Raw genomic sequence first — 126,994 nt, forward strand, 5'->3', positions numbered from 1 at the left:
TAGTCTGTACTGTGGAGATCTCTACCAGCATGCCTACATTGCTTAGGATGGGTGGCAACCATGGAAAATGAAGAAATCTGGGTTCCATGTTTTTTCTTAGCTTAAAACCAGGTTCCTTTGTCTGTGTCTTGCTAAAACTGTTTTTTTTCCTGTGTGAAGGTGCTGGAATAGTGACATTTCCTCTGCAAAAGGCAAGGCTTGCTTTAAACAGGTGTTAGTGAGAGAAGTAAAACGGGAAAGCTTGAATTGTTTCCAAAATTTAAATTTATTTAGCATCATTAATTCAGAATGCATTCCATTTCTATGTGCAAAATTCTCTTAAAACTGTGCCTCTGAAGTATATTGGCAAGGGGAAAGATTGTGTGTAAGCTTGCAAGAGCAAATTGCAAAGGCTTCTGTGAAAAACATTATGGATTTATTTTCTTCCTTGATTGGGATATTGCATATGCTTGTTGCTGAGGGGAATTTTCTTCCTAGCTGCAAACTGCAGTCAGTAGGAGAGTCATTGGGTTTATCTGCAGAAAGCAGAGTAGTGAGGGTTTTACTTTTGGGGCTTTTTTTTTGGTCAGTTCCCAATGTCATCCGTATCTGTCAAAAATATTTTTTGCAGTAAACAGTTTTTGACTACCCGGTTCCTCAGACAGGCTTGAACATTTTTCCAGTCCTTCCCGTTAGTTTTTATAGTAATTCTTACTCCTAAATTACCATAATTCTCCTAGCATTACACCTATCCAGTTTGTCCTTCAGTTTTATACTCTTATAGCAAGGATCTAAATGTGTTCTAATAGCCACTCAATAATCCCATGTAGGTTTTTAATTTTGCTTCTTTCTCCTTTGCATATGATCTGCTGCTGGGATTTCTAAGATATTCTGACAAACAGCACCCCCAGGACATCGAAACAGCAACCCCAGATCAACTACAGAGATGCAGATTGGCATTGAGTGTCTTATGCAGCCAAATAGTTCACATAAATGTGGTTTAAGTCCCTGCTTTTTATTTTCAGCCCACTCAAGTCATTTGGAAATTGATGTCTAATTGGAGCCAAGAACTGGGTGTAATTTATGGCCGCTGGGCGTGTTTTCCCTTGTCTTTCCTCTACTTTGAAAGCCTTGCGCAACAAAAGTTAGCTTGTTGGTCCAAATCTTCTTTTCCAAACAGAAGCCTCCTGCTTATACTGGCATATATCAACAAAAACATGAAAACTGCTGAACTGTTTGTTTATGGAAGTACTGTTCACTCTTTCAATACTAATTTCTAAATGCCTTAAAAAAGCCTATTTAGAAGATATCTGGTGCTTCTGCTGCAAAAAATTTTCCTGTCTCAGCAAGTTCATGTTTTTGACTTCACTACTGTGTCTGTGCCAGAATAACAGGGTGGCACTGAGATGGCTGCTAGTCATTTGCTGTTGTCTCTTCTCATCTGGCAGCTGGGAGATGGCTCTAATTTCCCTGGTAAATACACTTTTGGGGAAAGATGTGATATATAGCACAGAAATTCATCTGTCCTCGTACTTCTGCAGATACTCCCATGAACTGTTTTTCTCTGTCTTCTCTCTCCAGTACAGATGCTGTAGTAACTTAGTGGGCTGTGAGATATTGTTGTACGTGCACATACGATTACCTGCAAGACGCTAGTTCCCTTAGAGGTTTGGGAAGCTTCTCATAACCAGCCTCACTCAGGGTTTGAAACATGTGTCAACAGCGAGACTTCAAACTCTTGGTGTTGTTTTCCAGTGGGGCAGTTGACAAAAATTCAGCTAATTGAGATGTGCAGATCAAAACAGATTTTCTTGCATAGTGTGTTGCTTTTTGCCTACTCTGAATATCAGCTGATGTGTGTCTTTCGTGGTTGTGTGAATATGGCAATTCCTAAGGTAAGGAAAGGAAAACCAGCTTCTGCAAGGCTGGAAAGAGTGCAGTCATTCTCTTCAGCATCACAAGCCTAAAGAAGTTAGAGCTTTTGTGTGCTAAGTGAGGGCTGTGTGGTACTGCAGGAAATGTAAAGGAAACTGAAATGCTGGTCTAAAATGATTGTCCATAGCAAAATCTATGTTTATATCTGTGTTTAATTTTTAAACAGATTTCTTGAAGAGCTTTCTCATGTGTGATACAGGACTGTGCTTCCCAAAGTTTGGGAAGTACATTACTCCAAATATATTCAACAGGTTTACTGTAAAGGAAAATAAAAATGTATATAACTTCCTGTTGATAGTGACTTTTTTAAATATGTAATTTAGAATGGGGATAGAAATAATCATAAGGTGATACCTGTAATGGGTGCTCCATGATGAGTAAAGTAGATGACAGAAAATGATGCTGTGATTTCATTTGCAGTGGATTCTGTGATCATACAAACAATGCTGTAAGTTTTTTGTTGCTCATGAGATGAAGCTAAGTCTGGCACTGTTCCTTTTAGCACTCTTAGCAAGTGTGCTAAAAGACTTCACTCACAGTCTTTATACCTGCAAAAAAATAGTACTAAACCTCTGGAGGATGTCTGAGAAAATTGCAAGTGTCTTAGATACTCTGAAGATTTACCACAAATCACTGAAGTGGTGAGCACTTAAGGCTGTTGACAAACCTTGTTTTAAGAATATGAGTCTCGTCTGACTTTTCTCTTTACATTTTGATGTCTGAAAGCTTATAGTGCAAAAATGTAGTCCTTATCTTAGAGTTTATATTATCTTAATTTCTGAAGGGATAGGAGAAGAGGGAAAGGGAAATTGAAGTGTTTGGGTTTTGGTTTTTGGGTTTTTTTTCGTACTGAGGGTTTCCTCTATTCCCCCCCCACCGAAGTCCTTCTTACACAGTGAGAAGTTTTGCATCAGAGAGGAAGCAAACAGCACACCTGTTCTCAACATCTAGTTAAACTGCAAAATTTTCATTTCCCCCTTCCCACTGAGGCAGAATGATCTGGAGGAAAATGGAGTAGCTGTGCTTGAGCTGGGCTTGCTTTCTTTAGGATCATCTTCACCCTGAAGACATTCTGAGAAAACAGCATCAAAGATTAGTTTCTCATTGTGTGGTTCATGGTGGGGAAGTTCCTACACCCTTAAGAGAAGGCAGTAAACTCTTCTGAGCTTAGAGGTGTTTCATGGTCACTTCTGTGACTTTTTATAATATGTTAACTAAGTGTCTGTTAAGGGCGTGTATCAGCAGCTCTTGCTCTGGGTTGGTTTCCTATCTCTTTTGCTCTTTTCCAGAAAGATGAAAGGGAGAGGCAGGTTCTCTTGTGTTTCTGTCTCGTTCTTTGTCTTGCTGTCAAGATACTGAGTAATAACCTGGTCATTAGGTTTGCATAGAAAAGAGATGGATTTTTATAAGGTCACTTCTGCCATTCATATAACTACTCTCTTTGTTGTTTCTGTATCCCAGAGGAGATCTGAGGAGCCCAGAAAAAATTAAGTGTTTGTTCTGTGAACTTGCATAGGGAGGCTGGGAGGAGGACAATTTTCAGGCCTGCAAGTTATTTGTTGTGACATTTTCCATTCTCAGCTCATGCATGGGTCCTGGGTCACTAGAAGTACCTGCCATCCAGGTGTTGGGAAAGCATGGATCTATACTCTGGAGATCAGGTCCATTGCTAGGAAAATAAATCCCTCATGTTAGAATGACTCCATAGCACAGCAGCTGAAGAAGGTAAGTTAAAATGAACATTGTTTGGCTGCCTGCCTACTAAGAATGGTAGCTTTCATCCATGAACTAATTCTCCTTAGTTCAAGTGAGGCTGGGCGTAAGCAGGCAGCACTGTCAGCTGTCAGCAGTCAGGGTATGGATAAACAAAAGGCTTTGTGCTTGTGTGATGGACTGGCAAGCACAACCTCCCCTCAGTGATCAGGAAATACTCAGTACTCCTTCAAATGGAAATGGAAGAAAGATGTTTACTCTATAAATATGACATTTATACCTTTAAAAAAGTTGCATTTATCATCACAAGCACAGGCAGTGCATCTTCAAAGGGACAGAAAAATTGAGTACATTATACACAGGCAAGATATAATTTACTTCTTTCCTTCAGATTTTGAACAACTTTGAAAACAGTTTTGAAGCAGTTGTTTTCACATTTACTATCTGGTCATTTTTACTCAAAATTACTTCAGTCCTCACATTCCTGTCAGATGGAGAGAAATAAACTGTCTTGTTTTATGAAATATTTTGTTTATCTGCGAAGTAGGCAGCAACTTCAGCTTCCCAGCATCTCCCTGTTGTTACCTAAAACTAAAGAGACTACAAATTGATTTAGCAATCACAAAAGCATCCTTAAATGTATTGTATGTTTGCCAAAGTGGAGGCAAAATTACATTGCTTTTCTTCCTGGCAAGTCAAACTCAGTATATCATGAGAGTATCACCTTGGCCAGAGTGTGGTGGTGAGTAAAAGATCACAGAATAGCAGAATGTTAAAGGCTGCAAGGTACCACAGGGGGTCATCTGGTCCAACCTCCTTGCACAAGAAGGGACATCCTTGAGCACATGGCACAGAATTGTGTCCAGATGGTTCTTGAATATCTTCAGTGAGGGAGACTCCACAGCCTCTGTGGGCAGCCTGTTCCAGTCTTCTATTCCAAGATGAGGGGTATTTGTACGGGGTAGTCATTGGTTGTACTTGAAGTGCTTATGCAATACTGTTCACAGAACAACATTCACTATGGGTTTGTTCAGTATTTCTTTTTTCTCAAGGGCCTGACCTGACCCTCTCTGCACCTTCTCACGCAAACTGTTTGTTATTTATCCTCTGTACTTGCTGTTTGAACCAGCTGCTCTCTGCCTGTGATAGCACAGCTGCGAGCATTTTCCATTGTGCTGTCTGTGGTAGGAAGACTTTTGAAAAACACCTTTATGTGTTTGCTACAAATAGAAGCATAAAGGTGCCAGGCCCCTCAGGCACAGCAGCATTCACACTTCCAGGAGCCTTTGTGGCTTCAGCTGTTCCTCAGCCAGCCCCCCTAGGCTGGAGTCCCTCAACGGTGACATGGTCACGACAAGCTTCATGATCCAGGGGCAAACTTAACACAAGTGAGGGTTCGTAGCTGTGGCCCATGTGAAGGATGCACTGACAGGGATGGAGGGAGAGTGGGTGTAGCAGTGGGATAATCTCCAGGCTGAGCTAGGTAGAGGCTGGGAACTGAGGTGATGATTCATCTGGGAGCGGGGCACAGGTTTTGGCTAGCCTGAGGTGTGTGGTTTTAACAGGTTAATTGTAATAATGATGGGCTAAACTGTCTAAAAGTGTTTTCAGAAAGTGGCGAACCCAGTGCATAACCACACAGTAACAGCTTCATTTTCTGCAGATACTGTCTCTGCCCTTCTCTAGACAAGGAAATAGGCTTAAAGAATTATTTGCAATACAAAGCTATAAGCCAAATAGAAGCTGTATATCTCTAATAAAACAAGTGCTGTGTGAGAAGTTGAAGTTAGTGGTCTTGCTGACCTGAATGCTGGGCCCAAGGCTGGTGATACTGAGTCAGCTGAAGGTTGGAAGTCAAGGAGCTTGATCAGTGGCTCAGGTAAATTCAGCTGGAACTTAAAGGCAGCTGTATTGTAAGAGCTATGTATCTGATCTGCATAGTATGTGTTTTAGGTAGAAGGGATATTTATGAAATGGCAAGGTGGGGAGTTTATCTGTGCTTCTCAGTGGATAAATTTCAATTCACTGGTCCCTCTCTTCCCTCTCACTTCTCAGAATTTTAAAATTCCAGATAAAACTACCAGGAAGTTTCCAGTTTCTTAAAAGACCGAGTAAGTTTTTAAAGTTTACGCTGAGTTCAGGAGTTCCCCCAGCTCTGTAAATACTTTTCCAGAGCTATACACATGCTAGTATTTCTAACTAAAGGCAGGAAGTCTCTTAAATTTGGGAAGGGAGTGAATGCAGACACAGCAAATAGTGATCTTGAAAAATGTTATTCTGCTGCCAGAGGATGAGTATGTCTTTCCTGACTTCCCGTTTTCATTTGTCTGCTGGATGGCCACAGCTGTGTTGAAACAGGAAAACTGAATCAAGTCCTTGGAGCTCTTTTGTGAGGAGCTTTTGTGCTCAGTAACCAAATACAGTGTAGGGTTGAGTCATGGCATCTCTGTTAGATGGGACTTTGCTTTTACTTTACACTTTCTCTTTTAATCTTACAGGCTGCTGGCAATATATCCTGGATTCCTACTAGTGCTTTTGCAAAAACAGCTTTCAAATGGCTCCTGAACTATTAAAGCATCAGGTTACGTGTGTTTGTGGCACACCTTGCCTTTTGGCAGTTTGCCTGTTGGTTTTGGAAAGATTTTTAAAGCCATAATGTGTTTACTGTAATATTGCAAGACCTAAACATTGCTAAAGGTGCCCCACAAAGAGGCAGTGAGGGTTGAAAATGGGGAGGTTCCTGGGGGTTTTGCCCTTGGTTGACTTGGGGAATGACCTGCTATAGGATGAGTTGAAACTTTTTTACATAAAGAAAATAAATAATAAAAATCTTGAGACAAGATTACTGACAGAATGTGTTCCCAGGCATTGGTACCACAGCATATCTTTTGCAGTCAGTTCTGACTGGTACACTTTCTCAGGTAGCTGCAGTGGATTTCAGTCAAAAGGGGTTTTTTTGTGGGGCAGGTAATACTATTATTATTTGCAGAGCTGAGGCTAGTCCAAATTTAATGTGCAGGGACTGAAACTTTCTGTACTGAATTATCTGCCATTTTTTTCCATTTTAACCTGTTGGGTGTGAAATCATTCTTCAGTATTCTTTATTATGGTGATTTTCAATAACATTATTTATCTGATGCTATAGAGTTTGACAGGCTGAAGGATATGAAAATATAATTAATATTTACATCTGTGTGCTTCAATCAGAAGCCAAAGGTGAGTACTCAGTGTTTGTAGCCTTTCTGGTAAAATAAAACCAGGCATGCTCAGAAGATTGCAGTTTGAGGGCTGACATTTCAGGTTTGCTCTTGCAGTGCCCTGTGGCTTTAAGCACACTGGAAATACGACTGAGCTGGAGTAATTTAAAGGGATGTCAAATAACCCAGGCACTAAAGCTGAGTTATACCTGTTAAACCATGCATGCTCCTTAGAGTACTGACCCCAAGCTGTTCTTCATGGCAGTGGATGTGTAAAGTGAATATATTTTGCTCAGATCAGATTCTGATACGATTTTAATCTGTGCAAACCCTCACAGTGGTGCCATTCTTCAGCATTTCATAATGCTGCACAATCTGTAGCTTGTTTCCTTGTGAGTGCCTGATTACTTCTCCTTCTGGAACAGCCATGTTAACTTTTATCATGAAGAGGGATGCAGCTGTTTTTGGGGATTCCACTGAGCCAGCAGATGAAAACTGTGATCTTACTGGTGTTCTAATACAAATCAGCTTTGGGCTGTTGGGAAGTAAGACCTTGTAACTGGGCGCTCTACTGCTAACAATCAAACTGCTAACATCTTGTCTCACTTCTCATTAAGTATCAGTAGTTAATACTTTTCTTGACATATGATAAAAAAGATTTTGTGAAACTTAGGAATACTCTTAACTAATAAAAGATGTAACTGCATAAAAGTACATAATCAGGTAGAAGCTATCAGAAGCTATTATCAGGTTTAAAAAAAATGCCAAGGTAGATATTCATATGCTGTTAAAAACTTTGAATGTCATATAACATTTAGAATTCAAACCCCTAGATACTGCTTTTGACCTTTGTGGTGCTTCTGCTTCTAGATTTTGGGTAATTCCACAGCTCAAGGACTTGAACTCTTAAGAAAATTGTACAGCACCTTGTGGCAGCAGTCAGACCAGCAAGACCCACTAGAAGAAACCAGGAGCAATGTGCTGGTTCATAGATTAGTGCATGCTGCTGTGGCACAAGTTAACCTTACTTGCAAGTGTGCAAGACATTAATAATGTATTTCCGTGGCATAAATTTGAAATACTCCATATGCACAAGCAATGCAAAGTTCTGGGAGTGGCCATCATGAAAAACAGTCAGCCAGCAGCTATTCCTAGGCCTGGAGCTAGGTAGGGGATCCACTTCATCTGCTGCTTTTTTATTTTATCTGCAGCCAGACTCAGAACTGGGATGGCAGGTCACCCATTCTATTTAAATCAATTGGCTGCTGGTGTCATAGGGCCTCTCTTGCTGCTGTAGAAGTTAGAGAGCGTGTCATTTAAAATTAAAAAAATCCGTAAGCCAGTTTATCTCAGTGTTGCTGAGCACAGAAGTAGCCCAGCCCAATGCAGTTGGCCCTCAGTGTGCCTCTAGCTCCTGCTCCAGGCACCTCACTGCTCTTTCATTGCAGAGCAGCTCAAAGCCTTGCTGTGGGGTGAGGGTCATACCCCTGCAGTGATGCTTTCTCAGCCTGTGCTGGGGTCATGATCTGGTTTTTGGTGTTTTCCGGGGATCCACTTCAGGGGGAAGCTGCAGTTGGAGGAACTTTTGTTTTGTTCCTGGCTTTCATGCTCTCTCCCTGTGTCCTGGTTTAGGGACACCCCAGGACACCCTGTCTGCCCTCCACTGATGGAAGCAGAAAATTCTAGTGTGTTTGACTTCAGGGAAACACATTTGAAGCCCAGCAGCACATATTCAGAGAGGGAGAAATATGGAGCAACACTTAACTCCAAGGTAGTGGTGAAAGCACAGAATTAATGGACTCTTGTGTTTAGTCCAGACTATCAGTATTTACTGAGCATTTCACCTGCATTTTTCCTGGTTGTTTGGAGCATGCTCTGTCTACTGTAACATGCACTCTGTGGTATTTATAACCCCTGATCAGTGCAGAACTAACTATTCAGACTATCCCTTCTTGTTTAAGTTATTGTTTGATAATGTTACTTAATGCCTTTGTTTAAATTTCGGTAGTGTTTGTATGTTGCCTCAGAGCCTGCAGCTGCAACAGGTAAATATGGCAGTAGGATTTAAACTGAGTTTCGCTCATTCAAAGAGTGAAAGAAAATAAACATAAGGGGGAAACAACCTACAGAGACTCATCAGTCTCAAGTGGGGAAAGAGTTTTTTATGATGTTTATTTATCCATATCAAATCCTCACTATTGGAACTGAAACACTGAGAAACCATATCCCAGTGAAATCCTGTGGTATCAAAGAGACTGTGACTGTATTTTCCTTTGTACTTTCTTCCAGGATGACATGTTGCAAAGATGATTATGAGTCTCTATTCCTTACTTTTTGTTGATCAGTTATTTTTTCTAATTTTGTAGACTTTTAATAAGCCATCCAGACACTGTTTTGCGCTCTGGGAAAACGCTCATAATAAAGGCCTTTAGGACTCAATATGTTGCTGTAGCTTCTGGAGACTGCATTCTTCTCAAGCAGTTTTATAATGTGATCAAAATTTACAAGAATCCTTTTACTGTGTGACTGTGGGGAAGTCAGATTAGCTCCCACTGTCTTCCTTCCTGACAGCAAAGTAACAAGACAGTCTGAGAGCCTGGCTGATCCCGTTTTCTCCATTTCGTTAAGAAGGATGTGAGATGGAATAGTCCTGGGTATCTGCTTTCATATTGCAGATGGTCTCGGATATGCAGATTGGGCTCTGTGGGCATGATTATGCTTTTCACTGTGTCTCGTTCTGAGTGGGCTGCTATATCCAGAAAAAGCTGTCCATATGGAGAGGCTAGCTGGGAGCCTGGAAGCAGAGTGCAGCCACTCAGTGTGAGGGTGCACCTGGAGCAGAAACCCTTCTGTATTGTGGGGGGGGGCGTGTGGTGTGCACCTTCTCACTGGCTGCAGAAGAGAGCAGTAAGTCACCAGGCTTTTGCCTCACTTGTCCAAGTGTCAAATTTGCAAGGTAACAGAAAAAAAAAAATAATTCTTAACCAAGGCAGATTATAGGGTACAGAAACCTTTTTCCTCTCTGTATTTCTACCAAAGAATGTCGTCCATGTCTGCTTCAGTCACTTGATGGCAAGCAAGTCCTTGAATATTTTGCACGTGTGTGGCTTTTTTTAATGTCATAACTTCTCAGGAACATTAGGCACTTACCTGCTAAAAAAAAATGCTATGGTTCTTTGTACTTGCCTTCCACTGAGATTTGAGCCTTTGAGATGGATGTGAGTAGTGAGTTTTTTCCAAGCTCTTTCACAATCAAGAGGATAACACATTCTTTTATAAAAACTGGGATTCTTATCCTGTAGACAAGCAATGACAGAAGGTATGACATAAATAGCACAAGGATTTGGAGTGTGTTTGTGTGTCAGTGAATTGCTGATGGATATATGTTACTCACTGGGATTAGACTTTTTTTATTTTTTTAACTTGGTCAGCATTAGTGACCTGAGTTAAAGATTGACTTGACTGAATGGGAATGGTGTTGTTTCAGAAGGGAATGGGTTTCAGCATCAAATACATTTTGCAACAAAGGAAGTTTGATTATTGCTTTAGTATTTTTTCAGGTATTTTCTGTCAAAGTATTTTTGGTTTCATTCAAAAATTAAAAATACTTTCAATTTTAGTGTTCAGGCTTTCCTACATAACAGAAGTCGATAAATTGTACTAGTGTGATTTAATATAAATAAAAAAATGTGAAATTTATACCTTTTGAAATATGTAACAAGCAGCCACAGTCCTAGATTTGGTAAAGCCAAAGAATTTGTGTTAATCTTAGTTTGAAGGAAAAATAATCAGTGTGTTTACCTGTTTTGCACATATGAGGTATTGCTATACTGAGAGTCTTTGCTGCTATAACTGTACTATAAATCTTTCTTTGTGGCCACTTTGACAAGCAGGAGATATTAATTTGTTTACTTTGAAATTTCTAAGCTTAAAATACTTAGAATAACATATTATCATCACAGAATCATAGAATGGTTTGGGTTGGAAAGGATCTGAAAAATCATCTAGTTCCAACCCCCTTGCCATAGGCAGGAACACCTTCCATTAGACCAGGCTGCTCAGAGTCTCTACCTGGCCTTGAACACTTCAGGGGTGGGCATCCACAGCTTCTCTGGGCAGCCTATTCCAGTCCTGTTCATTGATCATTTTCTGTATTGCACCTGATGACTTTAATTAATGGGGAAGAAAAGTAGAGTGGATTTTTTTTTAAATTAGGTACTTCTGAGCCACCAGTAATAGCTAAGGCACTCAGAAATACACCCTTTGTAGAGATGTTTCCTCATGATAGCTGTATCAGTAAGTGCTTTTTAATGCTTACAGTGCCTTAGCAAAGCTAATGTGAAAACATTTTAAAAATATATAACTGCATCTTTAAGTTCTTAATTACAGAGGCAGGAGCTAAATGAGATGTTGAGCCAGCTGGAACCACATCTATTCAGCAATGCTATGAATCAAGGTGAGCGGCTTGTCAAGAACACCACTTCAGGTTTTCTTTTGGCAGCTCAAATTGTCTGTTTCTTTTCTAAGGCAGAGTTTAAGAATTCTGATGGGTACTTAGTGGAAGCCAGAGGTGCTGTCTCTCAAAGAAAGCTGCTGCCAGCCAGTTAATTGGCCTCTACATGCAGTAATGGCTCTCAGTTTCTGCTCAGTGCAGAGCTCTGTGCGAGTCAGGAGGTGGGAGCTGATGAGGACTCTGGATGCACCGGGATGCTGGCCCTGTGCCAGCCTGCCAGCGTGGCCTTCACCACTGGCCGCAGCACTTCCTTTTGCACCAGCACCATGGGATGCTGATGTCTACTTTGTGGAAAGGGCAGAGGTCAAACTGGAAGCTGTTTTTCCTTGTCTACTGCCAAATGCAACATAATCATTTGTTTTGTTGTTACTAATGCTATAAAGCAAATTTAACTCATGCTCATGAAATGCCTGCTGTGTGAGTCTGGTATTTTTAATGGAATACAGAAGTAAAACAGCTGGTGTAATAATGAGACCTGCTGCTTGTCATGGATCTGAAGGTGCAGGAGTGCATGGGAATACAGTCCTGGCATTACTGTTATAATGGTGCTGGTGACAGTTGACCTGAAATTACAGAAATAAATGTTGGAAATCCTCATTAAAAAACCTAAAATGATCAACTTTCCTCTGCTGATAACAGTCTAACTAGAGTTTTTTGCTGAAAATCAGAGCTATGAAAGAAAGCTGCTTTGTCCTGTCTTTGCAGTGGCACATAAAAGGCATAAAAATAAATTGCAATGTTGCTTAGACCCACAGATATGTCCAGAAGTGTCCTTCATATTGGCCATTTTGATGCCTTTGTAGCATTCTAATCCTTATGGATGTATTCCATTTTCTTAGCAAATACATTTACATATTAGGACCCTGTGACTCCAGCTTTAGGGTTTTTTAGTGCCTTCAGTTCTTTGCTGTGAGGTGCAAGTTCCAGTGATCCCCCTTCAGTTTTGAAAGGACCTGAGGACCAGAGCTTTAGAGGATTCAACTGACTCTTTTTCTTAAGGATATCTGAATATGCTGGACAAGCTAAGTGTAATTTTAGCAGGCTGAAGAGATAAAAAATATGAAGAAAAGAGAGAGAAGTGATAGTTGGAATGACAGCCACTCATTTCAGCTCCTTAGAGAAGGAGGTGCCTTGTTCGTACAGTTCTTGCTGTGAGGAGCTGTGGGCACTGGAACAGACAGCTGGAACGGAGAGTGGCCAGGACTTGTCTTGCATCCTCAGAATGGTGCAAAAGTTGGGGCTGCTCTATACTTGATACTGGCCTTTCCTCTAGCTGCTGGGGCCTTGCCTGATGACTTTTTCCACATCTGCCCTTCATCAGCCTGGTCTGTGCCCAGCTGGGTAACTGATCAGTAACTGTGAAATGCCACCCCTCTGTCTCCTTCAAAGAATTTCAGTGCCTAAGCATTGTTCTCTCCCTCTGATAATAGTTGGGAGAAGTTTTTCTAATCTGTGAAGCTGAAGCTCATAAAGCAACAAGTGTAGAGCAAACATGTAGGTAATTCTTTATCTGAAGAGATAAGAGTGACTGAATTTCATTTCAGAGTAAATGCTATCATAATATATTAGTTGTATATATTAGGATCCATTCACATCCCAGAGGAGAAATGTTCATATGTTGCTAAATATGATAGACTCTCAGCTTCAGGCCATAAGGGATAAGGAAAGCATGATTCTGAAGTAAAGTTAAGGAGAATCAAGCTGAGACATCTGTTGGCATGGTTCTGGTAGTTAAATATTTACCAGAAGCAGACAGCTCTTAGAGTCTCATTTTTCTTCAGCCATCAGTGTAATGAGGTAATAAACCATGCATAGATCATAGGTTTCCAGGGAAGTGGCTGCAAAGGGTCCTGCTTCTTGAGCAAGGACAGTTAATGTCCAGTTCCTTTAAGAAAGAAGCTAGAATACATTGAGTATTGAAAATAACCAGAAAACGAGTTTCTGCTTGAGCTGTAGCATTGGTGTAGCACAGCTGGTTTCATGTGGGGTAGAGTTAATTTTCTTCACATATACCTTTCTGGTACAGGGCCAAGTTTTGGATTTGTGCTGATCACTCAGGACCTCTCTGTATCATATGTGATTTTTGCAGGTATGGTCATGAGTTTGCCAGCCTGATTTGATGTTGTCCTCCTTCCCAGTCCCCCTTATGGTCACTCTGGCTTCTCCCTCTGGACTGCAATCCTTAATGTGCCTGCAGAGGTCCAGAATCTGTGTTACTTGAAGGGAAAGAGCAACAGCAGTAGAGCAACACCTGCTGTGTCTTAACACCGCTGCCAACATCACCCTGCAGCTGCTGCTGCTGGATAGAGAGGCTGTGCTTATGTGTGCCTTATGTTTTGCATAGGCAGAACACAAGATGAATTTCTGAAGTGGCTGATGGTTTTATTTTCCAGGCTATGCTGTCTCACACAGCTGAAAACAGGGCCATTTGATTAAAGTGATTAGGAACTGTAAATTCCTTTTGTATCCCAGTGAGATCAAATGGCATAGATGCTGAGAGAGAATCTAAAAAGCACCTGAAGAGAAATGTGAGAGGCTTTACTGAGATTAACATAGGGTTTATTTTGTAATTTTTGTTGTAATAAATTAAACCTGAAGTTACTTGATATTCCATTTCACTTGGCATTATCTCAGTGCTAATTGCTGGTCAGAGGAAAAAGAGGAATGTAGTATCTTTGTCATGCTCTTCCCCATCTCCCTGTGATGATACCCACTGAATTTTGGCACTCCTGAATAAAGGTTTTAAGTGAGGAATCCCTGTGAATATGCTAGGGTAGTAGGAAATGTCAGTTGTTTTGCATGTGCAAGAGGAGTTGTTGCAGGGGACAAGAGAAGAGGAGTACTGGTAGTACAGTAGTTGAAATATTATACTAATGTTCGTGTTATAAAGACAGTGGTCATTGAAGAGAACTCTGAAGCAGTAAATGGGTATAGCTGTATAGATTAATTCATGAGGGAAAATGTAAGAATTAAATATGTATAACTTGCCTAAGAAGTGTCTGCTTGGGTTTATAAATCTAACAAGCATGAAAGGTATAAGTACACACACACACACAAAAAAGAACTCTCTATATAGTTGGGGCTATGTCTGAAATTGAAACTTTGGGATCCTATGTATGACTTCCCAAATGGATATACAGTAAATATGTATCAATGAATATCTTGTCTCCTTATGTGGCAGCGGCCTCAGGGGAGACAAAGAGTTACATTGTCCCACCCCAAACCCCTTGTGAAGGGCGGCCCAGGTGCTCTGATTGGGTTTCAGTCCCTGGGGGTTCTCCCTTGCTGTGCTTCTAATGGTCCCTGACCCTGAACTCCACCCTCAAAGGTGGGGACCCTCGAGAGTTCTGTCCCTCAAAAACCCCTGCTGTGCCTCTGTTCGGAGCTCTCTAGTCTGGACCTGACTTTGTTCCCATGCTGAATAAATGGTTTCATGAACAGGAGCCCGTCTCGTTGGTGTTTTATGCTGGTCCCCAGAATCCTGCTGCTTCCCTGGACGAGATCCTGAGGTTGCTGATTGCAACATCCTTAGGGTTATTAGAGGTATCTGTTGAGCCTGGCTTCATCCCATGACATTAGTCACGTGAACTGTCAGCCTTATTTTAGTCTAGTATTCATCTAGAGTTAGCTGTGCTGTCTGAGGTCCTACAGACAAATGTTCATACATGAACCTGACAAACTCCTCGCTCTCTTCTCATCCTCGAACCCCAGGCTCAGGGAAGGAGTGTCAAAATCCTTTTCAATCTCTCGAATTTACAGGACAATGTACTCTGTAAACTTTATTTAATGAGCTTATTGTGAATGAAAGCAAACAAGTATGTCAAATGAGCTCAATCCCCTTTGTACAGACTAGTCTAACATGATTTCACTAATTCATCACTTCATTCATAAGTGATTATCTTTTAAAGCCCTTCCAGCTAATTTGGTTATAAGTCTCTTCCTCAGTGTATAATTAAGCATCTCTGTCTGTGATCCTCAGACAACTGCTGCAGGCAGGGAAGAACAATTGCTTCTTTATGTGCTCTGAAAAATCAACACGATTAAATAATCTAAGTTAGTTAAAAGTAACATAGGTAACATTCCCAAGTTCTCTGATTTGTAACTTGTGCACCAGTGAGTAAAGCAGTGACCTCACTGGTAGTGCTGATCCTTCCTTCTCCAACACAATGTGGGCATCCTGGTGTCTCACTGAGATGAAAAGCCTCAGCAGTCCAGCTGCTGCTGGATCTGCTTCAAAAGCTTTTTGAGTCAGCTGAGGAAGTTTGGTCTATAGCATTTCCTTAGGATTCTGAGAAAATGCCAGGCAATCATAATACAAAGGTGGTGGCTGCAGGAGACAGCAAGCTGCAGGTGATAACAGCTTCTCTTCCTTTGCCAGGGACTCTTCCTTAGACTTTGGTGTTCTTTGAGGATGTGCCAGTTGCATTTTCTGCTGATTTTGGTCCCTGAAGTATGCAGGAATGACAGGAGTCTGTGTGAAGCAGGCCAGAGTGTGGAGCAGAGCTGGCTGCAGTGTGTGCAGCCCCTGTGTGCTGCATTTGTTGTTTCTGTTTGTTGCAGCTGTTTTCTATGTTTGGCAAAATAGCTGAAGCCTATGGAATTAGATCTCTTAAATGCAAATTGCTGAACGTCTTTAATACGTGATCTTTGCAGTGATAGTTCTGAGACAAAGCAGAATCAGAGTATGGCAGGGATGTCAAGCTGCTGCATTTTTTGAAAGCCACTTTAAAGGTACTTGTATTTTGCTCTTTCAGAGCGGAAACCTGTAAAATGGGCTGTAGAGAGAGTGAAAACATTCTTTCCTTGTTCTCATTCCTCCTTGGGTGTCCCTATGTGATTTTGAGAGGTTGTTGAGCTAGCTGGACTGTTGCTGGACCATGAGGGCCATTCCAAGGGTTTAAGAGCAATTGTTGGTTTTCTTGTGGTTCTTGTTTCTTCACAGCTGATCTGCTATGTGCTCAAAATACAGGCAGCAGATATTTTGACAACACTCAAAAAAAACCAAACACCCTTGATAAAAAATATTAAGTCAACAAAAATATGCACTAATAAAAGAAATAGATTTAAAATTCAAAAGCTGTCTGTGGATAGTTTAAAATGTAATGTTTGTCTTGGTAGGGGTGTTTTTCTGCTGAGTCTTAGGACAGGGAAGCACACAGCACTCTTTCACATGTGATGCAGAGATGGTACTCAGACAGACCAGGTTTGTTCTTTCTTTTACTGTCAGTTTTCTACCTTTGAGTAACTTAAATTACTTAAACTGTGTTGGTTTTCCAAAATTGATAAAGAAGTTAACTGTTGTTCTCTGCCTGCCACAGCTGACTGAGATTCAGAGACAGTCAATTATACTGTGAAGATGAGACTTATAATCAAATTAGCTGTAAGGGCTCTAAAAGATAAGAATATATTTCCTGCCTCCAACCTTTCCCTGTTCTGCAAAGCAGTTTTTTCTAAAACATCTTTTGGCAGGCTCACTGTTCTGCTGTTGAGCTGCAGATAGTGGCAGCTGTTATGTTCTGTGCAGAGGTGCTCTTTGCTGTCTGTGCCTGAGCACCCAGCAGTTGCAAATAAAGCACTGGAAAGGACCGAGATGCCAGGTGCTCATTCTGTCTCATATTGCAGATGCCAGCTGTGATTACCACATAGGGCCAGGCTGTTGAAGCAGAGGCATCTTTCAGAGAACATGGGGTGAGGAGCTGCAGGGGGCTGTCTTAGGGCACTCCTTTATCCTTCCTTGGCAGGTGTCAATCAGCTGCTGTCTGTCACAGGCTGAAAGTGCAGGAGCTACCAAAGCAGCTGCTCCTCAGGCATTGGCTGTACTGAGACAGGAGCATGACTTTTTCCATGACAGGGACTAAACAGCAACATGAACTAAAGCTAATGGTTTGGTGTAAAGAAACAGCACTCCATGGAGACAGGAAACCTCCAGCCCTGTAAGAATTTTCGCTCTTGTTTCAGTTTAATTTTCAGAAAGCTCTTCCTTCCTCTTTTCTACATTTGAGCTGTTTCTTTTCTGTTTAAATGCAGCTCGTGAAGTTCATTGTTAATTTAGTCAGGTAGTTTACAGTTACTTTATAAAATCCAAATGAATTACACGGTGTAAAGTAAATACAGGTTTTCAGCACTTTGATTCATACAGGTTTGCAGTTAGCAGACCATGGCTAAATCTTCATGCTCCAAGTTGATGGATATTGTTGGTAGTTGTTCTAGTTCAGTCATCCATGAAATATTCACAGATTTATAGTCAACATAGAAGTGAAACTGTCAAAACAACTTGCATGATTATGAAAGAATGTGTTTGTATTCCTGGTTGGTAAGAATAAATGCTGTACCACTTTTGGAAAACTTGATGCCACATTTTCAGGAGTTACAGATTCCAGATACTGAGGATGCAATGCAAATGTTAATGTTTTGAAAATAACTAGCACAGTTTAGCAGCAAAACAGAAAAAGATGAAGTTAAATCAAGCCAAAATATTACTTTTGTTCCTTACTAGAAGGGAATTCTGAAGTGAACTGGGGAGTTCACTGACCTGAATCCACCTGGTTTTCAGTCTTTTCTAATTTAAGCTAAGAACAGGAAGGCTATAATTATATATTTATTTATAGATATAAGTATTTATATATATCTATAGGTATGAAATAGCTGTTGAAGTGCCTCTGATATCATTTTCCCATAGTTCAGGGTCTGGGTTGGCTTGTCTTGGCTCTAGGCAGAACAGGAGTATGAGTCTCTGCCATGTGGCCTGTCATTTGCCTTTAACAGTTAACATGAAGCTCTGGATAATAATTATAAAGAATAATAAAGAATAAGTATTATTTGATTCTTTGCTTTAATCTTCTAGAGATAACATTGAGCTTTAGACTTTGCCCACCTTTCCTTAGGAAAATAATTGAGTCGTTAAGTTCTTTGAAGAGAGTAAATGGTTTACTTCTGATTCTTTTCATGTACAGGTGATTGCACTGCTTTTACTTGTAGGACATTAATTATGAAACAAAAGTGAGATTATTATTTTATTTTTTTTTAATTATGGCACTAGAGACATATTACTAATTAGCTTGGAAGTCGCCTGTGGCTGGCAGCTTAGTAGTTCAAACAGAAAGAAATTCAGCTATTCACTGTTTGACAAAAGCTGGGCTCTGACTGCTGTGCAATTTTGTAAGGAAATGGGTAATCACACATAATGTAACAGAGGTATGAGGTGGCAGATTAGCTTGATGGTAATAAAGAAGTGGTGTTTTTTTTCTTTCTGATTGCAAGGGATTCTTGAGCAGTCAATATGTTTGCATGATGTGAAACCTTTTGCTGTTGTGTCTATTGCATTTCATCTTCAATTTTTATCCTTGAAGCCAACTGTAAAATTGACTTGAAAGCTGCCTTCCTCCTTTTTGTAAAGGAGTATTCTCTGACACTGAGAAAGGTGCAGTAACCCATCTCAAATTCTAAAGTTTGACAAACTGGAGGTGGGAACAAGTAAGGCCTAACTGGACTCCCAGCATACCTATTACTAACACCTCCTAAAAAGAACGTCTTTAAATTGTAAACAGGATGGCACAAAATAAACTGTGAATGCAGTGATGGCACATTTGGTGTGGCTGTGTAAGAGCTCCTACCTGCTGCTGTTTGTGGTTTAGTATTCTCAGTGCCTAGAGCAAAATAAGTGTCATTATTTCCATCTTAGAGGTGCAGTAACATGTACAAGGTTTCCCAGTAAGCTACCAAACCCAGTGTTGTTTCAATACAGTTAAAAAAAAAATAAAATAAAATGATAAGATGTAAAAAATAAGGTCCACCATCTGGAAACAGACCGTAAATGATAGGTATGTCCTGCAAAGTGGCTGTTGTGAAAGAGGCATGAGGAGAGTGATGGTTGTATTTGAACTTCATCTTATACTGTTTGTGATTGTTTCTCTTGTGATTGCAAGCTTTTGGAAAAAACACTAGAAACCTGTACAGGAAAACTTCATTTTTTTGTTTGCTTTGCCTGCTCAGTAGAAAGAGATAAATGTGTAAGCATGTTATACAGAGTAAAACTGAAGGTCAGAACAATAGCTCAGTGTATCACAACCAGTATTGGTTATTGATTTCAGAATTTCATTTCTGTCTGTATGCTTTGTGCTTTTACTCCTGCAGGAAGAAGGTAAAAATCTGTGATGGATTTGGTGTTGCAAATGAGTTCAACTCAGTCACTGGTTCAGCTAAATTATGTTTTTAAAACATTGATGCCAACAGCTGAAACACGGAAGTGGATAGTATCACCAAAGCCACAGCCATTTGACGGTTTTAGATTAAAATAGCTTCTTGAATAGCAGGGGGAAACATAGATTTTCAAAAGAAAACAAAAAATAAAGCAAAAATGTTTCCTTTTTGACATCTGATGACATTTTGGTGCATCTCTGGGAATGGCAATGTTGAGACCTCTGTCCACAAGTATTTGGGAGTGATGGGTCCTTAGACACAAGTCAAGAAGTGCCAGGAACATACATGCTCATTGGACCTTTGCTGAAGTGTTGGGCTAGCGAGGCCTCTGCACTCTTGGCAGTGTTTCATGCCAGAGTGGTTGATCTCCTAGGTACCTCTGCAGTGCCTACTTTTTGGTCAGGAATGCTCTTGAAGCTACTACTCCCAGCAGAGCTCTCTTTCAAAAAAACAAGTAAATGGTTTTTAAGCTTGCCTGCTAGATGGATTTCCTGGTTTTAAAACTATTAATGTAGATTTCTGATAAGGACTTTGAATGAAGTTATCTTCTTCTGTAAGCTGGTCTTGCTAAACCAAATTTGTTGCAACTGCTCTGCAAAGTGTGTGTGAAGGCTGGAAGCTCTTGAAACAGGTGCATTTGTAGTTGCCCCTTTCATCTTATTCCTTAAAAATGTTTACTTCCTTTGGTTTTGTCTGATTTTGTTATGTTTGTCTGAATTCGTTATGTTTCTGCTGTCAGGCTCTCTTACATGGCAGCTCTGTGGTTTGTGACACCACCTGTTGAAGTTTCTATGAAGTTGTGATTTCAAATTTCCAGTTGGCTGCTCACTGTGGATGTTCTCATAGTGTCTACCCTAGACATTTCTAAAAAACATTATTCATTAGAAACTATCAAAAGGGAAAGTATTAGGATTCTCTGTTTACTTCAGTTCTTGTGCCTTTGTTTTCTTGGGTTACTTTCTAACAAGGGTAAAAAGTGTCTTCTGTACTCCCTGCAAGTAATTTGAGCATCCACAGGAGTGTAGCAGCATATAGAGCTGGAAATATAAACTAAGTTCCATCTTGGAATTGCTCTATAACTATCTGTTATAAAGGATACAGTATGTCTACATCCTAATGCCAGCTGCTAGTAGAGAAAGGCATTTGATTTGATCTAGTCTGTCAGTTTTTTGTTCTGCTCCTACTTTTTTTTCTTTTTTACTTTTTTTTTTTTTTCTGTAGACAAGCAACCAGAAGAAATATGTGTTTTACCTTTGGAAAGGTACCTGTTTACAGCTGCCTGCAAAAAACATGGGTTCTAAGGTGTTTGGGCTAGTCTAATTGCAGACCTTTAAAGACAAGAAAAAAGGGAAATATGGTGTTTCTAAAACCATCAATATAGGATGCGCAATTTTTGAATAATGATTTAGACAGTACATTTCTGGAATTGTTGTGGCAGGAGAAAAAAGAGAAACTTCTCTAATAGTGCAACAACAGATAGTCCCAGTGTAATTTCAAGTGAATCTAAATGTGACTAAGCCAGACATGGTCTGTTACTGTCCTCTGTTGTCTTAGATTTGATCCCTAACATTTTCCTGCCCCTCCAAATAATAACTAACAGTCTGCATTGCCAAGAAAACTTCTGCCTTAGAGGTGATGGTGTTTGGGCAGGAGAAATTGCTAGCTGTGGGAAATGCTCTTCAAGAGAGCAAAGTTTCTCTGCTATTTCATAGAATAGTGCAGTTAAGTTTTCAGGGAGTGGAAGGAAAGAAGTGATGCACTTCCGTGGGACAAATTAAAAATCCTGTCTGTGCTGGCAGATTAGTCTTTTGAGCTAGACTATTTTGGGGAACAGATGGTACAGCTCTTGTATGTAGGCTTGCTTTTGCTTTTGATAAAGCACTAATATATTTTCATGCTATAATCCCTCCCTCTCAAATTCTTAGCCCTGTGTGATTTGCAAACTACATTTGAGGTGTTGCATCCTACCTTTCCCTCTGAAAATAAAGTAGATTGGGAAGAACATCAGCTTTCAGACAAGCAGACTTCATTGAAACTGGATGAAGACGCAATATTTCCAATAATGTAAAACTTTAGACTCAGAAGAGATTTAAAATCTGCTTTTCTTTGTAGGAAGATAAGAAAAAATTATATTGATAAAATTGATAAATTAATAAGACACAGTGGTGCTGCTCCTAAAAATACAACTGTGTTATTTTTAGGCTTGTTTTTACACTGGTTTGGAGAGCAGCTTATTTTGAAAAGGGGGAATACTGTACCTTCAGAGTATTCTCCAGAAGATACCATAGGCAGATGCTGTCAGCTAATGTTCATCCTTCTCCTCAGCACTTCTGGTGTTGCTTCTTTGCAGTGAGGATTCACTGCAGTGAGGAGTTACTGAAATAATACTTTTGGTTAGAGGAGGGTGAGGCTTAATTTCAGCCTGCTTGAAATGTCAGTGTTTTCAGCATCTGTTTTTATGGCTTGTAAAATGATGTGGATGCAAATCTTGGTGCTTCCCTAGAACTCTGCATCCACAGGTGTCTGGTGTAGTCAGATGACCTTAGTGAGATACACTTCCTCAAGAAGAGGGACTTTTGTACCTGTTGCACAATGGATTCTCTCCCCTGAATGCACCCAGTGCAGTGGGGTGTGGATATAGGCAGGGAGTGGATGAGAGAGCACAGAGGAGTAGTGAGGGAGCAGAATGCAGCTGGAGGATGCACATCTGCCCAGCGGGAGATTAGGTGGAAGGTCTCCCTGGCAAAACCTCGCTGCAGTGATGGGTGACCTGCTAGACCTTCATAAAAGAGGTTTTTGGTGGCCAGTTGCCTCAATCTACTTATCATAGCTGTCATTTTGGTCATCAGTAGTGTTTGGCTGATTAAATCTGGTGGTAGCTGTTCTTCAAATCTGAGCAGAGGCAGGAAATGAAAGATCAGCAGGGATGATAAAGGCACAAAAAATAACAGCTACATGAAACAAAAATTTTGATTGCTTGGGCTGTTTTATTGGGTTTTAACAGTGCTGCAAGGCAAGTGAGTTTTGAGGAAAAGCAATATGAATCCTGTATTGCTCTTGCTTCTTCAAGATCACTGGAACATACATACTGCTGTTGAAGCTACTGCTTTGCTGGAGGAGATCTGCTGGTTATTTCTTTTACAGCTGATTTGTACTGAGGAAGGGGTTAAAAATATTGCAGATTTCAAGTTAGATGAATTAAAAGGATTGAAATGTAAATGTGTTGAAATATAAATGCTGCAGTGTAGTTCCAACAGTGCCTTTTGGAACAGCTGGGAGAAGGTATTCGCTGCATGGCCCATTTGAGACAGGAAAACTCTCAGGAAAAGAAAAAAAAATCTGTCCTTTTTTTGATTTTTTGTCCTAGGAAAGAGAAATATATCTTAAATATTCCCAGGTGTCAAAAGTATCTTCCTTGGCTGCACCGGGGTGTGTTGGTATAGGGGTATTATGACAGAATGAGTGATGTATCTGTTGAAGGGATTTGGTTTTAGTTGGGCTTAATTTAAGTTGGGCTTCCAGAAATCTGAGCAATGTGCTCTGAAGCTGCTGTTTGCATTGAGGCTGTTGTTGCCTGATCGTCTAAATCAGTTCTGGAACCAGTGAAGAAACAATGGCAATCCTTAAAGTGTAAAGAAAGACAAATGAAAAGTTGTTAAGAGAGAAATCATCTGTATCTCAAATGGGTACTTGTAAGATGATTGTAGGTGGTTGTTAGGGCTCCATATGTCTTATTTTCCTGATCATGTAGGATTGCTTACAAAACCAGCACAGAAATTTAACAGCAGATATCTCCAAAATTGTCTTAGTGACTCATTTTAAAAAGGGAAATACCTTACGTGTACTTTTTGTAAACTTGGTTGGAACAATGATTCATTCTTGGTTAGCTTGGTTGTGCATGATATGCAAACTTAGTAAGACTGTGGCAGCACTTGCTTTTTTTCCTCCTGTCCCTTGGTTTTAGACCATTCTGAAATGTCTGTAGATTATTCTGAAACTGCAGATTGTTAGTCTGTAATTAAATAATCTTGGTTGGTTTCCCTCGGAGAATCAGACAGGAGCCAACATAATGAATCTGCAGAGAACTTCTAAGTGTATTTATCAGAAAAACAGGTAAGTCAATATGGAAAATACACATAGCTATTTATAGCACATGCCTTCACTGAACGGTGGCTAACATGTACCTGCCCTCATTTTTCTCCTGCCCAAACATGCAGGCAGCATCCAGGGAGGTGACTTGTCCTGCACTCTGCTGCACAACCTGGGTGAGATCAGGATGTGAGGAGAACAGTGGATACTGGGGATCTTGGCTTGTCAGAAAAAAGCCCCCAGAATTCATTCTTAAGCATTGCAACTACTAGTTTCCTCCATGAATTCCTCCTGCTCCTTTCCTGCAGTCCTCTTCAGTAGCTGTGTGGAGGGAGGTGTACCAGGTGTTGGACAAGGACTCCAGGAGATAACTGAGCTCTCCTCTTCTGCCTATAACACTACACTGCTACAGAAAAGCACACTGCAGGATATGTTTTAATTAGAATGTGTTTTACTGCGGTGTAATGAAGGGTAAATTGCTTGTGCTTTGTGCAGTAGGGCATTTTATTATTGTGCTTTGCCATATCGAATTCTTATCATTGCCTCAGAGAGAAGGAAATGAGAATGTGGGAGACCATTTATGTAACAGTCTGCATTATTTTTGGTGAAGACTACTCATGAGTTTGATTTGGGGCAGTCTCTAAAGGATCTCACACTGATGGAACATAGTACTTCGCTTTGTAATATTGCATGTCTCTCCAGGAAGAGGGCACAGAGTTGAGCTGACTCTGTTCTTGGTTGTTTTCTCTAATCAATGCAAATTATTGGGGACTTGAATGTTGAAGAAACATTGCGGTACTTCTGCTGTTGAAATAACAATCAGAAGCTATCATATCTTCCAAGATGCATATTAGCAAAGACAAAAATTTCAAAAATATGTGTGCTGGCTAGCTGCATTTTGATTCAGATTCGTTACAATATTTTGGTGTGGTAACTTAAAAATAAGTAAACAATAATTCAGTGTTCTCAAAAGGTGTCCCAATAACATCTTTTTGTAGAATTCTGTTTTCAAGATAACTTTCTTGGTGTGAAAAATGTTTTTACTTCTATGCTCTCTCTCTTCCCACCCACATTACAATTTTCTACAGAAGTTTGGGTTCCGGATGAGGTTACTGTCTGCATATGTAGTGCTGAGGAAGATCAGAGACTTTCATGTTGCCTCATATACTGGTAATGATACCAGCTTCTTAGACATAACTGGTCACAAGTGAATTTGAGCTTAAGTTTGCAGGAACAATCACTCAGCATCATAAGAGGTAGGTGATTTGGAACAGCTAGCTCCAGAAACTGCAGTGTAGGTAGGTTCAGTCATTTGCCACTCACAAAAGTGAAAAATACAGTATTTCTATTCCAGTCTCTCCCACTCATCATGTCTGGCTGCCTGGTTTTCCAGCTCAGTTATGCTACTGCATTAGTCCATAAAGCTTTGCTGTAAACCACCAGATTGTTGAAATTTTCGCTCTTGACTTGACAGTGGCAACTTCTCTGCTGTTAGAGACCGGAGGCACCCTTAGCAGAGGAAGTACTTCTTTAAACTGCTTATATGTTTTCTGTTTTATACCAACTGGTATTTTTAACAGAATATGTTGGTTTATTTTTATCACAATTAACACTCTGTGCCTTAAATTCTCATGAGAATTCACTCCCAGGAGAGTCCATGCCTTGAACTGAGTCAAGAGATGTGGCCAATTGCTGCTCCTAGGTATTTTGCATTAGGAAGCAGATATAACTGAGCAAGAAGGGGTGTTTCACAGCTAAATGCTGTTCCTGAGCCTTTGACTCCTGACCAAAATTGTGGTTGTGTTGGAGGTGTTTTAGCCAGATGTTCTGTCACATGTGTGTTCAAATTGCAGAAAGATGTCAAAAAGCTTGCTTAGCCTTTGCATGGTTAGAGGAATTAGCCAAGAGGTTCATGCACTGGCCTATAAGAGTTGTTACTAGTGTGCTGTGCTTCTTAGAGTTTCTCAGAGGTTGTGATGCAGTTAATTCAGGGTATACATTCCTGTTCCAGCTCTCACTGATGTTGTTGTGAGGGCAGTCTCAGTCTTTTGGTCCTATAGTTTAAGTCTTCCTTGAGCTGCAGTGCTTGCTGACTAACATTTCTTTAACAGGGGTAGGATAGGGGTCATTCCAAGCATCTCAAAAGGAACAGAATGATTGGCTGTAGGATATAAGCTAATGTTTTAATAACTTCACTGAAAGTGGGGATTTAAGTCTAGAAACAGAGGGAGAAAGATAACCCAGCCCTTCATGCTTCCCAGTTCATCAACCTAGAGCTAATACAGAAAGAGCTAATTATTTGGAAATTAGTTCAACTCTATTGCTTTTGCCTTTCTTATTCTTTGTGGGTGATTTTAATGGGTAGTCTGCATTTAGAGACAATCTAAAAAAAACCCCAATAGAAGAGCTCTAGTATATAGAGATTCTTTCAGTGGATCATGAATGGTAATGTCAAAATCGAAAGAATAATGAAATTAACTACTGTAAAGATCTTATTTCAATAAATGTGATTTACTAAGTATTTTAAATTAATATATTAATATCTTGAATTTTCATTAATTGTTGAAAGCATTGTTTCTTCTATAAGTAAAGTAGGTAATTAATTTCTTTTGTTGGGAATATGGGTAACCTTCTAATACAGGCAGCATGCAGTTCATTGCCTGGGGCGTGTTGGATGATCAGTATCTAGATACTGATTGCAAAGTTACACATTAACTGTCTGCATTACAATTAGTTCTTTATTATCCCTTGTATATCCCCCTGAAGAAACAGCAGTTCCTGTTATGTTCAAAGCTACTGAGTTTTCCTGTGCACTGTTCCAGAGGAGATCCTTTGTTAAGGGCTGTCTCCCTGCTCCAGGCTGTGTGTTCCTAAATGTTTTGTGGGTGCAGGTTCTCCCTGTAAATGGGGTGAGAACTGATGAGCTGTGTCCTGCCCTGCTCCAGTGAAAGTCTCTTGCTCTGCTCAAGAAAACAGACAAGTTACTGGGTGCCTGTCAGCATTCCTGCGCTCCTACTGTCTACCTTTCTTTGAGCAATACTTTTGTGTTTAACATATTCTGCTGTTTGGTCTAGGATTCTGACTGTCTTTGATACCTGAAAATTACAACACACAAATTTCTCAGTGTTGAAAACTCCCAGAATTATACTTTCTTTAAATCCTGGAAAGTGCTTGTTCCAGGTAAAAAGTTAGGGCAGTGTCAGCATCTTTGAAACACACAGATTCATTTATAGATGATCTTTTTATTTAACCTAATAGCATATTCCTATCCAGACATCCAAGGCTGTGTTTCTTTAAAAACAAATAAATCATGTGAATGTGGTGAGCAGTGTTCAGCATATTGAATAGCCAGGGCCTTGTGCATTTACAGTTTTGTTTTCCTGCCTTGTCAAAGAATATTATCTTGCAGACTCTGAAATGTTTTGGCCTTCAGAAAGATGAGCTATAAAGCTTACCAGGGGAAAATCGATCCTTATCATCTCTCCACATTGTTTTCCACCTTCTCCAGCTATCATATTTCAAACCCCAGGCCTTGGTCCAGCCCATGCACAGTTTTTTTAGCTGGCTTAGTCAGGAATGCGGTTTCCCTCCTTTTACCTTAGCTTACGCTTAGTTTATAGCAATAACATCTGTTGTGTGAAATCACTGCAATAAAATTGCAATAAAATTGTCCCTCTCTTTGTGCAGGGAGATTAGCTGTAGAAGCAAATCAGCATTGCACCTTCCACAGCCTGGGTGGACAGCTTTAAGTGATGGCTCTAATCAGAGCAGTTTGTCTCCTGTGTTTTGATGTGACTGTGTTGAAGTGTACTGATGGTTCTCCCCAGTGTCTCTGGAAGGGGCAAGCTTTGGTGTGTGACCCTCAGGCTCAAAGACCTGCTGTCATTGCTGTCCCAGGGCAGAGAGGGTGCTCACTGCATCTGGCTGTGCCTCCTGCAGTGTGGTACCACAGCACAGTGGTGCTGGTGGTTGCAGCAGCATCTCTCAGCAGGCAGTTGAAACAGCCATTCATATTTAAAACATAAAAGATCTTCAGTCTGTATTGTTGTCACTGTCCTTTAGCAGCACAAATCTCAACAGCCAGCTTTTGCTATACAGTATGTAATTATGAAGCAACAGGTAGTGACCTAAGTCCCTTATTATTTTATTTGTGATTGTTGTTCACGATTCAGCAGTGAGTCTTCACTAAAGGGAAGTTGGAAGTTACACTGTGGAATTCTGCCTTTAGGTGCCATGAGGTAGAGGTTTTTCAAGCAGCTGTTTTGTGTGGAGAAGAGAGGAGAGGTTTATTGCAAGAGTTGCATGAAGCACTTCAGAAACACTGCAGTTTTTTTTCTTTCTTTCCTTCCCCTTCCCTTTTTCCCTTGAGTTAACTAAACCACAAAAGACAAGAAGTTTTTCTATGGGCAATACCATAATACCTTTAACACAGTCTGGATTTGTATAAGGATGGTTTCACCTTTTACATTCAGGCAGACATCTCTGATGTCAGATCACACGGAAGCAGATCACTGTGACAGGCTGGGTGCTGCCTTTAACCAGGTACACCTTGCATCCCAACTATTCTAAGGCAAGTTCCCTTGTGTCCATGCTGCAGGTGGGACTCTGGAGGCACACCGGAGCTTGGAGGGGCCTGGAAGGAGCACCTTACAGCACGCTGGTGCCATCTGATGGTAAGCTTTCACAGCAACTTTTCCCCCTTCCCATCAGTGTCAACAAGCTTTTTATTTATTTTATGAGAGTCTGTGGCATAACATTAGCTGCATGGTTTTAGATATGTCTTCCAGAAATAGAAGTACTATATTAATTTTAAAAATCTAGAAATGTTTTGTCTAACTTTCCTTATTTATCCTGTGTTTTAGAACCAGCTTTACATGAAACTACAACCTACAATGCAACTTTTTCACTTAGTTTTCTTTTTTTACCCCCCAGAAGTAACTATTAATTACAGACATGGTCTTCCTGTGATAACTCTTATGCTGCCCACAAGAAGTGAACGCTGTCAGTTCACTGTCAAGCCAGTAGTGACCACTGTAGGAGCATTCCTGCAGGATGTGCAAAGAGAAGATAAAGGAATTGAGAGAGCTGAAGTCTTTGCAACAGGTATCCTGTATTTCTGTTATTCCCCAAAACAAATGCATTCCTTTTCAAATGGATTGTACTTCTGTTTTGGAGCATAAGTTCAGTCCTCCATCAGGTGTAGCACTGTTGCTGTTGAAGTAGCTCTTGAATGCTTCTAGGCTTTATTGTTGTTTCAGGGTTAGTAACTGAGTTCTCTTGAAAAGGCTGACTAAAATTAAAGAATTGGATCTATTACTGTAACTCTCCTTTTATGCCAGTAGTGTCCTCTGTTATCTTTTTCAATTAGCTTCTCTTTGTAATGCTCCTGATTTCCTTGACGTCTCTTTCTTTCCTCATCCACCATGGTAAAAAGAAAGAAAAATAAGGTTACCTATATATCTATGGATATATTTATTTAGTAGCAGATAACACATAAGCATCAGTAAGGATGCTGTCAGTGAAGGCTGGTCTGGTTTTCATAGCTTGGTGGATTCATAATGTTCTCTTCTTTCTGATTGATACTACAGAGGGCTGCAGGAGCTTTTAAAGAAACTGAAAATAGACTGATGTTCCCACGAGGTCAGAAAGCCACAGACCTAAGAGAAGCTGCTTTACTTTCCTTTGTGGGCATATGTAGTAAGGCAGGAAAATACCCCACAGAGCAGTTTATTGATATCCTGTGGAGCAGTGGAGGTGTGATCTGCGTGGATCCCAGTGTGAAGCTTCAGGAGCTCCATATACACGAGAGCTTTGGTGTCGGGTTTTTTTGGTCTTGTTTTTCTGTGTTTTGACAGTGTCTGCTAGGGAGCAAAAGTAGAAAATTCTCTTGAAGATAATTTCCTAAAAGACTCTTTATCTTCAGAAACTGCTGTAGGAAATGGTCATGGTGAGCAGCTGTCCTTCCCCTTAGCACAGAAGTTTTGCCCTAAAAAGGATTTCTTAGTGGGGTGAGGCTGAACTTGTGCTGACAGCAGTAAACCTTTGGGTACTGCTGTTGTGCAGACATCCAGGACAGGAGTGTTTGGGGTTCACTGCTGGATCGCTTTCCTCTCTGCTGTATCAGCAAAAGCTAACTGTTCCTGCTTCAGTGCAAACATGGGTCCCTTGTGAAGCATGAGGTAATTCCTGCAAGAAACTTACAAATCTGGAATTTTTGGCATGGACAGGCAGCACATTCCAAAGTGGAGACGAGTTTGAGTTGTTTTCACCTCGTCTGATCTGTTTAAACACACTCCTGTCCCCTCTGATTTGGGAATACTTAGATTAAAACAGAATAGTTCTCTGGTCTGTATTTGTCAGGGCAATGGTAATGTTATAGAACAGCTGACATGTTTAATTTATTAGGAAACTGATACTGTAAGGAGAAACTATTGGTCAAGTACTGAGAGTTGAACTTAAACATTAATTATTAAAGAAAAAAATTACTAAGTTTTGATTTAGTGTAGGCACACTTCTGTGTCATTTAACCATTAAAAGAAACCTAGCCTTTGCTGAAGTCATCAGTGCTGTGTATGATGACTCGTTTTCATTATCTGTAAATTTGGTTTTCATCCTGCAAACCTTTTGTAGACAAAAAATGACCCTTTGTCCACATCAGAACACTTGCTTTTAGGTACAGGATTGAAATTTAGCCTTTGCTTAAACCCTGTGGGGGATTTTCTAAAATAAAATACCTCCCTTCCTCAAAACTTTTCTTCTTTTCAGTTAATAAAAGGTTGCACAGGTTAATAAATCAGTGGTGTATTTTGAACATCCAGAACAAAGAGCCTGTCTGGCACTTTTGAAAAGCATTTTTCCCTTAAATATTAGAGAAAGAGTTATAAATGTCACCTTAATAATGTACATGCAAATGAGCCTTGATGTTTTATTACACTGGAAAAGAAAAGAGAAATGAGTGGATGGGCACATTAAAATTTTGGATTGAAAGTGATCGGCTTCTGGGTTTGCTTTGCTACCCACACAGAGTGGGGAGGCAAGCCAGCTGGGGCGTTTGCTTGCAGAGTTCAGTAGTCTAAACTTCATCAGATGGGGCCTGAGGACAGGGTTCTGGTGAAGAAATAATTGCAGATGTGGGGTTGTCTGTGAAGCTTTTCTGTAGGGGATGTGTGAGAACAAGTGGAGGAACTGGGGCAGTAGCACTGTGATAAATATCTATGTAAAAAAATCTTGGTATTTTGTGGCCTGTTTGGTTATACATCTTGGGTGTAAAGCTGCCCAGCCCTTGGCAAGGGCAGGAGAAGGTGCCCTTTTTGTGTGTAGAAAATTAGAATCATCCCAAACACTACTGTGGGGCAGCTGCTGCATAGCTTTTCAAACCCTCATGCCACAGTTTGTCAAACTCTCATGCCACAGTGATGTGTCCAGCATTGGTGGTGTGTGGCTCTGGGTACTTTTGGGCCCTCTGAACCCCAGTGTGCTCCTGGCAGACACTGTTACATGCTCCTGCTAATGAATCCAGAGCTCCTTTTTGGTAGGAGCTGTAAAATTGCATGAAACATTTGTGGGGTACCATTAATATAAATTTCTGCATTAAAAAAAATGTAGAAAAGAGTTCTTCAGAGCATCTAAGTTCATTCCCTCCACAGGACAGCCCCAAGAATCACACCATGTGTTCTTCCTGACTGTTTAGTATTAGCTACCAGTTCTAAAAGTAGAGTTGCTTCCATTCCCATCTTCCATCTTCACATTATTAGTGAAGAACCCCAGAGCTTTTCTGCAGGGTTACCTGCTAATGTTTAAAACTCCTCATGATAAGTGATCTAGAACTGAAATCTTTCTTCTGCAGATGGTAGCAAGGTCTCTGATGCAACCTTGATGGAGGTCTTATTGATGAATGACTTTAAGCTTGTTATCAACAACACAGCATACAGTGTGTCACCTCCTGTAAAAGGTAAGAGCAATTCTTAATAACTGATCATTTCACTTCATTTAGTGAAACGCATGGGAAGCCTCAGAAAACTGGGACCTGGGAGAATGATGTTTCCCTTTGGCTTTGTCTTTTTACCATTGGATGGTCCTACTTTTGGGGTTAGAGGTGGGGAGAGAATGAAGAAGGGTGTGTTCTTGAAATGGTTTATATGACAAATATTTTCTTTTCAGATAAGCTGAGTAGTGAGCATGCTACTGAAATGGAAGATATCAAATCCTTGGTTCACAGACTGTTTGTAGCTCTACATTTAGAAGATCACCAGATCAGGAAAGAGAGAGAATTGCTACAGAAACTGGACCATCTGAAAGGAGAGCTGCTGCCTCTTGAACAGGTTGGAAAGTTTTTTTTAACTTGTAAGCATTTCCTTTCATCAGAATTAAGTCCTGTGACAGAAGAAAATCAGCATGAATGGCTAGGGTGTGTCTGTTCTGTTTGTTATGTTAACGAGGTCAACTCAAGTAGAATGCAAATTATTTTCAATTCAGTAGTTTTTCTTCCCGTTGTGGACATTAATGGGGTAGAAACACAACACCTGGAGAAAGCTGTCATGAACATGGCTAGTATTGAGATTGAAAGGCCATTTGTTGAAATGTCCTTGAAAGTCACCTGTTGCTTTATGAGTTCTGAATTCCCATGACAGCAAAAAAACACAGTAGTGGGGTTGACATCATCCATGGCTTAGGATAGTGGACAACAGGACTCCTGCTTTATGAGAGCCAGCCTCAGTGTTACCCAGAGCTGCCTTGAATGGCAAATGGAAATCCCACAGATACAGATCCTTAGTAATCCAAAGGGGAAATTAAAAGCAGGAATTCTTGGTGCACAATGGCAAGAAGATCTGGTTGCCCTTGGACTTCAGTGCTTTTGTTTTCTCAGCAGGGTAAGTCAGTAAGAGGTGCTGGTAAGAGATCCTGAGAAAGGATCTAGTCCAGGGGGAGAAAACATAGTCGAGGAACTGTTCACCAGAGGAGCGCTTATGTTTAGTTGAGCAGGTTTCTGCATTTCTTTTCTTCAGATGAAAGCCAGAATCGTGGACAGTGCAGATGCAAAAACCTCCAGGCTGTTATGGGTTGGCCTAGCTCTGATGTCAACTCAGGGGGGAGCGTTGGCATGGCTCACATGGTGGGTCTACTCTTGGGACATCATGGAGCCAGTCACGTACTTCATCACCTACGGGAGTGCCATGGCTTTCTACGCCTACTTCGTTCTCACCAAGCAGGTGAGTCCTTGTCTTCTAAATGTCTGGAACATTGAAAAGGAGGAAAACTGAGTCTGTGAATCACCATGTTTGAGCTCTGATGAAGCAGAATTCAGTAAGGCCTTGCCATTAGACAGGGACTTGTTTGATCCCTAATGTGTTTGGATACAAACATTACATCATGCAGAATCAAGCAGGTATTTGCTGCACATGAACTGCAGGCCAGCTACTGAGCATAACTACTGTCAGTAAGATTTCATAACCTAGGGAATGAAAAGTGAGGAAAGAATTCTTTCCTATAAAATGTCTATAGATCACTTTGCATAGTAAATGTCACCTTGGTCACTGCAGTATTGGGAGAGCAACTGGTAGTCCTGTGCCAGTTTGTGAATGCTGCCTTACAGCAGCAAATCATCCAACAGTAGTTTTTATTTGCTGGAGTTTATGTATATACAGTGCAGGGTCCCAAACTGTTTGGAACTCTGGCAGGTGAATTACTGAAATATACTGAAATATATTTAGTGCCTGAAAAAATGTTACTGCTCTGCTCTTCATAATCTACTTTTCCATGACTTAGAATGAATGGAGGTAAATGTAGGACAGCTGAAATGGAGCAGGAAGCAGGCATTGTGTAAAAGCAAAAAGTTTGCTCAGATCTTAGCTTCACAATACAGACTTGTTCTGAAATCCTGTTAAGACTTTGAGAAATGTTTCTTTGTCCTGTTTTAGCTCTGTACTTTACTCTCAAAGTGGACATCCTGATGTTGAACTTTCTGTGATGCCAAACTCTTTTTGTTGTGGAATTACATGGAAGAGCAACCAGCACTTTCTTCCATTGTACCAGTGGATCTATAGACCTTGTGAGACATTAGGTTCCTTCAGTGAAAAGGGGAGATGCATCTGTTTTTATGAAGAGCTGGCTCAGAATGTGAGTTTTACTCCTTCTGACTGGTTTTTAAGAAGGGCTAAGCCATTCCTACTTTTTGTGAGTAGATAAAGAGCTTACTACTTGGTTTTTTTGAACAGCTGCTGATGCCATTGCTTAGGACTTTCAAATAAGTCCTCAAAACGTAGTTCCTGAACTTTGTCTGACTCCTTGGAAGTAGACTCCATTGACTGAGGTGGCTCCAGTCATGAAGATGATGCTATGTCTTTATTGTGACTGAAAATTCCTTCAGACATGATAGAAATTACTCTTACTATGTGTTTTAAAAGCCCTTGTGGCCCTTAAGAGCATAACTTCATCTGTAGCCTCTTTACAAAACATATATGGGTGCTGGACAAGGTAAGTCCTCCTGAAACAGGCTGAGTTTCTAATGTGCTGACCTCCAGTCAGTTTCCTTGCTAACCACAAATCCATGTTCTCCTTCCTTCCCCAGGACTACATTTATCCTCATGCTAAGGACAGGCAGTTCCTCCACTACTTCTACCGCAAATCCAAAAAGCAGCGTTTTAATGTGGAACGATACAACAAGCTCAAAGACGACCTAGCAGAGGTATTTAAATACAGTCCTTCAATAATGACACCACTTCTGGCTTAAGACTTTTTCAGCAAACTCTCAGATAACAGAAAATTAACCTCAAGGCTCGTTATCAAAACACTGTATTGCTTATCAGCCAGTTTCAGCTGTTCAGATAATCATACAGTGTTTGCTTTTGATGTATAAACTACTTCTGTAGGTCATCAGAAAGGGAGACCTTCATGAGTTTAATTTAAAAACTAGTCAGTTTATCAGCACAACATCTATTTTTTGTATACTCTAAGTAATGCTGCGTTTTTTACCATTTAATACAATAACTTTATTTATTTTAGGCACAGTATGTTTGCTGCACTGCTGTGGTAAACCCATCTCCTCCCTTCTTTGGAAGGAGATTGCCTTGCAGAGTTCAGCATTGGACATCATAACCTTATTCCTTAGCTAAAATACTTACTTAGATTTACAGAATATGGGTGATTGGACAGAAAAGGTGATATGTGTATCTAGGAGAAATTTGATGGCCTTCATGAAATAATTGTAGCAGATCTCTTACTCTTCAATTATTACTCCTCCATCCTACCTTGACAGCCCTATGTTCAAAAATATCTCAAAAAAGAAAATGGAAACTACCTCTAATTTTAGCTCAAAACCATAGTTCAGGGTGTAATTTCATTTGCCATAATTGACATAATGTTGCAGTTTGATGCTTTTTCAGTGGCTTGGGGGTATGAATTTTTTAACTGTCATTTGAAATTAATGAAAATAATACTCTGGGGTGTGGGTGAGTGGGGTGATGGGCAGGGTTCATGCTTCTCTCTGCATGACCTGAGCAGGTCTGTCAGTGTTCCCCATCCTCCTTTTGACTGGTTTGGTTCCTTGCTGAAGACCAGTGCCTTCTGAGAAGAGTGCATGTGTGAAAGAGGACAAAACAGAGGCTGCAGAAGGATGAACTCTCCCTCTCTCTTTCATTGGCAGGCAGAAGAATCCCTAAGGCGTCTGCGCCAACCGCTGCACCTGAGGCTTCCCATCCAGGAAATCAGTGACAAGGACTGACCTTGGTTTGGCGTAGATTGGAGATACCCTTTCAAAGCTGATACCAACATTTAGTTACTCCATAGCACCTGGGTATTTTTGACCACTAAAGTTTCAAAAAATTGCAATAAATAGCTTTAAAAGTGATTTGGTCACTTGGTGGTTTGGGTTTGTTTTGCTTGTTTTTCGTTTTCTTTAAAACCCTATGAAGAAACTGCTGAAGCAAAGGTCTTAAAATATTTGTCAAATCCCATTAGTACAATGGAGGCATTCTTACTGCTGGTAAAAGGACAGAACAGGCAAGGATAGCCTTTTTAGTACCATTTACATAACACAACAGTAGCTCATAGGATAATTAACTTCTGCATGGAGTAGTAAGGATTGTTTTCCTGCAATTACTGTTTCCTTTTCCTGGTCTGTGCATTGACTCTTTGTAACACCACAGGTGAAGTTTAGATGAGCATGACAATTAAGCTTTCTTAGTAAATAGTGCTGGAAAAGTAAGGTATCTCAAACTTGTTATAAAATCATTTATATTTCACTGTTGCATTTTATTGAAAGTATTTATCAAAACATCGTGTTTTATACAAAATTTAAAAGTAGGTGTAGTAAGATTCAACATCTATGACTCAGAACATAGTATATGGAAAGACTTAACTAAAGCGGAGCCTGTAAACCAATTATTCCCCAGGAAAGTGGATTAAGACATGTTGCTGAGTTTCAATTCTCTGTTGTCCCTCAGAGGAACAGTTTATAATGTAAAAAAGCCAAAANTTGGAATTTTAGCCCAAGGACATAAAATCTCTATAAAAACCCAAGCCTGGAAACCCTCAGACGTGGATTTGGGAAACCTATACCTCTGGTGTAGAGCCTGTCCACCCAGCACTGCGCTGACTATTTTTATTGTGGCATTTTATCGTTGTTGTTCCGTTGTTCATTAATAAATCTTTCTTTTCATTTATAAATCCATATTTGCCTTTGCATTTATAACACTTAATAACTGATCATTTCACTTCATTTAGTGAAACGCATGGGAAGCCTCAGAAAACTGGGACCTGGGAGAATGATGTTTCCCTTTGGCTTTGTCTTTTTACCATTGGATGGTCCTACTTTTGGGGTTAGAGGTGGGGAGAGAATGAAGAAGGGTGTGTTCTTGAAATGGTTTATATGACAAATATTTTCTTTTCAGATAAGCTGAGTAGTGAGCATGCTACTGAAATGGAAGATATCAAATCCTTGGTTCACAGACTGTTTGTAGCTCTACATTTAGAAGATCACCAGATCAGGAAAGAGAGAGAATTGCTACAGAAACTGGACCATCTGAAAGGAGAGCTGCTGCCTCTTGAACAGGTTGGAAAGTTTTTTTTAACTTGTAAGCATTTCCTTTCATCAGAATTAAGTCCTGTGACAGAAGAAAATCAGCATGAATGGCTAGGGTGTGTCTGTTCTGTTTGTTATGTTAACGAGGTCAACTCAAGTAGAATGCAAATTATTTTCAATTCAGTAGTTTTTCTTCCCGTTGTGGACATTAATGGGGTAGAAACACAACACCTGGAGAAAGCTGTCATGAACATGGCTAGTATTGAGATTGAAAGGCCATTTGTTGAAATGTCCTTGAAAGTCACCTGTTGCTTTATGAGTTCTGAATTCCCATGACAGCAAAAAAACACAGTAGTGGGGTTGTCATCATCCGTGGCTTAGGATAGTGGACAACAGGACTCCTGCTTTATGAGAGCCAGCCTCAGTGTTACCCAGAGCTGCCTTGAATGGCAAATGGAAATCCCACAGATACAGATCCTTAGTAATCCAAAGGGGAAATTAAAAGCAGGAATTCTTGGTGCACAATGGCAAGAAGATCTGGTTGCCCTTGGACTTCAGTGCTTTTGTTTTCTCAGCAGGGTAAGTCAGTAAGAGGTGCTGGTAAGAGATCCTGAGAAAGGATCTAGTCCAGGGGGAGAAAACATAGTCGAGGAACTGTTCACCAGAGGAGCGCTTATGTTTAGTTGAGCAGGTTTCTGCATTTCTTTTCTTCAGATGAAAGCCAGAATCGTGGACAGTGCAGATGCAAAAACCTCCAGGCTGTTATGGGTTGGCCTAGCTCTGATGTCAACTCAGGGGGGAGCGTTGGCATGGCTCACATGGTGGGTCTACTCTTGGGACATCATGGAGCCAGTCACGTACTTCATCACCTACGGGAGTGCCATGGCTTTCTACGCCTACTTCGTTCTCACCAAGCAGGTGAGTCCTTGTCTTCTAAATGTCTGGAACATTGAAAAGGAGGAAAACTGAGTCTGTGAATCACCATGTTTGAGCTCTGATGAAGCAGAATTCAGTAAGGCCTTGCCATTAGACAGGGACTTGTTTGATCCCTAATGTGTTTGGATACAAACATTACATCATGCAGAATCAAGCAGGTATTTGCTGCACATGAACTGCAGGCCAGCTACTGAGCATAACTACTGTCAGTAAGATTTCATAACCTAGGGAATGAAAAGTGAGGAAAGAATTCTTTCCTATAAAATGTCTATAGATCACTTTGCATAGTAAATGTCACCTTGGTCACTGCAGTATTGGGAGAGCAACTGGTAGTCCTGTGCCAGTTTGTGAATGCTGCCTTACAGCAGCAAATCATCCAACAGTAGTTTTTATTTGCTGGAGTTTATGTATATACAGTGCAGGGTCCCAAACTGTTTGGAACTCTGGCAGGTGAATTACTGAAATATACTGAAATATATTTAGTGCCTGAAAAAATGTTACTGCTCTGCTCTTCATAATCTACTTTTCCATGACTTAGAATGAATGGAGGTAAATGTAGGACAGCTGAAATGGAGCAGGAAGCAGGCATTGTGTAAAAGCAAAAAGTTTGCTCAGATCTTAGCTTCACAATACAGACTTGTTCTGAAATCCTGTTAAGACTTTGAGAAATGTTTCTTTGTCCTGTTTTAGCTCTGTACTTTACTCTCAAAGTGGACATCCTGATGTTGAACTTTCTGTGATGCCAAACTCTTTTTGTTGTGGAATTACATGGAAGAGCAACCAGCACTTTCTTCCATTGTACCAGTGGATCTATAGACCTTGTGAGACATTAGGTTCCTTCAGTGAAAAGGGGAGATGCATCTGTTTTTATGAAGAGCTGGCTCAGAATGTGAGTTTTACTCCTTCTGACTGGTTTTTAAGAAGGGCTAAGCCATTCCTACTTTTTGTGAGTAGATAAAGAGCTTACTACTTGGTTTTTTTGAACAGCTGCTGATGCCATTGCTTAGGACTTTCAAATAAGTCCTCAAAACGTAGTTCCTGAACTTTGTCTGACTCCTTGGAAGTAGACTCCATTGACTGAGGTGGCTCCAGTCATGAAGATGATGCTATGTCTTTATTGTGACTGAAAATTCCTTCAGACATGATAGAAATTACTCTTACTATGTGTTTTAAAAGCCCTTGTGGCCCTTAAGAGCATAACTTCATCTGTAGCCTCTTTACAAAACATATATGGGTGCTGGACAAGGTAAGTCCTCCTGAAACAGGCTGAGTTTCTAATGTGCTGACCTCCAGTCAGTTTCCTTGCTAACCACAAATCCATGTTCTCCTTCCTTCCCCAGGACTACATTTATCCTCATGCTAAGGACAGGCAGTTCCTCCACTACTTCTACCGCAAATCCAAAAAGCAGCGTTTTAATGTGGAACGATACAACAAGCTCAAAGACGACCTAGCAGAGGTATTTAAATACAGTCCTTCAATAATGACACCACTTCTGGCTTAAGACTTTTTCAGCAAACTCTCAGATAACAGAAAATTAACCTCAAGGCTCGTTATCAAAACACTGTATTGCTTATCAGCCAGTTTCAGCTGTTCAGATAATCATACAGTGTTTGCTTTTGATGTATAAACTACTTCTGTAGGTCATCAGAAAGGGAGACCTTCATGAGTTTAATTTAAAAACTAGTCAGTTTATCAGCACAACATCTATTTTTTGTATACTCTAAGTAATGCTGCGTTTTTTACCATTTAATACAATAACTTTATTTATTTTAGGCACAGTATGTTTGCTGCACTGCTGTGGTAAACCCATCTCCTCCCTTCTTTGGAAGGAGATTGCCTTGCAGAGTTCAGCATTGGACATCATAACCTTATTCCTTAGCTAAAATACTTACTTAGATTTACAGAATATGGGTGATTGGACAGAAAAGGTGATATGTGTATCTAGGAGAAATTTGATGGCCTTCATGAAATAATTGTAGCAGATCTCTTACTCTTCAATTATTACTCCTCCATCCTACCTTGACAGCCCTATGTTCAAAAATATCTCAAAAAAGAAAATGGAAACTACCTCTAATTTTAGCTCAAAACCATAGTTCAGGGTGTAATTTCATTTGCCATAATTGACATAATGTTGCAGTTTGATGCTTTTTCAGTGGCTTGGGGGTATGAATTTTTTAACTGTCATTTGAAATTAATGAAAATAATACTCTGGGGTGTGGGTGAGTGGGGTGATGGGCAGGGTTCATGCTTCTCTCTGCATGACCTGAGCAGGTCTGTCAGTGTTCCCCATCCTCCTTTTGACTGGTTTGGTTCCTTGCTGAAGACCAGTGCCTTCTGAGAAGAGTGCATGTGTGAAAGAGGACAAAACAGAGGCTGCAGAAGGATGAACTCTCCCTCTCTCTTTCATTGGCAGGCAGAAGAATCCCTAAGGCGTCTGCGCCAACCGCTGCACCTGAGGCTTCCCATCCAGGAAATCAGTGACAAGGACTGACCTTGGTTTGGCGTAGATTGGAGATACCCTTTCAAAGCTGATACCAACATTTAGTTACTCCATAGCACCTGGGTATTTTTGACCACTAAAGTTTCAAAAAATTGCAATAAATAGCTTTAAAAGTGATTTGGTCACTTGGTGGTTTGGGTTTGTTTTGCTTGTTTTTCGTTTTCTTTAAAACCCTATGAAGAAACTGCTGAAGCAAAGGTCTTAAAATATTTGTCAAATCCCATTAGTACAATGGAGGCATTCTTACTGCTGGTAAAAGGACAGAACAGGCAAGGATAGCCTTTTTAGTACCATTTACATAACACAACAGTAGCTCATAGGATAATTAACTTCTGCATGGAGTAGTAAGGATTGTTTTCCTGCAATTACTGTTTCCTTTTCCTGGTCTGTGCATTGACTCTTTGTAACACCACAGGTGAAGTTTAGATGAGCATGACAATTAAGCTTTCTTAGTAAATAGTGCTGGAAAAGTAAGGTATCTCAAACTTGTTATAAAATCATTTATATTTCACTGTTGCATTTTATTGAAAGTATTTATCAAAACATCGTGTTTTATACAAAATTTAAAAGTAGGTGTAGTAAGATTCAACATCTATGACTCAGAACATAGTATATGGAAAGACTTAACTAAAGCGGAGCCTGTAAACCAATTATTCCCCAGGAAAGTGGATTAAGACATGTTGCTGAGTTTCAATTCTCTGTTGTCCCTCAGAGGAACAGTTTATAATGTAAAAAAGCCAAAACACACAAACAAAAAAACAAAGAAAAGAAATATTTGCTTCAAGTCAGCACCACTGCAATTACTGATGCTGCAGCAGTAACAATCCCGTGGTGACTATGCACCATCACTTTTATGCACAGCGACAGAGGTATGGCTGATCTTCTCCAGGGCTGAGAGGAAGCCTGATCCACCTCAAAGGCCTGAAGTATAAAGGTTTGCATCTGTTATGTTTTGTAGAGCTGCCTAGAGATATCCAGTGGCTTTCGCTTTAGAGATATGGACAAGGCAAGCTCACCCTGAGCAAGCTGTACATGGTCTCGTCTCATTACTGCTGTTTTTCTCCTGAGGATACAAAGCACCAGCAAGCTGTAATTGTGCCCCAAGTATAAATTGTATTCAAGCAAAAGGAAACCCTTTATTAATCAACCCTACTTGATTAATCCTATATTAATGCTACAATTGTTCTCAAGGAATTAAGTTCCTTTTTAGTGTTGCAAGAAAAAAAAATAAATCAGAAAGCCTGATAAAGCAACAATAGTTGTGCATTCTGCTGTCCACAAATTTAAAAAGATGCCATACAAACATATTCCCTGTAAACTGTGCTCTTGGAGGAAGACAAGTTAATCTAATGTAATATTAAAAATGTTTTGGAAATAGTAAAATGTGCCATAGTTAGATGGCAATCAACCAAGAAGCTTTTAAAAAAAAAGTAGTCTGGAGCATCAGTTTCAATAAAATCTGAGCACCTTCTAATAGTTCAGCACCAGTCAACTTTTCCCAAATTCCCTGAGATTAATTCCCTGGTGTAATTCTAGCTTTAAAATTGCTTTAAGATTTTAGAAACTATTAGGTATACAAACTGTAATGTTTGATCCCAGTGATTTTGCAGACAATCATGCAGAATATTAAGTCTCCTCAACTAAGATAGTATTCTTTACTTCTGCAGCAAGTAATAGTAATGGTCATCACTGCTAAATAACCTACTTAGATTTTGGATGAAAATACAACTTTTTAGTTAACATTGAGGCAAAACAAGGAATCTGTTTTTTCCCTCTACCATTAACACCTCTGCACATATCCACTGTGCGATATGACACTTTCCTGTTAACAACAGTAAGAAGTTCTGTGAACTCCAAGGAAGATCCATGCTTCCTAAGGATCTCACACAAATCTTGGATGTACCAGGAGCCATGTACAATATCACGATGAGAATAGTAGCCTAGAGTAGAAAAAGAACATAAAATTACATTCAAATATAGGTAGTAATAACTTCTTGGAAAAGTATTTATGAGAGTCACTGTTTGCTAGCTACCATCAATCGGGAATTACTAATGGGTGCAAATCTTACTTTGCCAATTATGCAATTTCGCTGCAAACTGTAGATGGGAAATGGTTTTGGTACCACTTGTGCTCAGCTAAGAGGAACGTGATTCGGGGATTGGTAGCTTACAGGACTGCATCTCTGTAAGAGCAGATGGGACAGAGGACAACATACATGGGAAGACATGGCACATGTAGTGCAGGGAGATTTATAAGCCACCAGAATCCCGGAAAAGAGATAGATGCTTGCTGTCAGGACTCAGCTCAGCCGCAAGACTGATGACAAGGCTTTTGTTTGGCAAGTTTAATGCACCTTCATAATTTACTTGCACTTTTTCTTTAGCACGTAACAGTCTTCCCCAGACAAGTTGCTACTTGTCAGACAAGTAAATAAGATGACCTGGAACTGTTCACGTTTTTTGGACTGCAAAATGAAGTGTTCATGGTTGCTAGAATGAAGTATCAGACACTGGATGTAAAATACTAGAACTTACCTTGCGCCACAGAGTAGCACATGATAAAGTCTGCACCAGCAGGCAGAGTATATACACCAGCTGCATCCACTTCAGTCTCGTTGACAAGGGATTCAGTGCTGCTGTCTGTTGAGTCGTGAGCAATGACTGGATCATCATGTTTATCACCTCGACAGGCCTGTTGGTGAGAAGTGTTGTTATGCTTGCACCCCTGCTGAGCTCACTGTTGATACGATAATTCTGACACTAACCAGAGGCACTTCTGTTCAGCTAGGTGTGCTACATTAGCATGACTCTGCCTTCAGAAAGGCCCATTTACTACTCTGTCTCTTAAAATGTTGGGGACAAAGTCCACTGAAAGCTCAAAGATGATCTCAGAATCACTACAACGAGAAGGGATCTCTTGAGATCCCAACCCCCTACACTCAAGCAGTGATAGCTGTTGTCCAGGACTGTGTCCAGTCAGCTTCTGAGGATCTTCCTAGGTGGAGACTCCACAATCTGTATGGATGACCTCTTCCAGTCTTTGACAACCTTACAGTAAAAAAAAAAAAGTGTTTTCTTGTGTTTTAATTTGTTCCAGCTGCCTCTTAACCTGTCACTTGGGTACCACTGAAAAGAGCCTGTCTCCCTCTTATTCCCTCCCACCAGGTGTGTAGAACATTGGTAAGGTTCCCCTGAGTCATCTCCTCCAAGCTGAGCAGTCCAGCTCTCTCAGCCTCTCCTCATATCAAACATGCTCCAGAGTCCATCTTTGTAGCCCTTTGCAGGACTCACTCCAGTAAGTCTGTATTTTTTTTGAACTGGGGAACTCAGGACTGGATACAATACTTCAGATGCAGCCTCACCAGTGCTGAGTAGAGAGGAAGAATTGTCTCCCTCGCTGGCAGTGTTGGATTACTGCTCTGTTACACTTCTGCTCTTAGTGCAGTATCAAATGTATTTGTTGAGGGAGGGTTTTTGTGAGAAGTCAGTACTGATCCCACTATTGTCAGTGATGCAGAAAGGCTACAAATGGAAGTTAACAAGGTGAGAGCACACTCAAAAGATACAAAGGAGCATTACTTCAGAACTACCGCTAAAAAAAAAAACAAACACAAAGACTCTTCTTTAGAGTGATGAAGTTCCATCTTGATGTTTCTTCTGATTTCCAGAGGTGCTATGACAGTTGTGCTGGGAAAGAACTCAGCTGATGAACTAATTAATTAGCTTTTTGATGAGTATGTATTATAAATGTTTCCAAGTATTACTTATAATTGAAATTTGAAAGTATTTTTTCCATCTTTGGCACCAGGTTAAAAAAGAAATAAGGAAATCTGAATGAGTCCTAATGAAAGGTGAATTAACAATATGCTGCTTCTTGCAACAACCCTGTGCCCTAAGGAAGCTTTCATTTGGGGGAAAAAATGGATAATACTTAGAATTAATCTGTAAACTACTACAATTACAATCTGATGAAGGCCAGGTTCATATATGAGTTTGCTAATTGTAATCTGGATAAAAATGGGATAGATCAATCCCTGCATGACCTGGTTTGACCTCACGACTCTGCTTTGAACAGGAGGCTGGACCAGAGACCTCCTGAGGTACCTCCCAACTTTCCTTCTCCTGTGAACCAAGGAAAGAAACAGGAGGTTACACATGGTCTTTGTCTGACCACTTAGCACAAACAGTATTCCTGAGACAATAAAGTCTTAATTTGATTCTTTAGATTCTACAGAGATGCCAGGTATAGGTCATAGACAAAAAACAACAACAAATGAAAATCACTACCACCACAAAAACCAACAACCAAAAAGTCACACAAAAAAAAAAAAAAAAAGAAGAAAACAAACAGGAAAAAAATCAAAAATCCCAAACACAAAACCCAGCTTCACTGAGGATCAAGTAAAGGGACTTGCCTGGAAGGAAGCAATGAAGATGCCAAGGTTTGATAATTTATCAGCTTAGCCTAGGGCTGTGAAGTATGCCAAATGGGAACTGAGCTGAGGCTGCACAGAACTTCCTCAAAAAACCCTGGTACTGCATTCTCTGCTATTAAATACACACTAACAGTCGATCTGACATGTCTGACATGGGCTTAATTTGTGTTTCTTTTTGTAAAATTACTTATTAAATACAGCTTTAATAATAACATTAACAGTGTGTACTAACACATTAGGGTTTCTAATAAAAATAGAAGAATCCCTGTCTTAAATGCCTTGTGGAAAGACTGCATCAGGAAAACTGACATCTGTGTTGCAGGAAGACACAAGTCAGCATTAACTACACTGAATTCAGGAATGGACATCTTACCTGAATTATAAATATCTTTGGTTTTCCTACTAAACTCTGGCACTTGTCTCCTCTGAACATGTCTGTGATTTTCTGAATTTTGATTTTGTCATCATATGCATAAATGTGATCATCCTCACCATGACTCAGGAACACACACACAAAGCAGTCAGCATTGCTGTGGTCATCCCTAGAGGCTGAAACAGTAAAGTGGTGTTTTAATGACAAAACAGTCATATTCAGGTCTAAAAAACATTGTACATTTGTGTCATATCATCTAATCCCCAATCAGTCCTTTTTCAAATGGATGTTTTTTTCAGGTAGAGCCATACTGTAGGGATTTCAAGGTGTATTGATTCAAGCTGGCTGAAGTGGCACTAACCACAAGAAGAAGAATGTAATTATCTTCTCCCAGCCGCATGTATCATCTTTCAGTCTTTAGTGACTTAATTAGTTCCCTCAACAGAAGCTTCACTTACATTGCAATAAAATAATCTTCAGGCTAAACTTTAAGTCCTTCTATTGCTAAATTCCTTGTGCACAAAGAATTATTCTAAGTTAGATGAACAGAGAGATTGGTAGAAAAGGTATCTGGGAATTCTGCTGTAATAATTTAGACATAACAATACCTAGTCTCTTACCTTCTTCAATTTTCTGCAGCACATCTTCTACTTTCAGATCTTGAAAAAGTCTGACTTCAAACCCAAGGTCTGTCAAACTATTGTTAGAACAGATCATTATTAGTAAAATCTTGCTCAAATTATATATCAATTGCTACCAACTCAGTTTCTTTCCCTGTGGGGGGATTAACATTTTTATGCATTATTTATGAACAAAACTACTGAAGTTGGTTTTGAATTCAAACTGGTGTCAAGGACAGGTCTAACACCTAAAGTTACTTCAAAGAGTTTGTCCAAAGAAAGCTCTGGACTCACCAAACTCAGTGGACTTGTGCTAGCAGTTTCTGTGACCTAAAATAATGTGCCTTGAAGCTTTTTAATTATGGCTTTCTTCACCCAAGTTGCATAGGTGCTATGTCTGCCAAATCCCCTGGTCTCTACATAAACACAAGGTTTAGGTAACTCCTTAATTTGACCACAATTTCTAAAGCTTCGATTTTTTTAAGGGTTAGTGGAGCAACCAAGTTTCTTACCTGCGTTTCAGATTGTAACTGTCTGCCATAGTCCCACGTCTGTCTTGCAGCATTAAACGCCAAAAAAAGTGCTCGTGATTGAAGATTAATGCAACTCCTCTTCTTTGATGGTTCATTTTGTATTCCACTGCAGGATCAAGTGATTGTTTGCTGCCACAGATGGAAAACATTCTTGGTAAATGAGGCTGTTTAGTTAAGGCACATAATGGTGCATTTCAGACATGGCTCCAATTCTTCCTGTTATGTGTTTAGCTAAATATTAACGTAATTGGATAGTGCACAGGTATGTATTTGGAATTGTCTGTGATTTGCTTCAAGTTTTTCTAAGTAAATCAAGTGCTGCATTGTAATCAATGGACTATAAACTGGGGATGAGGTGCTGAGTGTATGTATCTTGCAAAAGGAGAACAAATGTTTATTATTTACCTTAATGAAACAAAAGCTATGACAATACAACGGTTCATCTAAGTTTTTAGCAACCAGCCCATCAAATCCTAAAGTTGAAGAACAGAGGTCTTCTTAAGGACAGAATAAATTACCTACCCAGCTTCTAAGTAGAGGACTTTATCATGGCAGCAAACACATAGAATACCTGTGTGTTTGGGGTTAGCATTCTGCAATTTTATTGGTTTATGAGCAAAACACAGCATAGGATGTGTGACAGCACACTCCGGACTTGGCTGCGGATGCAAAAGTTTGTAAGTGTTGACATGGCTGTAATTAGAAAGACAAAGCAGACAATCTTTCTGCTTTTGTAGTTATTGGTGCAGAAAACAGAAACTGAAACACTTCTGGCAATGGACAGGTCCAGAGTTCGAGGTACACGGAATGACAGTCAAGGTCTTGCTGCCCTAGGACTGGCTCTAGTCACAGATGTCGTTTTTTCCATGTTAATACTTTCTTTCGTGCTATGGAATATTCAGGCCTGATGCAATTACAAGAGAAAGTTGTTTAGAATATTTACCTGCAGATGTTCAAGATCAAAGTTTCATTGGCAAATGCTTTTATTTCACAACAGAATTACCATCGTTACCCACAGACTATATCTGCTTCTCCACTTTCTTATGAGAATCTTCTTAATGAAACATCTTTTTATAACGTCTACATAAGAATTCAGACACAAAACAGGAATTTGGGATGACTGTTCAAAATCAGGGTGGCTCTACAATGTTCTACAATGTTGGCTGGATAACCAGTAAGAGAAGTTGGGTGCTTTATCACATTCTTCCTGTTCTGAGAACCAAACATGAAAAAAGCAAATTTTCAAAATTTACATTACAAATTTACAAATTTTAATCTTGTAATTATGAACAATTTCACCAGTACCAGAATTTTTTCAGATTTTTGCAATTTCTCTTCCTTAGGATTTGGCTAGGTGCATGGCTAGTAAGGATTTTGGACAGTTTGGTTGCTGGATCCTGTGAATGATCATTGAAGGATGATTCCCTAAATAGCTCTTTCTCTACTCAGCTGTATGTATGAGGCAAAGTTATCAGGCAGGTAGTTTACTGTTTTCAGGGCTTTCATGGAACCACTGCTCCATGGTCCACTTTCCCTCCTTCCAGAGGAATACATTCCTGTGCTGCAATCTACCACTTAGTCTGTCCAGTGGCTCCCTACATTGTGATAGTCTTTGCACATTGCCTAAAGTAAAAAGAGAACACTCCACATAGTCCCTTCCACAAGCCTTCACAATAAGAGTGCTTCTGCATCTGGTGTAGCTAAAACCAGAAACATGATTTTTAAGTGGGTGGAGTTGAATCAAATAATTCTGTTGAATTCTTAACAAAAATCAGAAAACCCTGCACTGACCTGAGTCCCTTGGGACATCTCTGTCACTGCCCACCAGAACTTTACCTTATATTGAATGCATCTACTTCTGTGATGTTCTCATTTCCATCTGTTAGAGAAATCAATAAGTTATTCAGCCATAAAATCATTCATTAAAAACAAACAAAACCAATTTGAACTTATGCATCCAGCCTTAATGTTTAGCTGTTAATATGAACCAAAAGCTCATTCAGACATCAGGTAAGTAGGCATGCTCATTAGTGTTTGTCTGCACCCACAGCTTTTGAAGGCTGTTCTGGAAGTTCTGACTCCAACAGTCTGAATTTCAGGTGGTCAAGACATGCATATTTTCTCTCTGTCTGTGTATCTGTCCCTATATAAACATATTCAGAGGTTATGATTTTATATATCTAACTGGCTGGCTGTATTTTTTAAAGGAACTCTAACTCGACAGTTACTATTTTACATAACTTAAAAATATGCTGGTGTTTCTTTTCTTTTAGTAATGCTAATACAAAACTGAGCATTCTCTTTGAGGTTGGATGCAGCACATGAGTCACAGTTTATAGTGTTAACAGCTATAGACAACTGAGAAGAGACAAGATTTAAACCTTTTCTTCTGCTGAACTATACAGACTTTAAATACCTCCAGTACAGAAAAGACATAAAAGTAACAGTGTGGCAATAATAAGGAACATGCACATCTTTGGAGTGTGCAGAACTACAGATTTGCAGACAGGCCAAAATACGTGTTCCTCTCACTTAAGCATCTCAGTGGGCTATTAAATCACTACTACTACTGGTAGTAACTACCACATTATGAGAACTGCATACGACACTGTACCTGTGGTGGGTAATGCAGGTCTGCTATCCAGCTGGACATGGCCTGCAATTTTAGGAAGAATCACAATTACATGTATTTTACAAACTACTTTGCACATACAATACTAGCTCTTCACATCTATTTTTCAAATGTTATTAATGCCTTTTGCAAAACTAACATAGCTATGTACTGATAGAGGACAAAAGTTCTTGTGATCCCCTTCCACTTTTTGATCATAAAATTTTATAGTCATCAAACTTTAAGACAGAAAATGTAGACAAAGGAGGAATAGAATTCCTGAGCTACAGGAAACTAGGAAATTATAGTTTTCCTGTTAATTTAATCCTGTTTAGTAACTTCCTATATGAGAGGGACAACTTTCATTGTCCCTCTCATATGGCAGCTTCAGTCACATAAACACTATTTGAATTATCATGACTTATGAAAAATTTTCTGTTTGTCTTACACAGGAACCAGCTTGTTCCAAAATCTGATTGAGACCAACGGGACCAATTGTCTTTAATTTCCTGAAGGTGGATTGCTTCAAAGGAATCAAAAGTCAGGTATGCACCAGGATACACTGGAATCTCACAGAATCTTTCCTTGGATGCCTTTCCGACTCAGCACCGAGGGCACTTTGGACCAAGGCACTTCGAATGGCACACAAAAAAAGTCCCTTTAAGCCTAGCTGCATCTCCAGGAACCCGACTCGAGTTCTGCTGCCCTGACTTCTCCTTCCCTCCTGTTGCACGCCCGGGACCTTCCCCGCTGCCCTGTCCCGGGGCCGTGCCGGGGAGCCGGAGAGGTTTTCCCCCGGGCGGGGTGCGCTGGATTTACGTGCAAATCCATTTCCTCCTTGGCCGCCGCCGTCCTTCGCCACCTTCCCCGCTCCCTTCCTCCGGCAGGAATGAAGGAAGGAATGAAGTACAGAAGTAAAGGTCCCGCTGCCCATGAGCGCCGGCAGCGCCCTCCGGGCAGCGCTCCCACTCTGGGGGCAGCCGGCCCCGGTGCCCCCGGCCCCTGGCAGACATTCCCCATCCCGCTCTTGCCCCGCCAGGAGCCCCACATCCCGGCCCTTCCCGGCCCTTCCCGGCCGCATCCCGGCCCTTCCCGCCCGTCCCCTCCGCACACGCACCCGCCGGCGGCCGCCGCTCCTCGCCCGACATGGCCAGGGACCAGCACCGGCTCCACACAAACACTCCGACACAAACACTCCGACACACACCCGGCCGAGCCTTCCCTTCTCTTCCTCTCCCCTGCCTTCCGGGGGTCGGCCCGCCTCCTCAGCCCGGGGGCGGGCGCTCCTCGCCCTTTGCTCCCGCGGCGGCGCCTCCGGCAGGAGCGGGGCGAGGCGCGGGGGAGCGCCGGGTGCGGTGTTAAAGCGAGCCCGGGGTTACCTGTGCTCCAGTGCTGCTGCTTCCGCCGCCGTGGGCGAGTAACTGCAGCGGCTCCTACAAAAACATCCTCCTGAAATATGGTCAGAGCCTCCTCCCGCCTTCTCTTCGTTTCAATTTTTCAAAACTCTACTCAAATTCCCATTTCAGGCGCACAGTGTTTTCTTTCCTGTAAGAGTGCGTTTTCATTCGGGCACCCACACACCACCCTTGCGAGGGTTTGGATGTGTGCATCAATCACTCGGCACATGCAATACTCTCGCTTCAGTTCTCTTGGATGATTTCGGGACTGTGAGGACAGTGACAGGGTGCTGAGTGTGCCCACGCATCTCAACGAGAATTCCCCAGCCGGGAATTGTGCGGCTCTTACCAGTCACGATCAATTGCATAACAAACAAGTTTCTAAACCAAAGCCAACGACAAAAACCCATTCTTCTGTATAAGAGCTTTACAGATTGTACCCTAGAAGGATCTGAATTTTATATCCAGCCTACTTTTAGGGAGATAAACTCAGTTATTAATGTGCACTTAAGAGAATGCTGCTACAAGCACAAAAAGAAGCAGATTTAGAGTGGAATTATAGGCATTTTTACTCAGTCTGGTTTTACCCAGGTTTTCTTGCATGGATAGAGATTTTAGACAAAATGTCTCCCTTTGATTAAAGGAGCCATTACCCTTGTTTGTTTTTCTCTTGTTCGGACTTGTTGCCCTCAGAGCGCCAGCAGGCAGCTGGATCAAGATAGGACTTTGTTTCGATTGTCTTTGTGCATGCTTTAGTTAGAAACCCGACACTATCACTATTTGCGTCTTACACCGGGTAACATTTAGACTCCCTTAGACTTATTTAGAATAATTTGGATTCATTTTTTTGGCAACTGCAAATCCCAGCTCTCAGCTCACGCCAGAGCTGCCCCTGAGCCCACTGGGAGCAGGACTCCCGTGGGAAGCAGCAGCTGCAGATCCGAACTCCAGGACTCTGTAAGAGCACTTTGAACTGGAACCAGCCGTGTTCCTCAGTCCGACAGCTCGCTTAGACCCTTGTAAGACGGAGCTTTTATCTGCTTGCTTTGGCTGGAAGCTCAGAGCAGTCAGCCACTGTGCTCAGGTGTGCTAACTTGATCGCAGTGTGGGCAGCCGGAGGCAGCGCTGGGCTGGAGCGCGTTTCCAGCTCACTGCAATAGGTGGAAGTTCTATTGTGAGAAGTGCCTGTGTGCTTAGAAACACTTTCCGATTGTTGCAGCGGCTCCCCGGTAGGCGGGTATTGTTTATGGATGGATCAGAACTGCAGTCTGAAGAAGGAAGTTTGGTTGTGGACACACTGCTGTACAGTATTACCGACTATAGAAAAACATGCAGTATTGAGTTCAATGAGCCGCTACCGATAGCCTTGTGCTTTTATCCAGCCTGAACCTAACCACAGGGCTGTTCACTCGCTCCCCCTAATGGGATCAGGGAGAGAATCAGAAAAAAGCTAAAGACAGTTTAACAGGACAGAATAGGGGGGGAAATAATAATAAAAGGATATACAAGACCAGTGACAGAGAGCACAGTTGCCCACCACCCACTGATTGATGCACAGCCAGTCTCCAGGGAGTGATCAGTGCCCTCCCCATGGCAACTCCCCCCAGTTTTATTGTTCGGTGTGATTCCATACGGTGTGGGATATCCCTTGGGTCTGCTGACCTGGCTGTGTCTGCTCCCCAATCCTCATGCACATCGGCCTCCTCAATGGCAGGGCAGCAGGAGAAGCTGTGTTTTATCAATATTGTTCTCATTCTCAAACCAAAACACAGCATTCTATCAGCTGCTAAGGAAAACATTAAACATAACTGCCACAACCAGGACAAGCATCACATTTTGCATATATATATATATATATACACAAATATGTAAGTTCTTCAATGGTATGATTAATCCTGGGGGTGATAGCTAGGCTTCATCTTAGGGCTATGGTCTGCAAAAGGCATTTTGTGTAACTTGCAGGTAACTCTAATCAAGAATTTCTGCTACAGGAAAAGCTTGTGCGAAATAAAGACTACTGGAAGAAGTGAAATGCTTCCTGTGGTTTGCAAGCAGAACTGTCAAAGTGCTATCCAGCAGTATTAAAGCTCTTTTTAGTGTTTTATGTGGTTTGAAAGAAACTCCAGGAGGCTTTCATGGTATAATTACAGGTCAGCACAGGAGGGAACAAAACCCAGCTCTTTCCAACAGTGAAAATTTTCTGTGTGGTCGTGCTTTAACCCCAGCCAGTGACTGAGCATATGTGTGTACACACACAGACACACACACATATGGGATGGGGAGAAGGAGAATCAGAAAAAGCAAATGGGTTTAGGTAAGAACACTTCAGTAACTTAAATAAACACATAAAAATAATAATGAGAAGGATAGAGAGACGAATAAACCCCAAGACAAACAAGTGACACACAATACAGTTGTTCACCACCCCCTGTCCAGTCCCCAAGTAGAGCTTGGTGCCTTCCAGCTGATCAGGATATAAACTCTCCCCGTATCATATATTTACACTGGGCATGATGCTCTATGGTGTGAAATATTCCTTTGGGCAGTTTGGGTCAGCTGTCCTGGCCGTGCTTCCTTCCAGCTTCTTGTGCACCTCCTGACTGGCAGAGTGCAGTAAACTGAGAAATCCTGGATTTAAGGTAAGCATTGCTCAGTAACAACCAAATCATCAGTGTGTTACCACCATTATTCTCACACTACATCCAGAACACAGCACTGCATCAGCTACTAGGAAGAAAATTAACTCTCCACCAACCAAACTCAGGATATGCATTCATTTAAGCACCCAGTTTGAGCCCACTTGTACAGAACTCAACAAGCCATCTAGCTGAATTATAGTGGTTTGGACCCTTTATGGTACTTTTGTCATTTTCAATGAACAATGTCATTACTATTGCCTGCTTTAATGTTAAAAATATATTTAGGGTTACACCCATGGAATTCCAGGGTAATTCAGAATTGTTTCAATTCTATGGTAGAAAATAAACGTCACCAAAGTGAGGGGAACTACAAGTTCATCTAGCAAGGTTTTGTAAAACTCTACAGTAATACTTCTCTTTTGGTGCTATTTCATATCCACAAGTATGGAAAGAAACCTTGAGGCAGGACCAAAGAAGTTTAGCAGAAACTTTTTGTTTATGAGGCCCTTACATTCACTGTCATGTACACTAACCTCTAGTGACAAACAAACCAAAAACACAACTGGTAAAGAAAAAACACAAAGAATTGTATCACATTATAGTCCATGAGTCCAGTGAATTTCATGCATTTAGTTTCTATTACCTGTTCATAAATGCAATATTTTAATTTTCATTCCTCTCCTGTGAATTCTAAAGCAGAATTGCTTTTTAATGAAAACAAATCATTATCTAACAGAGGACCTAATGCAGAAGTTAACTAAGGACTGACACCTGCAGATAAGCAACAAATGCAGAGTACAGAGATCAAACCCCATATAATTCAGACATCAGGTGAGTTTAGCTAGACAATTCAGAGAGGGAACAGGTGACAGAAATACAGGCTCACATATCAGCCTCATAGAGGGCATCTTAAATAAGTTTTTTGGGCACACTGATCTTAACTGTGGAACTTGCTTTTCGTTTTCATCAGAACAGACTAAATGAAAGCAAAGATGAATACAGTAGCCAAGTTGTGCCACAACAGAAATATAAATCAACATATTTGTACATATATCCTTTCTGTGCATACAATACACAACACAAAAGTTCATTTTTTATTCAAAAACGGACATTTGACAAGTTTTTTAAAAATAACATAGAAACTACATTTCACCATTCTCTCAAATCAAAAGTATATCCTTAGGCTGCAAACTGTTCATTTTACTGGACAGACCTTAAAAGGATATTTGATCTGAAAAGTGCTGCAGAAGTAAGGCATTGATATTGAATCAGGTAGAAATATGTAGTGCATGTACATTGGCTTGGGCAATTTTCCTTATTTTTTAACAACAAACCTGCAGGACCACCTATGTGAGAGAGAACTGATGGCAATTGCATCAGAAACAGGCAAGTACAGGCTATGTAAGGTGTCTCATACTGGTACACATAATACACTCTTTCCTGTTGAACCCATCAGATGTTTCAACTACTAGTAAAGCTAGAGTTTGACCTGTATTAAAAATCACCTGAGAATTCACTGTAACTCTTTGGTGCCTCTGACGTCCCCACTATGGAGTTTTCTTGGGAACATTAAAAAATGGCACCAGCATTTTACAACAGCACACCCTAGGTGGACATACACCAAAGTAATTTCAGTTCCCAAGCTTCTGGCATAATGTTTGTTTTTTACATGAATTAGAATATTGTAGTGATCTTCAAATCAGTCAATTCATGTCAGTGTTTAATATATCACTGTCTGAAAAGCGTAAAGGTTTGTGACCAAAGCCTTGGTTCATTTTGGCTGAATCTTCAGCTTTGTTCTACACCATAAGATCTCGGTGTCTTCTTTCAGAGATCTGTCTTGCCCTCGTAATGACACGTACAAGCAGCTCTCTGGCTATCCAGGTATGGCTTGCATCCTAAATGTATAACTGCATCAAACAGCAGCTGAACAGTTGATTCACAAGCTGCAAGCAAAGAAGAGTTCAGTTAAAAGTATTCTTTGAGTGGAATATGAAACTAACAAGAGAAAACACTGGTAAACTGAGAATGACTCCAAGAAAGAAGCAATGTTCTCTGGGCACAGCAAACAGATTGTCAAATGAAAGACTGAACCAACACTGAGTCATTTAAGTTTTGAGTAAAGATTTATATGCCAAACAAAATGAAAATTCATTGCATATGGAATGTTATCTGTGTTGGAAACATACTGAGTCTTGGAAAATGAAAGAGCTGGTTTAACTCCTCACTCTTTGCATCCCAGTTTATGCAGAGGTTGTTATCTTTAACGTCAGCTCAACAGAATTGAACAAATAATCACCAGTTCTGTCACTAAAGACTAACTGACAATTTATTTACAGTTGTTATTATTTATTTATTAAATAAATTTGAGAAGTTCAAATTATTATTTATTTATTAAATAAATTTGAGAAGTTCAAACACAAGGTAGTTCTAAAAACCTACTACTCTCAGTGGGAGTATTTACTGTGCAAGTGATATTGTCCAAGTTAAGTGGTTATGTCATGTACCCATCAGATGCAGGCCAACAACCAGAAGAAATACCATATGAGCTGTTACTAAGAAACCTAACATTTATTCACTAGGGTACAGCATTAACTACTTCCACTATGACAGTATATTATTTTAATACCTTATTTCATAACAGGGAAATATTCTGTATTTTCCTACAGTTTACCAGCAATCACACATAGAAATTAAGAAATCACCCAGCAGAACAGACATGTTACAGCTATGTTACAGTAAATGCAAGAATTATACATGCATTCTGTTCAAGTTGTATTCCCATATTCATACTCCCAAATGGGCAGCATTATTTCTTCCCCTAGAGTTAAAACTAACCTTAACACAAAGTTAGTTTTAACCCTGATCATTTTCCTATGCTGTGTCACTGCTCTGCTGTGCAAGCATGTGGGCTGCACAGCAGAGGGACAGAACAAAGCATCTTTCATCACCTTATGAAAATGTGGCCTTGCTGCACTGCACAAAGATCCTTTGCCAAGTTAAGCTCGAGTTAAACTTGAAAAAAAAATAAAGGTTTTTTCACCCTTACCCTGGACACTCTCTGAGATTCCAAGCGTTTTCTGCACATCTCTGCAAATTTTTGAGAGGCAGGTCTGAAACTGCTCATCACAGTCATTTTTTTTATTGCCACATGTATCATAGCATCTGTCATGGTGATTACAGCACCTTGTCATTGAAGGGATGCCGATGTCAAACTGTGAAGGAAACACGCACACACCTCCATTGGTATTGCAGTATAAGGAAAAAAGAGCCCATGGACACACTGTAACCATTAGAAATTAAAAACTAATGTGATGGGTTGAGATAAAGACAGCTTAATAGATGAATAAAAGAAAACAAGAATGTCCCAAAATAAGCAGTGCAAAAATCACTCACCACACTTCAGAGCAGAGGGGATGCCAAGCTGGTCTCTGAGCAACAGCCACCTGGAAGTCATACACAGCTCTACCATCACCCCCTCCCCACCTTCTCCTGCTGTTTTTATTGCGGAGCACCACGATATAGGATGGAATATCCCTCTGCTCAGTGTGGGTCTGCTGCCCCAGCTCTGTCCCCACCCAGCCTCTTGCTAAGCCCCAGCCAACTCTGAGGTGGTGGACAGGCAGAGTAGGGAAAAAAGAGAAAGTCCCAGAGCTGGAGGACAACAAGCTAACTCCTATTTTCTTCCTGCTGTCTCAAATAGACAGCAGGAGTCATAGCCAAACCCTCCACTCTCATATGGCTATAGCTGCAGTTATTCAATGCTTTCAATTCTGTGCAAGCAAAATGCTAAACCAAACACTCAAAATCAAAGAAATTTGTAATCATTACATTTTATGCTTGTAGTTTTTGAAAATGTTTATGCTGTGTTCTTTTAATATACTAACACTTCCCATATTGTTCTTACCAGAGCACATAAGTGGTAAGAGCTGATAAAAACAAGGACCTTGTATATGCATGCTGTCTCAGAAGGGATGGAAAAAATCATCTACACTGAGAAAAGCTGATGTGTGAAAGACACACAAAGAAGCCCCAAAATGGAAATACTTACCTGAACTCCAAATAGAGGGGATCCACAGCCATTTGGTGGTGATGGTTTATATCCACAGCGAGGAACGGGCCTTGATCCTGAAAAAGGTAATTTGTCATGTCTCAAATAGATATTTTTGCACAGGATTTTAGTAGTTTTAAAACTCATCACGGACATTTGTTTGGCTCAAGACAGTATCAGTTATATTTTCAACTTAAAAACATATATTTAGGCACCTGCATATCAACAATTCTTTCCATATTACAACTTCGGGGTATTGAGCAATATTTTTTTGAGGACAAGGCACCTGAGCAAGTGTCAGTGTTTGCTTTCTAAGTTAAAAAAAATACTAAAATCAATGTGTTGGTTAAGTATGCAATATATAGAAGTATATTAACAGAACTTTAGTGTAAGTTCATTAATACTTCTACGCTTTACATGCAGTCAACAGTAGTTCTCTGATTTTTTTATCTTAACTGGGATGAAACATAATTTTTATTTCTACAGCTGCAACATTAACAAAGTTTGAATTACTAGAGACTGCTAAACTCCCATCTCCCTGAACACTCACAGCAAACCAAGGAATTCTCCATCCCAAGTTAAGAAAGACTGCGGAGTTAATTTGAAAAATGACTCTCCAGCCCATTTCAGTATTGGAAACAATCTGAGGCCACAATTAAAAGTAATGATGAGGAAAAAAACCACATTTGAAAGATGCATATTTTAGTACAGAGTGTAAATATGACAGTGTTCTGGCCACTCTTGTGGAGCCAGCCCGGGTGTCACCATCAGACTGATTTCCTGACTTGACAAATAATCCAACAGGGTAAACTGGAGTGATGTGATTCCACCACGGCAGGCTACGTGAGCCTGCCACTTTGGGGTGCTCTGGAAGCGGCAGTGAAAGGCCTGGAAAGAAATCCCGTTTGTGGAGCGCTGCCTGCCCGGCCCCCGGGATGGGCACGGCACGGCACGGCTCAGCTTGGAAGGCACCGCAGTCACTCACCTGGGCCAAACGCTCTGCTCAAGCAGGCTCATCCTAGTAATAATTGTCTAATAATGATGACGATAATAATAGTAACCATCATCATCGACCAGGTCATGCCAACTTGAGCTGCCTCAATTATCGTTCAGGTAAATGAGGCAGCTGAAATGCAGGGAAGAAAGAAGCACAGATGTCCTCTGCTGGTAGCAGCAGGATACACAAATAGCAGGATACATTCCTTCCACTGGCAAACGCGGCTGCCATTAAATTTGTTATTCAAGCGTGACTTCAAACAACATATTCCACAGCACAAGTTTAAGCTTTTCTGTCCCAAACCGAAATGCTCAGGACTGCTGGTAAATAACCAGCCGGGAGGGAGCAATTCTTCCCACTCCAGGGTGTTTTCATGTACATATCAGCTACATATTTGACAGCAATAAGCCCTTCTCCAAGGCAAGGAGCTATTTAAAAAAAATGAAAGGAGCTGTTTAAAAGTCGCAATAAGAGAACTGCTCGCGTGTATACATGCTCCCTACACGTTACACACGTGTTTAAACACACATACACGTGTAAGAGCCTGCTTGCCGAGGCTCACACAAGTATTTCTAGGTAGGTAGGTCGGTAAGAACTCGTCGGCGAGGTGTGCCCCGGGAGCGGCGCTGGGCGGGAGCGCAGCCCCGGCCGCCCTGCCCGGGACAAGGGTCGCGCCGCCAGCCCCGCTCACCATCGCTGCACTTGTACTGGCAGAGCCCGTCCTCGCCGCCCAGCAGGTCGAGGGCCGCGTTCAGGTACATGTCGATCTTGTGCACGCCATTGCGGATCGTCTTCAGCGTCATCCGCCAGTCCGGGGTCTGCGGCGCCTCCTGGCCCCGCGCCGGCCGCCAGGCGCAGCCCGCCACCAGCAGCAGCGGCAGCAGCAGCGGGGGCAGCAGCCGCAGCCGGGCCGGGGCCATGCCGACCCGCTAAGCCACCACCTTCTCCTCCGCCGCCCGGCCGGCCCGGCCCGCAGCCACCGCCACCGCCGCCGCCATGGTCCCCGCGGCCCCGCCCGTGCGCCCGCCCGCCGGGAGGGACGGCCCGGCCCGGCCCGCCCGCCTCATGACAGCGCCGCGGCCCGCTCCGTGTCACTTCTGCCCTGCGTCCTCCGCCGTGTCCCCTGTGCCGTGTCACCTGTGCCCTGTCCCTTCTGCCGTGTCACCTGTGCCCTGTTCCCTCCGCCGTGTCCCCTCTGCCGTGCGCGGCCTTCCCGAGCTGGGCAGCCCCAAGCGGGGCCTGCCCCGGTACCTCGGTGCCGGCTGAGCAGGGCCCCCGGAGGTACCGAATTCTGTGATGGTGTTGGGTGGGAAGGAAACCGAGCCGGTCGTGTAATTGAATAGTAATTTGATATAAAAAAATACAGTTTAGTAAAAGAATATAATTTAATAAAAAAATTACAATTTATATATATATATAATCTGCCAATAATTAAGCATGATTAAAGCGTAAGCAAAACAGACTGCGGTATGGGGAGGGCTTATCACCCCACCTCACGTACAAAACCGACTGGGGTACGGAGGGGGTTCCCCACCCTGCCTCATGTACAAAACAAAGCACTTCAAGCTAAACTTATATACTGTATGCTTATACATATTCATTAATGTTTCCCATAAGTTTCCTCCTATTTCAGATTTTTCTGACTATACGTCACTATTCCTTACGGTGCATGACTCACTTGTTGTTAGGAGGTCTTCAGTCTTCTTTTGGTGGTCTTTTGGCAAAGGCTTCTCCTCTTCCTCGTTGTCCTTTGCATTACCTTACAGGTTTGCGTGTGCATACTAAGCCTTGTGTTATGTTAGTCTACTAATTATGTCTTATATTTACTGGTTTTTAGGCCCAATGCCTAAAGTCGCTCTAATTTTGTCCATCTCAAGGCTGTTTTGGTCTTGAGACACCACTTATCTTCTAAACTACATCCTGTACCTCAATTATAATGTGTAACATCTGTAAAGGGGTGCATCTACCTTATAACACTGATTCTTCATAGTTTCTAATAATAACTTTAATAACAGCTACAATTTAGTTAGCACAAATCAATTCCATTTATTACAGTCTGTTAAATGATGAAAGTCTTGATTTGTTCAAAAGAAAAATAAGATCAAAATGAACTTGCTTACTAAGCACCGTGTTTGGTTTTCAGAATTTAAAAAAAAAAAAATTATATCTAAATGCTAAATGTGCTTCACAGGTGAACTGAATTGGAACCACAAAGAGAAAACGGGTGTTTATGCTGAAAATTGTTTTAATTTTTGTAATGAAAGCTCTGATTGATGTTGTGTGGAATCTCTCAGAAAACAGTCATATTTGGCTTCAGGGCAAAAGTTAATTGTGAAGAGGAACAGGAATGCAAAGAGAACAAGAAACTTTCAGAACAGACAGAGCATAAAGACCCATATTCTACTGTTTTGTTGGATTTTTTTATTTGCAACCTTAGCATTTAATAATTATGTGTAGGTAACTAATGAAATTGATGGGAAAAGTTCTTCACAGAAAAATTAAGCCAAACAAAAGAGGGAGCTCTTTGTACACCTGTCCAGCTTTTTCCTATTTAGGACTTCTTTACCAAGATTCTAATCCAGCAAAATAATTTCTGTGTAGGAATATACTTAAATGCTTTCCTAAATAGAAAACCTTGTTGAGGGTGTGTGTGTGTTTGTCAAGAGAATTAATACCCTTACTTATTTTGGTGACTGATGGTGTCTTTACATGACAAAGTCATGCTGATGTGGGGTTTTTACAAGTCTGGAAGATGAAGAAAAGTCAATGAAAATGCAAAAATTATTGTTGTCTGTCTGTAGTGAATTATAGAAGAGAAAGCACCACAACTGTGTTGTGTGAACATATGCCATTTATTCAGTGGGATAATTAATTTAGAGGAATAAAATAAAATAGATATTAAAAGTATTTGTCATCAGAATATAGTGAAAAATGTTCTACAGCTACTGATCATTTTCATACAACTGGCTGCAGCTGTGTGAGTTTTGTGTTGAGGGTACCAATCCACAAATCAAATTATACTGCTTCAAAAAGGATTTGTGCACGCTTTTTGTGATCAGCTCTTGCTGAATGTGAAAGTATTATGTATACACTGATGTTTTCTTCAGCAAGAAGTCTAACTTTGTATCTGCTACTTGGTTTTGTAGAATTAAATCTGTGCATAAGGTATTGTCTTTTTATATATTTATATTGCTATATAAAATGTATGTGTATAAGAATACATATGCACATACAGTGTGACCATGTGTAGAGTAAAATTCTACTTGGTGTTGAGAATTTGTTGGATACCTGAAATATATACACATACACAGAGATCTTAAGATGGAAAGATGCTTTTGATTTAAGTTGAAGATCTAAAATTCCCTTGTTGTTTGTGACCAGCTGCTGTTAAATTAATAAAACTTAAGAGCTACAAAAATTGCCTCAGGCTAGATGATCAGAGGGTGTATATTAACTAGATATGAATTGTCTGAGTTTGTAGCTCAAAAACTGCCAAACAGATTTATTATTTGAGTAATTGTTGCATTACAACAAACCTCAAGTTCATGGCCAATCTGTTGATTAATAGATGATCTGAAGTATACTCCTGCAATAAGCCTGAGGAATCAAGTGCCAAGTCAGGCAGCCTGCTGAGGGTTTCTGGTGACTTTAGACCCCGAGATGATGTAAGTTCTTTAAAGCAGGCTGGCTGTTGTCCTTTCTGTGAAGTTCACATATTGCCAGTGCAGTAACTTTCCAACAATTGCTTCCAGTATCATTATCCCTTTTAGCTAAACAAACAATGGCAACTGAAATGCAGTGAGAAAAGTGGAAAAAAAACCAAGATTACAAGAAAAAAAAATTTTAACATCTGCTTTTATTAGAGACCTCTTGTGGTTGACTTGTGCCTGTAAAATCCTTTTCCCACAGGATCTGCAAAAATGTGGTATTCATAGAGTGCTAAGAATTTTCAAAATACATTCTTTGAAGATTTGTACTGATTGTTGCTAAGTTACATGACATCTGATTGTGGAAAAGGACTATTTTTGCATAGGTGATATGAAGGAATCATTTCATTTCCCAAGCTTCAGATATTGTACCGTGAAATGAGACCTCTTGTCACATAGTGGCTAATCCAGTCGTAATAGCTGGCAACTTGTGTGTACACGCCAGGGTGACGAGACTCCCCACAGCTCTCACCCCAGCTCACAATGCCCCAGACGTAGGCCACATTTTCTGCATCAAAGCAGACCAGGGGGCCTCCTGAATCACCTTTACAGCTGTCTGTGGAGCCATCATAAGTACCTGAAGTGGAAATAAAAAGCAAAAGTAAGTTAAGGTACAAGCTGGCACACAAGGCAGAGAAATTTTTCAGGTCTCCGTCGTTTCCTGACAGGTGTTTGCGTAATTGTCACCAATAAAGAAGATTTTGAACCTCTTCAAGTTCTGTTACTTCTCATTTCAACTGCAGGGCCTCTCTTTATACTTGTGGCTGGCCCAAATTCTCATTTGCTTTTTCATCAGTCTTGTTCTTGCAGTGCAATAGAAAAGAATTCAGCCACATTCCCTACTATAAAAAGTAGCCCATAAAAATGGAACAAGGTATAAAGATTTGTAGACTGCTTCCTTTGGAAGTGAAGATACCACAATGTGTGTACACCTCTGTGTCTGCCTCTGGTGTCCTCTCTACCCCAAAATCCATTGTCCAGTTTCATCTGTACAAATATTTTCTGTATTATTTTATGGAAACAGATGGGCAAGTACAAGAAGGAGAGCACATGATTCCTGGGATGGGAAGGAGAACAACTGTCTCTAAGTGTCCCCACTGCACAGTTGGTCTCGATGAGGACCTTTAGCAACACCAGTTGCTCAAACACAGTGTTCGTGAAAAAAATGAATCAAGATGGATGTGATATAAACAGAAATGCTGCTACAGAGCTAGAATATGGTTTTTTTCCTATATACTCAGTAAAAGTTTATTTATTTCTAACCTTCTTACTACACTTTTCTGATTGGCTGACTGTCCTAGTGTGAAGGAGACCATGCAAAGCATGAGTTCCCAAGCTTTTAAAATGTGACCTCTTTCTTGAGTGTGTACCATGCTGAGAATGAATTATGTGAATTTTTCAGTGTTAGGATTATTAATCCTATGAAACAAGATATTATTGCCTTTAATTTGTTTAATTAATACTTGCTTGTATTACTAACTCCTGTGAACACCAGTCCTTAATTTTAATGATTTTATTTGCATCAGGGAGAGGATGTTAACCCCAGATATCCCCTTCCTGAATGTGTGTCATGTGGTAAAGTATAATCACTTGAAATATATTGAAGAAAAGGGAGATGAGTTACAAAACTGGTGCACTAAATAAACCCAGTATCTTACAGATGACATCCTGAATTTATCACAAATTATTTCACTTTTATATCTGGTTTTAATTTTCTTGTTGAGTAGATTGTTTAAAGATTGCCTCTACTTTTTGATTTAACAAGCAGTTGAAATCATCTGCCCTCTAAATTGAATACTCAGTGCTCCTTTAGTCATGTATTTGTGAGAAGCAAAAAATGTGTATTCAAAATCCTCATTTTAATAGTAGGAGGGACAACCAGTTTCCTGGATAGACTAATCTAAGTTTGAAAAGTTAATTGTATTTTCCTGGCATGCAGTGTGGTAGAGACAAATGAAGGTCTTAAACAGATTAGGAGTTATATTCTAGGCAACAGGGCTGTGTGTTCTAGGACAGGCATTTGCTTAAAAATGTTGCTGAATCAGAATCAAATATAGTAAAGGTAGGAGGTTCAGTAGGCTGTAATGTGCTTGTCTGATTAGAAAAGGTAACTCAAATTACATGCAAAAATTTGCCCAAATAATTGTAGAATCTCATCATGCTGTCATCTGAACTCTGTTTACAAATAGGTGCATAGCAGTGGATGCCACAGGCTCCAGTGGCTGGCATTTAGCCAACAGCAATACTGTGATAGTTGGTTTATTGCCCTTCTTAAGTCTAGAAGATTCCCAGCCAGTATGTCTGGTCTAAACTAAGAGCTTGATGGTAGAGAAATTATAGTAAGAAAATTGATGCTTACCTGCACATGCCATTTTTTTTAAAAATCGTCCTGGATACAATTCAGAGCAATTGTGAAATAAATCAACACTTCCCCACTTGAGGATATATGTTCTTTTGAATTCTAGAATAAAAAAGTATTTTCAAAATTTAAAATGGCAAGTACACATTAGGCACATTTAATATAATAATTTGAAAATGAGTTATTTACTTATTTACAGAATATCTTCTTCAGTATTATAAACCAGAAATCTTAAACTGCCACTAATATTTACCCCATGTGAATTACAGTGCATTGGCCATGTATTTCAAAATAAAAGCAGAGTGGTTTAATTGCAGGTTAAACTTTCAGTACTTTGATTTAGTGACGTTTTCACCCTTTCCATTTCCTTGCATTCCTCAGGGGTTTTTTCATGTGTTTTCCATATCAAGGTTTCCAGGCACTTGGAAACGTGTACGTGGCTTTTTGTGAACTGGAGATGTGGTTGTGATTCCTCCTTATTACCCTTTTTTCCATCTCTGCTCTGTCTTTATGGAGCAGGTACTGAAGATAGGGGTGAGCTATGTATTCACAGGTCTAAAGAGATCCTCTGTTTTGTTCTCTGTCTGCTAGCAATTCCCAACTTTGCATTTCCTGGGTGGATGCTACTGAGTATGGAGAGGAGAAACCTCACAACCAGTATGTGGTAGCTCCAACACCAGGCTGTAACACTGTGATACAAAGCAAATGCTTCCCAAATCTTTGAAAGCATGATTATATTTGGCTTATCTGTCTCTGTGCAAGCTTCTCTGGGCTGAACCCAAACATGGCAGAGACAGGATGTGCTGAGTTTCATGACTGCTGGCTATAGCTCACATCCTGTTGTGACAGAGGACAGGCTGTGACTATGGGCCCCTGTGAGCTACCAAACAATGTGTTACATGTTGTTAACAGGTCTCCACAGCTGATAGAATGATTAGATGGACAGAAGGAAAATATCTTACTTTCAGGGCAGTTTTCATCCAGGTGCGTCCTCCATATCAATCTACAAAGTGGCTGAAACAGCAGAGGAAGCAGTACAGAAAAGAGAACCCAACAGTGATACTGAGTGCCAAACCACAGGCTACATTTTCTGTACTCAGCACTGAGTGCTTTGTGCACAACTGTTCTTCAGCCTTTCCAAAATAAAAGCTCACCACAATTAGAAAATGAGTTATACAAATAATGCATTCCTGAAGCAAGCACCAAGGCAAATACCTTTCTCTAGTCCCCATCCAGAAATCTTGCATCTGTCACCAGTCTTAAACATATACTCTGACCAGGGGACACAGGCAGGTATGCTGGTGTCTTCCAGGGAGCATTCACTGTGCCCAGAACCTTTCAGCTCCAGCAGAGCAATGTCATTTTCATAAGTTGATGCATTGTAGTTTTCATGAATTATCACTTGATTTACTTTGAAAGTATTTATCTCTTTCTCGTACAGTACTGTGCTCAACATTCCAACCCAGACACGGTAGAGATGGGCTCGATTTGCCCTGGAAAAAGACAGCAAAATAAACACAAGCCTTACATTTCAACTGGTTTAAAACTATTTCATTTTATGAAAGTTTCCACAGAATAAAGATCCACATTAGATACATATATTTTCTTTCTAGACTTAATTGCCCAGGTTTTTCTGAAGTGTAGCAAATTCAAGGCAGATGACACATGCTGAGTACTGCAACTAATACAGAAAATGATTTTAAAGCCAGGCTCTGTTTAGTGTTGTGACAAAGAGAAAATAGATGTTTATGCTGCTCTGATAAAAGAGTGAGCAGATGTGGATGGGACTGGCAAATCTTATGTGTCTGCTCTTGGCTTGTTCTGGGTAATATATGACTCCAAGGACATTCATTCTCTGGGAACAGATGCTAGACTTCCACAAGGTAGAGATGAAGAGGTCCCTTGTATTTAATTTCAAGCAGAGTGGTTACAATGAACATCTCCTGCCCGCTGCTATCTGAGTGAAGTATGCCATACCTCTTCAAACTCATTGTTACTTTTTATCTTTCTATTCACTGCCAAAACACTCTGTTTTCTCTGATTTTATCTCATCATTAATGTGGGTGAGTCAGTGTTTTAAACTGTTCTATTCAACAGACAAATAGAAATTAACAAACAGGTAGCTAAGAAGGGCAGTAATATCCAAATCAATCTTTCTGCCTTGCAGCAAGAAAATGATTTCAGAATTAGTTGTTTTTACCTGACACAGTGAGCAGCAGTCAGAACCCAACAGCCACCAATATAAACCCCTCCACAGTGCACTGCTGGACTTTCATTGCTGATGTCTTTAATTGCCACTTGCCAAGGAAATTCACCCTATTCAATCAACAAACAGAAATAATGAGAAATCATTACAGTTGTACAGCTTCTAGTGCATAAATGGAAAAACATCTCTTGGTATCACCTAATCTCCTTGACTATGTCTGATTTTAATAAAAGATCTGCCATCCAGAAGTTGTAAATTGGGCTCCATCAGATATAATGGATATATATATGAAAATTCAGTTAATTTTATTCAGTCTTCTGACTTCGTGCAACGCGTCCTTCCCTACAGCTTTCAGTCATGAAACCCCTTGTAGTCAGAAAAACAGATGGAGGATCTTACCTGGTTTGAGTACATTTTTGCTGTATTCCGTTTCAAAGACACAAATTTTAATTCAATTTTTTCAGAATTGTTATTTTTGGCTATACTATTCATTATTTTTCTGAGTAAGTTTCAGTATCTACTTGTACCTCAATGTTTAATTTTGTAACTCCATATTTTACTTTATAAATTGTCCTTCTCTTTACTTTCATTCAGTGCAATGCCACCACTGCTGCAAAACATGATATAAGCATTGTAGCTGATTTTGTTATTTCCATAACTTTAACAAAAGGCAAATAATGCCCATTTAAATCAATGCTGAATGAACTCATATCTGGTAAGGTTATTTTGTTACCTTTCTTGCAATCTCTCCACCTACGATTCTTTTCTGTCGAGTTAGCGTGTGATTCCTAACACCGCAGTGCACTTGGGGAAGGAGCGTCTTTATCATTTTTCTTTCTTTAACAAAAAGGAAAAACGTATTTCAGAGTTCAAGTATACATTCTTACTAAAATTTGAGTGCTGTGAATATGCCAGTAGCTGAAATAGCAAGAAAACAAGGACCAAAAATTTTGGTGCCTGTTTTTGCTTTGAAAATTGCTTGTGTCTTAGCATCACATTACTTCTCTCCATTTTCCAATACCGCTTACATTCAGGCAAATTATTTTAAGGGTGTTCCCCTAGATTTGCTGAGAGTTTACCTCAGCTGAGAGTTTACCAGTTGCCAAAACTTGCAGATGTAGGTCCTCAGCTAGGATGAATTATTATGGCATTCTTGAAATCAGGGAAAAGTGAGACAAGCAGTAAGTCCCAGAGTGTGTATCAATAAATCACAGAGTCAGAATACCTGAGCGTTCTAGATCTGAGCAGCTGGCTGGTAGCTAGACAGGCACTAATAAGAGAGTATGCTGTTGATTTTGGAGGGTTAATTAAACTTACCTTCATCCATGCTGTCCTTTTCAGCACTTTGTTCTTTGCCTGTAGTAGAATAACAAAATATTAAAATTACCTGTAAACATTTACTTGAATATATGCTTGTGTGCTGAGATCGTGGAACACATTTGAAATCCCTAAGGGCGTATTGTTTACATGGAGAGCAATACTTTCCAGCCTGGTGCCTGCTGTTTCCTTTTCTGCTAGGCACTGTTTGGCTGCCTCAACCTACAAATGACCAACAGCCAGCAGATACTGATTTATAACTACACAACATCTACTTGCTCCCCAAGCCTAGGCAGCCCTTCTGCTAGGAAACCCTGAGAAATGGCCCTTGGTTTGTTTCTGATCTCTGGGGAGATGTCCCATTCTCCTCCACCAGAAACAACTGAAATTTCACCTCCTGCCCCATCAACAATTTGAAACTTTCTAAAACCCAAAGGAGCATTAAGTAATAGGTTTATTTGGTTTTTTTTCCCCCCAGTATAGATTATGCTGTTGGGCACTGTGTGCCTTCTTTAATAGGGTAAGGGAGGATATTCAACATGAGAGGTAAATGAAATGCTTGCTGAATCTGGTTTGTCAGCTTTTATGCAAACAAAGTGCCCATTGAATTTGGTCCCTAAACAGGGGCTGAGCATTTTGTCTGTTCTCGTGTCACTGACAGTAATGTTTACATTTAGAGTTCAGTTTACCTGTACTAATTACCATTTACCAATAGTTTTTACTTTTTTGGCCTTAGCCTTTGTCTCTTTTGAGAGCGAGGAAAACATTCTAATTTTCAAACAAAACATAATCTTCAACAGCAGAATCACTATACTGACAAACTAGTTCCTCATTTGTGAGTATTCTTGCTTGCCCTCTCTAGTCTTTCTTAGGGGATACCAGTTTGATAGCTGGCTACATAAACAGAAGACATAATCTGCCTTTAGCTTCCCAAAACACCATCTGTTTCTTCCTCCCTTTAGTTTTCTTGTCATGCCTTTCCAGAAAGAAAGGAAAGAAAATTCTATGATCTTTTCCTCCTACTATGCATAACATTGGAAGACTGATTCTTGCATAATGAATAAAATAATAATATGCATTGTGTAGCCTCTAGTTAAAAATGAGCTGAATGAAACAACAACATCTTTCAGAAGAAAACCTGCACAGAGCTGTCCAGCTTCATCCTCTCCTGTAAGGCAGTCGATTTCTTTGTTGCAGACATTCTTATTTGGAATACAGATATTTGACCGACAGTGGAAACTGTTGTCTCTGCACTCTGTAACACAGGAGAATTTCACATGTAAATCACAGGATCATTTGGTTCAGCAACCTCACTCGGTCAGAGAGCTTTTTAAAATGTAAACCAAATGTATACCCATATTACAGGGGACTTGGCATTACAAAAGCAGGCTCTGTGCATGTAAACAAAATGAATACTTGGCCTTCCTCACTTCAAAATCTTGAAGTTATAATACTTGAAAAATGTGGATCTCTGTTACCACTGCAGTAGTGTACTGCTAGACTTGGTGTCACTCCATACCACTTTCATCCATAACATCTCCAATTTTGCCAGCATTACTGATCACCTCAAATGAGGAACTGATGATGCTTGTGCCAAATCCCACCCCCACCAAACCAGAGACCAAGCTGGTTTTTGGCTGAATGAGCTAAATGCCTAGAGGCAGGGTTAGGAATCAAGAGTCCTGATAGGAAAACACTGGATGTAATAACCTACATCTTCTAAAATTCTTGGTTATATGAAAAAGTATTATGAACCTGAGACCTCCTTCCTTTTAAATTTTGTGATCCCTTTGAATGTTGTCAAAAGCAAAGCAATGCTTGAATTCATGGCAGGATCTTTTTAACTAATTTAAAATCTTACGTCAATCTACTATTTAAGATATTCACCTTTAATAGAAAATAAGGTAGTTCTCTAAAAGTATCCAGATATCCCAAGATGATCCAAAGAACACTGAACTCAGTTGAAATACTTACTTTGATTTCAGAAAGCATTGTTTTCAGTCCATTCAGCTGAAACAGCACTATTTTTGTCACTTGGAATCCAAATACATGTCCACTAAATATATGAAATCACAGGTATTTATTACCTTTTTTCTAGAATTACTATCACCACATTTCCACAATTATCTGATTAAACTGACTTACAATTGTAACACTACAAAATTAAGGTTATGGAGGGATAACGATGGGATTTGTAACCCACATTAGCATTTGGCATCTGGAACCAAAGTTTGAAAGTATTCTCCTGCATTCAGGTCATGCTAGATCCATTCCTCATTTCTAATCAGAATTTTTACAGCTGGAATTGCACATGCTAAAAGAATGCTCATGAATAAGCAGTGTGCCAGGAACTCTTCACGGATGTTCCATGGATGATTTTGCATTAGTAATAAATTCAAGAGAGATCTTACTTTGGTTTAAAGATAGTTCATTGGAAAACCAGTGTCTTTGTTTAATTACTATCAATTTTTTTCCAAGTAAAAGTTTTCATTCTATCAGGACTAATTTTTTGTATCAGCCTCCTAAATGACCTCATTGTATTTGCTCATTCTCTGAAGAAATCCAGATTCTCAAGAGATCACTTGTCTGCTTCAAAATGGTATTTCATTCCTGCTTTTTTGCACTTGCCTATGTATAAATTATGGTAAATAACATAGTGACTTAATGGAAAAGAGAATTTAGCTGTTATATCACTGTAAAATTTTTTTGTGGGTTGATTTCTGCTGAAACTATTTTGAAACACCTGACAAAGGAAATTGTTACCTCTGCAGCAAAGTTCATCACTCAGGTCTCCACAGTCATTGATCCCATCACAGGTTTTATTCAGAGAAATGCACTTCTTGTTGACACAGTGAAACTCCCCATCTGAACAAACTGTGCAGCAAGATGAAAATGAAGTTAGTGTGGAATTGACTGCAGGTTCATAATTGCCCAGGGAAATACTCTGCCTGCATATTTGATTCTGTCAGCAGTTTGGCCTATCAGCAGTAGGTATGCTGGGGCCCAGACAGCTAAATAGGAATCTTTTTTTTATTGTTTTGGTTACCTTTTTCTCAGGGTTTCAGTGTGACCACTCGTTTTCTTCCTCTAAATTCTAGTAGCCTGGCAAAAGGGAACTGAATTTCTTCTAATGAAAGGACTGGTGAGGGCTAAACCAGAAATGATCAGTTCAAACCCACTGTTAAATGATTCAAGGATTAGGACGATGGAGGTCCCCCCTCTAGAAAGAACTCATCAAGAGTCTGTGCATAACTACTTTTGTGAGAAAAAACGAGATGATTCATAGCACTTCTAGTCAGCAACATCTCAGGCCGATGCTCACCAGTACCAAAGAAAGCTCCCTACAGAGAATGAAATGCTGTTAGAATTCTAAACAATGCTTTGATTCCCCTTTTACAGAGAGAAACTGAGGAGACAAGAGACAGCAGTTTCACTCTGTAGTCATGCTTGTCTGGCTGCGGTGCTAATGGTGGGCTAATTGATGTCCCTCAAACAGTGAGCACCACATTGACACCTGTCTCCTCTCCAGTTAAGCCAGGAGAGGTAAGATCTGTGGGATACAATATACCTTGGTACCCTTGGAAGGGATGGTGGAACAAACAGAACCATGGGAGAAATAAGTTTTCTTTGGGGAAATATCTATAAAAATACTTCAGGATCAACAGTGCTTTTTCAAAACTCAAGACTATCTTGACTCCAGATTGCCTCAATTGTCTTAAAGTCTGCAAAAGGATTATTTAAAATAATCAAAAGGCTTCAGTGCAGGTTTTCTGTTGCTGAGAGGTCAGCAAAATGGGTCCTCACTATTTAAAATAAATTTAAAATACAAAACCACCAAATAGATATTAAACTAAAAAGAACTACTAACCTCTGAGATTTTCATGGCACTGCAGGCTAACCAGTCCCTCATTACTAGCTCTTGGTTTCATCTCTATGTGACATTCAGCAAGACTTGTCTCTAGGCCCCTGCAACTTATTTGCAGACAGTTCAATGAATTTAAGGCAGATCCTGCGGTGTCGAAAGTGGCTTGGTAATACTCAGCACCTCTGTGAAGATAATAACAACAAATTATATAATTTCACAATGGATTGTCCACTGCTTTTATTGATTAGAATTTATATGATTTTCCTCAGAGTCAAATAATTTTGGTCATGGCTACGAAAAAGAGCAGACTTCCCATGGAGTTATCTTGGGTTAAACAGGAGATGTTTGCTTTGGAACAAAAAGTGCTAATTTTTGCAAGCTGCTACGTAGAACTATCCCCAAAATCCGTATGTAGGACTGTGAAAGTCACTGTGTATCAGCATGGATAGAAGGCTCCATATGTAGCAAAACTTGTAAGCTCAGACCTCTATGTCTGTGGACCCGGGTGAGCCATAACTTGGGAGCCATCCTGCATGGTGTCAGCTATCCTAGGTGCCATCAAAGCCAGCGAATACTGAGGAAGCTCAGGCCACTGCAAGGCTGGGATTGATAAACTTTATCCTTCTTGGTTTTACCTGAGCAGTATTTTCCTACAGTGCATGTATCCCCTACCTAAAAGAAATAGGGATCAATTAAATAATTAACTAGAGGGGCTTTCAATGAGACTCCAGGGCTGAGTGCTCTGTCTCAGGGCAAACCCTTCTCTGCTATCTGAAAATCCACTGATCAGGACTAGGAAACACTTGCTTCTCACCTAGAGAGGCACTGCCATATCAGTTTTAGTTTTTTAGGGACATTTTTTTAGGGTTTTTTTTTTCGGTAAGGTTGGGGGGCAACGCTACCTAAGTTAAATTAGTTGTACAGGTGTAAAATTACTATGTACAGGACACAGAGGTAACTTTATGAGGGGCTGAACACGCAGCTCGAGCCATCAGTGTGGTCACAGGAAAAAGAACCAAGCTCCATGTGGCTTCAGCCATCCCTGGAGTCAGAGCAAGCAGTGGCAGCAGGGGCAAGGGGTGAAGGAAAAAAACCCGTGCTCTGCTCCCTGTAAGCCTGGCTAATACAAGTGGCAAAACACAGCTGTACCCTGTTGTCAGTTGTTTTGAGAAACCTTTCTCTGCACACAGATCATTGCTCAGAGCTACCTGGGGATGGTCTCTGCATGCACTTTCCCTATCACAGGCCTGAGAGAACACCTCCACACTGGCCTTCATCTTTATTTTAAAGTAAAACAGTTATAGTTTGTATAGTTGTAGCCTGTAAGAAAACACAGAAATCTTGTTTAGGCTTTCACTCTCAGGTGTCAGTTTAAGAAGTTTTATCAGAATATTGTAGCCAATGTATTGTTCATGAGTTTTCTGTCTTAACTGTTGTTAAGACACTTCTGTAAGCATCACTACTTTTTGAGGTCCCCTGCAGTTATACAGAGAAAAATTCCCCAAACTTACAATTCAAAGCCAAGGTGCCTGCAAGCCACGTTTGCTTCATTCATAGTCCACTCACTACTGCACACAAAACTGTTATCCTTAGGATTCAGGGGTTTTACTCGAAGCAAACGTGAATCTCCATGACCCAGAGAGACTGAAAATGTTTCTTAAAAAATAGAAAAGAGATAAATTAAAAAAAAAAAATCCCCAAACAAAATCATATTATATAGATGTATGTAGTCAAGAGACAGCACAAAAACAAATCAGGACTAATTTTGTATTTACAAAGTTCATATGGAAAGAACAGTAGACTTAGAATAAGATGCTTCAGGTATTATTCCTGAATTTTCCTGAATTTGTGTCTTTGAGCCTGCTAATTTCTCAGAACAAGCCAGTTTAAAGACAAATGAGGGTAACGGGTCCATAAGAGTAATTGAAGATCTACCAAGAACAGGTTGCATTTTAGTATAATGACCTTCTTTAGAGGATTTTTGATAACCAACCAGTAATACTTGTAGTGAGAGGGCCAGATCCTACTTCTACTACCTGTGCAGCAAAATGCCTGCAGCAGTCTGTGTAGCAAAACCAGCAGCAGGGTGACCTGGGCCTGTCAATCACTTCATTTTGTAATGAAAATCAACAGATACTGCCCATTTTCAGTATTTTTCATCTTCTGTTTCATGTTGTTACTAGTTCAAGAAAATGAACAGACTTTCTGAACTGTAAACAGTGTAAGCATCTCCTCAGCTACCCCGATGGATAAAGTTCAGAAGGGAGGTGTTAATACCTTCAGGCAGGCATGTTCCCTTGTGCAGAAACTTTGCTTTGGGTTGTTGACACTCATAGCTCTTTATCTGACAGTAAGTACGGAAGTTCTTTCCACTGGTAGAACAAACTGCAGAGCCATTCTTTGGGCACTGGTAGGGAAGCTTGCAAAGGCATTTTCCCTCCACACATCGTTCCCATGGGTGACAAAAAACTTTTTTACAGGACTTGTGGGTGTACTGGTTGCTTAAGCATTCTTCTATGAGGTAGTTGTCTTGCTCAGCTGGCTGGGCAGGCTTAACCTGTTGAAAGTGGTTTTCCTCAGCATTAGATGCTGCCTTCTCCAAGGCACACAAAAAATAATGAAAGTAAAAGCAAGATTAGGGATTGCACCAAGAGTTTTGCAGATCCCTTCACTGACCTCAGCAAAGTGTCTATTTATAAGCCTTTTCCTATGTAATCAAAAGTTCCTAAATACCATTTGTAGTGTTTATCCCCTTGTCTTACTCAGTTTTTCTGAATTCTTCTTTTCTTTTTGGATCATTTACCCAGTGTGATCTGCAGTCTTACTGATCTCCCACAAACTTTATACTCTTTACTTTTCAAACATCAGCTGAAGTGCACAGTAGATAATAAACATTTTCAAACGCATTGGTTTATAACACAACCCAGCAGTGAGACTGTAAGCAGATTAAAACATAAAGGAATTTAAGCACCAGATAAATAAAAAAATAGCAATTTTGGTTGTGTGGTTTTTGTTTTTTTTTTAAGTTTTGTTTTATTGGACTGGTTGATTTTGGATTTATATATCACCTGTAAATATTTATGAACTACTTACTAGCAAATTAATCTATAATTAATGATTTGTTTTGCAGAGTCCATATGACCACTCAAGTAACAAGTACCTCAAATATCTTAACAACTATCTGAAAGCAATTTGAAAATTAAATGCTCATCCTTATCATTTTTTTCCCTGTATTTTGCACAGCAGTGGATCCGCAGTGGTTGCTGGCCATCACTCTACTGCAGAGACAGATTCTGACCCTCCCTCTGATGGCCTCGGGGTGATTGGCTCTGCACCTGTGCTTGTGCAGTTCTCTGGTGACTCCAGTGCTGGCTGAGGGCTTTTGCTTACAAAGATCTGTAGGGTAGGATGGCTCTTGGAACATGAAAAATATATATGGATGCACTCTGTGCAAAAATGGGAGAAAAACATTAGTCCTCAAATGCGATTTATCAGCTTTGACTGTGTCAACAGAACTGAAGTTTAAAGTTCTCATGAAGAAATCCTGCCCACAGTAAAGTCAGTGAGGATGTAGTTGGGGCAGAATTTAATCCAATACCTCTCCTTTTCACGGTTGTATAATCTTATTAAATTTTTCCTGCTGTTCTCAGGTCAGTAGAATCCAAACTACAAGCCAGATCCGGCTTGGTACAACTCCCATATTGTGCTAGGGGTTCCTCCTCAATGGGAACAACAGGTGCTGATGTTTAGCTCAGAATTTCTCTGAAAGACTTGGGTTGTGCTGAGTGCCCAGCCCAAACTGGCTTTCCTGGACATGTCTGCCCAGAGACAATCTGCAGGAAACCCTCTGGCAGTAGGATAATACCATGCTGCCATACTACAAGACTGCAATCCCATTTCTCAGAAAAGGGAGGTGGGGAAAATCACAGAACCTTTCTGTGGTCAGCCATGCTTGCAAATTTGGTTTGGGATATGATCGTGATTAAAATCTTTTTCAGAAACCTGTTAGCATAAGTCCTAGGTAGAATCAAAACATGAAAGAGAAAAACTTCAGACATTCAGCCTGGACTAAAATAAATGTATGAAAGGAATCTTTTTCCAAAAAAATCAATTTGCTTTGCTTTTGTAACAATAAACTGTTTATTAAACGTTTTTTAAAAAATACTGCTAACACAATAAAACGTATCTTACCTCTGATCCACAAAGACAAAAGAGGCACAAGAAAGTCAAGCAAATTGGGAGCATTCGCATGATGAAATTTTATCTCTCTTCCTAGACAAATTCCTCTGGCTGGGATTCTTTTGACTGTCAGCTGTTAGATTTGTGTTTAATTTTTAACCATTAGAAAAATATTTTGAAGAGCGTTTAGAAATAAAGTACAATACCCTCGACTCTTAACTGATAAATCTGATCTCTTCAAAAGATCCTGCCTTAATTGTTTTTGTCATAAGTGTATGACGAGATAACAGAAGGAAAGCCCTTGAAACAAATGATTAAAATGATTAAAAGGAAGCGGTTGTTGGGGTTACACTTTTCTTTGTGCAGAAGACTCTGACCGATCCACCACACCGGCTCTCCTGATTGCGGCCGTCCATGGCTGTCAGGTTATTGTGAAAAAGCAATGTTGTTATACACGATGTTGTTATACACGATGCTGTTATACACGGTGCTGTTATACACGATGGTGTTATACACGGTGCTGTTATACACGGTGCTGTTATACACGGTGCTGTTATACACGGTGCTGTTATACACGATGGTGTTATACACGATGGTGTTATACACGATGGTGTTATACACGATGGTGTTATACACGATGGTGTTATACACGGGGCAGCTCTGTGGCGAGCGCCCCTGCCATTGCCACGCCCATCCCACAGCAGAGCGGGAGTCATGGGGAATTTCAAGCCGTTTGCGACAGTGTCGGCCGGCGGGTGCTCTTTTCATTTACGGCAGGCAGCCCCATTTGCGGCAGCGTGGGTGTTTCCGGGCGGGGCCGGTGCGCACGTGCAGGTATGGCCCGCGCGGGAGGGGATGGAGCCCCTGCCATAATTGTCTGTCTGTCTGTGTGTCTGTCTGCTCGCTCGCCAGTCATCCCTGTCTGTCTGTCATCCCTCAGGGAATGGCCCCGCGAGCCGGGGTCCCCAGGCCCTGGTTGCAGGCCGCGCCCCGAGGGCCCTGAGAGGCGCCGCGGGTGCGCGCCCCGTGCGGCCTCCGGAGGGAACCTCCTGAGGTGTAACGGGGCCGAGCGGAAGGGTCGGGGCGATCCCCGGTACCAGCACAGGCTGGGGATGGACAGACAGAGAGCAGCCCTGCTGAGAAGGGCCTGGGGTGCTGGTGGGTGCAGGATGGACACGACCCAGCCATGGGCACTCCCAGCCCAGAGAGCCAAACCTGTCCTGGGCTGCATCCAGAGCAGCGTGGGCAGCAGGGCCAGGGAGGGGATTCTGCCCCTCTGCTCTGCTCTGGTGAGACCCCACCTGCAGGGCTGCACCAGCTCTGGGGTTCCCAGCACATTAAAGACGTGGAGTGTTTGGAGCAGATCCAGAGAAGGCCACGAAGGTAGTCACAGGGCTCAAGATCACCTCTCCTCTGCAGTCAGGCTGAGTGGGGATTGTTTAGCCTGGAGAAGAGAAGGCTCTGGGAAGATTTTACAGTAGCCTTCCAGTGCCCGAAGGAGGCTGCAGCAGAGCTCGAGAGGGACTTTTCACAATGGCACATAGGGTTAGAATAAGAGAAGATAGTTTTAGGCTGAGAGTAGGTTGAAATAGATACTGGGAAGAAGTTTACAGTGGGTGTGGTGAGGCACTGGAACAGGTTGCCCAGAGAAGTTGTGGATGCCCCATCCCAGGGAGTATTCAAGGCCAGGTTGGATGGGGCCCTGAGCAACCTGTGGAAGGTGTCCCTGTACATAGCAGGGGGTTTGGAAGTAGGTGATCTTTAGGTTCCCTCCCAACCCAAACCGTTTTATGATGTTCTCACTTTGTGTTGCTTGTGAGGCTGGGGACTGTCATCAGCCTTTATGCAGATGGGTGAAAAAAGTGCTGATTGCTGCTAGTCACATTTTGCAATTGGATGTTGCAGTGGATGACATCTTGGGTGTAAACTTGATTTTTCATAGGCCAGCATGTTTGTAGTGATGATTGAAAAGGATGAACCAATAAATTAACAAACCAGGCTGACAGGAGCCTGTAATTTGTAAGGCAAATCAAATGTGACGTATCTTTTGTATCTTAAACAACTGATTTTTTTGTTCACAATGTAGGAAACAGTAGAGAATGTCTTTTCGTGGAAGAGGAGGTGGAGGAGGAAGAGGAGGTGGCTTCAGCCGTGGAGGAGGTGGTGGTGACAGAGGTGGCTTTAACCGTGGCGGACGAGGTGGCTTTGGACGGGGAGGTGGAAGAGGAGGCTTCAACAGAGGAGGATATGACCAGGGCCCTCCAGAAAGGGTAGTTTGTAAGTTACATGGAGAAATTCAATTTATTTAATTTTGGTTGTCTGCTCCAGCTCTTTAGCTTGTTTGTTCTTTATTTCAGTTTTGGGAGAGTTCATGCATCCCTGTGAAGATGATATAGTTTGTAAATGTAAAACGGAAGAAAACAAGGTGCCTTATTTCAATGCCCCAGTGTACCTGGAAAATAAGGAGCAGATTGGCAAAGTGGATGAAATATTTGGACAGCTGAGAGACTTTGTATCCTTCAAAAAAATGTGTGACTTAGAATATTTGGTTCTTTTAAACTGATTGGCTATTAAATGGGATTTCTCTAGGATTTTAATGTAGTAAAGGATTTGGCTACCAGTTATATGTGAGACTTGCTGCAACTGTTGGTCTCAGTAGGTGCTTCATTCACATTAAGTGCTTCTCTTAGAGCTTTTTTGATATGACAGAGTACTTGAAGGCAGTCAGAGATTTTCACTCTGTCCCAATACTGATGATGTCTCTTGGATCCATGGTTGTTCAAGTTGTTACTTTTTCTGGCTAACTGACCAAGTTTTCTGCTTTAGATTACTAAGCCAAAACAGAGTTGGATCAAGGGCCTTGAATACTTTTGTGCATTAGGGGACCTTGGTCATGCTCCAGCTCATTATTTTATTATAAAATGAGTTTACACTAAGATGTGCTTTTGCTCAGCACATCTGATTACTTAACCTGCCCATAACAGTGGGATGTGCCAGGACATCTTTTGCAAAGCCAGCCTGACACAGAGACACTAGGTGTATTCTGTTGTCACTGCCAGGTAGATAGAATCCATGACAAAAGCAGGATAGGTGGGGAAGTAACCCTGTAACATGTCAGTCAAGACTCAGCCTGTTGGTTGAGCATCAGTTACTAGCTACATGCATTTTCCTCTCCCACATTAAATGTGAACTATAATGTGCATGTTTAAATCACTTTTAATTGCAATTGTGGTGAAATCTGGCTGAATTTATAAAATACTAACTTAGAAAATGTCTGAATGTTTCTTCCATATACGGATCAAAATCACAGTTTTTAATGTTTTATTACTGGAATTCTCCTTAGAGAAACCAACAGTATTTTTCAGTGAAACTGTCTGAGAACATGAAAGCCTCTTCATTTAAAAAAATGCAAAAGGTAAGTCAGTGTCAGTAACACAATTTTACTGAAAGTCATCAGTTAGCTAGGTCTCATTTATCAGCAGATAATAAAAGCTTTATTAAGATTTTAATAATTTTAAAAGCTGATTGTTCTTTGCATACATAGGAATGTAGTTTCTTGTCTTTTTCAGTTTTGTGTTTGCCACATTATTCCTTCTCCCTGCCCCATGATGTAAAAATCACACAAATATCACCTATACTTTAGCAGCTTTTTAATTCTGTGATTTACTTCTTGTTTGCTTTCTCTATTTGGCATTTTGCAGAGGATGGTTTGACATGATGGGATAATACCAAATTGTGGATATTTGCAGAGGGAGATATCAATGTGCTGTTAGTCGTGGTATTTTGAAAGCCTAATGGAACTTTCTTCTGCAGTTTTACATCGATCCAGCAAAGCTGCTACCTCTTCAGAGATTTTTGCCAAGGCCCCCAGGAGAAAAAGGTGCTCCCAGAGGAGGTGGTAGAGGAGGACGTGGTGGTGGACGTGGGGGAGGAAGAGGCGGTGGTAGAGGTAAGGTCACAAGAATGAAAGCTACAGAATGTTATTTGAGAGTTATTTGAGATGCTGTGGGTTGCTTTGGTCACTTGTTCTGTGGAGTATTTGTGTTTTGTTTTTTAAAGCTGCTGGTGAGTGCTTTAATATCAACAGCTGTATTGCAAATAAAAACGTTGCTGTTTGACTATAGAAAAGGCAGTGATACCTTTCAAGTGGTGAGACTGGCTAAATTACAGCTCCAAAGCATAAGGAGGAGAGAATGCTGATTTATAACAAAGCCAGAAAGCTTTTTGAACATTACCTATGATGTACTCTTCAATTACAGCTGAAGTTTGTTTTTTCTTATATCACAGTTTCTTGCGTCTTTTCCATGTGTTTCATCAGGGTTTGGTTTCTTTGTTTTAATGTTCTGTTGAGTTGTAATTAATAGATAACAATTCCTAGTAGTTGTAATGAATTACTGGTTAATATATGTAATTCATTTTTTGCTCTTCTAAATTAAATTAAGTCTCTTTAGTATTTTGGACATGGTATATCAGATGTTAAGCAATACCTAAAATGCTCCAGATGGTCCCTAGAAGAAACAAGGTACTAATAATTGACCTGGTAACTGTCTGGCAATTGACAGTTTCTGGTTTTTGTTGTTGTTTGTTTCATTTCATTTCAGAAGCTGTCAATGAAATAAATTGTTGTACATAACCAAGAATTTTATATGCTCCTCAAAGGGTAATTTCTTTCTTTTGTTTTAGGAGGATTTGGAGGAGGCAGAGGTGGAGGATTCAGAGGAGGATTCAGAGGAGGTAGAGGAGGAGGAGGAGGAGGATTCAGAGGAGGAAGAGGTGGTGGAGGAGGCTTTCGGGGTGAGTATGTGGTTTTTTACCTTTCAGTAATAAGAGGAGCTCCTGATTTCTAAAGCTTGTAAATATTGAACAGAATGTTTTGATTTTTAATGTCTTATAGATGTTTATAGTTCTATGCAAGAGATATCTGTGCATCCTGGTGGTTTAAACTGAAGCACAGCTGTGCATTTGTTGATGTGTGTGTAGAACTCTGTTAGTTTTTCACATTTTATTCTATCAACTCCTTCAGTGTTATGTGTAGAATTTGCTTTAAGCACAACTAAGATAAGAATTGTTTGATGTATTTTTCTTTTCTCTTAAAATAGGAAGAGGACATTAAAAGTGGAGCCATGAGTATCTCCTTCCTCGTTGTCTTATCATGTCATCTGCAGAAGCGAAGAACCATGGAAAATTTTTGTAAAGGACCCTGGAAATCTTTTTTGTAAAGAACTTGAAGCTACAAATGACAGTTACTTTTACACTTAATGACTATTGATGGACACATGAGAAGAATGTAGCCGCAGGTGAAGAGCTGAAGACTGCTCAGGATATGTGTAAACTTTTCTAACTAAGCCACCATTTGCTATTATTCTTAAACTGCTTGTTTCCGACAAGCAGTGCAGTCAGTGCTTAACTCCATGTTGGAGTTTGGAGTAAACAATCAGTTGAAATGGGTTTTCAAAAGACCCTGCAGGTTCACTGCATGCACATACTTCAGTGTGAACCTGTGCATGACTGATCCCTGGTTCTCATCCTCAGTTTATATCAAATCTTCTGGGATGCTCTGAGATGGATATGTCGTTTAAACAACCTTTGTGAACCTTTTTTTATAAATTAAATTTCAAACTTTTGTGTTGGTTATTTTTTAAATGCATAATAATGTATAAGAGAGAAGACAGCAAAGTATATTTTGTGAATTTTCTGTATAAATATTAATGAAAGCCAAATGCATTAAGAACATAGTCTTCTTAGAAACTAAGACATTGTCTAATGAACAAGACAGGGTTAATACTACACTTCAGTCATCTTATGGTACCTAATTACACTGATATTAAAATGCTAAGGGTTTTTAATTGGTCCTGCATCCCCCCTTAGCCTGTTTCTCTTGAGGTTTTGGTGTTCTGGTACTCTGGGTTTGTGTAGAGCTGAGGTTAAATGGCCCATCACAGGACTCCTCTGCACACAATACTTTCAGGTATGTATTGCTTAGAAAGGCATGACAAAGTCTGCACAAGTCTTTGGTCCCTAAATGGATGCATAATGAGGATTGTTGGAGAGGTAGTGACTGTGTCTTCCTAAGGATGGATGAGACCAGGGGGCGCCTCACTGCCCTGGAACTTTGGAATTTAAATAGGTGAAAATAGAACTTTCCTGGATTTCTTTCCAGGGAAGCTTGAGCCAGGAGTCTGTTCACAGACTCTCCTACCAAGCACTTTTGAAAGGGGCCTGTAGAGTAATCCATTGTGCAAGTATTTTGAACATCTTGTTCAGTGTGAAAAAGGTTCCTTTCAGAATTGATTGCACTGTTACACTTCTTAATTGGTGAATGCAGTAACAGGCAGTTTAATTATGTTAGCCTTCTGCTTAATAAAGGCAACAGGTAATTTCTCAGTACCAGGATAGGACACTGCATGTTTTAACACACGTGACCATTACTTTTAATGTTGAACAAAACTTGAAAGAATGGAAAAACAAATGATATAGAATTCATTTAAACATGAATAGATGCTGCAAAGGATAATAGATAAAAATGTTTTTCAGCTTAAAAAAACCAAAATGCAGAACAATGGTTTTCTGCTAGGTCTGCTTTTGTGAGAAGAAGCTGAGTCTACTCTTAACCCCAGGAAATGAGGGATTCCAGGTGGTTTTTTTTCCTGGTATTGCTACAAGCCTAGCTTTAGCCAGGTCAGTTAAATCCAAAACTGTGAGAATGATTAGGCTTTTGTTGCTATGCAGTGCTAGGCCTAAGTGTGTCAGAGCTTTGACTCAAGGCTTTGTAAAATTGTCTTTTATCTAAATTCTTTGCAAGTAATTGCATTTTGGGCATTCCACATTGCAGCTGAACAAGAGAAACTTGTGAAGAAGAAAGTGCAGCTGCACTGTCGGGACTTCTGTCATGTTTGCAGCTGTACTGTGCAGGGTTTCTTCACTGATGCTTCAATAGCAGGCAGCTGACTCGGATCTTCTTTCCTTATTGTTCTGACTTTAGACAGCTAACGTTAGACAGTCCTCAGTCTTATACCCAAATTCATGCTGCTCTTCAGGGACATGCTTTTTCCCAGGGTCTCAGAAAGCTCCTGCCATGACCTGTGAAGTGCAGGATGTAACAGGCAGTGTTTGGCTGCGGGCAGTGTTGCCTGGCAGCCCAGGAGCAGATGTGTGCTGAGTCTCTCAGCAGGTGGAGCAGTGAGTCAGCCTGAGGCGTTGCAAGGGCAAAGCAAAGGCTTTGACCTCTGTATGCAGAGGGGCTAAACAGCAATATCCATTGCAGCTCTGGAGGAAAGATTGGCCTCTTGATTACAGGGAAGGGATTGCGGTCCCAATAGAGAAATGCATGGAGGAGCATTATGGCATGGCCTACATATACTAATAATGCTGGATGGATTTTATGCAAATATCCAGAGAAAATTGATAATCTTGGATCTCTACAAAGGATCTAGGATGTTCTTAGGTTGGAAAAATCATATGAGGAAACTGGATATGTCTTCCATATGCTGGTGCCTTTTTTTCCTTCTCCATTCTGGGGAAGGGGGTTATTTGCAAGGCACATTCAGTCCCTGTTCTGTGTTGTCTTCTCTGTGTCATGGTGTGAGCCTCCCCTCCTAATGTAAGTAGGATGCTAACAATAATAGATCAAAATTCAGGCTCAAAGAAATTAAGACATCTTGTTTGCAGTGTAATGCTATAACAAATTAAGACAGAGGTCCCCTAATTTTATATGACACTTTTCTGTCTTTTTTTTTTGAGCTTCTAAGTCAAATTCTAGCTGTGAGTCTGTTACAGTGCTCCTGGTCCTAGTAAGTGAAATGTTCAGGTTTTATTTATATCCGTAATTACAGATGCTCTGTGCTGCTGCTGCAGAGAATAGGCGAGGGGCTCACAGGTACTGTGGCAGAAATGGCAAATTTCAAGGAGTTGTAGTGTCTGGGGAAGAAAAGTCCCAGTGCAGTCTGAAGTGAGGGGAGTTGGGGGTAAGGTGTTAGTGTAAGCTCTGGATGACAGTTTGGTGTTCCCTGTATTCATTCCCTTTCTGGTAGCCTTTGGAGCACAAAGCTGGACCATCTAAATAGCTTCTCACCTGGCACCTGCTCCAGCAGCCCAAGGGGAGTTGCTGTCCTGGAAATTCCTTTGAAGCTCACATGGATTTCAGAGCAGCTCGTAGTGCTGTCACCTACCCATGTCCTCCTCCACTGCCATGGCAGTGTTTGACCCAGTGTAGGGTCAGACTTCCAGCTGGTTGTGAAACTGACACCTGGTGTATCACCAGGATCAGATTGCTAACAAGTAGAAGACCTGGCACCTTTTGTCCATGCCACAGCAAAATTGTGGGGGTATTTTTTTTTTGTATTTGGGATCTAAATCCTTAAACGGAGGGTACTACATGGAGGTGTATTATAAAGCTTAAATTGTTACCAATTGAAAACGGCTTTACTGCCCCTGCATTCCTTGCAGAGTTGTTTATTTTCCTTGTGTTTTCTGCAGATGCTGGGATAGGGTGGCTCAATGTAGTTCACAGATTTGCTATGTTACTTAGAAAAATTTGATGAAGTGCAGAAAATAATTGGGATATTTATATGTAAGTCTGCAACATAGGCAGTTGTAGACAGGAAGGATTTTCTCTGGCACTGACTTGTATATGTGGATATTTGCCTGAAGAAGTGCTGGACTATCACATGTACTGGTGTGAAGTAATTTTCAGTTGTGTAAAGCATTGTCTTGGAAAGAAACAATATTGTTTATTAAAAAAAAAGCATAGCCGTTGTGTGATGTGTGGCAAGTAAAAATCTTAGTGGAGTCATGCATTTTTAGGGCTGTCAGCTGAAAATCTCTACAGAGTGAAACTTTTCTAGCCAGCAGTTTAAGTCTAGTAAAAATCTCTGCGACTTTTCTCTGTGACAAACGAGGGGAAAGAAGGAATTATTAATTTGTTTTCATTGGGGTTTGAACCGCTTGCATCCATTTGGGAAAAGATTAAAGGGGCATTTTGCCTTAGAGAGCGCTCCAACAGTGAAGGGCATAAGAAACGTGGGAGGGGTTGGGTTTGGGGTGGGTTTGTAGTCGGCTGACTGCTGGAAATAGGAAGAGGGTTGGGGTTGGTTTTGCTTTCCAATTTATTTTTTATGCAAAAGGTACATACATTTCTCTACTCACATCATTCATGCGTTTTTTACATATTTTACATATAACAGAAAGCAGCATGCTAAACCTCACATTGCATTGCCCCACATATCTATAGAGAAACAAGCAAATTGAAGAATGGATTTAAATTGATGTTACATTTTGCAACTGATCTGGGACAAGTGGGAAGGAAAAGCATCACTTGATTTTATAAAGTGCCTGTCTGACACCTGTAAAGCTATGTTATTGAAGGATAAAAATAGCCTGAGGTTTTGGATTTTATATTCTTATACCTGTATTTATAAGCAATGTGGTAAGATGTATTCTACCTGGCTTAGATGCTGTGGATTTTTTTTATACTTCAATATTTAATTTCCTGTTTGATCTTTTTGGCTTTATTTTATGAACTACAATGCTCCAGAAAAAAAATACTTTTGATGATGTTTGCCTTTAGTTTTGACTTTTCTCTGTCAATTCTAGTTGCTGTAAAATTAATCAAATTTGAGAAAAGACAGATACAATTGGTACCTAGGATAGACTGAATGTATTAGAAAGTTATATTTAAATCAGCAAGTATAAAATTTCTTTTGTTAGTTGCTACTATACATCTGGAATCCTATCTGAGTAAAAATTTCTGAGACATTCAACATTGTAAGCTCTGACTTCTGTGGAATCTGCAAGATCTGAGGTGCTTTTGAAAATCTTGCCAAAGTGTCAGAGGAGGAAAGCAAACATAAAACTATTGCCATGTCTTTAGCTTTCAGGGCAGAACAATGTTGCACGAGGGAAGTGGCTTCATTGCCAAACAGATCATCTTTCCTTTCAGAACCCTGTTCCTGCCAAATCCTCTTCTGACAGGAAAAATACTGTAATAATATAAATACCCTGAGAGCTATGAGTGTAGTTGTGGGGCATTAAAGAAAACATTTGTTCGTAGGACTGTGATGTGAAATTGTGTGTGATCATCATGATGACTAAATGCTGTGACTGCCCAAGTTTCTATAAAAAAATTTCATACCTTTAGGTTCAAAAGAAAGATGCAGGATGTTTGTTTTGGAGAGCTGAGGAGTGGAAGGGAACACTCTATGAATATTTCAGAGGTTAGAGAAGAGAGAGCTCTTCAGGTATACTTTCTATGGGATGACTGCATTCCTGTGTCTCTGCAGCCTTACCGCTGCTTAGAAGGTCCAGCCCCAGCCTGGGACCTGCCTGACCTACCTGTGAACCACACACAAGTGAAGAACCACTGGTGCTCATCTTTGTCACTTTTACACCCAGTATGAATACTGACTGAAGGCAAAAACTGTGTGAGGCAGGATTGAGGGAGGGCAGCTGCTTTCTGGTACTGGTTATCAGAAACTCACTGGGTATTATTGCAGCTATCGTTACGCATGGTTTCTTAAAGTCTTTGCTTTGGTGTGCTGGTACCTGATCATTGAAGGGAAGAAAACATGAGCTTTTGCTGCTCAAGTCTTTGAAAAATACTCAGTAAGATGCTTTGGAAAATTTGCCCAAAGTAAGCTTTTGTGTATTGTGTTTAGGAGAGTGAAGCATATTCAACAACCATTTTCTATAGACCAGGCTATTTTAGAAACGTAGCGACTGAGTTTTCTGAAAGTCATGCTTCGCTCAGGAAAGTACTGGAATGTGTTTTTCTTGTGTCTTTGTCAGAGAGTTTACATCAAACAAAGAACCTCAAAGAAGTAAGTCTTGAAAGATTTGAAGGGATGTACTTTAGAGTAAATGTATCCTGTTTTTATGGAAACTGACATTTGTCTCTTCATGTTGTACTGCAGGTTTTTGTGCTTTGTGTGATGATGGGAATTAGTTCCAAGCCAGGCTGATGATTGATTGAACTGAGTCAACTTTTGTTGAGGTTTCCAAAGCATTGCACAAGAGGTTTGAGGGGAGAAAGTTTGGGGGCATGTGACCATTAATCTCATTAGCAGTAAGAATGAAGTTTAAGCATACTGTTCAAAATTCACTCTGTTCTGTGCTGCTCTTTGTTTTAATTAACAATCTCCTGCATAGATTGGGAGCGTAAACTTCTTTCCCCTTTAGTCCAATTAAATCATGCTTGGAAGCTGTCAATGGTGGGGGGAACTCCTCCCTACCCCCCTTCTTTTAATTTTTCAGCGAGTCTGTTGAATAATGAAAGAATTTGCCTGACAGGGTTTTGTAGTGTTTCCTCTTCTTGATGAATTATTGCAGAGGATAGACGACAGTCTTTTGTTGAAAATGCATTGGAATGACTCGTCCAATTCCTCAGAAAGTGACAATGAAGCTCATTCAGCCTTCACACAGACTGAGCACAACATAGTTGCAGCTTACTTAATAACAGCAGGTATGGGCATTGGCAAATTGTTGCGTAACTTTTTAAAATAGAACTTGTAGATCTGAATGCTCATTTCGTACAGTAACTGTGATGGTATTTCATTTTGTATTGGGCAGCTGTCTGATGGCTTTTCTCCATGTTTACTGACAAATTAGCAATCAGCTGCCTGACTGAAATATGCAGAAACATCTGAAGTGTGCAGAATCTAAGTTTTCTGCTCTATATTTGAAGGCAGCATTGTGTCTCAAAAAATACATTTTGTTGATACGTAATTATAGAAGAGAGTGAGAATTAGTTTCTGCCAGCTTGCAAAAGAGATAAAAATAGGGCATAGCTGTCACATCTTGCATTTTTCTGTGATGTGCTCAAAGCTGTCTTGAGATTTCTCCTGGGCCACATGTTTGTAGTAATATATGTGTAGTCTGAGCATGTGAGCGGGTGTCTGTTAGGGGGATGTAAGGGGAAGGGTTGGAATGTGACTTAGAGGGAGGGAGCTGGTCATTAATCAGAGAAGAGCAGATTCCAGTTGCAACTGTATTTTTCACCAATGACCTGTGTTAGAATCTAAGTCCCATCATGTTTGTTCCCTGTGACGGCAGTGGTCTTTGGCTAAACTTGAATGATTATACAATTGCTTTTATTTTCTCCTTAAAAACTTTCTTATTGTATAACCACAGTTTCTTCAGTAGTACTTTTCTGAAGCAGTAAGTACCATAATAATGAAATATCCACCTAACCAAAACTGAAGCCTCCTGTGTTTAAAAACAGGCCTTCTAGACCTTTATTATTGAAAACCAGTATAGTCATTATTCATTGACTATACCATAAATTTTCCCGTGTTGTAGTTAGGTTTTAAAATAAATTATTATTGTATTTTACATTTACATATCACTGATGGTTGCAGTTTATTTAGCATACATGTCTGAAAGTGGTGAGTATCAAATTGCTGCTCTGGAAAAGTGGCTATGTTTGGATCCAATAATTTATTTAAGATCTTTGGAGAAATTAATAGAACAGCTACACAGAGCAGTAGGCTTCTTAAGAAGCTGTAAATAGATAAATAATGGTCAAGTATTGGAAGTAGATATACCTCTTATACTTTCATTAAAATTGATTATATAGTATGTGACAAGGTGGTATTTTCTGATAGTTTTGACCAGCTGATGTTCAGGATCAAAGCTGTCATTGGTGATCATAGGTTATCAATGGAATTAGCTGGAATCAACCCAGCTCTTCTTTCTTAACCTTGCAAGGAAGTTAAATCACTTGTGAGAAAAAAAAGTTGGATTATTTAGTGGTTTTAGGTTTTTTTCATTTTTTATTTCTAATTATAGTTGGGGGAGTCTAATAAATCTTTACTTTCTTAATGAGAAATGTTTTTGACAATGAAGTCCATAAAATATTTGAAAGCATGATTGATTGCTTTGCAAAAGCCTTACCACAGCAAATTTCACATTTGGAAGACTTAAGCCTTGTTAATAAGTATAAGAATGAAGTCTGGGTACAGTGTTTGTCATTATGCTGCTCTTTAATAGATTTAGGTGTTTCTTTCTTTTTTTCTGAGAAGGAAATAATTGTTAAGCATTTCCCATGTCAGAGTATTCATATCTGTAATGACAACAGGGATACTCAGGCTGTAGCAAGCTATGCTGCCTCATGGGTGTCTTTCTGCTAATAGTGGTGAAATGCTCTGGTATTTTAAAATGCCAGCTGGAAAGGTAAATTACATGTTGTACCTGATTTTATTTTTTTTTTTTTTACTTTGATGCTACTACCTCACATTGCCATGTCTCACCCTAGACTATATCTCTAAGCACCATGTCTACACCTTCCAAGGGATGGCAACTCAACCAGTTTGTTGGGCAGCCTGTTCTAGTGCTTGATAAGCCTTACCGTGAAGAAATTTTTCCTAATATTCAAAAGTACTCTTCCCTGGTGCAACTTGAGGCCATTTCCTCTCACCCTATTGCTTGTTCCTTGGGAAAAGAGACCAACTCCCACCTGGCTTCACCCTCCTTTCAGGTGGTTGTAGAGAACGATAAGGTCAACTTAACCCTCCTTTTCTCCAGGCTGAACAAACCTGGCTCCCTGAGCTGCTCCTCAGAATATTTGTGCTCCAGCACTTTGACCACCTTCAATGCTCTTTTAATAGATGCTGCTTAACTGCTGCCTGAGAAACTTCATTCATCTGCTTGACCTGTTCCTCAAAAACAGAGAAGAGAGAATTTCTTGTATCCACATGTTTTTTTCTCACTTTATTCAAGATGGAATCCATCTTCCATCTTCTATTTTGTTCTTCAAAACATTCTTTTTTTTGCTCTACTATTAGTTTATTTTAGTGATAGTGACATTTTTAATGAATATAGGTTCCACATTTTCATCTGTTTTTTGTTGTTTCCCCTCTCTCTCCCGCCTTACTTTTAAGACTGGACACTGAATTATAAAATTTAAGTGTCTAGAAGGATCTTTTCTTCACTCTGAGGGTGTAAGTTTGCAGTCTGTTGTATGTCAGATTTCATTATTGGTAGCTGTAATATCTGTTAAAACATGCCTCCTACGAAGCCTTTATTATTAAACTTGTAAATCTCCTTTGCTCCCTCTCTTCCAAGAGAAGACATGCTATCTGTCAACAGGAGAGCTGACAGAACTGTCACTGCAAATGGTTTTTTTACTATGGTTTTCATTTCAGATCAGATCCTCAGCTCCTTGTTTATTTAAATTTTAGGGGTGCATAGGAGCAGTGCCATTCCTGAAATGTGTGGGTAGATGAATACAGTAGATGGTGTCATCTGTGTGGCCAAAAAATGTCTCCAACAGGAGACCTGCACCTGAGAACAGACATATTTGGTGGTGTTAAAAGAGAGATAGCCAAGGGTTAATTATCATTTTGCCTCATTTGATTTTAAAATTACCTAATCTCAGGGTTTGGCGGGGGCCTTATGCTAGATCAGGTGCATAAGCTTTTTTTCCAACACTTTTTTTTTGTTGGTCACCAACCTGCATTCTTCTTTACCATGGAGGTCAGCACTGTATTTTGTGGCCAGAGTGTTTCAAGTGTAATCCTAGACACATTTGAATTTCTGCTAAGCTTGTTCTCATTGCGTCAGAAATCTTGGGTTTGGCAAATTCTCCACTGTTGGCGCTTGCTGAATCTGTCTGAAGGTTGCCTAATTGGAAAGGCTTTTTTCTCCTTTTCTATGGTGTCTATCCTCTTTGGAAAATTGTACTTGACTGAAAAGAAGTAATTTTTGGGACTTACATATTAAAATAGACTTGATTTTCTTCTGCATATGTGTTACTGACTGGTATGTACCTTTTGTAAAGTTTTCATTTTTCTGTTTTTACAGGTGTTATAAGCATTTTCAGTAACATTGTTGTGTTAGGCATCTTTGTTAAGTACAAGGAGCTTCGGACAGCAACCAACGCGATTATTATCAACTTGGCTTTTACTGATATTGGTGTTAGTGGCATTGGTTACCCCATGTCTGCTGCCTCAGACCTGCATGGAAGCTGGAAATTTGGATATACCGGATGCCAGGTATTGCAATTCTGCTAGAGAGAAAGTTTTCAGCACTTAAAAGCAAACTGAGAAATAAGAAATGGCTCTTACCTCTATTTTAAGAGGTAAGGTGGAGATGCAGAATGATCCAGAACTCTGGACCTGAAGCTGATGTTCTGTGATGTCAGCAATTTCTGGAGACAGTGTTTTGTGTGAATTTCACTTTAATGTTTTCAGATTGTAAATACAAGCTTAAAGTGTAATCTTAGATTTGTCAACTAGACATTTTAAAATAGCTTTAAGAAGGCTTATAAAATCAAATCCTGAAATAGAGATGGTTATAGTAGCAGAGGCACATTTGATGATTTTGCTGATAGCTAAAAAGCTTTGATTGTGGCTACTGTGTTGATGGTGAGCTTGACAGATCTTGGCAAGTTCTGCTTGGCAAATGCATGTCCCTTTTGGATGGGACCTAATAGGATATCCAAAATGAACACCTCTAAGGCTTTTGGTCTCCATTAAAGATTTAGCCTACCTTTAAGAGCCTTATATTAAGAATAGGCTGACTGAAAAATGTATACTTTCATAGCAGAGATAGTGGCCTTTGCTCACTGTGTATTGTGGTTTTAGTTTATATTATTGATAGACTGTTGGGCTTAAGTACCCAGGAATACAAGTAGTGATGTGAAGGCATATACTGAAAATGTGTCATAAGGCAAACATTTTGGATATTTATATAATGATGATTATCACAATCTGACTTCACTTGCCTCAGTAGACAGTACCTTCAAGCTCAAAATTCAGTCGTTTGGCAGGAAGGCTCATTTTTAATATCTTTGGGTTTTGGTTGACTTGTGGTGTGTTCGGGTTGATGAGAGATCTCATTGATTGGAGAGTTAAGACCACTTGAAGCAGAACTCATGTCAACCTAAAGCAAATGAATCCTGTGATCTGAGATGTCTGAATGCCATGTGTATCTGTTATAACTGCTGGTGCCATGTGCTCTGGCTCAGGGCTCTGTATTACTGGGGTGCCGGGGGTAACACAGCTCTCCCAGTCATCCTTCCTGGTCAGAATTCCCATGGGATGATGGGGCAGATGTATTTGGAGCATGCTGGGATTGCTCTGTGCAAAAGATCTGACACACAAAAATGGAGCCTGAGGGGGTAAATCAGTGGGCCATATAGGTGAAATCATCACAACAGATAAAAGAGTGATAATTCAGAACCTCACATGTGCTAAAGCTGTAACTCTTTCTGTTGGACCAAATGCTCCTCAGGTTTCCATAATATATATTGAAAACATGAAATAAACCCCTCCAAATTTCTGAATCTCAAAATTTTCTTATTGAAGGACAGTGTCTCTTGGATTTTGAGACTGCTGTCTTTAGGATTTCTAATGTGCACACAAGCAGGTGCTTTTGAAATGTTTACTTTTTAATGAGCCACCTTCAAATTTCCTGTACTGCATTAAGACCTTCAAGACCTTGCTTATGGAAGAGAACTCTGGCTGAATTGTGTTGACTCAGTACACAGGTTTATGCTTGTATCTTTGAAAGATTTCTCAGACATTATTTTCTTGCTTGTGTGTTTTAATTTCAGATCTATGCTGCCTTAAATATCTTTTTTGGGATGGCGAGTATTGGTTTGCTGACTGTTGTTGCTGTTGATCGTTACCTGACCATCTGCAGGCCTGACATAGGTACTGACTTAGGGTCAAAACTCAGTCACCATTGGGAGGAATAAAATCCTGATTTGATTATATTGCTTTCTCATGAATGACTTCATAGTTACAGTGCTAGGTGGAACTTGAACCTACAGTACCTGGTTAAGTAAGTTACTTAGTTGGCATACTGCTCATTGAAGTGAAAAATTCATCATTAGGCTGTTACTCTGCTAATAAATTATGTTTTTATGGCCATTTTCAGTCTTTAGAGGGCCACACCCATACAGAGAAGCACACAAAAAGCCTCTGTCTGTGTGAAGTTTTGACCTCTGTCAAGCAGGTGTGTGCCTCTATTGTTAACACCACCCTGGGTGTTTTTCTCTCCTCTGTTAAAGCTGTAACAGTTAATTCCTGCCCTGCAATTTTCCAAGGATGTACTTGAATGCAATGTTGCATAATAAGCTTTTGGCCTGGGGATGGGGTCAGGTATTGCCTGTATGCTGAGTTGGAAAGGGTGAAGGTGTTCAAGTGGCTTTGAGATGTCAGTCAGCAGAATGAAACAGGTATGCTACAGTGTTTGGGACTGGGAGCCTTGGGAAGGGTCTTTATTAGCTCGATATGTGCTTGCTGGAAGTCACTTGTCACTCCAGTTTGACACTGGAAAGAAGCAGCAGATGAGAGCTGTTTGTGACTGTCTGTGCTTGGCTGCAGGAAGAAGAATGACCACCCGTAGCTATGCCACTCTCATCCTTGCTGCTTGGATAAATGCAGTTTTCTGGTCTTCCATGCCTACTGCAGGCTGGGCCAGCTACGCTCCAGACCCCACTGGAGCAACGTGCACAGTAAACTGGAGGAAAAACGATGCGTAAGATTCCCCCTCATGCTTTACTTTAATTTGCTGGCTCGCTGAGGTCTAAGATTGTTTAATTCACTGCTGTAGGAGCATAACTTCTTTCTGAAGTATGAAGCAAAATTTTTAACAGTAATTTAAAGCAATAACAATAACATAGAGCAAGTCTAGAAAAAAACCCCATAGGAGTTGAGATATGCTTCAAACTTCAATGCTTGTAGTTTCTAATAAAAAAAAAGTAGCTAAAGAAAATTTTCCTTATTATTTCAGAGCTTCTTACAAAATATCATAATCAAAGCAAAATACCAAATTCTTTGGTAACTTTTCCTGGATGGCTATTTGTAAGTTACTCTGTTTTGTTTTTCTGTCTTATCAGGTCCTTTATTTCCTACACAATGAGTGTAATTGCTGTTAATTTTGTTGTGCCCTTAACAGTCATGTTTTACTGTTATTACAATGTTTCCCGGACAATGAAACAATATGCCAGCAGTAACTGCCTGGAGAGCATTAACATAGATTGGTCTGACCAAGTAGATGTGACAAAGGTAAAGTAGTAAATGTTTTGTTTTAAGCATGTTCTTTGTTTTAAAGTCCTATTGTCAAAGGAATGGTGCAGCCTTTTAAGCATTTGGTTTCGTACATTCCCCCTTTCCTTTTATACTAAATATTAGCTGGTACTGGGCCTTGGTAAAAACTCTTAGCTTGACTTATCACACTAGATTCTTTATTTTTGGTCTAGTACCCTTTCCAGATGAATAGCTACTTTGAAGGCTGGGAGCATTGTGAATTTTCCTGGCCTCTCTCCTCTGTCATTACCTAGAAATGCACCTCCAAGGTGCCCTAGGAGGACTTTTACTCTGTGTCTGCAGAGTCCTTAGGCTTCCTGCTTGGTTCACGGATGTGTCTGGTCTGAAATGGTTTGGTAAGTCTCAACTGAACTTGTGGCCTAGGAATGAGAGTGCATTTCCAGTTCCCAAGATGTGTAATTCCAATCCCTTGTTCTTTTCAGTCTATTGAGCTTATCTCTTATGTAAGCAGTAGGAAATGTGAGTTATGGCATGAAATAATATATACTGCCTGGAAGGCTGACATTCTTTTAATGTATAAAAGTCCTTGAGAAATCTTGAAGTTCACCAGCTCCTTTGATTTTGTGTAAAGATGTGATTTATGGTTGGGCATGATGAAAAAGTGTGAGAGAATTGGACAGAAGAGTATGTACCTATGTTTTTGAATTACTTATCAGGGCAAACAGCATTCCTTGGAAAACTTTCTCATTGCTAAGTTCTGAAGAATAGTATTTCTACCTTAAAAGAGTTGAGTGTTTTACTTTTGTGGAGAACTTTCAGAATACTTGAAGCTGAGGATTCAGTTAAAAATTTAGACTCATGTTTGTGAAGAAAGTGCATTTTTCCTATTTTTCAGTTGAAGATACTAAGTTTAATAAAAAGGGAAAAAAAATCTTTGGAGTTGAGCAAAGAGAAAAAAATTAATGCTTTGGAGTTAAACAATATCCTTCTTTAGAACTGGACTGCTATCTGCTTTTTGCAAATTAGCATCCTCTAAGCTTTCTATACACCAAACTTCTAAATGAAAGGGTTCTTTCTTACTTTTTGGTATTGTGTTTGTATTTAAACAGGGATCTTCTGTGAGAGTCACTCCTTGTGTATTGATTATGCTCTAGAGCAGCTCATTCAAAGTAGCAGTTTACATCTTGTTTTTCATTTTGTTGATCTCTGAAAGACTAATTAGGGGCATAGGTGAGCAGCACTAGGGAATCCTGTGTGTACACAGTCCTGCAGTTGATGTTGGTTTTCTAGTGGTTTATTTTGTCCTCTTGATTCATTTGAGATTTCCATTCCAGTTTCCACTACTGATTCATGTCCCTGACAAAATCCAGAAAAGTCTGTCTCAGTTGATAACTCCTCCTACCTTCTACTGCCCTCAGTTTGTCACTCTCCAGGTCTGGCTGTGGCATGGCATGTCCTGGGATGTGAGCCCCAACTTGCCCAGGTTGTTCTCTCTGCAGGCAGGTAGAGAAGGCATGACAGCTCAGATACCTCCTCTGTATCATACTTGAACATATCTTTAATGCTTCATTAAACCAGGCAGACACTTCTGGGTTCTTTAACTATATGTCCTAGAACATTTACTTTCTTTTATTTAATGGTACCATACTTAAGCCTTATGAAACATGTTTATTAACAGCCTAATTAAATATTTGACTTACATTTTTGTCTCTGTTCATATTTGTCATTTGTAATAGCATCAGAGAGTGACTTGTTATGGGGGTCATAGTTCATGTGTGAGGTCCTCTCTGGTAATTTAAACTCCTGATGGGCAAATTTAACATAATGATCAGTGCTGATTTTGAAGGAATATTGTATGTAATGAATTGACACCATGCCAAACACATGGCAGTGAGGTGTGCTAGTAAATCCCCAAAGTGAGATTTCTGACTAAACTGTCAGAATGTGTCAGGTGTGCTTATATTATATTATATAATATATAATTATATTATGTATATTATTTCATTCAGGATAGGTCTGTTTTCACCTGGTGCATGTGCTTTTGTTATGAGGTTTTGTTGTGAGGTCTTCATCTTGAGGTAATAGTGATTCTGTACATGTTCCTCTTGTTTTACAGATGTCTGTTGTGATGATTATAATGTTCTTGGTGGCATGGTCTCCATATTCTATTGTGTGTTTGTGGTCTTCCTTTGGAGACCCAAAGAAAATTTCTCCTGCGATGGCCATCGTAGCTCCTCTCTTCGCAAAATCTTCCACATTCTATAATCCCTGCATTTATGTCATTGCAAACAAAAAGTAAGTGTTCTGAAATTAGTAGCAGTCTATTTCATGATTTTAGCATATCATCTGAGTATAGGAGGATCACCTGTAAAATATGGCAAGCTGATTAGTGAAGAGCAAAGGATACGCCACTCTTAATTTGCTGAAGATGACCTTTTGGACAGGAAGGCCTAAAATAAATTGTTATGATTATCATCAGAACATCCTGAATTGCTACATATTTTTGAGAACATATTAACGTAGCTTTTGAAAGTCTCATTTGTGTTTTCTCAAGGGGAGTCAGTATGGAATTTAGATTTTTAGATTGCATCAGTAATAGCCTGGTTTTAATGACTGTGGCCAAAGTGTGTTTGTCTTAGTGATGGGTAACTTGTGTAGATTTCCTTATTTGCTTTTGGATGTATCATATTCTGATGGATTAGGATGGATTGACCTCTTTCATTAAAGTAAATAGGTTAAGCCTATTCTGATTTGAGCAAGCATAACAAATGCTCTAATCAAGCCAGTGCCTCTGACTGAGGACTGTGTTTTGCAAAGAGGCATTCTTCCTGCCTCTGCTACCAACCTTCAAGCAGAGCCTGTGATCTCTGCCTAGGCAAACATACCTGAGCCTGCTGGGACAATGGAAAAACATCTGTGTTTTTTCCCCATTTTGTAAGTTCATCTTTGTTGTGGCTGTATACTCTCCTGGGATAAACAAAAGCTGCTGTGATCCCTATTTAAGAAATGAAATTAGGTTTACACTCTTTTACTTGGAAGTAAAAAACACCCAGGTCCTTTTCAATTCCAAGTACATGTTTTTTTTATTAAGTTCATTCTATTAAAATTGAAAACCGTTGTAATAGTTAAGACCATCTCAACCAATTTTTTCCCTTCTCTTTGGTTCTCCAGCTAATGATCTTTCTGTTTTCCCTATCTTGCCCTTTGCAGGTTTCGGAGGGCAATCCTGGCAATGGTGCGATGTCAGACCAGACAAGAGATAACCATAAACAATGCTTTGCCCATGAGTGTATCTCAAAGTGCACTGACATCGCAGAACTCCAGTCATTTGCCTGCATAAGTTACATGGAAAGGAGTGGAATCTGGGTTCAAGTTAATGAATCTTTTGGACAATTTATTTTTGAATAATAATCTTTCCCAGCTAGCTGTTTTGTGTTAGTCACAGTAATCTTTTTAGAGAAGTTAAGAAGACAAAACCTGCCAAGACTTTAGTTTTTGAGAGTGAGGTTTATGGTCCAGTATTTCTGTCACAAACGAAAAGGGGTAGCAGAGTGGCCACTGACTTTTACAGAGTTATACAAAGTGACAGAGGGGCTAGGAAAGACCAAAGCACGAAGTTCTTAGGTTCAGTAACCCCAGATTTTTCAAATGTATTAATGCCTTTCATGAAGTACTTTCCACCAGCTTCCCTTGGAAGTTTTCCAGACTTCAAATATTCTGGATATTCCCTATGGCTCTATATGTCCATACCAAGTGTCCATGTCGATAAGCTTTGCAAAGTTCTATTTCTGTGAATATGTTAGGGTGTCACAATATCAACACTGACCCCATAGAATCTTTTATTAGGTTTTAGGATTTTGAAGGCATTACAGCATATTTAAAGTATTTTAAAAATTTGACTGGCAGAACCAAATTAATTTGTAGTAAGGACAACTTTTGTTTTGTAAGTAGATGTTTCTAGTGGTTGTGACTGCACAGCAAATCCTGAAAATGTGACAAAATGTACCCTAAAGCTTCACACTTGTGAGGCACATAAAACTGAGTAAATATTTATGGTAATTTCTCATCACTTCTAAGTCAATGTTATGTTTATATAGGTCTGGTGTTTAATTTTAAAGAAATACTTTTGTCGGTATGAGCAATGGATTTTTTCAGGGTGAAAAAGATGACTGTATAGGTTTAGCTTCAACTATTATGTGTGTGCTCATATGCAGTTTGGCTTTGCAGTGTAAAATTTGTTTGAAGTCTATATGTATTTTTGGCAAAACCCTGTTTTTACGGGATTTTTTAAAAGCTCTGGAATCTAGGCTTCCTATTAATTTGCCATTTTCAGTATTAAAGAAAATGCCATGCAATATCCTCATGGTGTACTAGATTTCCTTCAGGAACCTTGGAACGCTTTATAGGCAGTATTGTACACGCACTGCCTCTTAGGAGAAGAAAAGAGATATTTTATTGCACACTAACTTTACATGTCAAAACCAACCTTGGAACATGGTTGGATGTGATTTGAAGCAGTGTGTTCTGACAGAGTATAGAACGAGCTGGTTTAACTGATGCTGTTCAGGATACATTTGAAGGTTAAGCAACTACGGATCTCGGCTAATCTGTTGTAATCTGCTGTTACTAAATGGATGGCTACATTCACATTTGTAGCACACTGCATGAGTGCCTAGGAATAAAGCTTTCACATTTCTTCATGTCAGTTCTTCTGGGAGGAAGCCATGTATCTGTTTATTTGCTTCTACCTCCTAATGAGTTTTTTTGAAGAAGTTCATGGCTTTTGTCCTTCACAATGCACATGCGTTTACCATGGCAGAAGTGATGGCACTGGAACAAGGTATATGTTTTATTATTTATTACATAGGGAAATCTATGAAGAGAAGGGTTGAAGAAATTGTAGAAAACGTTGTCAGACACTGCAAATTATTTCTAGCATAGTTGCAGTGAAGCCATATTTTACATTAGCGTTCTATGACTTGCAGCTTTCCTGAGCAGGAGCAGATGGTGATTATGGCTTTGTACTTAGCAAATAGCTACTCTAAATCTTCATTTATTGTAGGAGGCAATTTGTTTCTGCTCCATAACATTCCTACTATTGCGATATCCTTTCTATTTCTACAAACTACTTAACTAGTGGAAGGTGATTCCGGTTTAAATAAATACAATAGTTTCCTATTTCTTTTTTTAATCTGCAGTAAATCATGTAATTTTTGATAATAAGGAGGTTAATTTGAAATGTGGTGACCTGGTATTGTTGTGTCAATTTTAGGAGATACTCTTTGTCATTGCTATTTATTGTCACAGCCTATCTGGTATAAAGCTGAATGAGGAAAAAGTAAAATAAAGGAATAATCTAGAGAAAAGGGGGAAAAAAGAAAGATAGACTTAAAATGCAGGGAAATCTTCAAGCTAGTATGTAAAAACAATATACTCCAAAGAAATTGTTTCCTGAAATCGACTGAAAATGCTGAGAAATCCCATTTCACTGAAATCATTGTGAGCAGAAGGTTCTTTTCATCTCTATAAAGCAAGTAATTTGTGCATAGACATCAAAAAGAGGGCTAGAAAGCTCTTCTTTACTGAATTTTCTTTGGTATATTTTCAATTTTCCGTCTGTTCTGAAAGGTAAGTACAGAAAATACTTTGAATCTTCATCATACAGAAAAATTAGAGATTACTAATCTTAATTCTGAATTTTAATAATTTTAATGGAGGGCATGCAGTTCCCACTTGAGATACATGCATGTATTGTTCCTTGTGCAATGGCATCTGTCTTTCAGTTGTCAGTAGAGTGAGGGGTGGACAGAGGGCGGTGCTTACATACTGTAGAATAAAGCAAATCTAGGTTTCATGTGAAAAGATCAGTTCTGGCTTGTATTCTTTTTGTCTTTAGAGACCATGTTTGTGGAGTTTCTTCAGCTTTCAAATGCAGAGGACTGTTTTTGATTTCTGTGTTCTTTGTTCTGGTAGTAGTGTTGCGGAAAGTTACAACATTTGCATTTAAATTTGAAATTCAAATTTCTGAAAAATAATTGCAAGTATGTATCTTTCCCTTTTTTTTTTTCTTTCTTTTTTTTTCCCCCTGTTGCTAGGTCTGTACTCTGTAATGACCCTGACATGTATGAGATCCCTGTGAATGTTCCTGTGGATACTGTAAAACTTCGTATAGAGAAAACTGTCATACGAAGGATTCCGACTGAAGCCTTTTACTACCTGGTAGATCTCAAATACCTGTGGGTCACTTACAACTGTGTAGCCAACATTGATATCAGCAGCTTCTATAACTTGAAACAACTGCATGAGCTGAGGCTGGATGGTAATCTGCTTTCAACTTTCCCTTGGGAATCCCTGGCAGAGATGCCAAACTTACGGACTCTTGATCTTCACAACAACAAAGTGACCAGCATTCCTGCTGATGCTGGCCGCTACCTGAGAAACCTGACCTACCTGGACCTGTCCAGTAACAAGCTGACCACCTTGCCATCAGATCTCATGGACATTTGGCCTCCCTTCTCAGGAGCTATCGTGTCCAAGAATACAGACATTCTGGTGACACAGAGAGTAATCTTGGGTATGTTGAATAGCCCGTCTCATTCCTTACTAAAATATACCTAAACATTAAATTGCAAGTGAGAGCAGTTAGGGGAACAGCCTAGGATTCAGGAGAGGGGGTTTTACTCAGGTCACTCTTGTGGTTTGCTCTGTGGTCATTGATTTATTTTCTACTGGTAGCAGAAAACCATAAAATGAATACAAAATGAATACAATGATCTCCATGTGTGTTGTTACCTCAAAGCTATAAAACTGAAGCAAAAGCTATGGGAATCCAGTTTTCAGGAATATAGACCATTCAGTAGCTATATAAATACAGGACTTACATTGGGTTTCTGGTGACATTTCCCTCATCTTTGTATGTGTTTGCAACTGTAAGCATGTCCATTTGCAACTGCTTTTTCCAGAGGCTCCCAAGCCAAGCAAGCGGCTAGAGCTGATGGTCATATAAAGCCTGTCCTGTGATACAGTGCTGCAGACAGTGTTGGTGGCTCAAAATAGGGCAACTCCTGGGGCCACTGTAGACCTTGGATTACTCTAAAGCTGACTGATTATCCTGAAGTTTTTCACAATTTACATATTGAATATGAGAGAGAATAGGAGTCTGATCCCTGTATATTCACAGTATTTTTTTATGGTGTTTAAGGTAAGTATTTAAGAATAATTTGGTCAGACTGTTTTTTTTTCATGAATTGATCCCCTTCTCTAGTGTGCAGTTGCATCAGTTCTGTTTGTGGCATTGTGCTTTCTCTGACACTTTATCTCCACTTCCTAGTCTTGCCAGGGTAACCCCTTTCTCTTCAGTCTTGAGCTGGAACAGTTCTAGCAATACTGTTCTTTTCCATCACTGTTTACATATAAGTACATATTTTGATGTGTTTGTAGTGCAGCAGGTGGAAGGGAGCAAAACCAGCTGGCTGTCTCTACAGCAGTAATTCTATAAGCACTGGTAAAGATCTGTCCTGCATTGTACTGCCCAATATTTCCAATTTCTTCATCTAAAGCCCCAGTATTCAGTGTCCATTTGTTCAGCTGCTTTGTTTCACAGCAGAAGCTGCAGCTTGAAACACTCATTCGGATCATATTTTATATAAGTAACTAAATAGATGCAAGTAGGCTGCATGACTTCGTAAGTATGGTAACTGTAGGCTTGCATCATTAAAGGGTTTTCATTTATTCAGGATTTTAAAAAAAAAAAAAGAAGAAAAAAAGTAAAAGCTGTAAAAGTGAGTCCATCTCAGTACTCCTTTCCCTGTCCCCACAGTGAAGACTACAGGAGGCTGTAAAGTGGGAGCTGATTGTGCTAGTTCTAATCCTCATGATCTCATGTGGGAGTCCCAGAGGTTAAGTGGTTTCCTTGTCTTATATAGCCCTCACCACTTCAGACAAAACAAAAGGAACTAAGGAAAACAAAATAACCCCCAACACGAAAAAACACCAAAAGAATCTTAAATCTTCACACACTCTTCTCTCCCCTTAACTCTGGGAATTAATTTCAGGCTTCCTTGGTGCAGGCACTTTTCCAGCCTTCTGTAGCCCCAGCAAACCCTCTGGTGCAGGCATTGAGTTCTTTGAAGGCTTGTGTTGTGACCTTTGGACCATTCTCTGTTGTGAACTACAGCTGGGTTTTAACACAGGACTCCAGAGAGGAACACATGGGTTTAAACAGAATTTTGCTTCTCTGTTTTTTTATTAGTGTAGGGTGCTAAGGGAGGCTCTGTGCAGCCATTATAGATTTGCAACTGAGAATACAAAATGCCAGGTAGTACCTTTCCTTGTGTTACATTGAGTAAATTTACCTTGGGTAAGCTGTGAATGAATTAGCTGAATTTTATTTTCCACTGACATCATAGTTTTCTGGTGAGTGTATCCCAATGCAGACAGACATTGCTTGCTACATAAGAAACTCTATAGTGGATAAGGAAACATCCCCTTTCCTCTGGAGATTAGAAAGTGCAATTCTCTTTATGTCATGGGTTATTTTGACAAGTTTATTTAGACTCCACTGAGTTTAGTGCTTCCTTTCTGACAGACCTCTTTTCTGTACTGGGCTTGCTGCAGCCTGAGAAAGAAGTGCATCCCATAGATATTCTCCTCCTCCTCTTCTGAGCTACAGATAGGTGTCACAGAGATATGTGGTCAGGAAGGACCTAGCCTACTGGGATACAGGTCCAGAGGAGCTGAGCCATTCCAGTAAAGTCAGTGCTGTTCTTAAAGACTGTGCCCAGACCACCACAGAGCCTTCCATGATAACTTGCTCCAGTGCTTGTCTATCAGGGTAGTGAGAAAGTTTCTCCTAATACCTAACCTCAATCTCCCTTACTGCAAGCTAAGCTGATTACCTCTTGTCTAGGTTTTCCTTCCCTGTTTGCCGTCCTAACTAACCACACCATTTCTTTCACCAGCTTCTAATATAATGTGAAGGTTTTTGTGGTGGTTTTTTTTTTTTTTTTTTTTTTGGTTGGTTGGCTTTTATTTGAATTGGGGGTTGTTTGGTTTGGTTTTTTCATTTGCTTGGTTTTGGTTTGGTTTGACTGTTTTGTTTTTTTTTTGCTGTGTGTGGTATTTTTGTTTTCATTTTCTGCCATAGTTACTGTTCCCTTTGGACACCTTTAGGTTTAAAAAAATATTTCTCTTAAAATGTGGTGCTTACAATTGCATGCTTTGATGCTCAGGAGTGTCCTATGTGCTCCAGCCACTCTCTGTGGGAGCCTCCAGCCTGACCTGTGTACCTACATGGAACGGTCACTGCAGCCAGGACTCTGCTGGAAGCTGGAACCCAGACAAAACCCAGGTTTTGTCTAGTCAGGAAAACAGCAGTCAGATTCTAATTAGTGTAATCAGTTATGACTTGAGCTGTCTTCACTCCTGGTTCTGGCAAAACAAGATTGTCACGTGTATGTAATGAACAAGATCAAAACCAGCAAGGCCCTAAAATCTTATGTTTGTGCAAATGTATTTTTTAAAACCAGTTTTATCATTGGTGTCTTGACTGAGCAATTCCAGTTTGTCATCTCTGTACTAAGAGGTTTGAGTTTTTTAACTACCTCTCACTGTATGAAGTTCCTCTGTGTGTGCACTATGCTAAATGAAAGAGGGTTAGGGAAGGATTCCTGGCTCTCATCCACACAGTTTAGGGCCAGCTCTCTTTAAAGAGAGTGTCTGTTCCACACTTTGTAAGATTTAGCCCTTGGTTCTCTGTGGGCTCTACAGGATGCTACAGTGACTCTCAAATGTAATTCTGGGAATGGGGGTGTTTTTTCTTCAGTCTAACCTGCCTGAAGTTATGTGAGAATGACATTGGAAGTCATTCATCTGTGCTTTTGGAATCTGAAATAGCAGGGGTATGTTGTATGCCTGAAGGGCTGACAGACACGCAGAATAGTTGGAAGGTACAAAACCTGCTGTGCTTGCTTCAGGGGAAATGACAGTATAGAGAGAGCCTTCCTTGTTGTGGTCTAATCTATAAATCTTTCAGGAAGCAACCCCTGGAGTGCTGACTGTCCCTGGACCCATGTCTGGCTTTGTCTTGGGACCAGCTCAAAACAAAGCTGTGGGGTGAGCTGAAAATTAAGCAGTACAAATGATTGGGGGATCAGCGTGTGAATTCATCTGGCCCTCTTGGTTATCTCTGGAGCCATAGCCTGATACTTTGATCCAAATCACAGCTAAATCACAGATAAAGCACTGGCTGCCGTGCAGAGATTTACATTTCTGACAGGAATGATGGCAGTAGCATTTTCCATATGGTGGACTCTAGTGAGTCACTGAGAGGAAGAGAGGAGTCCAATATTTGACAGAGTAGCAGTTATGTGAGATCTTGCCTCTGTTGCATGCAGAGGTGCCAAAAATTTGGAATACTGCAGGTCCATGAGGCTCCTACCTGTTATGCTAAGCCATGGGGTAGATATTGTTTTTCCTGAAATTACTCCATTAGCAGCTGCCATGTGGTGAAAATACTGCGACACAGTGTTGGATATGGAATTTACTGTTTAGAACCATGGATCAAAATGTGTAGGTTCAGTTGGAAAGAACCTGGGGTAGGCTGGCCCAAGGTGTGGTGAATATGTCTATTGGCCCAAAACTTGACTATTTTACATCTTGCTATTTTGCAGCAACTGAAAATCAGTGTGTTACACAAATTATGGTCTGAGTCTGGTTACTGATTTACAAATGAAGTTTTGCTCATAGCTAAAGTCCATATTGACTCAGCCCAGAGAAACCCTGCTTACTGGGAAGACTACAAAAATGTACATGCACAGACACACATATACATAAGTTTGCCATTGTATGTGTAAGCATACATATAAATGTGTGAGAGTAATTATAAAATATGGTAAATCTAGAATAAAGGGTTTTGGAGAAATTTAATATTAAAATAACACTGCATTGGTATATTGCAATGCATAAATATTTATCAATGTTTGTTTTGCCTTGGCTAGTATTTCTTTCTCAGATCAACAAGCTGCCTTGATATTTCTACAAAAGAACCCAGGGTTTATAGAGACATTCTCTTTCCTCAGATACTTGTGTCATCAGGGATTTATCATTATTTTCATTTTTGCTTCTTAAGAAATTATTTCTTATATAAAAGATCCCGAATTTTTCCATTTTCTTATTTCCCCCCCTTTTTAACCTTTTCTTTATTCTTTCACATGTTTGTTCTCACTTCTAGCATCTTGTCAGCACAAGCTGCTAAAGTTCAAAATGCCCCTTGTAGTTTGGAAACTAGGTTTACATTCATATTTCTGTTCTCTTCAACACTAACTGAATTATAATGAAATGCAGTGTTTTATCTTGTTTCCAACTCAATAGTGCTTTCATCTTTTCATTTTGGGAATTCACATAACTTGGTGATTTACAATGGCTAGATAAACGTGAATACTGTCAGATATTGGCAGGACACAGATAAACAGAGGGGCTGTGCTATGGGGGCAAGGAGCTGTGTCTATTATATATATTTGTATGAGTTCTGCATCTTTAGGAGTTTCATCAGGAAGCATGATGGATGGGAAATACGAGGTGTCTGACTGACATTACTCTTCCTTTGCTCCACATTCAGGCTGTCAAACCTGTGTCCCAGGCTGGACAAAACATCCAGTCTAAGGATTGTTCGTTGTTAGTTCATCATTCCTTTTATTTTGTCAGTTTCTGATACCTATTATAATAACTTTGGCTTTTCTTCAGGGCACTGGGAGAATATGAAAGCTGTGTAGCTGTATATATTAGAAAAGTTCCTTCAGTGAAAGGGGGCTCAGGGAAGTGGTGGAGTCACCATTCTTGGAGGTACTTAAAGGACATGTGAATGTGGCACTCAGGGTCATGGTTTAGTGCTGCACTTGGTGGTGCTGGGATAGCAGTTGGACTTGATGGTCTTAAAGGTATTTTCTAATGTAACTGTTTTTTGGTTCAATTTCAAAGACTTCTGAGTACTTCAAGTAGCTTAAAAGCAAAAATAAACCCCTTCCTTTCCTGCAGTAAATTTCTTAGCATAGTGAGGAAAATTGCAAGAAAGTGAGAAGAAAAAGAAAATTACAGGAGTATTGTGTCTGACTACACAGGAAGTTAGAGCTTCCCTAACTGAAAAGATGAGGATAAATAGTTACATATATGTGCTCGATTGAGCAGAATTTTTATAAGCACAAGCAGTTGATGTGCCTAGATTTAGAAAACTCTTGGATAATATCTTTTCTCCTTATGAATATATGTGTGAAGTTCACAGGAAACTTTTTAAGTTTTGGAGCTTTTTTTTGAGGAAAATCAGTTGCTGATACACTTTCCTTTGACTTCCCTTTCTCTGTTCCTGCAAACAATAAGTAGTCAATAGATGTAAAACCTCTTCTGTCTGGAGGGGGTGAAATTGGATTGTGATGTCAATGTCACAGAATCTCTTCAGGTCAAGTCTTGTTTTAAAGAGCAGGGATTAATTGGGGTTTACCACAGTTTTAACCAATCGCTACCATTGCGCTTAAAATAACCTAATCGTGGTCTGGTTATAAAAGGAAAAAGTAGTTAATTACTCATATATTCTTTCATCTGCAGGTTTTTATTCCAGAACAACCCATCATTTTTCCAATAGCTGTTTTGATAATTCTTAATGATACACTCTGAAAAATATTTGCAGATGGTCAGGACTCTTTTTTTCTTTCAATACTGGTTTGACTTATATGACTTGTTTGTTGCACTGATCAGTAAATTCAGTAGCATGGGGTCCTTGCATGCCATCCCTTATTTCAGACCATAAGTTTTGTTTATTAGTAGTACTCAGAGAAAATTAGAAAGACATATTAAAAAATATAAGTCCAGCAAGAAAATACTTGAACTCCTGAGTGATATGCTGTGTTGCTCTATGAAGGTCAACATAGTGGAGCAGGCAATACCAGCTGAGGATTTAGACTGATATTTCTCAGAAATGGCTATTCTCTTCCAACATCATAAGCTCGCAAAGAAGGAAAAGCTTCTTATTCATAAACTGGAACCAAGAAGCAAATGTTCCTGGCTCTGACAGAGGAGAGACAGGGTTCTTGTGTGCCATCCTAAAAATATTGTAGTCATTACAGTGTTTTGTGGTCCTTCCTATTTTCTACACTTTTGCTATTCTTCTTGAATATATTTCAGAGGCTGTAGTGAAGCCAACTTCTAACAGTATTGGTGTAGTTCAGAGCCAGATAAAAATTCTGTTGGCCTAAAGCGCTTTCTCCTTAGCCTTTATCCCTTTTTCTCAAGGGGCAGGGATGTTGGTGTAAGCTCTAAACCCTTAAATCACCGTATTCTCCTCAAGCATTGAAAAAAGGGTCAGGGAAGGTCAAGCTGTAAGAGCCCAAAGAAGGACTAAGAGCAGAGGAGTGTGACACTAAGCAATAGCCCTAAGAAGCTGTCTTTCCAGGAGGCACAGGCAGGTGAAAATGTATCATCAATCTTAAGACATATTTTCAAAGATGTTCTAAATGTGGTAGATAAATAGCAAAGTTAAGCACAAGTAATGCCAGCACATCACTATGCTCCTGTAAACTTCTATGAAAAAGAAGTTTAGCTTAATAAACATTCTTACTGTTCTCCCTAACCTCTGAAAATATTCCCCCACCAAGCAACTGAAGAAAAAACACAAGTTGAAAGAGAAAAGATTAACCCAGAACAGGTCCAATACTTGATTGTATTTGGGAGTAGTCATGTGTCATACTGTAATCACAATATTCATATACTGACTGACAACATTTCTTTTTTCCTGCTTCCCTCCTTGCCTCAGGTTTTCAGGACAACCCATGGTTTTGTGACTGTCGCATTTCAAAGCTAATTGAATTTTCCAAAATTGTGGACACCTCCGTTGTACTTCTTGATCCATTGATTTCATGTAGTGGACCTGAGAGCCTGGCAGGAATCTTGTTCCAGAGAGCTGAGTTAGAGCAGTGTCTTAAACCATCTGTGATGACCTCGGCAACGAAGATCACCTCCCCGCTGGGCAGCAATGTCCTGCTGCGCTGTGACGCCACCGGGTACCCAACACCACAGCTCACTTGGAATAGGTCAGACAATATTCCAGTGAACTATACAGGTATAACTGCTCTTTTAAAGGAAATGGGAGAACCAAAAATTGTTGGGTTGCTTGTGCTTTGAGATCATTGCAATGAGTAACAATGGGCCATGTACTGTGTCGAGCTGGCAGTCGTATCTGTGCAGCAGCTGTTATGAAATTCTCTGTCTAGTTCTCGGTCTTAACAGGTCCAGCAGACTGTTTTGATTCAGGATGTGGTGTGTTACAAGAACAATGTGTGTGGAAGGGAGAAAAGGATGAAGTGGGGGAAGGATAAAGGGAAATGGAGTTTGGGTTATCTGGACCCCTAACTCAGAAGCTAGAAAATAGAAAGGAGAATTTTTTGCTGGAACCTGCGTTCGAAAATGTTTGTGCTAAAAAAGCCAGTGAGGCCATAACTGAATGACTTAAAATTCAGCATTGTAAACAAAAAATTTTCCAAATTCATGTTTTCTGTGTGCAAATGGTGCAAGGCTATAATTGTCTGACATCATTCTAGCTGCTGGATAGATATTTACGTAGTTACTTAAAGTAAAAAATGCTACTTGCTAATGCCAAGTAGTTAGCAGTTATCATAGGTCTGATGAAGGTAAGAGAACTGAAATATCTTAGGACAAAGGTAATTTCCAATAGCATTTTAAGTGGGTAGCATGGTAAATGTCACAGGAAGTCAGTGGGTCTTGTATTTAAGAGTCAATAGCAGCTTTAAGCCGTTTGATGTCACTTTATGTGGTTTTGTTTTTCTTAGTGAAACTGCAAACTAGTTACTACAGACATTTATTTCCATTTTGACTCAAGATGAGCGCTTGTATTTAATAATAGAGTATGGCTGGGAATTCCATAGTTTGGGAAATTTGGTTTGGTTGTTGTGGGTTTTTGACTGCTTGTGTTTAATTCAAAAAAATTTAATACATGTCATTTCTTCTAGCAAAAAGGGAAGAAGTAGTCTAATAATGCTTATTTCCTCTTTACTTCCTATTCATAATGTTTTACTCTTTGCATTTTCCCACAGTAATTCAAGAAAGTCCTGGAGAGGGTGTCAGATGGTCCATAATGAGCTTGACAGGAATTTCGTACAAGGATGCAGGAGAATACAGATGTAAAGCCAAGAACTTGGCAGGAATGTCAGAAGCTGCTGTGACTGTCACAGTGGTTGGTGTAGTTACTACAACTGTGTCACCACAGAAATATGGGAGGAAGCCAGAGGCTGAGAGGCAGAATACAACTCAGGAGGAATCCAAGCAGGAACCCGAGAGGACAACCACACCTCTTCCCACCACACCAACCACTACAGCTCTGGTTAGCACTGAAAGATCAACCAGCGCGGCGTTGCCTGACAAAAAGCAATCCAGGCTCATGTTAGATGGAAAGAAACTTTCAAAGGCAGCGACAAATGGAAACAAAAAGCAGATTGGAGATTCAAACAAGAAGGGTGAGGATACTTCACTGAACACAGCTGGTACTGCTGAGCAAAATGTTACTGTGAAGAACCTAAGAGTGATCAGCGAAACTGATGAAAGAGTGACCTTAACTTGGAAAACTGTCAATGCCACCGGCAATTCCGCCGTGACTGTGTTATACTCCAAGTATGGTGAGAAAGATATGTTGCCTCTCAGCACTGATTCTAACAAAAACAAAGTCACAATCGATGGTTTGCAGCCTAGTACTCAATATATGGCCTGTGTCTCACCCAAAGGCGTGCCACCTACAAAAGAGCAGTGTGTTGTTTTCTCCACTGATGCATTAAATGATGAAAGCAGCTCTGAGTTCTCTATTCTGATAGTGGCCAGCAGTGCAGGCTGCGTGGTTGTTTTACCTTTGATATTTTTCTTACTCTACAAAGTTTTAAAACTTCATTTGAAACCAAAATCTGCAAAGGAAGCTGAACTTGCAAAAGAGACTTATGTGCAATTTGAAACACTGTCGCTGAAGCCTCGAACACTGGGTGCAGGAGATCAGCTCTGGGCACGAAGGTACACAGATGAGTCAGAAAGACTTCTCCTTTGCTCCAGGTCAAGCATGGATTCTCAAATGACCTTCAAAAGTGAGGGCTCCAGGTCTGAGTATCTGTGCTGAACATGGGTGAGGGTGGAGATGCAATAAATAATAGGTAAAATTAATTTAAAATGGTGATCTGGAAGCAGGTTGATGCTAGATGGTGGTCAGAATACGTTATCTGATGTAATAGAGTCTTACTGGATGGTGGTGGGTAGGAGAGAGAATAGAAGAAAAATGTTGCCTGTTTTTTTTTTTTTTAATGTTTGTGATTTTGGATGTGAAGGAATGGTATTCTTCCAACGAAAAATACAGCATGAAATGGTTCCGTGGTTAAAGGTATTTTATGGTTTTATTAAAACGTTCTGTTTTTTCTCATTTTATCACATGATGTGCTAGTGGCATGTATCAAACATGAATCACAATCTTCTTGAAAGCAATGTACTTCGGCATAATAGGAAAACAGTTTTAACTACTTCTATTGGATCTAAACTTCATTTGAATATCCAAGTTTTCTTCTGACATCAGCTTGTGCTTTGAAGTGTCACACAGCTGTTTGTACAATATCTTGGGTTGAAGTATTCTCAGGCCAGTCAAGATGGAAGTCCCAGTTTATGGACTCTTGAGAGGTACAATACACATTGTATTGTCATTTTGCAGATGTTATTGCAAAGGAAGCTTTAATGTCTTGGAGCTCAGGTAAGATAAGCAACTCTGAGAGACACTAGATAATTATATTGACCTATATCAGATGATCTTATTGCAAAATCTCAGCCTTAGAATTTACTTGGATGTGTCTGTCTATATACCTCAATTTCAGAAATCTCTGTACAGAAAATTCTGTGGTTCTGTGTAATACAACACACATTCTTATATGTCAGTATATTACACAGAAAATATTACATTGTACTAGTACTGCAGAGTACTGCACTGCAGTAATGTAATACCTTTTGATATTCAGTAAGAGGAGGTTTTGTCCTCAGGGCATATTGGATGTGAAGTTTAATGAGCATAGTGAAAGTTAATTGTGAGTGTGCTTCCCAATGTTTAAAAATCAGGAATTAATAGTAACAATGAATTCAGAAATGCCTCTTAATGATAATAATGAATAGTATATTCTGTACCTGCTTTTTTTTAAATGCCTGAAGTAAATAAGAGAACTTTTGTTGTTCTAGGTTCAGATATTATGTTTAGAAGTATGTGTGAATTTTGAGCCACAGTTTTTCCTGAAAATTACAGCTGTGTTGTTTTCTTGGACATTTATGCCTGGAGGAACTGTTGGTTTTGCTAGGAAATTGGGAATTGACATTTTCCAGAGGGAGAAATATTACTCAAAGCTCCAAACCAAAGTTTAGTTTGTCAGCTTCAAAGCAGTAGCATTTCTCATTGTCACTAATGTAGGATGAAATTTTGCCTGCTGGAATGCTGACGAGCTTATCTTGACTGGCATAGCTTGGTGAGAGGCGTCAAAAAGCCTCTGACACAAAATCATGGCAGGAAATGAACACAGTGGAAAGTCTCTGATGTGCAGTGACCAGGATCAGTAGAATGGGTATTTGAGAGTATGGGAACTCTCAAATAAATAGTAAAGAGTCAAGTGACATGTTCAAAAGTGCAAAATTAGCTTGTCTGCTTAGAATTAGGCTTGGTGTTCCTTTCTGTGTTACAAGTATGTGTGGTTAAATATCAATCTTTCTTCTTTTTCCATGAATCATTTTGATTGCAATGAAAATAGTTTTAGCTTTCTAAGCTATTTTACTTTGGCAGGGGCTTTTTTTTGAAATTTAGGATTTTTTAGGGAAAAGAGATTCTCAGTGTGTCAAAACTAAGGTTCATCTGACACATTACTGACAAACCAAGTTTGAACAGGACCTGAAGTGTTACAATACTTGCCTTCTATTTTCTTGATAGACAGTATAATTGGTAGTTGTTGAAGGTGTTTCCAATTAAAAACACCATGTTTCTTGTTAATGACAACAATTGTTTTTAACTTCTTTCCTGTAGAGTATTTGATTTCAGGTTTCAAAGCTCTAAATCTAGTTCTGGAGTTCAAAAGTGATATCACCTGACTTGTAGGTGATACATCAGTATATCGAACGGAAGTGGTGCACGGTTCATTGGAGAGAGAGCTCACTTCTGAATGTTAAACCTCTTGGTTTGACTAATGCTTGTGAAATTAGCATGTCCTAAAGTCAGAAATTCATCTCTGGCCACATGGGCTATCCGTATATCAAAGGTGAAATTTACTATCAAGGGCATGTTCTTTCAAGAAAACATGTTATACATTATTTTTTCCACGGTTCTTGAGACCAAAGAGTTACATAATCCAGACATGCTTCTGTAACTCATGTCAAAACACTGAATGTGCTGGGGAATTTTGGCAGGAATTTGACACAAAGGGCAAATCACACAATAAAGACATTTGCATTGTATCACCCAGGATTGGTTTAACTAAAGGGCTGAAGAAATACTTTGCTAGGAGATGTAATTTTTTATATTGTCAATTGTTAACAATGGAATCATTGTGAGATAGATTTTTTCACCCATAATGTGTGTAATGTCTTCTGAAACGCAGTACTGGATCAAGTATCAGTATGAACAGTGTTGATTATAATCTGTGTAGGACAATCTGGGGAGGATTTAACTGATGTTTATGTATCGCCTTTTATATGTTTTGCACTTTGTTTTCTGAATTCATCCTGCTTTTCACCAAAAAGGTTAGATCTCTTTTTATACATTACCTACAATGGCTGTGTCAAAACTGGATGACTAATGAAATAACTGAGTAATGTGAGCTGAATTCTAGGTAAACCTCATTTTTACTTAAGAGTTTTAGTGGGTGCTAGTACTTATCATATTAAGCCATAATCTTGGCTTCAGTGTGCACTTACTAAGCCAAACTTAAGGCATCTGTGCATCTATTTTAGTCCTTGCCATTGCCCACAGTGGGCTTTATATTCCTTTCACCATCATCAGATTCTCATACTTTTCTCAGGGAGGGAATTAAGAGAGAAAACTCTTTCATGTGTAACATGAAAATGTCTGTAATAGCAAAACCATTCATGCTTGGACTATGTCTAGGAGTCTAAACAAAGGGCATTTCAAACTCAATACCTTTTCAAAGAAGTAAGTAAAATAGAAGTTGTTTTCATGTGAAAATAAAAAATTGTTTTTATACAAGACAGTGTGTTTGCCTATCCCTTTCATCTTTGTTTGTAGCTTTGGACAATACCTGATGAGTGTAGCAGTGGGGACAAAAAGAATTCTGAAAAGAAATGAGAGAAAATACAGAAAGAAGGCTGAGAAACAACAGAAAGGTGGTATCCTAGAGAATTTTCTGACTGTGTGCCACAATGTCCTTTTGCTTGCAGTTCTGCCATGTATGTGGCAAGGGTGCTGGGGCATCTGCAGACAGGTAGCTGTAAAATCATGGATGAAGATACTGCTGGATTATTGCAATGATTGGATCTCTACACATGCTCAGTTTTGACAAGGTGAGGGCAGCAATAAAACTGGAGTGTGGAACAATGTCACCGGGGGAATTTGAAGAATGCACTTGAAGCTGGTCTTGAAGTCTGCCTGTGCCCCAGTGAAAGTTTTGAGAGGTTTTAGGAGACCACTGCCTTTAAACTGAAAAGGTATGAACAAGTAGCTTATGAGTTTATTGCAAGAAAGAGGGGCTTGCATCAGTACCTGCTCTGGAGAGGCTCTGAAACCAAGATACAATATACTACAATCATCCATCTTGACCTATGATTTTCTTTTAAAAACAACCAGTTTGTTAGATTTATGGCTGGGAGGTAAACACAAACTTGAATCTTCTTCAAGACCACAGACTAGATTTCAAAATGAACCTTTTATAAACTATCTGGCTGTGTGTAGATTGGAAATTTGCTGACATGCATGCCTTCTCTCACAGAATTCATTGCATTGTTCTAGGTGTTATAGAAAACCACAGAAGCTCCAGGTCAGCATTGTCATGTTCCTTTGTTGAAAATGAGTTCTCCATAGAACAGGTGCTTTTTTTTTTTTATTTACAAATCACTGAATTTTTTTTACTCTGAATTTCAAGATATGAGACCTCCCTTCAGAGTGGAGGCACAAATAATGTGTCATTTTGATATATCTGAAAGACTCCCTTGATAAACAGAGGAAAATCAAGCTGAAATAGTGGTCTGAAACAGCCTGTATGAAGAAGATTTGGGGTTTTTTTTAATTTTTTTTTTTTTTACAAAGCTGTATTATTTATAAGTGTTCAAAATGGGAACAATTTCAATTGAAAAGGCAGAAAGCAGTCATGAACAAAAGGCTATAATATTTCCCTATATAGAAGTTACTGCACTTTTCTCCATTTTCCATTTTTTACGAAATAACATCCTAACCTAGTGTTTAAAAAGGAATGTAGAATTGCTGCAGCAAGATCAATAGCACCTGTCAGGTATATATTTTAAGTATATTTGTTCTAACTTCAGGTTTGGTATTTCTGAAAGACCCTTGATTGACTTAAGAGTATTACAAAAGGAGCTGACTGTGCAAACAGCTACAACTAACCTCTCATAATAATGGAATACCAGTTTACTGATGGTGTGTGAGTGTCTACATTTTGCAGAAGAGGCTCTGACAAGAAAATACTTTATTCTAAAATATGATGAGCTATTATTTGACTGAAATGTCTTTTTTTTTTTTTTTAAGGAGCAGTCAAAGGAATTTGGTAGTGGTGTGGTTTCTTGGTTTTGGGTTTTTTCTTTTTGGTTATGATCTTTTATGGAACTATGACTGAGAGGGGACTTGGTGAAATGCTTATGCCTGGAGAAGGCTAAAATGGAATGTGTTTTCTTACTCACTTTTAATGCAGGAGAAAGGAGCTTTATATGTGTGTGTGTGTGTGTGTGTGTGTGTGCATTGAGGGCAGGAATAGAGAATTTCAAGCTTGTTGCCTCAGACAAAAAGTACAAGCAGTTTCTTCTGAGGCCTCTGGTATGGGCTTCTGGCACTTGAGAATGCTACTGGACTAGATTGAAAGTAAGGACAATCCAAAATGACAATTACTGGTAGATTTGGTGCAACTCTAGTTTAAATTTAATGGGCTGCTTGTTTGGTCAAGTAAATGAGTACTTTGTTGATTTTTAAATTATTTTTTTTTGTATTTTCATTCCTTTAGACACACAGTTGAAAGAAACCTCTAGCATCCTCAAACAAATTTCTCTAATACTTCAAAAAATAATTTCAGGAACAAATCTCTAGGTCAGGTTCTTTCTTGACTCTCATTCTTTCTAGTTTTGGAAAAGGGGAGGAAAATAATATGTATAGTCTACTTTGTATTATTTTCTAGTCTCTAAAACAGTCATGCCTTTGTTCATGAAAAATGAAATCAAATCCAATATTCATAAGTCCTGTTTTTTGTAACCTGATTTAATTAATGATGATGAAACCTAATACCATGGACTGATCAGATGGACTACTGAGTCGTGTCTTGAATTTTTTCCTGCTAATGTTTGGCCAAATGTTTGAGACTCCAAAAATTAGTTGTACCAACTATATTTTTTGTTTATAGCCCAGTTTCTTGTGTTGAAGATCATGTGGAAGTTAAATCATAAAAAGACAAAGAAGGCAGTATAAGCATACAGTAAACAGGCAGCTACCTAGCATGGCAAATTAAATTCAGAATAACACCACTCTCTTTTAATGTTATTTTTTTCTTTGCATAGAGCTTTCTTCAATGTTAAACTAGTCCTGCAGCATATTGCTTGCTTCAGATTGCACATGAATGACATTATCTGGGTTTTTTTCCAGAGCATTATCTCAGATCTTGAGCTACCTGTTCTGGCTTCTCACTGATTCTCCAAAAAAGAACACTACTTGGTGTTCCTTGTTCTCTGGCATAGAAGTGACATGGTGGAGTGATTTTCTCCCTGCTGAAGCATGAATGTGAAAACAGGAATTGTAACACTCCTGTTTGTTCTGAGCATCATGTTTAATAGCTGAGGATTAGAGAAAGTAATATTATTCTGAATTTAATTTGCCATTCTCTACAGCTGGCTGCTTACTCTACTCTCGTCTTGTCCTCTTTCTCCCTCTGTGATTTAACTTCCACATGAACTTAGGCACAGCACCTTGCAATCGTGCTGTTTGTTCTTGTGTCTGGATCAATATCTCCAAAGCACTCAGGTCCTAGAGTTCTGTGTCAATCATTCTGGGTTCAGCCTAAAATCTGAGCATAGCATTTTTCAGTAGAAGATTGTGCTAAATTACTTCTCAACGTTAGGAAAGGCATTCTCTAGAATGGCAGAGGCATATTTTCATACATAAAAGTGCTGTTTCTTTGTTCTTTGCTTGAGCATTTTTTACTCTTTGACAGAGGAGCAGACATTCCCTTTGGATAGAGTAATCAGCACAAAAACAAGGAAAGAAACATATTTCACAAGCCAGAAAAATAATGGTCTTTGTTCTGGTCAGCCAAAATGATTGAATAGACATTATATCCAGTAGCTATATGAACTATTTCTTTCAAACTGTAAAAGGAATTTATGAGGAGAGGTAAGTAATAAAGTTCCTTGTTTATTGATAGAAAAGTGAGATTTTCTTGTGCCTTTGATAATGACTTAACACTAGAGAATGCCTGAGTGTGGACTGGCAGAGACAAGAGTTTGTCTGGTCACAAGGTGATGAAGTTTTTGGTTTCTCATCACTGAAGATTCAAAGATTTAGAAATGAAATCTGAATCAAATGATATGAGAGAAAAAAGGGTGATTCTTAAAGCTCATTGACCTTAATAAAGAAACTAGAAGAAGGATCATGAAAATTCTTTTAAGGGGTGATCAGCCAGAAATTGTGCCAAAAAAATGAATAATGTTAAACAGTCACTCTTTTTAAAATATAAGGCTGGAAAAGCCCAGTATCGATGGATGGACATTTAGAAAGGTCCTTAGTATAAGCAGAATGCATAAATTATAGTTTTGTGGCTGGAACACGAAACAAGAATTTTTATTTTAACTATCTATGGGCAAGTCTGCCTTAAAGTTGAGTACTAAATTGTCACCTGATCAAACACAGATTCTAAATGAACAAAAAGGCTGTGGTGGAGTGGTATGCATGAGAAGCAAGGGAGATTCCTACAGAAAGCACAGAAGTAAGATTAAGTACAGAATAAAAGCTCTCTGCTAAACAATATGCAGTTCCCTGAGAGGAAGGACTTTATCCTCCAATGGTTTGGCTTCTAAAGATATGGGCAAGAACTGAGAGGGGAAAGAGTAGTAACAATTCACTATTCCAATCATGCATCCAGGAAAGATCTTCAGTAGAGTTTAGAGAAACCTGACTTGGGGGATAAAAGACTCTATTATTGTCCATGGTTTTTTCACTATATTAGATATCAATTCAGAAGCTGAAGTAACTGCTTTACAACAAGACTTGTAGATGGGGAGAACCTAGACTGAAGGGCAGAAAAAGAGTCTGCATAAGAAAGGAGCTGCAAGACTGATACCTTTGTTATCAGTGGAATCTAACTGAACTGTAAAAATTAGATGTGCCACATGTTAAGTGGGAAAAGCTAGACCAGTATTTGATAACAGCTGGCAGCTAGAAGGATAGTTGAAGTGAACATAGTTGATAGTTGGACAGTGCTGCCTGAATGATTTTCAGTCTTACTGAGTAGAGTACTGAAACTGAAGAGAGAAATAAGCTTTGTGTGTAGGTGATGTACTTTTATTGGATCTGTTACACTCAAAACATACCTTGCATGTCTTTCTGATCCTTCCCAGTTATAGTTTTGGGCAGAATGAATTGACAAAACTTTAAATATAGGAAGCCCATTACAGTACAAATAACTTGTGATTCATCAAAAGGGCAGGGGGACAGGCCTGGAGGAAGTTGAAATCAAATGTCACCACCTAAAAATATAGCTGAAATGATGAGATTTCTTCCTCTGATGAATGTTTGGCGTAAATTCCACAAAAGGCCGTGTTCTTTGTGAACTGTATGATGCCAGCCTTGTGTGGGCTGGGGAGAAAACATAGGAATAGGTTTTGAAAAGATGTTCTAAGTGATTTATTGACAACATCCTGGGAACTGACATTTGACAATGTTTTTGAGCCCACAGCCATTTCAGCAAATGCCAGTAGTACAAGATTTAGGGGGGTGGTGCTCCAGTTACAGTGAGATGAATACTGTCACACGTTGTTTCAGGCAGTGTTCAGACACCAAGAATAAGTAGGCATAAATAGCAGGAGTGTCTGGTGAGAGGCTGGGACATGAGAGAGGCTCAGAATATGCTCCCACATCTTGATTACTTCAGCAATGTGTCAGGAAGAGGGAAAGCCTCTTGCAGTATTGATAAAAAAGTAATAGATAAAATGTCCCTTATTAATGTATTTTGAACCTATCCTAAAAAATCCCATATTCCAAAAAAGTCTCTGAGGCTGACTGACTGTTTATTGAGGAGACCATAGATAACTGAGATTTTGAGCAGGGTAGAGGAGCCTGTGGAGGTGCAATTGAATGGTCTCCTTTTGTCACTGCACAAACCTGGTGTGGATAAGGAATCACTGATGACTGCAGACAAATGAAAATTTTCCATGATTTTTTGAATTTGCCTTACAAGCCATCAGCAACCTCTGTTCTGCCCAGCACGTTTGTGCAAGAGAGCTTTTTATTGTTTATGTGCAGGTGTTTCATAGCAGTTCCACCATCCTCAAAGTTCAGCAGCTGATGAAAATCAGTGCTTCCAGCTGCCATCAAGTTGCCACTCACAGAATTTAACACACCCACCATGTAAGAAATGATGCTGCAGAAAGGAAAAGTGACTGCCGTTCACAGCGCAGCACACCAAGTCCTTCCTTAGTGTAGGCTGAATTCTCTTTCTAGCTGTGGAAATGCTGCTTCTCAGCAACTCTGCAATCCAGCTGGTCACAGAAAACTGCATTTGTTTGGAGTTCAGCACTCCAAACTCCAGAGTATTATTTCAAGCCCTAATAACATTGCCTGACTGCCAAGAACTTTGCTGTCAAAAATACTTTTGTCCCACCCTAAGCTACTGAATAGGTACTACGTTACTTCTATGAAAAGTCCAGTTGGTGAGGAGAAATCCTGGCAGTTTTGGAGGTAGGTTTTCATGGTAAATCTCTCTATATTAAACACATGAAGCTAAGATCTTACAGTATTTTCCTGTCTGTACATTAGTCTGCACAACACATTTAATCTGATGAGTACTGGTAAAACCAGAGTGATGTGAAAGATGAATGTTGTCATTTATTCATTTTGGGTGCAGCAGTAGCAAGAGTTCTCAATAGCCAAGCATCAGTACAGGCAAGCCACTGAGCGTTAAATGCTTTTAATATTTTCCTCTCTTGAAGGGTTCTGCACTTAATAGATTGTTTTTCTTCATCTTATTACAAAAGCACTTATTACAAAAGTAGCTGCACAGAACTGATCCACAGAACTCTATGCCTTGAATAATCTTTCATAACTGATAACTTTTGAAGGTATTATTTCTTCATTGAGATCAGTCAAGAGAGGTGCCTGTTTTTTGCAGTAGAGAAGAAGGAATATTGATGCCAATTGCTTGCTAGTGTTTGCTGGTGGAACTTCCTGTAGACTTTGGATTGTGAAAAAAAAATGTCCATTCTCACACAGTGGCAACTTGTTGACTGGGACAGGTGTAAAAGGACATGACATGAAAATCATATCCTGAGGCCTTAGTCAGATTGTCCTCTTCTTGCTGTTATGCTTGCTAATATTTTCCAAAATATTAGAAATATTTTCCAATTTTTCTCTTGTTTCTCAGTGTCAAGCCCAAGTTAAATAATACATGTTTTAAAAAAATAATACTTAAATCAGCCCTGGATAGCATAAGATAGTAATATTCTCTTAACAAAGGACCTAATAACTTTTGCTTTCTCAGAGATAAAATAGAAATGTACTCCTTTAAGCTGTGGTGATGGTTAACACAAGAATCTGTCATTTCCACAAGGTAGGTCTGCTCCAATGTTTTTTATGTGATCAATGGGAATTTGGTATAAGTGAGCTCAGGATCAATTTGTCCTTCATGTCCAAAAGCAAAGAGCTGTCACTTTGGGTATTTCATCCTGAAATGTGAAGGTAAGCCTGTGATCCAGCAAGATTTGAGGACAGTCCCTGCCCGTAGTCCGTACATTTTGCAGCTGTGAGTGGCTGTGAGCATTGGGAGTGCAAGCAGGAATGAGTGTCTTTGACTTCTGTAACTCTCTCCCTCGGTATATAGATTGCAATGGAATTTTAGTGTTTGCCCCAGATATTTTCAGTGGTTGGGTTTCTTCTGACACGTCCTGCCCTGCCTGCCAGCCCAGCTCTAAATAAGGCAGCCAAACACAAACATGCAAATGGAGAAGTCTCTTCACCACTGGAAGCGCAGGCTCCCAGAATAGATTTCCTGTGCCCCTCTCCACTTACTGGGGTCTTATTTCATTTTGGAAAACTGGGCACCTATGGCTAATTTCCAAAGCACTGCCCATGAGGTACACCAACCATCTCCACACACATTGCTGAGGAGGATCTGAGTGGGGGATCCTTTTTATATTCTTGTCCTAATGCCCACTTGTAATATTATACAGAATGGCCCTGAAATACTCTATTTTTTTAATAAAGATGCTGAATAGGTTGGGTTGCATCTTACAGATGGTGATTTTTGGGTTAGATACTCTGTTCACTATTACAGCAATTTTAGTTTGGTAGCTTGTGAAGTGGCTTGAGAGTATGGAGCATTTTTTTATATAGCATATGGGGCAGGTGCCCTCAAAAATGCTCTTATAGCACCAATAGGAATTTTATTATATAAACATAGCTTGCACTGTGAAAGAGACAAGTTTCTACAATACAGTGCACTGATTTTTGGTATAAAAGTACTACATACATTAACATACCTCCTTTGAAGGAAATGTATTTTTACTGTGTTTTTCCATATAGAAATAAACATATATTGCATTCTGAGGAAAACAAGTGATATTTAAAAGTTTTCAGTGCTTTGCAACACCACTGTATTTCTGATGCAACTCACGAACAAATCCAAATTAATTTTCTCTTTTACCTTGTATTTTATGTCCTAATTTGTTCTATGAGATTTTAGCAGGAATAAATGAACAACTACTTTGCAATTTTGAGTGCAACCTTACATGCAAGAGTCTCAGTGTACTTTATAAGAGCTATTAGGTTAAATAACCTTTCTTCATGTAAAAGGAAGTAGTGGACCATTTGCACAGCATGCCAGGATCACTCAGGAAGCCTGTAGCAGGGATGTAGGTGGAATGAAGGAACCTTTTAATGAGCTGTGCATGTGGTTATAGCATCCACATCTCTGTGCATCCACAGACATTTTATTTTCAAAGCCTAACCGTGACTGATTTCACTGTTTCTTTTCCTAGCCTGCTGTAAGGTAAAGGCTAAGCCAGCCAATACACTCTGGCAGTTCTGTAGCTGTTGCTTCCAGGAATCTATTCATTCACCCTTCAGCTAGACAGGCATTTCTTGTGTGCAGCCAAGGAGACATTCTGTGAAAACGTGTGTGAATGTTAGTGAACACTTGGCTCACTGTTTGTTGCTTACACAACCATTTTATACTTCTCTATTGCAAAGTGTTTTCCCCCCATCCCTAATGCTTAACACAGTTCTTAGTACCTGCCTGATCAGTCCCTGAGACCAAGCCTTTGTTAGGTCATTTCAATTTCTTTGTAACTACTGTAGAAATAATGCAGTTTCTGACTCTGCAGGCAATCTCAGGGGATTCCTGTAGTGCAAGAGATTTTCACAGGACTCCAGAGGGAAATTACTACTGCAAGAAACAGTTTTTCCCCTTTCTGAAATCACCACTGTCAGCTAAGTCTAATCTGGAGCTTCCATATTCACACTCCAACCAGCAATATGGAATCTGTTCAAAGCTTTGAAGTACAGAATCATTATCTCAAAGCTAAATATAATGTGGGTTATTGCTTGTGCTTAATGTCCCAGCCTTTTTCCCCATCGCTCTTCTCTCCTTGTCCCTGTTTAGACGGAGAATTGACAGCTGTGGCCTCAAGCAGGGTGTGTTTGGTAGCTGCAGGATTTGGATGCCAAGTCCTGGGATATCAGGCTCACAGAGGCATTTGGGGCTGTGATAGGCTCTGGCACTGCACTGCCTGCAGCTGTGAGGCTCCCTGAGGTGGTGTCAGGTCAAGCTCTGCATGGCAGAGCCCTTGCTGATCACTCTGTGGTGCCAGCTGCTTCCCAGTTTGGTATAAGAAATCCACTCTGACCACTGTGGGTAGGGTCTGACCCCCAGATATTATTTTGCTTTTGTTCTATGTTGCACCTGCAAAATTGCCTCACACAAGAAATGACATTACATCAAAAACTTGTACTTCCAAGTGCACCTTTATTTTCAGCGGGCTCTGAGCAAATCAGGAGATGCTCAAATATCTACTATTCATGAAAAGGTGGCTTCTGGAGATTTCTTGAATCTGTTCTATGAATTGTAGGAAAATTGAACATTCCCAGCAGCCAGAAGTGTATTTTACTGTACCTGCTCTTGGTTGCCCACCAATTGATGGGCAAACCCCTCTGACACCAGCTGCATGGACATTTATAGGAAATATATTTATATTTTGTATTTATAATATATTTATAGCAAAATAACAAACTTCCACGAAGAGGATGTGGCTTGCAACACACTCAGGATGTCATTGCCTCCTTCAGAGTGTTTGAGTATGGCAGCAACTGGGAGCAGTCTGCTTGCAGGAGCTCAGTACCGGGCACTGGCAAGATCCTGTCTCTTATACACATCTGGCAGCAACTGGGAGCAGTCTGCTTGCAGGAGCTCAGTACCAGGCACTGGCAAGATCTCTGGTAATTCCAGTCTGGGATTCACCTCAGGTGCTTTTGCTGTGGAAAGCTGACTATAACAATGCCTGTTTCTACTTCTATTTATTGTCCATCTTATTTGATTCTGACTATGAGATGTGCTAGACAGATGTAAGCTTATGGAGATGTGGTTTTCTGTAGATGTGCCAAACTGGTGCTACAGATGCACCAGGTGAGATGGAGTTAATTGGACATAGTGAACTGGATTGGTAAGTGCAGGGATTCTGTTCCACATAGCCAGCAAGGCAACTACGAAACAAAACTATAAAATGTTCCCTGCTGTTTATTCTTTATAGTCATAAGAAGAATAAACCATCTAAAAAGGTCTGTAATGAGGAGGAAAAAGTTGACTAAAAAAGTAAATTTAACTGTTCACCTCCCCAAGCCAGAACTTATGGGATAAAAGAAGCAAAAGTAGCAAAATCTGTGATAGATGGACTTCAAATAAGAGCCTATGGACTGACAGATAAATTCCTCATCTCTTACTGGTATCAGTGTAATTGGTGAGTGCTCAGAACCTCTAAAAATTAGTGAAATTAGATTTCAGACAGTGCCTTTGTTCTGAGAGATCTCTTAGAGCAGCCGTTCTAGTATGTGTACTAGAACGCATTTTGTTGTGAGGGAAACAGCAAAACACAGAGAGGACACATTTTTTCACTCTGATACTGAACTAATGCCATACCTGTCACTAAGATCCTTACTTAAATGTTCTCACATAGCCAGCTGCACAGACCTTATTCATGGTAAAAAATTACTTGCTTTATCTTCAGTTTTATTTCCACCTCAGAGAGCCAACTGACTCCTCAACATGCTTTTTTAACTACTCCTTCATGTCTGCTAACATCAAGGCCTAAAGTAGTCATCTAACATTGATAAATGTCATAAGTCAGTAATGTGCTATGTAGCTTCCCCAGAATGTTTCACTCTTGTTCTGGCTGGTGGGATAGCAGAGAGAGAGTATTTAACTTTCTTTCTGGATCCTTCTGTGGATTCCATTGTGGTCTAGCTGATGAAATAATTATTTACTGTATAGCAGCTGGTGAAAGGTGCCTGTTAAAATGTTAAATGTAAAACTGCTTTAAAAAAGATAGTATTGGCCATAATTAACATTATGCTTTGAACATAGATTATTTAAACTTCTTCTTTTGCTTAATATCAGTTTGTAGCAGGAAAAAATGCAAGCCTAGCAGAAAAACTGTGGCACCCAAACTTCCAAAAAGTCCAGTGGATGTTTGTCATAACTGCTGCTGTGCAACAGACAGCTGGAAAGAGATTACTTACAATTCCACGTGGTTTTCAAAAAACTTTCATGATTTAAAGTCCCAATCTTTAATTAATTGTATTAGTAAATTAAATTAAAACATCAGCCAAATATTGTCTCCAGACTGTTGAAGTGATGAGTGACATGCTTGAGGACAAAGCCAGAATGGCCATCATACCTCAGGAGGAGATTTCAGGCATTCCTGCTTTTAGAGATCACTGGAGTATGCCAGCCTCTCCTGCTGCGCCTCTCTCTGCTCTGACAGGCAATTTAGTATTGCATAATGTCCCTTTTGTCAGAATTATAGATGATACAGGCTGAACCTGCTGAAATGACATTAACAATACTGAATCAAGCACTGATGTCAGAGAAAATACAGTGATCAGTCAGCTAGCCCCACACTCACCCTGAGATCAGGCTTTAGCTAGTAGGTGTAAGGCAGGCTTAGGCAGTTGTTGGGTGTTTTTTTCTGAGGACTGTGAGAAATCCCCAGTATCATCATACAAGTTGCTCGTGTCAATCAGCTGCTTCTCTGGTGGCAATACCTTTTCTGACAGGACACATACGTGAGCATCTTGTCCCAGGGGCTGGCAGATTTTCTGGAGCCATTGGAGAGGTTCTGGAATCTGTTTTGTGGGATCTGAATGTTCCTCGCTGATCTGTGCTATTTGTGCTAGAGATAGCTGCAACACATTTCCTATGCTACATCAGTGAATTCTCATTTAGTAATTAACCTGTGTTGGTGGTAATTTGGATGATGTTGACTATAAAATTATTTAACCACTTTAGGGTATGCCTGGGGCCAGAATGAACCTTTCAGAGTCTGTCAGAAAAAGAAGTCCAACAGCTGACAAGCTAGTGTAATGTGTAGTGAGCAAGAATAAAAGGCAATATATGATCTAAACAATGTGCTTATTAATACAATGTAGATAATGAAAGCACTGGGAGGCTGAGGGAGGGCTATTTCCTCCACAGTTTAGGAGCAGTCAGAATATACTGTCCTTGAACTAGAGCAGCTGTTAGCCAAGAAGCACCCCTTGCATTTGAATTGCTAGCTGATCTTTTCCAACTTTGGTAAAAAAAATCCTTCCAAAGCCAACCAAGATAGTGAGAACTCCAAGAGAAAGGGATAACATGTTTGTTTGCTGTAAGTTCATGAATGTCTTGAGTCACCAGGTGAAATTCAACTAAGTTCTTCACCTTTGATGGACTGGGATGATTTTAAGATCATAGGGACTGATTCTGCAGTGAGCCCTACAAATTAGGGCTCACTGCACAAATAGACTGTTGAGCTATTTTGGTCTAATTTATCATAGGAGTGCCAGACTAATGTAGATTTCTGTACCTGAAGGTGAGCACAATAGTTTGCTTTTTAGAAACTCATTCGATCAACTTCTGAAATGCTAAATGACTTCAGGTGTAAAGGAAATATTGAGAGCAGTAAAATGAACCACTGGGTGAGAAATAATATGGTTTAAAACTGTAGGTGTGGCACAGCCAGATGCATTAAATACTTTATTGAGCACTTTCTGGTTTGTTTTAAGGGGAGGTGGTTGGTTCCATCTGCTTTTGAATGGATAGCTACCTTCTTTGGCCTAGGTCAAATCATATCATACTGTGGGCTTGATAGCTAGTTCTGGACCAAGTTAAATTTGGAGTTTAAGGGTTAAAAAAAATAATTCCACTATTAAGATGTTTTTCTTCCTGTTTTTAAGCCATTCCTATACTTCTAGGATGGTAAAATTAGCAACTTTATTAACTGGTCTCTACCTTGCTAAAGTGAAAGGTTCTCTTCCTTCAGAAAAGGTTGTTGTGGTATGGGCATGTCAGACAGTTCTGTATTTATATTTAATTTAGAGGGGAAAAAAAAGGAAATTCTGGGATATGCCTTTGACTGCGTTTTGTAAAGGCAAATGTGGAAATGGAGCAGTGGGGGAAGATTGAGGGTGATGTTCAGAAAAGACGTGTGTAAATGAGAGACAAAAAGAATGTGAGACAGAAATTGTTTCTGGGATTTAAAAGGAAAGGGAGAGCTTATTCATTTTGTCTCCTTCCAAACTCCTGTGAGTTTGTCTGAGTCTGCCCTGGAAGAGGTCAGGGATGTGCTGGGATGGCCACCCTCACGGTCTGGCAAACACTCTGTTGGTGGCTGCTCGCAAAGAAGTGACACATTCCTTTTAAACTGCTAGGGTTGCTTGCTCCCAGCTTCAGCAGTGAAGAAAATTGTGTAAGGAGGAACTGATGACTGCAGAATTAGTAGAAGAGGTTCATGTGGAACATACCACAGTTCCTGGGCAGGATCCTGTAATCCTAGATGGGATGGCATTATACTGTGCTTTCACATTGTTTGCCCTTTTGTATTCCCGGGGACTATTTGGAGAAGCAAATGCTCTTTGGCATGAGTCTGGCCCTGCATAATTTACATTACTGTTATTGTATTTTATAGCTTAGCATGTGGGATAAAGACTCAGTTCTGAACAGAGTATATGGAAATGTGGCTGCCATTTGTCAGTCTGGATTTAATTAGTTGCAGTGGCTGTAGCAGTGAAAATTGAGAGACCAGAATTTGCCTGCACACAGACAGAAACATCAAGAAACAGTTACTTTTAAGGGAGAGTGGCCCAATCTTTAATCAGGTTATAATCCTATTTTCTGACAGCACAAGTCTGGACTCTTATCGGTTCAGACAAATACGAGGAGAGGAGAGGAGAGGAGAGGAGAGGAGAGGAGAGGAGAGGAGAGGAAGAATTCTGAGAGACAGAACTCATACAGTTGTAGGTACCTCTGATGATGTTGCTGCATCCAGCTGTTGTGTTAGTATTCATTCCAGCACAACACTCCAGAGAGAAAATCTTAAAAATAATCAAAGGAAAGAAAGAAGTGACAGAACCAGATAGCCTTACAATAGTTAGCACAACAAAGCCTGGCACAGCCAACCGTTTAAACACATGCTTAAATCTCAGCACTTTCAAAATTCAGTAAATCTCAGAAGCTTGACCTTGTGCTTGTGCTCTGGAGCTTTGCTGGTCTAGGCTGATGGACTGGGAAAAAAGGAGATTTTTTTCAGTGCTGAAGAATTATGAGCACCTGGAATTTGTCTAGTTTATATACCTCAGTGGAACAGGTGTAAAAGAGCATTGCATCCCGACAGCAGCCTTGTACAGCACCAGTCTACACATAAATAACCGCAACATCTGTGGGTGATGCAGGCTCAGAACACATTACCCCAGCCTCTGACAACAGGTATTGTTCTGGAAATGCATAGGGGCCAAATTCAGACCTGAGAGAGGTAGTTTCAATTCAAAATTACAGACATATACCCTGAACTTGACCTTAAGCTGATTTGGATTTCCAGTAAAAAAATATCAGAGAGACCACAGGGATTTTTTTCCCTTGATTTTTGCAGGAAATGTTTTGATGACAAAATTTGT

At 39.9% G+C, this 126,994-nt stretch overlaps 8 protein-coding genes across 9 annotated transcripts; 5 read left to right on the forward strand and 3 right to left on the reverse strand.

Moving 5' to 3' along the window:
- The first annotated feature begins 27,678 nt into the window (after positions 1-27,678).
- LOC107203273 (calcium uniporter regulatory subunit MCUb, mitochondrial-like) lies at positions 27,679-35,470 on the forward strand. 2 transcript variants are annotated; one of them, XM_033513358.1, is made up of 7 exons: positions 28,152-28,298; positions 28,558-28,728; positions 31,472-31,576; positions 31,786-31,946; positions 32,631-32,834; positions 34,193-34,309; positions 35,267-35,470. In XM_033513358.1, exons 1-7 carry the CDS (start codon positions 28,214-28,216, stop codon positions 35,342-35,344), a joined length of 921 nt encoding a protein of 306 aa, XP_033369249.1. In that variant the 5' UTR covers positions 28,152-28,213; the 3' UTR covers positions 35,345-35,470. The 2 variants fall into 2 exon arrangements, with proteins under 2 accessions (XP_033369250.1, XP_033369249.1); XM_033513359.1 differs by lacking the exons at positions 34,193-34,309; positions 35,267-35,470 and adding an exon at positions 33,543-34,186 and having other exon boundaries at positions 27,679-28,298.
- Positions 35,471-36,466: 996 nt separating this feature from the next.
- LOC107203275 (calcium uniporter regulatory subunit MCUb, mitochondrial-like) lies at positions 36,467-40,197 on the forward strand. Its single transcript, XM_015625116.1, has 4 exons — positions 36,467-36,673; positions 37,358-37,561; positions 38,920-39,036; positions 39,994-40,197. Exons 1-4 carry the CDS (start codon positions 36,482-36,484, stop codon positions 40,069-40,071), a joined length of 591 nt encoding a protein of 196 aa, XP_015480602.1. The 5' UTR covers positions 36,467-36,481; the 3' UTR covers positions 40,072-40,197.
- Positions 40,198-40,577: 380 nt separating this feature from the next.
- Positions 40,578-49,903, reverse strand: CASP6 (caspase 6). Its single transcript, XM_015625114.3, has 8 exons — positions 49,771-49,903; positions 48,657-48,698; positions 47,879-47,921; positions 46,022-46,171; positions 45,510-45,586; positions 44,890-45,065; positions 42,616-42,772; positions 40,578-42,020 (listed from the first exon to the last, which is right to left on the reverse strand). Exons 1-8 carry the CDS (start codon positions 49,799-49,801, stop codon positions 41,782-41,784), a joined length of 915 nt encoding a protein of 304 aa, XP_015480600.1. The 5' UTR covers positions 49,802-49,903; the 3' UTR covers positions 40,578-41,781.
- Positions 49,904-53,166: 3,263 nt separating this feature from the next.
- On the reverse strand, positions 53,167-58,736 carry PLA2G12A (phospholipase A2 group XIIA). The gene is made up of 4 exons (XM_015625883.2): positions 58,429-58,736; positions 56,741-56,817; positions 55,739-55,904; positions 53,167-54,635 (listed from the first exon to the last, which is right to left on the reverse strand). The coding sequence occupies exons 1-4, from the start codon at positions 58,655-58,657 to the stop codon at positions 54,517-54,519; spliced, it is 591 nt and encodes a 196-aa protein (XP_015481369.1). The 5' UTR covers positions 58,658-58,736; the 3' UTR covers positions 53,167-54,516.
- A 2,837-nt stretch (positions 58,737-61,573) lies between these two features.
- Positions 61,574-75,485, reverse strand: CFI (complement factor I). The gene is made up of 12 exons (XM_015625821.3): positions 75,383-75,485; positions 73,469-73,748; positions 72,703-72,847; positions 71,195-71,373; positions 70,090-70,200; positions 68,465-68,581; positions 67,327-67,365; positions 66,743-66,846; positions 66,004-66,119; positions 65,019-65,296; positions 63,804-63,905; positions 61,574-62,021 (listed from the first exon to the last, which is right to left on the reverse strand). The coding sequence occupies exons 1-12, from the start codon at positions 75,440-75,442 to the stop codon at positions 61,804-61,806; spliced, it is 1,749 nt and encodes a 582-aa protein (XP_015481307.1). The 5' UTR covers positions 75,443-75,485; the 3' UTR covers positions 61,574-61,803.
- Positions 75,486-76,122: 637 nt separating this feature from the next.
- GAR1 (GAR1 ribonucleoprotein) lies at positions 76,123-81,004 on the forward strand. Its single transcript, XM_015625899.2, has 7 exons — positions 76,123-76,204; positions 77,457-77,647; positions 77,728-77,882; positions 78,726-78,785; positions 79,184-79,319; positions 80,054-80,164; positions 80,470-81,004. The coding sequence occupies exons 2-7, from the start codon at positions 77,470-77,472 to the stop codon at positions 80,481-80,483; spliced, it is 654 nt and encodes a 217-aa protein (XP_015481385.1). The 5' UTR covers positions 76,123-76,204; positions 77,457-77,469; the 3' UTR covers positions 80,484-81,004.
- A 5,604-nt stretch (positions 81,005-86,608) lies between these two features.
- On the forward strand, positions 86,609-97,716 carry RRH (retinal pigment epithelium-derived rhodopsin homolog). Its single transcript, XM_033513738.1, has 7 exons — positions 86,609-86,825; positions 90,164-90,354; positions 91,917-92,016; positions 92,692-92,845; positions 93,207-93,375; positions 95,474-95,652; positions 96,568-97,716. Exons 1-7 carry the CDS (start codon positions 86,720-86,722, stop codon positions 96,695-96,697), a joined length of 1,029 nt encoding a protein of 342 aa, XP_033369629.1. The 5' UTR covers positions 86,609-86,719; the 3' UTR covers positions 96,698-97,716.
- A 365-nt stretch (positions 97,717-98,081) lies between these two features.
- Positions 98,082-112,574, forward strand: LRIT3 (leucine rich repeat, Ig-like and transmembrane domains 3). The gene is made up of 4 exons (XM_015623742.3): positions 98,082-98,197; positions 99,453-99,931; positions 107,159-107,464; positions 108,456-112,574. Exons 1-4 carry the CDS (start codon positions 98,082-98,084, stop codon positions 109,517-109,519), a joined length of 1,965 nt encoding a protein of 654 aa, XP_015479228.1. The 3' UTR covers positions 109,520-112,574.
- The last annotated feature ends 14,420 nt before the right edge of the window (positions 112,575-126,994 follow it).

This window comes from Parus major, chromosome 4, assembly GCF_001522545.3.
Source record: "Parus major isolate Abel chromosome 4, Parus_major1.1, whole genome shotgun sequence".
NCBI classification, from domain to species: Eukaryota; Metazoa; Chordata; class Aves; order Passeriformes; family Paridae; genus Parus; species Parus major.

Bases quoted from the DNA above. Each gene is read 5' to 3' on its own strand.
- GAR1 (XM_015625899.2), top strand. From the start codon at position 77,470: ATGTCTTTTCGTGGAAGAGGAGGTGGAGGAGGAAGAGGAGGTGGCTTC. The intron at 77,648-77,727 runs GTAAGTTACATG...TCTTTATTTCAG, and splicing joins CCCTCCAGAAAGGGTAGTTT to TTTTGGGAGAGTTCATGCAT. The intron at 79,320-80,053 runs GTAAGGTCACAA...CTTTTGTTTTAG, and splicing joins AGGAAGAGGCGGTGGTAGAG to GAGGATTTGGAGGAGGCAGA.
- PLA2G12A (XM_015625883.2), bottom strand. From the start codon at position 58,657: ATGGCCCCGGCCCGGCTGCGGCTGCTGCCCCCGCTGCTGCTGCCGCTG. The intron at 55,905-56,740 runs GTAAGTATTTCC...TTTCCTTCACAG, and splicing joins CCCCTCTATTTGGAGTTCAG to TTTGACATCGGCATCCCTTC. The intron at 54,636-55,738 runs GTAAGGGTGAAA...CTTTGCTTGCAG, and splicing joins AATCTCAGAGAGTGTCCAGG to CTTGTGAATCAACTGTTCAG.
- LOC107203273 (XM_033513358.1), top strand. From the start codon at position 28,214: ATGCTGCAGGTGGGACTCTGGAGGCACACCGGAGCTTGGAGGGGCCTG. The intron at 28,299-28,557 runs GTAAGCTTTCAC...TTTACCCCCCAG, and splicing joins CACGCTGGTGCCATCTGATG to AAGTAACTATTAATTACAGA. The intron at 34,310-35,266 runs GTATTTAAATAC...TTTCATTGGCAG, and splicing joins TCAAAGACGACCTAGCAGAG to GCAGAAGAATCCCTAAGGCG.
- CASP6 (XM_015625114.3), bottom strand. From the start codon at position 49,801: ATGTCGGGCGAGGAGCGGCGGCCGCCGGCGG. The intron at 48,699-49,770 runs GTGCGTGTGCGG...CTAAAATTGCAG, and splicing joins GGAGCGGCGGCCGCCGGCGG to GCCATGTCCAGCTGGATAGC. The intron at 47,922-48,656 runs GTACAGTGTCGT...TTTCTCTAACAG, and splicing joins ACCTGCATTACCCACCACAG to ATGGAAATGAGAACATCACA.
- LOC107203275 (XM_015625116.1), top strand. From the start codon at position 36,482: ATGGTTTATATGACAAATATTTTCTTTTCAGATAAGCTGAGTAGTGAG. The intron at 36,674-37,357 runs GTTGGAAAGTTT...TCTTTTCTTCAG, and splicing joins AGCTGCTGCCTCTTGAACAG to ATGAAAGCCAGAATCGTGGA. The intron at 37,562-38,919 runs GTGAGTCCTTGT...TTCCTTCCCCAG, and splicing joins ACTTCGTTCTCACCAAGCAG to GACTACATTTATCCTCATGC.
- RRH (XM_033513738.1), top strand. From the start codon at position 86,720: ATGCATTGGAATGACTCGTCCAATTCCTCAGAAAGTGACAATGAAGCT. The intron at 90,355-91,916 runs GTATTGCAATTC...TTTTAATTTCAG, and splicing joins TTGGATATACCGGATGCCAG to ATCTATGCTGCCTTAAATAT. The intron at 92,846-93,206 runs GTAAGATTCCCC...CTGTCTTATCAG, and splicing joins AACTGGAGGAAAAACGATGC to GTCCTTTATTTCCTACACAA.
- CFI (XM_015625821.3), bottom strand. From the start codon at position 75,442: ATGCGAATGCTCCCAATTTGCTTGACTTTCTTGTGCCTCTTTTGTCTT. The intron at 70,201-71,194 runs GTTAGTAGTTCT...CTTGCTGCACAG, and splicing joins GTGCCATGAAAATCTCAGAG to TTTGTTCAGATGGGGAGTTT. The intron at 66,120-66,742 runs GTAACAAAATAA...TTGATTGAATAG, and splicing joins GTGGAGAGATTGCAAGAAAG to GGTGAATTTCCTTGGCAAGT.
- LRIT3 (XM_015623742.3), top strand. From the start codon at position 98,082: ATGTATCTGTTTATTTGCTTCTACCTCCTAATGAGTTTTTTTGAAGAA. The intron at 98,198-99,452 runs GTATATGTTTTA...CCCTGTTGCTAG, and splicing joins AGTGATGGCACTGGAACAAG to GTCTGTACTCTGTAATGACC. The intron at 99,932-107,158 runs GTATGTTGAATA...TCCTTGCCTCAG, and splicing joins GACACAGAGAGTAATCTTGG to GTTTTCAGGACAACCCATGG.